The sequence below is a fragment of the Tiliqua scincoides genome, chromosome 2 (assembly GCF_035046505.1).
Source record: "Tiliqua scincoides isolate rTilSci1 chromosome 2, rTilSci1.hap2, whole genome shotgun sequence".
Taxonomy (NCBI): domain Eukaryota; kingdom Metazoa; phylum Chordata; class Lepidosauria; order Squamata; family Scincidae; genus Tiliqua; species Tiliqua scincoides.
The window spans coordinates 86,896,333-87,039,398 of NC_089822.1; the positions used below are offsets into that span (position 1 = coordinate 86,896,333).

At 45.7% G+C, this 143,066-nt stretch overlaps 1 protein-coding gene and 3 pseudogenes across 1 annotated transcript; all 4 read left to right on the forward strand.

Moving 5' to 3' along the window:
- The first annotated feature begins 26,205 nt into the window (after positions 1–26,205).
- LOC136638567 (zinc finger protein 235-like) lies at positions 26,206–121,655 on the forward strand. The gene is made up of 5 exons (XM_066612606.1): positions 26,206–26,383; positions 42,131–42,325; positions 42,367–42,660; positions 54,169–54,188; positions 120,948–121,655. The coding sequence occupies exons 1-5, from the start codon at positions 26,206–26,208 to the stop codon at positions 121,653–121,655; spliced, it is 1,395 nt and encodes a 464-aa protein (XP_066468703.1).
- Positions 49,459–49,578, forward strand: LOC136642673 (5S ribosomal RNA; annotated as a pseudogene).
- Positions 66,236–66,355, forward strand: LOC136642844 (5S ribosomal RNA; annotated as a pseudogene).
- LOC136643119 (5S ribosomal RNA) lies at positions 78,267–78,383 on the forward strand (annotated as a pseudogene).
- Positions 121,656–143,066: the final 21,411 nt, after the last annotated feature.

The window sequence follows — 143,066 nt, forward strand, 5'->3', positions numbered from 1 at the left end:
TGAAACAGGACTCTGTTTTTCAGCTTCTTGCAGGATGGCTCTGACCTGAAGCAGGTTGCATCAGTGGCAGACTGTGGGGCAGGGGGTGGTGAGGGCAGGTGATTCGGCCTGTCACCCTAAGTCTGCCAATGCCACTGCCTCCTTCCAGCCTGCTGCAGATGCAGTCTTTACTGCTCCACTTTCTTTCTGCCTGCTGAAGGTGATCTGCCTTCCTCACAGTGACATCGCTAGAGGCCGCAGCGCCCAGGGCACTGATGTTGTGACATCATGACGTTATGTCATCATGACATCAACAGCACTTTTGGGTTCTTCTCTCCTGATGCGGTGTGGTGGTGGTAGCCTTGCGATCTGGCTGCCTTTCTCTGCATCGCCTCCTCATGTTTCAGGGGCCTCACAGTCCAGCTGCTGCCCCCTTCTTCCACCTTTTGAGGCTCATCAAGATCCTTCGCTTGCTAGGCTTTAATAGAAACCACTTAGTGTTGCCCCCCTTCAAGTGGCACCTAGGGCATGTGCTCTACTTGCCATACCTTAGGTACGCTACTGTTTTCACATGCTGCTTTGTCCAAGCACACTTTTTTCAAAAAGTGCAGGGCTTTGGTTTGCTTTACAGCAGGGCTGCCCAAACCCCGGCCTGGAGGCCATTTGTGGTCCTCAGGGACCCCCAATCCGGCTCGCAGGGAGCCCCCAGTCTCCAAGGAGCCTCTGGCCCTCCAGAGACTTACTAAAGTCCATGCTGGCCCAACACAACATGAGGATGAGTGTTAGACCTCTTGCGTGAGCTACGGGTCGAGGGCTCCCTCCACTGCTTGCTTTTTCACATCTGTGAAGCAGCAGTGTCAGGGAAGGAAAGGCCAGCCTTGCTTTGTGCAAGGCCTTTTATAGCCCTTGAGCTATTGCGAGACCTTCATTCATTAATATGAGTTCCATCTCTAATGTATTCATTTACATAAATTTATGTAAATCTATTCAAATTTTAAATGTAAATTCATTCTTTTTCCCCACCCCCGATACACTGTCAGAGATATGATGTGACCCTCCTGCCAAAATGTTGGACACCCTTGCTTTACAGGGATCTCACAAACCAATGAGCACTTTCATTACATGCAGTCCTTTTTAAAACAAATCAGAAGTCCTGTACTCATGTGACTAATGAAATCATATGAGAAGTGCAGTAAGTGGCTTTTTTCCCTGTTTTTGTAACTGTGTAGAAACAGGGGGTCTCAGGAAGCAGGGGGAGCTGTTCCAGGTTGTGCTGCCACTGGCTTCATGCTTTTTTCTGAGGTGGATGAGCAGCAGAGTTTTTGCCCACATACTCCAATGAGAACAAGATGAAGTACTTCGGATTACAAATTGCCACAATTTATTCAGTTTTAGAAACCAATCTTATCCCCCCCCCCCCACTGGTGCAGCTGTGCTATAAACAAGCACACTGTATTCGGAGGAGGGGGAGGATTGGGAGACTTCAGAGGCAAAAGGAGATTTCCCCATTATACCTGTATAAGCCTCCCACTCCACAATGGGTCTCCTCGGACCTGCACTAGCAGTTTTGCTAGTGCAAATCTGAGGAAAGAAAGGGGGTGGGGAGACTGCAGGAAAGGGGGATAGGAGGGAGATAGAATCCGGTGTGCACTATTGCTGCTGGATAACCCCCTCCTGAGATCTCCCCATTCCCCTTTCTTCCTCCTCCACTTTCACCCAGACAGACAGACAGACAGATAGATAGATGTGACCCACAATTACTCCAAAGATGATAATCATTTGTGGGGGGTGAAATTCAAAACAGGTTTCTGGGTTCCTTCCCAAGGACAAACATCTGAGACTTTCCAAAGGAAGCCAAGTAAATTTCTGTAAGACAAATGAAATTCCTCTGGAGGTTCCTGCAGATCCCTAAAGCCCCACAAATGAACTGAAACCTCTGGATCTGGGGAATGGTTGAGAAACGAAAACCTACCATTAAGTATTTCTAAAAGAGCACTGCCGGAACTGCTGCAGGTGGGATTTTATATATATATATTTAGAAGTATCTAGTTCCACATGAAAAAGGGCAATAATCCGAAACAAAGCTCAACTCGTATGAAGCCTAAATACTTAATTAGATGGGATTGGGCTGTACTTTATCATATTAGCATTTCAGAAACAGGCTTTAAATGCCAGCCGAATCCCACAGTTCTAAGTAATATATACAGCTTTGTAGAAGAATTTGGCATCATGGGGACATGTGGGTCCTTTTCATAAAAGCACATTATTTCTTAACTGCTTGGGAATTTGACAATGCCGATGTTGCTGCCGCTACTGGCCAAGCTATCATTAAGAGATTTCCTGTCACATTAAATTAATTAGATATTTTCAACACAGGATTCCAATGAGCTAGTCTAAATCCAAGAAATAATAGATTTTAATTTTTCTTTTGCATTCAGCCCCCAAACACCTGTTCCAAGAGCAATTTTGAGCAAAAATAGATTTATTTAAACTGCATTGTCAGTTTGTAGACATATTGTCCAGCCCATTAAATCAGTTGGCATGATTCTTACCAGGGGACCAAGATGCTATTACACCTCATGCAGAGCCAGCCAGTCCATGGAGTGAATGATGCAGCTCATGTAAAGTGACAAGTGCTCCTCCAGGGGAGGAGCAGCATCACATCGTGGTGCCTGGGGCGGTGATGCCACGACATGCACAATGTCATGATGTCACTTCTGGGTTCTTGCCAAGCACAGCAAAGAGGTTGTGGCAGTGGCTTCTCAACCCAGCCACTGTGCCTCCTTCTCCTCCCCCAGAAGCGCTCATTGAGCCTCTAGGGAAGAGGGCCATGGCATCCAGATTGCAAAACTGTGAAGGGGCGAGTATGTCATGCGCAACCCAACCACTGCACCCCCTTCTCTTCATCCAGAGGCTCTCATTGAGCCACCAGGGAGAAGAAGAGTGTGGCAGCCAGATCTCAAAGCCAAGAGGGGGTGAGCATAGTGGCAACCACAGATGGTTCCTGCTTCTGCCTCTCCAACCGCTGCCATCTTGGATGGGCTTCATGCAGCACTCCCTTCCAGCCAGGTATCCGGGGTGGCTCAGCTCCCACTTGCTACTCCACTGCAGGGGAGCTGCAGACTGGGATGTCCCTCACTCTGAGTCTGCTGCCATCTCCCTCTAGCCCACCAACCCACTGTTCCTTACCCCACCTCACTCCTTCTTGATGTGGTCCTTTTAAGTTTAAAAGTGAAAACTGGGCAGTGTGATCTGAAAAGTGGGCAGCAGTGATTGGCTTCACTTGGCTTGTTTCTTCCTTGTGTGGACCCATGTGTTGAAGAAGGGCTAGAAACAAAGCATTGTCCAAACTGGCCTGTGATTTTCAGTTTTTCAAAAAGCAACTCCACAGGGGAGGCCAAATGAAACTGGGGTGGCTCTAGTGGGGGGGGGGGTTGCAGACTTAAACTTTTCCCTTATGCTGCAGCTCCAACCCAAACTGCCCTAAATTGTTATTAGCTGTAGCGACATCGCAGAAGATAACACTGAGGAGATAGGGTGTGGTGTCCACAGTGCCCCTTGCTCTAAGTAAATGCAGGGTTAAAGCCCAGGTGGTAGCTAGAGGTGTGCTGCACAGCTGCAGCCACTAGAGGCTAAAGTGAACCTAGAAGTATATAAACAGCACCTGGAAGAACTGGGGGGTGTGGGTTGTAGAAGGAGTGTAGGTTGGAGGTGACCGACCTTGGACTGTGACTCGGCTTATTGGCTCTGGACTCCGGTTTGGCAACTTTAACTGATTGAACTGACTTACTTGGAATCTGTGGACTGGGACTTGACTCTGACTTTTGCTTGCTGCACTTGTGAGTTTAACAAGGGAAACTAATCAGCCTTAAGCGGGCACAAGGCCCAGTGGGGAGGAACTGTGGCAAGACATTAGCCATAGAGGGGAAGACTTACAGGTATAAAATTGCCCCCCAAGTGTTCCCATTTGTAACTAACAGCAGGTATGGAGTGCTGTTGGATTGGAAAGGTTGGAGATAAGGATTAAACTCCCTTTCCCAGCACTGAGGCCAAACTTGAGCACCCTGCGGCAGTTGCTTTTTGAAAAAGACATCACATCTAGTTTACAGTGCAATCCTGAGCTGCACTTGGGCTGGCGCAAGTTCCTTGCACCAGCTCAGGAGGGTTGGAAACGTGTGAGTTGGCTTGTGAGTCGGGGCGGGCTGGTGGGCAGTTATGCCGGATCCCAACCCCCATTTCCGGGGAGTTCAGAGCAGCTTCAAGCCTCAGGAGGTGGCACACCTCAGGAGATGGTGCAAGTCTGAGGAAACCCATAGGTGCAAGGTGACTTACCTGGAGGTAAGGGGAAACTGAGCCGCTTTGGGCACCTATCCTGTGCTGGATACAGCACAAGCTTCTTGGCTTGCCTGTTCCGGCGGAGGATAGGATTACGGCCTTAGTGATGGGGGGAAGATGTCCCTTTAGCAGATGAACACCTAAGGGCCCAATCCTATCCAGCTTTCCAGTGCCAATGCAGTCCCAAGATAAGGGAACACTTGTTTCCTTACCTTGAGGAAGCCTCCGTGACTGCTCCCCTCCCACCGCAGGATGCAGCGCACGCCCCATTGGCACTGCATCAGCCCTGGAAAGTTGGATAAGATTGGGCCCTTTAAGTCACTTTGGGCACATTCCTAACCGTGCTCTGGGCTGGTGCAAGTCCCTTGCGCTGGTCTGGGAGGGTCGCAAACATCCCGTAAAGCATGTTTGCTCCTCCATGGTAATAAACCGCTCCGGTGCACAGAGGTGCACCAGCCCATGGAGGCCAAATCCAGTCTCCAGAAATGTTTCCCCTTGCCCCTGGCTGAGCCACAGTCAGCCCCAAACTTGCACTGAATACAATGCAGGTTCGCTGGCCTGCCTGTTCCAGCGCAAGTTAGGATTGCACTGCCTGTCTTCTTTGGCAATTTGTATTTGTCTAAAAACCCTCCGATGTGATGAAGTTCACCACTTGCTCTGCAGAGAGCTACTCAAGAGTTATTTCATCTCTTGCAAAGCTGGCTGAGATGTGTAAACCTGAAGAACAAAACGGTACTTTGACGCAAGGGTGAAATGTGTGGCAAAGAGGTTCAAAAAGGAGCAGAGGAAAACAAGATTGCAGATAATTTCCGCAGGTACCGCTCTGGTCTTTGAATAACAAATGACATTACTTTCTCTGACTAGCAGCATTTCAGAGGTGGATTAACATTATTCAGATTTCGTTTATTCTTAGGCAGACTATATGGTAATTTTGTCAGCAGGAAACTGGCAATTTCTTAGGAATAATCATTCAGACACACAAAAGAATGAAAAGGCACCACTGTGATGTTTCATCTTTTCAACTTAGCCAGCTTTCTCAGGCGCATAGAGTGCTATAAAATAATATGACTACTGCGTCTATCATAGTGTGCACCAGGTAGTAAACATTGTTTAATGTTAACTGCACAACTTGTCTTTCTGAAAAATTTTCTGGAAAAATAGCTGCTGCATGCGAAACTCAAAAAGCACTTCAGACTTGTCCAAATATGCACTAGTTTCTGAAATACATAAGTTGGGTTTTCCTGTCAAGTCTCAAACTAGATTTTCAAAAGCGCTTTTTGATACATCTAGGAATATATGGCTATCTCTAAAGAAATCATTGAGAAATAGTGTCTTTATTTGGTTGAAATACCACACCTCTGATCTGAATTATGCCATTCTGGGAATCTGTGCAGGAATACTTACATACTCTTCAGTACCAATACAGTCAGGACCAGCTCAAGATGACATCATCATCGCCAGTTACTTCCAGGTTTGGAGGTTCGAAATGCCTCCACAAAAAGCAGTAAGAAGGCCAGGGTGGGTGGAAGGCCTCTTCCCAGTACATGGTTTTGTGTGCTGGAGCACTTCCCAGGGCACTGAGCCTCCATCCGCTCCATGGAGCAGAACCTCCATCTGCTCAGGGTTTGAGCAGTATGGTCTCCCTGCCAGGGCAGCAGAAAGCCTACAATGCCCTGGCAAGGGCCATAAGGCAGTGTTTCTCAAATTTTGAGGGAGCTTTGCTCTCTTAGTAAGTCTTTGTGGGGGAGGGGCTAGGGCAGCGATGTGATTCCCAGGATCACGTTGCTAAGGAAGGGTGAAGGGGAGGTTCTTTCACTTACTTTATGTAGGTAGGGCTGCAGCAGGCTGCAGGAGGTGCGGAGAGCACTACGCAGCCCTTCGCATCACTCCCCAAGGCTTGGGACGCAAGCCTAAAAGTGGACGCAAATCACCTCCTGCAAAACAGAAATGCTTTGTATCCACTGTTACTGACAATTCCAAGCCTCAGGAATTGGCTTGGCAGGGCTCTCTGCACCTCCTGCAGCCTGCTGCAGCCCTTCTTTCATAAAGTAAGTGAAAGCACCCCCTCTTTGCCTCCCCATAGGAACTCGATCCTGGGGATCCCTTCCCTACGAAAGGGAACCCTTTACACAGGGGACCCTTTACACAAACTGGTGGGTCACGACCCACCAGTTTGAGAACCACTGTCCTAAGGTGTCACGATGCAGTTTGGGAACCATTGGCTTAAGGCATAGAAACAGGCTTAGGGATCAGCTATCGATTCTTCTGAGCAGTGCAGGCACCATGATGCCGGAACCTGGGACCCAGCCCTGCTATAGCCCCAAACAACACCCCCACTTGCCTTCTGATGGTGCATTGTGTGCTACCATTGTCACTGATGTTTCAGTGTTGGCCAGGCCAAGTGGGCCCAACCCCTGAGGGCACCCCTGCATACAAAGGCCTTCAGTGCTGGCACAGCTTCTGCTGCATTCCACAGGGGATTTTTGGCAGCTGGAGATCTCCTCAGGGTAAGGGGACATTAGCCCCTGAGTAAGCCCCAGCAACCGCAGTGGGGCAACTTGGACCTGCACCCACTGGTGTACCTGGAGGGGGGCAAACAGGGCAAAAGCCCTGGGCGTCGACCCTCTGGGAGTGCCTCCTCAAGCCTTACCCCCACCCGCCAGAGGAGGAGTGCCCAGGAGTACTGTGGAGAGGCAGTGAGAAGCTGCCTCTCCAGCAAGGCCTAAGCCCCGGACTGGGCCGCCCCCTCCCCTCTTCCTTTATAGGAGGAGATGAAAGGGGCATCCTAGAGAGGCAGCGCTTCGGGAGATGCAACTCCTGTTGCACTGATGCTCTAGGGCGCCCATCTCCTATCCTCCGGAGGAGGGGGGAGGGCGTCCTGGAGAAGTAGCACAATGGGAGTCACGACTCCTGTTACACTGACACTCTAGGGCACCCGTCTCCTATCCTCCTATAAAGGAGGAGGAGAGGGGGTAGCCCAATCCAGCGCTGAGTTGCTGACAGAGAGGCAGCTTCTTGCTGCCTCTCCACAGCACTCCTGGGAGCCCCTCCTGTGCCTCTGAGGGCATCTCTCAGAGGTGGAGGAGAAGCAATGCATGCCCCCTCCGATTTCAGAGGAGATGCGTGCCACTTCCAAGGCTCTGACGGAGCCTTCCACACCGCTTGTAAGCAGCGTGGAGGTCATTGCAGTGGTCTCGGCTGCTTCCAGCGCCCCCAAAACGCTCCAGTGGAGACCTCCGTGCCATTTATAAGCAGTGCGGAAGGCTCCGTCGGGGCCTCAGTTGCCTCCTCCATTCCCCTTTTTTTCAAAGGGAGGGAACAGAGGAGGTAGATGCATGGAAGTAATTGCGGTGACAATGACTTCACCTCCATTACTTCTGGGTCAGGGGTGAGGGGGCGGAAAAGAGGGTGTGGGGGGCAAAAAAGGGGTGTGGGGGCGGAAAATGGGGGTTGCCCTGGGTGCTGGGACAACAATCTCAATCTCTGGTGGAAGTCCGCAGTGCTCTATGCTGGTAGATCAGGCCTAGAAAGGGGGTTTGAATTGGCATGCACTGTGACAAATGAAAAGGTCAGGCAGAGTATATGGGGTTGGTACTCCATGAGTATAAGCTCTATGGTCAGGTGTAGGAATTTCAGGATTTTTTTTTAAATTGTTATTTTTTTGTACCCAGTGCCAAAAGGATCATGATCATGCATGTACTATCCAATAGGTATAGCTGTATATCTTGGCTGGTTCAATTGACCACTTGACTTCTGACCCAATCACTCAAATGCTTTATTGTGCATTTGGACTCGGGTCGGTCAGTATCATCCAAAACAGGCTCTTAAAGGCACTTTCCCATATACTATTGCATCCTCCCAGGACCAAAACATGGAACTCAAGACCAGGCCGTGCTGTTACGTGAAAATCTCCTTTTCCCTTCCAAGTTGTGATTTTGTATGTATTATGGACTAAAACTCATGCAGGTCAAACCTCAGAATACAGGACACCTTTCCCCCAGCACACTTTTCCAAGGCCCTGGTAAAAGTCACAAGTTTAGCAAAGCTCACGGTGATTACATCCCCTCCTCCAGTCAAGGAATGTCTCTTGATTCAATCACTGTTATGCAAAACAAGCATGCACCTCCGGAGGAAGAAGTCTATTGTTCTATTGTTGGAGCTTTATCACTCTTAAGCACCTTAGGCAAACTGCCTCCCCCCCCCCAGGTCAGCCATGGCTGATACCCAGTCATCATGTTCTTGCATGCTCCATGTGTCCTACTGTGTATACTGAACATGCGCACAGCTCTGGGATACATCTGGTCATTCTAGGTCAGCTTCCAGGTCAGCCAAGCTCCTTTTAAGAGAGAACTCCGCCACATGGCTCTCTCTCTGGCTGCCCCCTGCAAGGCAAAAAGTCCTCCACAGGACTCTCCCCTCCCCAACTGCTCCCCAGGACAGGTAATTATCCTGCGTTTCTGAAATTCTTTCCCTTCTTCTCCATTTATTCCTCCCTTCTTCCCCGTCTTTAGTTAGCAAACTGGGTTTAGCAGATTAAGGGACCCCTAAAATCCTTCCCTACAACCTATCCGTTTCTGATTCCTTCTTGGATGCACCAAATACATAGCACATGCAACCACCATAAAAGCTAGGTACATTTTTCAAGTACTAGAACCAAGAAATGTATTATGTTTACCTTTGTGTGTTTTGTAATAAAAATATAATCTTTGACTGAATATTGCCTTTCTCCCGGTCTCCTCTTTAAGCTACAAGGGAATTTCTTTGCATTACGCTGTTTTGTTATCCAGCCTGCGATCCTATAAAGTTTCCAAAAGGGTAATATAATAATTCCTCTTAAAACATAACAGCCCTTTTTGGTAACAGTGCATATAAAGGAGTGGGGCTAGGCAGGTGAGGGCTGACTTAGTTCAGAAAAAAAACACCACCCTGACTTCTGTGGTGCAAAGTCAATGAACAATTATTGGAAAGATCGCTGGAGGTAGAAGCCTGGCTCCTGCTCTGATAGTGGGAATGCTAGAGATAGGTTTAGAGAAGAGTGCTCTCTTTGGGGAGTGAAACTGTACAAGGAGGCAAAAAACAAGCCACTGTGCTGTGTGGCTCAGCTTTCTCTAACCGGGGTCCCATTGTTGCAAGGTTGACTCAAGAAGAGTCGGCACCAGGAGTGAAAGTTTGCAGGCTCCTTATTCAGTTGCATGAAATGGGTGCTCACGGGATTCTTGTCCAAAGCAAATGAGCACCCCCACCAATGGCGGATTTGCCCCTTTATACTTTTTCAGCCTCTTTGTCTAAAAATGTAGACATCTGATTCGTTACAATTTGCATCAGAGATGGGCAAGAGGTGGGCAAATACCTAATAGGTTACAATTTACATAAAAGGTGGGAAATAGGTGGAATTTACTCTTAAAACATATAAAATTTCAAAATTTCCAAAAGTCAGCAGAGAGCAGTATAACACAAAATACTCAAAGACAGGTGTGGAGACCGACATGACTTCATAAGTGATAAGATGTTTCTTGGCAGGACTTCAAGCCCATCTCGTTAGTGTGGCCTGATATCGTTGCCTGGTCTCCTGTTATCTTTTGCATTCCACACCTGTTGCTTAACATAAACACTGTGGGGCCCAGTTTGCAAAGCCAAGGTTTTCTGTCACACAGCAAAGCAGCTTTTTGGTTCCTTTTAGAGCAGCTTATGATTCTTGCTTTTGTGTCTATTGTAGCCTTTACCTGAAGTCACAGTCTGGGATCAAAGGTTACCGTGTATCACCATGGAGTGTGTAATGAAGCCCTCCTTCCTTACAATACCCTGTCAATTAGAATGATGGCCATTTTGCTTGTGAATTGGAAGACACCTTCACAAGTACTTTCACTGAAAGGTATGGTATGGTATGGTTTGGTAAAACCATACCATACCATACCATACCACACGTGTGTGTGTGTGTGTGTGTGTGTGTGTGTGTGTGAGAGAGAGAGAGAGAGAGAGAGAGAGAGAGAGAGAGAGTGAGTACCTAGACAGGGATCCTTTAAATGTTGTTGACATTTGTTGACATTCATGCCCTTCTGAGTGCTGCTGACGACAAAAGCATTTCCTCTACAGCGTATACTCCATTCAGTTCAAGGTTTTATTGTTATTATATCTATTAAATTATCAACATTTTCCTGCAGAAGTCCTTCCCCAAAGACATGTGTTCACGGCTTTGGAGGGGCTTAAAAAAAAACACCATATGTGCATGTTTTATGGCTGTAATAAGCTGAAAATCTTGCAATGTGCGAGAATGTTTCCATAGATGGCAAACATGAGAGGATCTAGAATACTGTAAATTACGAAATATAAAGAGTTCTGTTCTCCATCCTGAGGGCAGAGGTCGTTTTGTCATTTCACATCCACCAATTCCAAACAAACCAGCAAAAAAGAAAGTAGAGCCAGTTTCAGGCTTGGTGTTTCTGCCTGATATCATAACACAGGAGAAATGTACCGTGTTGTGATTCCATCATAATTCTGCAAGAGTGCAGATAAATTGCCTGATGCATACTGGGTGCAGAATTGTGTTTCCTCAATCTCTCACTTTAATTTCTTCCTTAAATCCAAGTTTCTAGCCCTTATGGGAGGGAAGATATTTTTGAAAGTGAGTGGACAAACCCTGCTGAAATCTCAGAAGCCAGCCAGGTTGGCCAGATAAGCTGAGGCTGGGAGTAGCTTCCAGTAGCTGAGGCTGAGAGGCATAGAACAGTGCAAATATCAGTCGTTGATCTTGCCTAGTTTAAGGCCCAAATGAGATATCACAGGGACATATGGCATCCTCCAGCTCTATGTCTCCATAGTAATATTTACTAGCAAAGAGAGGGCACAGGTCATGACATCACAGTGCTCAGAGTCTCTTTATCCATTATCATGAGATGTCAGTGAAGTAGAGCGGGGACAAGGAAATTTTGAATGCAATGTTACTGCATTGCCCTGTGCCTTTTAACAAAAGTGAGTGAAAGACACAAGTTGGAGACATCGATTAGGCACAGCTCTGCATTCTTCCTACTAAGTAGTTTGGGCTGAAGATAGTTTGTGCTATCACCACCCTAGACAGTAATTATGCGTTGTACAGTTGATAAATGATTGTATAATGCGTAATTACTGTCCAATGTAGTGATATGATCAATGATTTGTAGTGATATGACCAATGATCAATATGCATCAGTGATAAATTGATAACGTATCAATGATCAATTCCTATAAGAACTAGATAAACAAATACGAAAGAAAAGTGATTTTAGAAACCAAGGACACAGTCTTTCCCAAATTTAAGCACTTTCATATCTCATTCATTTACATTGCATTTATAATTACATTTATATCCCACCTTTCCTCCAAGAAGTTTAGCATGATACACATGACTCCCCCCTGCCCTTTTACAGCACAATTTTATGCATGTCTTCTCAGAAGTAAGTTCCAATGTGTTCATTGGAAAGTGTGTATAGAATTGCAGCCTTAAGGCCCAGTCCTGAACTGGGCCAGCTCCAGCACTGACCTTCAGCACTGGTGCTGGGTGTCACAAATGTGCTGTAAGGCATGTCTGTGACATCCTGTACTAAGTCAGTGCTGGCGCCAGCCCAGCACCAGTTGATGCTGAACCCAGCACTGGCCAGATGCCGCCCTGAGCTAGGTAGGAGCTCCAGGGATCGGATAACCCAGCACAGCACGACTTGAGTCAAGTCTAGAGTCTCCACCCCCCTGTGACTCAACTCAAAAACAAGTCATAATGGGGGCACTTTCCGAGTTGCCAAGTCATGCTCTCGCGACTTGATAGTACTCAACTTAAGCCACCCCCCACCCTTTAAAAAGCCCACTGTGGCTCTGTGGAGCTGCTGCTGGGGATGTGTGTGTGTGTGTGTGTGTGTGTGTGTGTGTGTGTGTGTGTGTGTGTGTGTGAAAGCTCACTTTAAACACTTCACTGATTTCCCCGCTCACCTGTAAACAGGGTGGGAGGGACTGCATGAGAGTGAGGACAGAAGCGGCAACAGGGAGGAGGCCAGCAGCTGTGAGGCTTGCCAGGACGACCCAATCCTTGGCAGCTCTACTCAGTAGTCCCACTGCAACCGGTCATTCAATGAGGCTTCCTCTGGCCAAGTAACAATGGAGCACCTCACAGCAGCCATGTGGTGAAAAGCATGATCACTATGAACTGCCTCCCCCCCCCAGCTTCTCTGCCTCTCCCCCTCCCTTGGCTTCTTCAGTCAATTGCAATGCAAGAATCCCCTTGGGGTCCTCCCCCTGCCCTACCTCAGCCAAAGAAAATATCAGAACGCCCATCCTTTGTCCAATGATCATCGGCTCCTTCCTTCCTATCAGAGATAGGCAGAAGAGTCGTCTCCTGCTCCCTCCCATTCCCTGGGCTTCTCCAGCTAATCATAAGGCAAGAAAGCCCTTGACTCCTCCTTCTGCCCTACCTCAGCCAAAGAAAATACCAGAGTGCCCATCCTTCATCCAATGATCATTGAAGGAAAAGAGAGCTGCCTCCCACCCTTCACCCCTTGTAAAAGGAAAGCATTAACACTTCTCTGCCTTGTGGCTGGAATCTCCCTGCTGCTTGCCTAGTCTGAATGCTGGCTCCACAAGCTTTTTCATGCTACGAAAACAGGTCCACGTGTCAGTGAAAAATCTGCATTTTCATGACTTGAGTCCGAGTCATCGGAATCAAGTTCCCAACCCTGAAGAGCTCTGGGAGGCAGTGAGGAATTTGGGGACAGTGGGAGGCACATGGGGTGGGGGGAAAGGTGGGACTGGGGAGGAACCGAGGCAGGAGGGGACGGAACCCAGCAGATCCTGAACTCCAAGTTGGGCCATCCCCTCCCCCCCGAGGAGACCTCCAGCGGCTGCCACAGTGCCACAGGATACAGCGGTAGCCACTTTGCCACTGCTGCACCCAGCAGTGCCTCCGCCTTTAGAATTGGGCTGTTATTCCCATAACAACACTGTGAGGTAGGTTAGGTTGAGAGGGTATGAGGCCAGTCCAAGGTCACCCAATGAGCTCCATGGCTGTGCAGGGATCTGAACCCAAGTCTCCCCAACCTTATTCTGACATGCTAACCATTACCCCAGGCTGACTCTCCAACTGTAAAATTAAAGATGCTGAAATCACTTTCCTTAAAATCATTGCGTTCTGAAAGTTCTTAATTTGGGCTGGATCGTGCCCAGTGGGAACACTGTTTTGTCTCCTGGTATTCTGAGTTAAAGCTTTTCAAAGAACTCAAAGGAGTGTGAATATTCTGTTGAGCAGAAAGGAAAGTGTTTTAAAATGAATGGTTATTCTGCATTTTATATCTATCAAGCCTATCCTGGGAATCTCTTCAATGGGTAATTTAATTTAATGAACTGCGGCTCTGCTCTCTCATACCATACACGTTTCAAGGCATTAGTGGTCACTTTTGCCATTAGAGCAGCGTTTTTCAAGTGTGCCGCGAGGCGGCCTCAGGTGTGACGCGGGGCCAGAGGAGGCAGGCAGCAGGCAGCAGCCACAGGCAGGGAGAAGCGACTGCTTTGACCCTCATGCAGCAGCAGCGAAAAAGGAGCAGCTTTGCATCTCCTGCTGCTGAACCAGAAGGCTGCAACCGGATCCTCATTTTCCTGGGAGTAAGCCCCATTGACTACAATGGGACTTACTTCTGAGTAGACATACCTGAGCTGAGCTGGGCTCTCAGGTTCCTCTCCAACCCCACTTTCCTGGGAGTGAGCCCATTGACTATAATGGGACTTCTGAGTAGACATGTCTAGGATTGGGCTATTGGTCACACTTTTTTCTGGAATACAGGAGAAGGCAATTGGGGGGGGTGGAGAATGTGAGGCAAGTGATTCTGGATCTTTGGAAGGTGTAGACCAGTGAAGGGAGGGACAGTAGGAGAGGTGCTAACTGCAATTATGAGATGGGGGAATGTGCCTGTGGGAGGGGGTGGGGTGGGGGAGAGGAGGAGAGAAAAGTGCCAATTGCCTGCTCCTGTATTTGAGAAAAAAGAGTGCAACCAAAAGCCCAATCCTAGGCATGTCCACTCAGAAGTAAATCCCACAGGCACATTCCCCCCCAATGTCCCCTTAGTCTTTGGCTGCAATCCTAACCACACTTTTCTGAGAGTAAGCCCCATTGAACAAAATAGGACTTACTTCTGAGTAGACCTGGTTAGGACTGTGCCCTTTGTCATGTAGTAATTTAATTGTATTAATTAAGAATTAATTGTAATGTAGTAATTTAATGTAAGTAAAAAACTGGGAGTGTACCTTGACAATTTTAGTGCCTTGACAGTGTGTGAGCTGGAAAAGGTTGAAAATGGCTGCATTAGAGAATCATATACTCAGTACTATAAATTAATTAATGCTTTGTTTTGGTCACTGTCTCTTATTCTGTCCTATATTATGACCACTGGATGCAATCCAGAAAATATTAAGTGCATTTAAGTCCCATTACAGTCTACACAACCTATACAGTAAAGAAAATTCATACAACTGATTGCAACTGAATTGTTGTGTGCCAGGATTTGTCTCTCCCCCCCCCCTGGCCTTTGGTTTTCAGTTGGCTTTGTCAAGTAGCTCATTCTTAATGTACAGTCATCACTGCAGGCTGGAACGTCACAACACAGTCCTGGAACGTGCTGGAATCCCTAGCATGTATGCACTGCTGAAACAGAGACGACTGCGTTGGCTTGGTCATGTCGTGAGAATGGACAATGGCCAGATCCCAAAGGATCTCCTCTATGGAAAACTCGTGCAAGGAAAGCGCCCTGCAGGTAGACCACAGCTACGATACAAGGACATCTGCAAGAGGGATCTGAAGGCCCTAGGAATGGACCTCAACAAGTGGGAAACCCTGGCCTCTGAGCGGCCTGCTTGGAGGCAGGCTGTGCAGAATGGCCTTTCCCAGTTTGAAGAGACACTTGGCCAACAGTCTGAGGCAAAGAGGCAAAGAAGGAAGGCCCATAGCCAGGGAGACAGACCAGGGACAGACTGCACTTGCTCCCAGTGTGGAAGGGATTGTCACTCCCGAATTGGCCTTTTCAGCCACACTAGACGCTGTTCCAGTTCCAGAACCACCATTCAGAGCGCGATACCATAGTCTTTCGAGACTGAATGTTGCCAACTACTGCAGGCTATAGTGCAGTGGTTCCCAAACTATGGATTGGGACCCATCGGTGGATCGCAACCTGATTTTTGGTCTAATTAATTGCCTCAAGCCCTGAGACTATTCAAAAATCAGATACTGTAACTGCTATTTACCTTGCAAGAATCCGAGCTCCTGTAGTTTGCAAGCATGTGTAAATATAGGGAAATAACTGCCCAATCTTGAACTGTGTGTCCCAGCTTACCGCTGCGTGCACTGTCACAAACGTGCAGTAAGGCACATTTGCAGGCCCTACCACCGGGCAAGCACCGGTGCTAGCCCAGTGCTGGCTGGCGCTGGGTTAGCACCAGGTGGTTGCCGGAGCTCCACCGCTTGGCAGTTGCACGGACTGCCGAAGCAGCAGAGAGGTAAGTGGGGGTGTGGGGGGAGGAAGGGAGTTGGCATTCTGGGGAGGTGGGAGGCGGGCGGAGGGCAGGGAGAGAGCAGGGAGGATGCGTTCCAGGGAAGGGGGAGGTGGGGAGAGGGTGGGGAGGAGGTGTTCTAGGGGAAGGGAGTGGGGAGGGAGGAAGGAGGAACCAGTAGAGCAAAGCTCCACCAGATCCAGAGCCTCTGTGTCGGGCAGTGAGCTTGAGGCTCTTGATTCTCTGCTGACCTTTGGGTCGGTGGAGAATCGAGTAGCCCCATTGTGGGGCTTACCCGGGGAAAGGGGACAAAAAGGGACAGCCATTTTTTGCACCGCTGCAGTCCCGTGCCCCAGGCAGCTCAGGATTGGGCAGTAAATGTTTGTGGGCCTTTCTTTCTGGTTATTATTACTTAGGTAGGTAGGTAGGTAAAAGGGAAGGGAAGGGAAGGAAGGAAGGAAGGAAGGAAGGAAGGAAGGAAGGAAGGAAGGAAGGAAGGAAGGAAGGAAATTTATTTCTAGATTATTTTTTAAAGTCTTGTAAAGCTAGGTGGATCCCAACAGAGTGTCATTTTAAAAAGTGTGTCCTGGTGCTAAAACGTTTGGGAACCACTGCTGTTGTGAATTCAAACCCCAGTCACTACTTTATGCATAGATTAACCCTTGCTGGAAGCAACAGCTGTAGTTATTTATTCATTTAAAAGGAGTCTCACTTGTGGCTTAGTTCTCATTTCCTCTCCTTTTTATTGTACAGTTATCCCAACAATAAATATTACTGTGTTTGCACCTATATCTCATCTCTGTTGTCTTTGAGTGAATGCCAGTCTCCCTTGGGATGCGTCACGAGTCACCTACAAAAGTCCCTACGTATACATTTGTAGCATAGCATGTTCATGTTAATGCACATGTCCCATAGTTCGTGTGGTAATACATGACTGAAAACAGGGGCACACGATCGTCTTATGATGAAATTTATTTGAAACAATACAAATCTTGATACAGCGCTCTGTACACATATTTTGTGGAATATCTGCAATCTTGTGAAAGTTATATATCCATTTATCACGTCCTCCTCTGCTTCAGAACTTCTTAGTAGTTTGTTTTCTTCTTGATGCAAAAAATTTTGATTGTATATTTAACTTTAAGTGCCACCATATCACATCGCAATAATTCATCTTCGGCTGGTGTTCTGCCTTAGGGAGACATTTTCATTGAGCTGTCAGCAACAGTGATCTTTCCTCTCTACCCCACACCCACCCTCTGAACAGCGACAACTAACTCAGAACTCATCGATGGATATAGTTAAATTAATTTGTTCCGTCCCATTTGCATTTGCGTGCAGCTGTCTTCAATGAAAGTAATTTACCTTCATATTGCCTAATGAACTAGTTCTGCCAAGTCCCATGAGTTCCTTATACGATCTTCTTAAATAACTTGGTATCCTCAGTCACTTTGACCATGGAATATAAATATAATGAGCCATACTAGAACTAGGTAAAAATAAGATAAATTGATCCATTAAATGAATTTTTAGCACCTTGTCTTCGGGCACATGGGATGTGTCAATGAAAGGATGTAGGACGCTGACCTAGGTAAATCACTGTTCCAATATGATTGATCTTTGGCCTCCAAAATTAACTCTGTGTATATTCTTCTTTTTCCATGATTGATTTTCAAGGTATTTTGGGCCAATAAATGTTCCCCGTAATGTTAACAGTGCTCATGTTCATTACTTTTGAGTTTTGCAGTTGTATTCCATATTTCGTTTTAATGTTTTTTTATCTGCATTACTCTTTATTTTTTATGATTACTGCAATTATATTTCGTTGCAATTTTTTTTTCATTTTACTGGTTCTGTTATCTCTCTGTATTGTATGCCACCTTGAGCACTCCGTTTATTCGAAGAGAAGGGTGGGATATAAATCATTTAAATAAAGAAATAACTAATTTATTCCACTCTCCCGGTGTATGAATAATCTTCACGCATTAAACCACATTGTGCGACAAATGTTTTATAAAAATGGAACTTGCCCAATAAATGGGAGAAGAGAATAAACTGGACAAGTGTGGTAATAATTTGGAGGTCGCAAAACCATTTGAGTCTGCCAGTGTGAATTAAAATGCTTTAAATTCAGCTGGCATATGGAAAATGTTGCATCAGCCAATCACATAAGCCTATGATGCTATATTTCTTTCTGTTCTGCTTCAGCTGTTTCTTACCATTTTATCTGGAATCTGCTTTCTAGATATTGTTCCAGAATTAAACAGGTTGTGATTGCTTTGGTTTAACACAGGGGTCTCTAAACGTTTTGGCCAGAGGGCTGCATCAAATATCTGGCACAGTGTCGACGGCCAGTAAAACATTAAATTTTAAATATAAAATTTAAATAAATACATCAGGATTTCTCCAAGCACCACCACAGAAATAAAGTACACACTCAAATGGACCCCCATTCCTCCACCTACCCGGTCCTCAGAACACACTCTGGACACGACCAGAGCACAGCTCTGGTTGTGTTCAGTTGAGTGGACCAGAGGCTCTCAGTGAACCAGAGGTTGGCTGTGGGCAGGATAGAAACTTGCCATGGGCCACATCTGACCCCTGGGCCAGGGTTTAAAGACCCCTGGTTTAAAAGACCATTTATAAAGCAGTGGATGGCTGCCATACAACCACTTAAAACAATGATGAAGAATGAATGATCAAGCGTGCCAGGGAATGATCAAGCGTGCCAGGGTTTCTGCTGCTCCCGCCGAAGCAGATAAAGCAGCAGTGAAGGAGGGCATAGGAAAGAGGAAAGTGGAGAAGGAGAGGAGAGGGGCGGGGAGGAAGCAGGGTTGGAGTCTGTGACAATGGCACACTCCAGATCCAATCCCCTCTTTTCCAAGCCTCCCCTCTTCTTCTCATCAGACATTCAGGTCCAAAGAGACCCATTGTGGATTCCTCATAATTCCTTTTTCACCTTTAAGCTGCTTTACATTATTTTGGGCCCAATCCTATCCAATGATCCAGTGCCTGTGCAGTCATGCCCATGGGGCATACACTGCATCCTGTGGTGGGGAGGCAGTCACAGAGGCCTCCTCAAGGTATGGGAATATTTGTTCCTTTACCTCGAGGCAGCATTGCGGCTGCACCAGTACTGGAAAATTGGATAGGGCTGGGCCCTTCATTTCCTAGCTGCTCTTTTGTTATGATTAAAATTGTTTTTATGTTGTTGTTTTTTATCTTGATGCATTTATGTTTTGCACTATACCACTTTGGGTTTTTAGAAAAGTAGTATAAAAATCATTTAAATAAATAAGAGCCCAATCTTGAGCACCAAAAATGGCTGCCGCCGCATGCTACGCACAGATGGCAGCCACGGGCAGCACCTCGGAAAAGGGGACTTTCGTCCCCTTCCCCCAGGTAAAGGGAGTAGCCCCACAATGGGGCTACTCGATTAACCACTGACAGAAAGGTCAGCGGTGAAGTAAGAGCGTTTGTGTCAGGCACAGAGCCTGACATCAAGGCTAAGGATCCAGTGAAGCGTCTCTCCACTGGTCCCACCTCCCTTCCTCCCCGCTTCCTCCCCCTGCATGCCTCCCCCTGCCCTCTCCCCGCCTCCCACCTCCCTATCATGCCTCCTCCCCACCCTCTCCCCACCCTCCGCCTGCCTCCCCCCTCCCAAGAACACCTCCTCCCCAAGCCCCCAACCCCTGCTTTCCTCTGTGCTGCTCAGCGGTCCATGCAACCGCCAAGTGGCAGAGGCTGGGCACCCGCCTGGCTATCACGGGCGTCACCCGGCATTAGAGCTCACAAATGTGCCGTAAGTAAGTAATTTGTGACAATGCGCGCCGGCAGTAAGCCGGTGCACTAAGCTCAGGATTGGACTTTAAATCCTCATGATTCACCACCACCCCATCAATACAGCATATACCTTTCTCTGGGGTGGGTGGTGGGTGGAGGGAGTTAGGATTAGGTATTTATTGCATTGATTTCCTGCTTTTCTCCTAGGAGTTATGGGCATCAGATATTGTTCTTCCTTTTATCCTCACAACAGCCCTATGAAATAAGTTAGGCTGGGAGACCGTGAATTGCCTAAGATCACCCAGGAAGCTCCATGGTTGAGAGGGGAATTAAAACCAGGTTGTCCAGGTCATAGTATGCCACTCTACACTGGCATAATATGCCAGGTCATAGTACACCATACTTACAGCCCAATCCTACCTAACCCCCTCCCCGATGCAGCCACATCATCAGAGTACACCCTGCATTCTGCAAGGGGAGGGGACAGTTCCAAAGGTCTCCTCTGGGTAAGGAAAACTTTCTTCCCTTGCCCAAATGGGACTATGTGGACCTGCACCAGCAATTTTGCTGGCCTTGACACCTCCCTCTCTGCTCTGATATCCGCCCTGTTCTTCCCCCCTTCACACTGTTTCACTCACCACCCGACCCCCACAGTGACTTAGCAGCACCAGGCTTTTCCCATACCCCCCAGTGTGCAGCCACAACCTCTCACCGCTTGTGCTGGCAGTCCAGCTGCGCTCTATGACATGTCGCCATTTCACACGAGTTCCGGAGGCAAAGTTATCTCATAGGATTGGGCCCTTAAAAACTTAACTTCTAGTTTAAAAGTTAAAACTTAACTTTGAAGGCTTTAAGACTTCTTGAGTCCCCAGCACACACTGGCCTCATTGGTAGCCAGCCCTGATTACAGAAGTAGATTGAGGGCAAAGAGGGCAATGAATTGCTATTGATGAAGATTCCCAATTATCCTATCGAGGTGTTGAGGGCAAGTGTCAAGCACCACCCTGTGGCTGACAGTAGGGAGGGAAATTGCATTCCATGTGCCACCTTATGGCTGCAAGCCTGCAGCTGGTTGGGTCAGAACAGATAAAAAGCTAAATTGACACTTCACATTGCCTTATGAACTAGTTCTGCCAAGTCCCGTGAGCTCCTTATACGATCTTCTTAAATAACTTGGTATCCTGAACTTTTTTAAAAGTTGGCAGTTCCTGAGCCTCAAGCTCACCACCTGACTTTGCTCCACTGGTCTTGCTTCCCTCCCTCCCCACTCCCTTCCCCTAGAACACCTCCTCCCCACCCTCTCCCTGCCTCCCCCTTCCCCGGAACGCATCCTCCCTGCCCTGTCCTTGCCCTCCGCCCACCTCCCACCTCTCCATAATGCCAACTGCCTGAACTGAACTTCATAAACAACAGTGAATTTTTTCTTATATTTTTGTCAATCGTGATGGCATTGGAATTTTGTCCCATTTTCTCCAACTCAAAAATGCTCAAATGTGCCGTCTTCAGTATCTGTGCATGTTCTCTTGTTTCATGTGGCTTCCATTACATCAAGTGATTGTTGCTTGTCATTTCCAAGGGAAGGGCAAATTATGTTGCATCAAATTATTGGGTAAGCCAGTGATATACATGCAGATGGGACTCAAGAATTTTCCAATGTGATGCCTGAATGTGACAAATGGGAGTTTGCCAGCTATCCATGCTTGCTGGTCACTTCTTGGGGCCTTTGTGCATTTGATGCTTTTCTGCAGAGGGCTCTGTGAATGTGGAAAGAGTCCCTCCATGTAATATGGAACCCTGAGATTTCATGCCATGTGGAAGGACTCTCCCCATATTCAGTACTGCCCTCTGCAGACAACCTCTGCACATGTACTGCACACTCAGGTACATGACCAGGAAGTCATTGGCATAGGTGTGTGCATAGCTGGTACTCTCTTATTTCCTCTGTCCACATTCTGTGAACCTGGGGAGAGTGACAGCTGAAAAGGGCTTCAGTCCCATTTTCCTTCAAGGTCTTAGTGCCACCTTCTGGTTCATGTTAATTAAACACAGTGGCTCATGTTTAGAGTACCATTATTCTCCTGCTCTCAGATTTTGCTACTTGCTATGTATGACCTCCCTCCCATATGGAACAATGGGGATGAGTGGGTAAGTGGGAATCCTCTACCACATCCATGCATCCTAGTTGAGACTATGCTACCATCTACCACTAAGTGAACATTGCTTATCTTCCCACTCAAGTACCTGGGTTGGATAATGAAGGCATTTGAATGCTGTCAGATTATGCAGCATGAATGTATTACAATGTATGATTGTTTTTAGCTCCTGAAGTGCAACATGATAAGTAAAAATGGACATCATCAAGCTGTGGCACAAAATTGATTTTTCAAGGCTTGCCATTTCCATACATAAAGCAGCACTCATGCCTTGCACTGAAGCATCTCACCTTGGTAACGCTGCAGCATGAGATTGATTTTTTCTGCAGCTTGAAAAGGACGACTCTTAATTGAGAATCATCAAACAAGGTTCTCTTTCTCTGATGAAGACCAAGGCACCACACAATGGTTGTTTCTCTCCTGTGGAACTCATGCACACTTTTTACTGAGTCAGAGACCCTTGGTTCATGTACCTTACACTGACTGGTAGTGGCTGTCCAGGATTCCAGAGAAAGGTCTTTGCCAGCTGCGTGTGGAGAAGCCAGGAACTGAAGCTGGGTCTGTCTGTATGCAAGCGAGGCCCTCTTTCAATGACATAACTAAGTGTATGCATGAGGCTACTCTGCAGGGAGATATCAATAAACTGGAGGAATTTTGAACATGGCATTCTGGGACGGCACAGGACACTCAGTCAATGGCTGGAGAGCTTTCAAGTGAAAGCCAATTTTCCTAGTAGAAATGGTGGTGAACTGAAGTAGGGGCAAAGTGTTTAAAACCTCCTATTGCATTGGGATGTGAATTGCTAATAATTCAATAAATACCAAGTATATTTTAAAGTGGTATCCACTAGCAGGGTAAAGCAACTATCCCTTTTCACCCCAACATGGAGACTTTCCCAGTGACTGTTACTGGCTTCTCTTCTGCATCTTTTTGTAGTGAGTACTTTGGGGGGCAGGGAGCTATTTATTGATTCATTTTATTATGTAAACTGCTTTGTGAACTACTTTTGTTAAAAAGGGGTATATAAGTATTCATAGTAGTAGTAGTGTCCCCAAGAGAGGAGGAAATGAGGGCTTTGTGATTACAGTATAGATTTATGACTAGGGCCAAAACCAGACATATGATTGAGGCTGCTGGATGCAAGGGATGCCTTTCTCTCTCACATACCACATGTCGCATTTTTGTACACATACAATAGTGGTAGCAATCCATTCGTCCACGTTTCTCAAGCTTTGAGGGAGCTTTACTTCCTCAGTAAGTCTTTGAGGGGGAGGGGCAGGATCATGTCGCTAAGGGGGGCGAGGGGGTGCTTTACTTTATGTAGGTAGGCTTGGAGTCTTCAGTAAAGGGGGCACAAAGCACCTCCCGCAAAGTGGAAGTGCTTTGCACCCGCTTTTACCGACGATTCCAAGCCTCAGAGAGCGATGCGGAGGGCTGTGCAGGGCTCCCTGCACCTCCTGCAGCCTGCTGCAGCCCTACCTACATCAAGTAAGTGGAAAGCACCCCCTCGCCCCCCCATAGGAACGTGAACCTGGGAATTGGTTCCCTGCCTCTCCCCTTCCCCGCCCCTTAAAGGGACAGGGAAACATTTACACGAACTGGTGGGTCGTGACCCACCAGTTTGAGAACCACTGCATTAGTGGAAACTGATTCTACACAGGAACCATCCTTGAGCAAACAAATCTGGAATGTGCATATTCCAGAGAAAGAATGGGGCCCTGAAACCCCATTGAAATCTATGGAACTGGAGGCTTCTGTTAAACATGCAAGTCCGCATTCATTTTAGTGGGACTGGACTTGATATGTGTAATATTGGTTATAGCCAAGAAATGCTGCAGAGAGGAAATAAAAAATACTGGATGTGGAACCAGAACTGTTTATTAAATGTAAATATCTGTGATTTGGGTATATTAGTAAGACCGACCATTGCAGAATGCAGGAGATGTAAAATTAGAACTATGTCAAATCTCCTGTGTAGACATGTTCATGCTAATCTTCAAGATTGCTTCCTAGGTGGATTTTTTTTTTTTTTTTTTTTTTTTTGCACACAGGAAAAAAGGGAAAGCAATAAAAATCTTAATTTTAAAAAAATGATTCACTCACTATTCTCTAAACTGCACACGCTTTCATTTGGGAATTGCGAACAGCTCTTGCCACATCACTTTAACCCTTGGAATGTGTCCTGTGTGTGTACTGGGATGTGAGGAGTGACATTAAAGATGGATGGTTCACAAGTTTTCTGGATTCTTTGAACTGCTAGAGTGAGCTACAGAAAAAAAAAAGTTCTATGTTCATTTGCTGCTATCCCTGTAAAATTACAATTGCACTTTTTATAGGTGTTACGGGAGGATTTTGAAAAAAGATTGTGAGAAAATGGAAACTTACCTGAGATCCCATAAAAACCTGCCTACGGGCATCACAGGCACCAGGGGAAATTATTAACATTTCCATTCATGGCACTTGCTGTTGGTTTAAACACGAGGGAGAGACAGATCTGCACAAAGAAACCCTCGCTTTCCTCAGACGCCAAGCACGGGCCTGTTCTTGGATGTGTACACTGTGCCCTCTTCCCCGAGACTAAAATAAATATCATTAGAACCTTGAAATTAATATGCAGTTGATGACACTATTAACATAATAAAAAGAGAACAAGAGAGCAAGGCTTGTTTTGTCAGTAAGTGGGGGGGGGAACCAAGCTGGGTAGAGACGTAATTCAAATTTAGCATTCATCATGGAGAACTAACCAGCAGCTACAGCCAGTGGCAATGCCACAATATGCCAGTGGGGGTGTTAATTAAATTCAAGAGAAAAGAGGAAATAACTCAGCATATGGGGTGACATAAACCCAGACATCTAGGTCTCTCTCTCTCTCTCTCTCTCTCCATTCCAAATGGGACCAGTGTTCTTTTGCAAAACAGTGTTCTTGTTTTTCATTGCTAAGAGCTCTCTGAGGGAAACCTTGCAATGTGGGTTTCTTTTTCTTTTTAGTGCATCTTTAAATGCTAAAAGGGGCACAATCCTATCGTTTCATAGGTCTCTAAAATCTCATCTATGTGCTTTCCAAACGAAATGCAAACAATAAATTTTATGACTCACCACAACTTTGCTGGGAGTTACAGTCAAGATCCTGCCCTATCTTTGTTTCTGGAGTCAACCAGCAGAAATAGCTTGCCTGTTTTCAAAGGGTAAAGCATTGTACACCTGTTTTTCTTTGAACTGATCTCAATAATGTACACAATTGCTGTCAAAGTCATTGAAAACATCAGCTGTTTCCCATCAGAAGGCTTGCTTGCTACTACGATTCCAGATCGACACAAAAGCTGCCTATGCTGGATCACACCAAAGCTCTACCAAGTCTAGTACAGGTGTGCACCACTTTGTGACCTACCAGCTTACACTGGGATCACATAGCCGATGACCACATGTGGTCATCAGGGGTGCACACCCCAACCCTCCAAAAGCGAGTGCAGCTCCGCTCCCTTCCCCTCTGGAGGGTTGTCTAAGCCTCCCAGAGGCAGCGCACATCCACGCACTGCCTCTGCAAGGCTCATACTGAGGGTAATCCTGTCTCTCATTTCCGGTTTCCTCCGTGAAACCAGAAGTCGTGCAAGAGATGTGATTTCCCTCAGTCTGAGCGCCAACGATCCTCTGGAGGGGAGGGGTGTGGAGACTGCATCAAGCCCCCGCTTGACGACAGGGATCACGATCGTGATGTACTATGAAAACACAAACAAGTGTTTCTGGGAGCAGAGGCATTACTAAGGTGGCGCCTGAGGACCACCTCCCCCAGGTGCTCCAGCAAAGGAGGACCCATGACTCAGGTTCCACCCTAGTTATGGAGGAGGCACTGGTGGCTTGGGGGAAGCTGCCACAGTGAGCTCTCCCTCTCCAGGGAGAACCCAGAAGTGACTGCCTTGCATCATAAGTGGCACAAGGCAGCAATTTCCAGGTTCTCCCCAGAGGAGGAGGCATTGGCAACTATGCAGCCCTCGCGATTTCTTTTTCAAAGAGAAGCTCCCACAGGAGAAGGAACAGGGGCGTAAAGCCGCGGCAGTGAATGCTCCGTCTTCCGGGGGAGCCGTGAAGTGATGTCAGGTGCCCCAGGCATCAGGGCAATACATTACACCTCTGCCTGGGAGGCAAACAAGCCTAGGAAGATAGAGACAGGCAGCCCAATCCTGAGCTGCCCGGAGCTGCGGGACCCAGTGGCTCCACAAAGAGCTCCCGCCAGATCCAGAGCCTCCCACGCTACCACAGGAGGCTCCTCGGGAGAAGGGGACGTTTGTCCCCTTCCCCCGAGTAAGGGAAGCAGTCCCACAATGGGACTATCCACTTTAGCGGTCGCCGCTAAAGTGAAGGCACTCGGGCAGCCCTACCCGAGTGCCCTGGATCCTGTGGAGCTCAGCTCTGCTGACCCGCCTCTCCCCCGCGCCCTGGAACTCCCCCTATGCCCCCGACCATGCCTCCCCCCTCCCCAGAACGCCTCCCCCACGATCCCAACCACACCCCCATTTCCCATTCCGCAGCCTGGACAGCCGAGAGAGCCACAGAGACAGCCGAGCTGCGGAACACGGGTGCCCGCTGTGCGCTGGCTCAGCGCTGGCCAGAGCTGAGCCAGCTCTGGTGGGAGCCTGGCGGTAAGCCCCGCAAACGTGCCTTTCAGCACATTTGCAACTGTGGTATGCGCCGTGGACCACAGGCTTGGGCTCTGAGCCCCTTGTTGTTTGTCCCCAGCATCTGGTATTCATCAGCAGCATGCTATTTCTGAACATGATCATGTCTCCATGTCTCCAAGGGATGTTGATACAAACATCTTCTATGAACTGTCTAATCTTTTTTGGGGCCATTTAAGCCAGAGACCACCACCATATCTTGAGGCAGCAAACCCCATAGGCTACGTGTCCATTTTTGTTTCTTTTGTTTTTTTGTTTCTGAAATGACTTACCATCCGGTTCATTGACTGTCGTCCCCTCTCAAGTTGTAATATTATATGAGAGAGACTATCATAGCTTGAAATTCCATCTTGGAATGGCCTGAATTGTAAGATTCCCATTATAAGAGATTGGTTAACAAACAGCAAATTCAAACAGAGAGACACACAGTTCAATCTGACCTCCCAACACAGATCCATATGGAAGAAACTGTGTTTCCACACTGATGCATTTAAGGGAAATACACACACAAACACACACACTCTTCACCAACACAAGCATGTCTCAAATGCTCAAGAACCACTGTCCAACAAAACAAGAAACATAAGCATAGATTGTTCTTATCTTGAAAAATGATGAGTGTGTCTGTTACACAGGCGTGCGCCAATGAACAACCTTCCGCTTAATGACGGACCATATAGACAATGGTGGTCAAAGCACAACAAAGAGGCTCTTAATGGATTGGGTGCCACTTGGCCAGTGTAGAAGGTACAGCAGGAGAAGAAAGGCAGGTAGGGGAGAAGGTGGAAGAGCACTTGGAAAAGAATCGCAGTGGAGCTGGAGGAGGAGATAAGAAGCACCTGCCATCCACTTGCATGCTCTCCATGGAGAGTGCATGAGAAGAGGATGAAGGAATTGCTGGGTGGTATGGTGTGATCAGGTAGGTGGTGGGCAGGAGGAGACAGCAGGCAGGCAAGCGTCTTTACTGCCTCCCCCAGGCTGCTGCTCAAAGCAAGTTCTTCAGTCAGAGTCATGGGTAGGCTGTCTCTGGGCTACCTCTCTTACATTTTTTCCTTGAGTCTAACGCTGGCCACTGTCAACACACACAGAGAGAGAGAGAGAGAGAGAGAGAGAGAGAGAGAGAGAGAGAGAGAGAGATTAATGTCTCATGTCATAGATTACCAAAGAAAACTGGGATACAAGTCTTAAAAATAAAAAAGAGTCCCTCCTCTGAATTACTCTTCTGTGCAGGATGGTAATTTTGTATGTCTGTAACCTTGGCTACTGCTATAAAAGTGAATTCACACTGTTAGCCCTCTGTGAACATCCTTAGAATATGATGTCTATCTTCACTTAGATGAACCATTAACCAGGAATGGGCAAGTCCAGCGTGCCTTGACTCGAGTCAAATCACCGAGTCACCACCTCCCACAACTCAACTCGAAAACGAGTCATAATGGGGCACTTTCCAAGTCGCTGAGTCACCCTTTCGTGATAGGACTTGATAGAACTTGAGTCAAGTCGCCCGCTGTGGATAAAACAGGGCTGCTGCCGAGGAGTGTGCATGTGTCAGAGTTCTCTTTACGCACTCCCCTGATATCCCTGCCCATTTGCAAACGGGGTAGAAGGGACTGCGAGACAGCCAGGACAGAAGCGGCAAGAGGGAGAAGGGTCATGCATAGCAGCTGGGAGGATTACCAGGATGACCCAATCCTTTGCAGCCCTACTCAAAAGTAGTTTCACCGTAGCTGGTTCCCCCTCCCCCCCAGCCATGGTAGAAAGCATGATTGCTATGAACTGTCTCCCCCCTTCTCTGCCTCCTCCCCTTCCCTGGGCTTCTCAAGGCAATCTAAGGCAAGAACCCCCTTGGCTCCTCTGCTTGCCCTCCCTCAGCCAAAGACAAAATGAGAACACCCATCCTTTGTCAGTTTCCTATCAGAGATAACAAAAAGACGGCTCCTGCTTCCCCCCCCCCCCCAACTTGGCTGGGAAAGGAAGCATTACCCCTTCCCTGCCTTGTGGCTTGAACTCTCTGCTGCTCGTTGGTCGGAATGCTGGCCCCAGGAGGTTATCATGCTGTGAAAACAGTAAGCAAGCACCCCCAGATACAGGCAAACTCGAGTCAGCATGTGTGGGGGATGAGTGCCAAGTCAGGGGGGCCCTGGTTTGAGTCTTTTTCAGAGTCTTCCACCTGCATGACTCACAAGTTGCCAAGTAACCCAAAATCATGCATTTTCGCTACTCGAGCCCAAGTAATCCGAGTCAAGTTCCCAACCCGGCCATTAACATACAGTCCATCAACTGAGAATTGGGTTCCTTATTCTTTAAGTTTGGGCAGCTTCAGACAAGACAGTGTAATTGACCTCAAGCCTCTGGGTCACTTTGTCACATGCCACCCTTGCGCTGAGCATTTCAGAGGCAAGAAGGATGTTTGGGGCAATCTGAAAACTGATATGGAAACTCTGAGCCCCCTTGTGATATAATTCCCATTTTATTCATCTTATTCTATTATTAGTGAGCTTTATTGTCAAAAGTAGGAAGTGTAAGAAAGCAAGACTAAATGAAAGATGGTGATAGACATTTTCTTTGTCTTTAAAAAACTGCTCTCAACTATCTCTTGATGGAAAAAAAAAAAAAGGAACTCAGGGATAACAAAGATTTCACACCAAGTCTGAGTACCAAGTGATTTCCTGGTTCCTCTTTGCATATATAAATATCAAACACCCTATAAACCTGCTGAAACGCAGTCTATCAGCTGTCACTACCAAGACACAGAATAAATTACCAGGTCAATGTCTTATTGAAGTCATAGTCTCAGGAATGCAAACAGAATTGGTGGTGCAGTGCACATGGTACAGTCATAACTGGAACTCAGAGTGGTGAGCCATGTGCTAAAGCAGGAGGCATATAAGAATGCCTGAAAGAGGAACTAGGAGCTAGCCAGAGTTTCCTTCCTCTGATCTCTGCAGGGAGTTCCACAACCGAATGGTGGTTTACCATCACGAGGATTGAACTCCCCTTCTTCATTGATCTAACTTCCCGGAAGGATGAGATTCAAAGCAGAGCCTCCCTAGCTGACCTCAGTTCATATGAAAGAATATATGAAAGACCTACTGATAATTCAGGTACCTTCAGTCTCCTTCAACTCTTACTTTGGGGGATGGGGCCATAGTGTACTGAGTGAGCACATGTAGGCAAAAAGACCCTGTTTCAGTCCCTGGCATCTCCAGGTAGAGCTAGGAAAATCCACTGCCTGCAGTCTTGGACAGCTGCTGCCACTCAGTGGAGATAATATCACCTAGATGACCCAGGGTGCAATCCTAACCTAATCCTAGGTGTGCTAGTGGGACGTGTGCTGCATCCTGCAGTTGGGGGGGGGGCACTCACTGAGGCCTCCTCAAAGTCAGGGAATGTTTGTTCCCTTACCTCGGAGCTGCATTGCCCTTATGTCAGTGCTGGAAAATGGATTAGGATTGTGGCCCCAATGGTCTAAGGCAGCTTCCTATGTTCATATATGTACTCAGGGCTGAGATCATTTAAGGCAGCGATGTTCAACCTTTTTAATCTCACTGCACACTTACAAGGCCCTAAAATTGTCAAGGCACACCATTGGTTTTTTGATAATTGACAGGGTACACCATGCTGCTGCTGGGGGGGGGGCTCACATCCCCCAACAGCCCTACTAATAAATGACCCTCCCCAAATTCTTGCAGCACACCTGTGGACCATGTGTAGCCCACTGGTAGAAAATAGTTAATTTGGGGCTTTTCAGGTCAAAACTGGCACTCTGAACTGGGTTCAGAAGCAGGAGTTCTTCCTATATTAGTTTAGAAAGGAATTTTTCCAAAAATTGTGGGAAATCTAAGTTTAATAAATCTTCTGACCATTCTGAACAACGCACTTTAAAAAAATTTCTTGGTGTGTTTACATACACAACATTTTCTTGGCTCAACAAGGGAAACATCCAAGGAAGAAACAATTTGTTTCTTGGGAAATCCATGCACAGGAAGCCAGGCATGTCAGTCACATAGCCTGGCCCTGTAGTAGGTCTCACAGGGGAGCGGCCCATGCCCAAACCTTCAACAGATCTGACAAGCCAATCTCGCCCTCTAATCATCCGACACACGAATGCAGCCCCAGCCCTGCAAAAGCATGCCAGCAAGCCAGCGTCTCAAAGACTCACGTTGCACTTGAGATGAAATGAGATGTTACACAGAGAGGAGAACAACGCAGTATTAGCAGCGGTAAAGTAAAGCAAAAACCGCTCGGTAGTTCGGTGATTAATCCCAGTTTGCAGTGCATGGAGCATAGCATACAATAAAGCGACAGGAGCAGATTGCACACAAAGCGCAGCCGCCTCGCTGCACAGAATAGACTCTGGTATCAGCCATCCAAAGAGCCATCTCCAAAGCCTCCCTCGAGACCCTGGGCTTCCAAATAAATTGGACACTGCATTATATCCTTTTCTTAGGGGAGCACAATAAATTAAGAAACAAACCAGCCAAGATTGGAGCCAACGCACAAAAGAAAATAAAAACAAGAGAGGTGGGGGGGGCAGCACATAACAGAAGGCAGCTCCCTTTGAAGCTAGGCCAGCAAATGCCTTTCCCTCTAGCTTCAGCCATTTTGCAGAACTTCATTAAAATGGCATTTCTGCAGACGACTGACGAAAGAGACAGAGAGAGAGAACGGTAATAGATTTTTCTCCCCCACAGCTAACAATCTCCTGTCCGTCCCATAGCTTTTCCCCTCCTCTGATATACAAACAGAAAAAGGGTTTTGCTCCCAAGAGGCAGCGTCTTAATTCTCCTTCTCTATTTCTTGATCTCTCACCGGTTAGAAGAGCTCCATGAAGCTTCTTGGCGGCTTTGCCAAATGTCTGGGGAATGGATTGGTCAATAAACAAACAGGATCGTAAACAAACCCAAGCCATTACGGAAGGCCCTCCGGCTCAGCGATGAGAAGGCAACAAGTCTCGTTGGCGAGGCGGGTAATGGGGCAGCACATCAAAACCGTTCCATGTGGCAATTTTCGTTTTATTTGCTTTGGCAACATTTCAGGGCAGCTAAAGGAAAAGAGGAGAGGCCAATCTCCATGGGCAGCTTGCCATCTATGAGCATGAAGCATCCCACACCCGTTCATCAACAGCACACTAAGAACTTTGAATGAGAGAGAGAGAGAGACTTGTTGCCCTCTCAGCAGGCACCATGAAAGCAATTTGGCCAGCTGTATGCAATGAGTTTGATCTTGGGCCTCTAACAAAAGTAAAAAGTTGAGAAACCCTTACTCACATTCATGCATGCATGCATTCAGACACAGACAAAATGAAAATAGGGACAATCACCAAGCAGGCAATCAATTTGATTTTGCCTGAAACAAAGACAAGGAAAGATAATGGGGATTTGGTGGGTCCTTGATGAGGCTGTGCCACAGACCAAGGTTACCAGTCCTGTTTCATGCAGCTTGAGAGCCTCACCTTGCTTGGATCATGGCAGCAAGGGGCTGACCACATGGATCTCCCTGGGCAATGAGGGGTCTCAAAGGCAGAGTGAAGGCTATCAGGCATCAAGCCCTATCAAGCTATCATACATGGGAAGCAGTAGCCTTGAAGGGCGCTAGACAAGGCAGCTAAGTTTCCTTTCATCCCAGAAGGGAGAGAGGAGGTAGGGTAATTTAGAAAGAGAGAAGTGGCCCAAGAAGGTTGGCTGACTAGCAGCAGTTTGGTGGCATTTGTGGAGAAGAGAAAAGAAAAGCCAGAAAAGAGAGCGGCTTGTGGGGTGTCCCAATGGCTCTTGAATGGAGGCTGGAATGAGAGTGACCAGTGGGTTTTTATTTATTTAGCATATGGCATATAATATATGGACTTATATATCAATTAGTCTAGAAAAAATGCCAATGTCCAGTTTGTCCAGCCATTCAAGGACAGAGTTACCTTCATAGAAAAAGTCAGACCATGGACCAGTATACGCCCTCAGTTTGCAGCCAGACACAATGTGGTATATGGTATACCACACAATGTGGTATACTGGCTGCCCATTCGTTTCCGGGCCCAATTCAAGGTGCTGGTATTGACCTTTAAAGCCCTATACTGCTCTGGACCAGGGTATCTTAGAGATCGCCTGCTCCCGTACAATCCGGCTCGTCCTCTCAGGTCATCAGAGAAGGCCTTTTTACAAGTGCCGCCGCCTAGGGAGGTACGTGGGGCGGCTGCAAGAAATAGGGCCTTCTCAGTAGTGGCACCAACGCTATGGAACTCCCTTCCCCTTGACTTAAGAATGGCTCCCTCTCTTGAGACCTTTCGGCAAGGCCTGAAGACCCTTCTGTTTAAACAGGCCTTCTGAGTTCTTGGCCTTTTAACATCTTTTTAACATCTTTTAATATTTTTTACAGGCCTGATTCTTTTATGACTTGCTGCTGCTCTATGCTCTTTTTACCTATTTTTTTTTACTCTGACTGCTGTTTTTAGTATGTGTTAATATGTTTTTATTTGTTTTTAAATTGTTTTTAATATGTTGTAAGCCGCCTTGAGTCCCTTCGGGGAGAAAGGCGGGGTAGAAATTAAGTTATTATTATTAAAGTTATTATTATTTGGTGGGAGAACCTGCAATCACACTGTGGGGTAGATACTAGCCCCCATACTAGACTCATATGGTCTAGACCAGTATACTAGACCAGTATGATACTGGTTAATAATCCACACACACAGCAAAGCAGGAAAGAGATGTGAACCAAAGCACAAATGGTGGGATGAAGAACAATGGATCAATGTTTTTGATCCATACAGTGGCATTGCTAGGGGGTGCGGGCCGCACCAGGTGACGCGCCGGGGGGTGATGCACCCTGCGGGGGTGATGTGCTAAAATCGCGGCATTGGGAGCTACCCTGTCATGCCATACGCCTTTGGATGCGAAATTCCCAGTGCCGTGCAATGCAGAAAACATAACTGAAATCGCTCCTTTTGTTCAAAAGTTACGGCCAAAAAACCGGAAAGAAAAATGCAAGGAGCACTATGGAAAGTGAAAGTGAGCAGTATTGCGCGTTTACTCGCGAGTAGGCGTACTTGCCATAGTCCATTGGAAAGGGCAGGCTGAGAGGAATCCAACGACACCAGAATGGTCCCGATGCAATGAATGCAACCCCCAAAAACACCCTAGAAAGAGGCTCCCCCTTCCAGCTGCAAGTCTATTGAGCCCGAAACGAAGCCACATGGCGAACTTGCCTTAGTCCGTCAGAAAGGGCAGGCTGAGAGCACTCCAACAATGTCAGAATGTTCCTGATCCAATGATTGCAGCCCCCAAAACACCCTAGAAGGAGGTCCCTTCCTCCCAGCTGCAAGTCTATTGAGCCCTATGGAAAGCAAACTCAGCCACATGGTCATGTTTACTCGCGAGTAGGCAGACGTGCCTTGGCTGGTGGTCAGGCCAGGCAAAGGGGAATGTGAAGACACCAGAATGGTCCCAATCCGATGGAGCTGGAGTGCAACAAATGTTCCAGAAGACAACCTCTCTCCCCACTAAAAAGAACAAAAGAGGCTTCAGGTGGTAAGGGGAAAGTTTTCTATTTTGCACTTGCAAAGCCAGGAGGGCCTTTCTCTTGATATGCCTGAAATAGAAGAACTTTAAACTGGGCACTGGGGAGGGCTGGAAATCTCACTGATTCTTTTTGGGGGGTTGTTATTGCAGGCAGACTACAGAGTAAGCTCCATTGACCACTATGGAACGTACTTCAGAGTAGACATGCATAGGATTGGGCTCACAGGCTGCAATTCTACCCACACTTTCCTGAGAGTAAGCCCCATTGACCACAATAGGACTTACTTCAGAGTAGATTCACTTGGTGGAACAGGGCTGGCTCCCCCTTATTTAATTATTTCTTTTATCTTAATTTAATTATTTATAATAATTTGCTTGATGATGTCACTTCTGGCCATGACATAACTTCCAATGCGTCCTGGATAGATTGTCATTCTAAAAAGTGGGTCCCAGTGCTAAAAGTTTGAGAACTACTAAGTGGGTCCCAAACTAAAAGTTTGAGAACTAAGTTTGAGAACTACTAACTATAAGGTGTTAGTAAGTTGACACTGGTCTGTGTGTGTGACTCTACAAGTTTTCAAAATCATGAAAATCAGAGTTTGGATAAATAATCCCATCATGTTATGTATCAATCAATGCATAATTTCATGCAGAATGCAATGAAACAAACCACACTGAAATATCTGTGTTCTAACAAAAGGTACAGCCAAAAAACCAGTGGGGACGGGGCGATGGTCATCACCTTGCCCACCACCTGGGGCGTTGCCCCGCCCACTACATGGGGTGACACGCAGGCCTCCTGCGCCGGGTGACGCAAATCCTAGTGACGCTACTGGATCCATACAATCTAATGGGATTCATAGGTGGGGTAATTCAATTAGAAGCCCCTCCATTGTTAGCCAGGGACCCCTGAAGGCTTCTGTGTTTGTCCTGCCACCCATCTGAGGGTGTAGTAGCTGGTCGGAAGGCTGTTGGACCATTTCCTAAACTGAGCTTCACCATGAATTTGGTGAGGACCTTTGCAGGTGTGAAGCCTGTCTTTGGTCTTTCAAAAGGTGTTTTTCTTCCCAACTCTGGAGTCCAAGGAATGTGGTCATAAACCATTAAATCTACTCCTCCAGCAAGATTTAGAGCTGGAAAGCTTCATTTCCATTTTGGAGGTGTGAAAACTGCATTAACATTTAAGCATTGAACAAGCTCCCTTCAAATGTAGAGCACTGAAGACCAGAGATCAATTAAGTAGCGGAGGAGGTTGTTATGTGGTTCCAATGCATGATGAGTAATACAGCCTTCATGGCCTGGGGATCTGTGTCTTCTTGCCAACAGACTCTTGCCAATTCTTCTAACAGTACTGGTCTGGTCCTTTGCTTTCCAGACAGGTACCCAGCACCATGTACACATGTTTAAGTGCATGTCTCCTGTATGCCTTGCATCCAATAGAACAAAATACCATGTTACACTGTCTTCCAACAAAAAATATAGTCCTAAGGAGTCCAGGGGGCTGGGGAAGCCACACAGCAGAAACATAATTTTTTTCTGATATCCTGTTTAATAGAGTGATTAAGGGGACTGTATTTCCCCAAGTCTTCTCAAATTTTATAACTTACTCTTGTTGCCCTAAATAATATATTTTTTAGACATAGCCTTGCAGGTGCAATTCCTGTTTGTTGGTGCTGTGAACTTTGGCTTCCTCAAATCTTGTAAGAAGAACACATAATTTGATTTTTACTTTGGTTTCCTTTTAATGAATGCCTGTAGACAAACCCCAGAGGACCACTGTGCTTTAACTTGGTGTTTTGCCACTTAAACTGACGAATATTGGATTGTTCAAGAATTCCAGATGGAAAGAGCTGGCTTCTGATTAAAAGCCTATGAACCACTGAGAAGTAAGAATACTAAGAAAAGCAACCTTTCCATTCTCTTGAAAATTCCTGCGGATCTCTAAATTTCACTTTTGGAGCCTCAGTGGGGGGGGGGGGAACTGAGGAGGCCTAGCAACTCCCTGAACCTGACTCTCCCTGGGCTCTAGCACAGGCAGCCATGCCCAGCTATTGAGAATGCAAATGATCTACCTTAATCCTGGCTTCTCCAGGATGAAGAGTTAGAGTTCATCGGTAGAGCTAAGGCACCAACTGGTACATTATACAGAAAAGTCCAGATAGGAAGGTTTGCATGAAACTTGGCTTCAAAAGTCAATGATAATTTTATTTAAGGAAAATACATCTTTGTTGGAGAGGATGGAAGTTGATCATGCAGCTAGTGAGTCTAGCTCAGGGGTGCTCATACTTTTTTTGGCTGGAGAGCTACTTTGAAACCCAGCAAGGCCTGGAGATCTACCAGAGTTTTTTTTACAATGTTCGCGCCATCATAACATATAACATTTATGTGTACAATGTATGTTGGTGTACCTTGAGCCCCACTGAGTATAACAGGACTTACTCCTGAGTAGACATGCCTAGGATTAGGCTGTGAGGCTGCAATCCTAGCCACACTTACCTGGGAGTAAGCCCCATTGAGTACAATGGGCCTTACTCCCGGCGTTTCCTCCCAGAGGCACCTGAAGGGGGGGGGTCGGTACTCCGCGATCTACTCATTTTGCCTCACGATCTACCGGTAGATCGCGATCCACCTATTGAGCACCCCTGGTCTAGCTGCATATCTTTTCTTCAGAGAGAGAGCTTAGGTACTGATGGGTGTCTGGCTCTATGACAATGTAGCACCTGTATTTGATGCCATTGCATTGGTTTGGCACAAATTGCTTGTGTTTCAATTCACAACTGTGAATTGTGAATTCAATTCACAATTTGAACTGTGAGAGCAATTCAAAGTGCTTATAATTGTGAAAGTCCTAAATGACTGGGGACCAAACATCTCAAGGACTATTCCCCCACCATGAATCAACCTATCTTGTTAAATCGTTCCTAGAGGCACTCTTGCAGATATCACCACCTTCTGTAATATAGGTTGTAGCTACCCATGAGTCTTCCCAGTTCCCTAGGGACTCCCTGCCTTGTCAGTTTCAGCAGGTCCCCTCACTACAACTGAAGACCTGCCTTTTTTAATCAGGCCTTTGCGTTACTATTATGAATTTTGATTGGGTCTGGCCCTCCTGTTTTTCTAGTTTTCTTTCTGTTTATTTTGCTGATTTTTAAATCAATTTTACTGAACGCATTGTTTTTATGGATCATATTGTAGAGCAGCCTGAATTTGAAAAAAATGGTGTGGGATAAACATATTTTAATGGAACAAATAATGACTATATTGGAGTAAGCCATTCATTGTAATCTTTCTCCAAGTCGCTCATTTCTCCAAATACCCACTCCTATGTAAAATACCAGTTAAATTTTTATTATATGGCTCTGTGTTGAAGCCACCTTGTCCGCTATACAGGTGTACACCGCTTAACGATGGGGATACGTTCTCCAATCCCTTTTTTTATGCGATTAGGTCATTAAGTGAACATCAGTTCAATCTATTGCCTTTGTTGTGTAAACAGACACTCCTGCCAGATACTAGCTGGCTGCACAGGCTACTGGAGATAGAAGGCCTCTTCTTTGCATTAAGAGCATCTCTGTTGTGTAAACAGACATTCTGCTGCAGGCTATGGGAGATGCAATTGCCTCATTAAGAGCATCTTTATTGTGCTTTGACCACTGTCATATATGCAGTCCATCGTAAAGCGAATGGTTGTTAAGCGGCGAGTGTCTATTCTTTCCCCCTTTTCACTACATTCTCTACCCCTTCTGTTTCTATCTTCTGTTGTTGTTGCTGTTGAAATTTCCATATGCATTGTAAAATTATGTTATCAGAACACTCAAGATGAAAAGACTATGAACCTCATGAGGTAGTACTCTTTCTAGCAAAAATTCATGCATGAGCATGGAGTTCCTTAATTTACAGTAACAGTCTGGCAATATTGAAAGGGTGTATACAAGGACCAACCAAAATTGGAAGATGGGGCCATTTTTCCACAGAAATCCACAGCTTGGAGCTAGGGAAACAGAGCTGGAGACATGTTCCTGAATGTTTTGCACAACTGAGTAAATTATAGACGTGGCATACAGCACCGATTGTCATACACCCGTTTTATTCTGGAGTGATTTCACTTCATTTTGCAGTTATTAAATAAGACATAAATGAGACAAGAATCGTGCTCAGAGGCTCTGAAAGGTTTCCTAAAGGCAAATGATTAAAATTCTTTCCAAAATGTTCTATATTCTGCAGTCAGCACATTCCTCAGGCATGAGCCTTGTTATTCCATTTAAAATGCTGCTTTCGATGCAAAGCTGCTTAGAAAGACAGTCTGATCATTACAGCAAGCAAATCACACAAGGAAATGTATGGAAATAGCTAAGTATGCAGAGACAGGGCAAAATATTGTATATTGTCCACATGCAACTGTTGCTGCTTATCCTTGAAAACACAATTCTTAGCACTGTGTTGCTCTGTTGCCTTTCAGTCACACAGCACCATTTCATTTTAAATAGAAATGACACCCTTTGAATCTATTCATGTATGAATGTACAGTGTTTTTTACTTTCAAAATGTACATACCAGGAAGTGGGCAGAATCTGTGGTAGTGGCACTGCCAACATCCTATCCCACTTCCTGGTCTTGATCCACCTTCCCAGATCCACTTGGACTTGCACCAGCAAAGTAGCTAGAGCAGATAGATCAGACCCATGCACGCTGCTGAGGCTTATCCTCAGGCTTTGGAACAAATGTTCCCTTACCTGCAGGAGGTCTCTGGGGCCTTTAACTCCCCCACAGGGTACAGTGTGCACCCCATTGGCACAGCTGCATCGGAGCAGGAGAGTTGGGTAAGACTGGGCTGTGAGTCATGACTTGCTTTGGATTCAACCCATAAAAATAATAACAGAATAAAACCTGAATAATCAGCCACTGTTTTAAAAGGTCGAAGAAGAAGAAGAAGAAGAAGAAGAAGAAGAAGAAGAAGAAGAAGAAGAAGAAGAAGAAGAAGAAGAAGAAGAAGAAGAAGAAGAAGAAGAAGAAGAAGAAGAAGAAGAAGAAGAAGAAGAAGAAGAAGAAGAAGAAGAAGAAGAAGAAGAAGAAGAAGAAGAAGAAGAAGAAGAAGAAGAAGAAGAAGAAGAAGAAGAAGAAGAAGAAGAAGAAGAAGAAGAAGAAGAAGAAGAAGAAGAAGAAGAAGAAGAAGAAGAAGAAGAAGAAGAAGAAGAAGAAGAAGAAGAAGAAGAAGAAGAAGAAGAAGAAGAAGAAGAAGAAGAAGAAGAAGAAGAAGAAGAAGAAGAAGAAGAAGAAGAAGAAGAAGAAGAAGAAGAAGAAGAAGAAGAAGTCGTTGACGACGACGGACGACGACGACGACATTCCAGTAGGCACCAGACAACCTTCCTGAAGAGCAAATTCCAGAGACATAATGTATTAGGTTTATAATTAAGTCACTCCATAATCCAGGCCACTATTTATTGTGCCCTCAGTTAGTTACAGTTTAAAAATCAATTCCAGTACTTCAGCTTAGCCAAAAGGACAAGGTAGATTCTGGAGGAATGGAAAGCAGGCTGTTTGTGGCTAAGTATAGAGAAAGAACTTCAACATTAAATCCTGCTCTCATTAAGACCATTCTGCACTCTGCACTGCATGATTGGAGTGCAACAACCAAGAAAGCCGTCGGTTTAGTTTGCATTCATTGTCAAACGTTCCATCTATATTTTTACAGTTATGGGACATGCTTCTTTTGGTTTGTCTCCTACCCATGTGCCACCTTCTTCTACTGGGTAACTATGGCCATAACTGCAAACCCCAGTTAATACTTGGAGAGGGGGAACTAGCAACCTAGACAAGGGCCAGACAAAAAACCAAGGTCTCTAGGGCAAAACTACGGTGGCAAAGAGGAATACAAAGATTTTGGAGACTAGCATGACCTTCTAAAAGGAGAGAAGTGGGGAAAAGAGAAAAGAAACACTTCCCACAAGAAACATATTTTACAATTGAATGTAAAAAAGCACTTGACCCTTATCTGGGAATAGGTTCATCGAATTCAGTGAGGTTTCCTTCTGAGTAGACATGCATAAGATTGGACTGTAAATTCGGCCTTGTCCCAGCATGCAAATCTATAACATACATAAAGGAAATTTTACACTTTCCTGTTAGCCGAGATGGCTTCTCTCTCTTAACAAACATACCAGCTGGCTTTCCCTCGCCTAGAACTGACTTCAGCAGCAGCCACCCCACCATTTTTTATTTTTTATTATTATTATTATTATTATTATTATTATTATTATTATTATTATTATTATTATTATTATACCACCCTTCCTCTGCGGAGCTCAGGATGGCGTACATACTTCTTCTCCTCCTTTTGTCCTCACAACAAGCCTGTGAGGTAGATAAAGGTGAGAGCTAGTGACTGACCCATGGTCACCCCAGAAACTTTGTGGCTGAACAGGGATTTGAACCTGAATCCAACTCCTGAACCACTACACCATGCTAGCTCGTTCTTCTACTGAGAGTGAAATGAGACAGTGAGGCTCACTCAGATCTGTCAGTGGAACCATCACTCAGCTCCCCCCCAAACATGCCCTCCAGTGGCCATTTCTCTTGGTCGTTATGGCAAATACAGGCCAGTTCAGATTATGCTTTACTGGTCTGATTGGCCTCACATGATTACTGGTCTGCACACCCCAAAGCATGCATACTTTCTTGTCCATTTTCTTGCTTCCCAGAGAGTTTTCTGGATTGGGGGTAAGGGAAGTTCAGATGAACTACAAACATCTGCTGTTAAACCTACCTTAAAAGTAGAAAAGTTAAGAAAATGATGACAAAATGTAAAAGGGACCAGAATTTGCCTGCACTGAGATTGTGCCTGGGGCTGCTCAGGCATCTTCTGAACTGGTCCTGTGTAATGTAATGTGTTCAAACAGTACCCAAATTTACTTGTTTTCCTCTTCCCTCCTCGCTCTCTTTTCTTTTTCTATTGTGCCATTATACGTCATTTTTTAAAATTGTAAACTTCCTTGGGCGCTTTGGCATAAAGGTGGTTTTAATTAGATTTCTCTGCTGTGCAGGAAGATTGGTCAAGAGCCTCAGAGTTCCAGCTGTTCCAGACAGGATCTGAAGCAGCGCCTGGTTTGATTGATGTCGGAATTGCAAATCCGTCTCCCCTTCTTTCTTCAACCCTGCTGTAGCTTCAGGTCCCAAAGCGGTTTAGGAATTCTTTGTAGTCTGTCTCATCCAGGCCCTCAACTACTGCTTATCTCACATAGGGGTGGAGTCATTGCACTCTGGTTTGCTGGATATGAAAAAGACCTTCAAGTCAATTAACCTTGGCCATTTCAGTTACAGCAGACTTTGTACAGTCTCAAATGTCATTTCCAACTCACAAAGTTTGGGTATCTCTAATTTTGCTTAGAGACACCATTTAAAATTTTGAGTGCAGTGTCATACCATAGCAAGCTGCCTTACAGTGAGTCAGAACAATCCTATCCAGGTTTAGGCTGTCCTGTGGAACATGTTGCACCAGCTGGATGCACCTTTGCTGTCACAAAGTGATTGGTGATAGCAGGGATGGGAACTCGAGTCAGGTAACTCGGGTTAGAGTAGCAAAAACACATGTTTTTTGCTGATTCGTGTACACTTGAGTCACCTACGTCAATGACTCTGGCACTGACTCGGGTTTGAGGCCACTGACTCGGCACTCCCTCCCCATGCATGCAGACTCAAGTTTGTCTGTGACTGGTTGTGCTTGCTTACTTATTTCATGGTGTGAAAGACCTGCTGGGGCCATTATTCAGATGGCAAGCAGCAGGAGTCAGGGAAAAGTTAGTGTTTTGCTTTTGCATCAAGCAGGAGGGGGGAGGCAGGAAAAAACACTCATTAGGCTATGTGCATCAAAGGTTAAACAACCAGCTACTTGGGAGGAGCACTGCTAACCAATCGGTGACTCCCAATGCTAAAAAGTTTGGGAACCACTGAATTAGAGACTTGCTTGTTTTGTTCTTTTACTATTTCTTATTCCTCCTCTCTAGTTGTAGCCTTTATTTCTCTGAGATTTCTTCACCTCTGAAGAAGCAAAACATAATATTGGTGAAGCCACTTGCAGTTAAAGATCGCTGGAGCTTTTCAGGGCTCTTGTTCTGGTCAGAAAAAAAATGCTATTGGGATTTCCCCAACGAGCTGCAGTTTCTTCCTTTGATCTCTTACTGCATTTCTTTTCTTTTTTCAACAGCATCGGTTTGGGATGAGATTGGAAGAAAGAAGGAGCAGGCTCAGTCTTCACAGCAAAGAGACCACACAAGGGAGAAACTCTATAAGTGCCAGGAGTGTGGAAAGGCCTTCAGTTGGACTGGTAATCTTAAGGTCCATGAGAGAACCCATACAGGGGAGAAACCCTATAAGTGCCAGGAGTGTGGAAAGAGCTTCAGTGTCAGCAGCAGCTTTAAACTCCACCACAGAACCATACAGGGGAGAAACTCTATAAGTGCCAGGACTGTGGAAAGAGCTTCAGAGTCAGCTACAGCCTTATACTCCATCTTAGAACCCACACAGGGGAGAAACTCTATAAGTGCCCGGAGTGTGGAAAGACATTCAGTTGGAATGGGCATCTTAGAATCCATCACAGAATCCACACAGGGGAGAAACCCTATAAGTGCCAGGACTGTGGAAAGAGCTTCAGTGCCAGCTGCAGCCTTATACTCCATCACAGAACCCACACTGGGGAGAAACCCTATAAGTGCCAGGAGTGTGGAAAGAGCTTCAGTGTCAGCAGCAACCTTATATGCCATCATAAAACCCACACAGGAGAAAAGGTATAGATACCAAGAGTCCGAAAAGATCTTCCGTCAGAGTGGTTGTCTTATGAGCCACCAGAGAAGCCACTCCGGAGAGAAATCTTATACATCTTGAAAGAGTTGAAAGTGTTTTTGTGTTGCCTTGTTTACATCAAATGACTGATGTTTGAAAAATTCCTGCTATTTCTGCAGTGTGTTTGAAATGTAGATGAAGTACTTTGCTTGTTCTTTTTCAAAAATAAAATTTGTCATAATTGCCCTGTTATTATTTCCTAGTGTCCATGGACTGGGTCTTGCTCTTACTTTCCCTGATTAAAAAGTCTCCTGCAGGCCGAAGTAAGATTCTAAAAAAGTGGGTCCCAGTGCTAAACATCTGAGAACCACTGGTATAACCTAAAACATAACCCCCTGTAAGTGCAGAGTTTATTTATTTATTACAGATACAGGTAAGGAAAATAGGTTAGACTTAGGGCTGGGACTACACAGGTTACACATGAGGGTATTGGCCATCAATTACAACATACATTAGTCCGTCCGTCCCCCCAAAATTTGATAATGTCTAAAAACAAAATTATTCATCAATACAAAAATTATCATATTTGTTAATCTACTGATTAATGATTTAACTAAACAATCAATATTTTTAATCTAAACTTGTCTATCCAATCATAAAAAGGCTTCAAATTTTTACTTATATGCTCTTCGAGGGGCTACATTATTATAGATCAGCTGCAACTCAAAATATGCTTAGCAACATTTACTTGGGACAAGCAATTTGGAATCCTAACAATAATGTTAAAAGGCATCCCTAAGCTCCCCAAAAGGCAACAAAGGGACAAAGAATTATGTATCAGAAAAAAAAGATTGTTCTGGTCAATAGGAGCCATTGGAGCATATGCATCAGAAAGAGAGGTAAATTGTTCCAGCAGGAACATGCTGGAATTGGCTATGTATATTTTCCATTATGGACACATTTGCCCATGTGTAAAAACGTGTTTGGTAATGCTCTTCTTTGTCACCCAGGAAATACGGCAGCGTATAATTGGCCAGGTGTGCCTATGTATTGGACAGAAACCATGAGTGAAGATTGACCTCAAGAGATTGTTTCTGGATTGACACCTCTCTGTATAGTTTTCATATCTGCATCCCACCATTCCTCCAAGGGCAGTGTATAGAGGCTCATTTCATTGTAGACTCACACCAAAGAGGCAGAGTGGATCCAGCTTAGACATAACGAGCCGCACAAGGCCTCCCAGTGACCATGCAGAACTCCATGGGAATGGTCACATTGTTGAAATGCTTTCCCCCCAAACAGTGAGCAGTTTTGGCTAAAGCCAAATTCCTGCTAGACTTGGGGTGTTTGAAAATCCCCACTGCTCAGAGCATGATCCATGTGTCAGGCACAGGCAAATCATCCACTAGGTTTAAGCTCCACTTCCTGAGCCCATCACATTTCTTTAAACAATGGGAAATACTTCCTACATAACGTATTATGACCAGGCACAATTTTTGTAATCAAGCTTAACAGAAGCAGCGTGATGAACATTAAAAAGTGAAACCTCATCAGCATGTCTGCATGAATGAAGCCTAATAAAGTGTCACTTTTTTTCTTTTAAAAAAATACATATTTAGCTCTATCATATCTTTGCCAGCAGCCCTATTGAGTGACTGTTAATCTGGTCAAAACCCCAGAGATGACTATGGATTATAAAGTCTGCAAATACCATCATAGGATTATTTGTAGTACAGACTTTGGTTTCTGGGACTTCCATCTTCAAAGCCTTCTGTGGATTATTTTCTTAATAACATATTTTTTTTTATCTTTTTCATAAGCAAAACCAATACTGTATTACCTCCCAGCCCTGGATTTACTTCAATTATTCTGTAATTGAAGGCTACCCTGAAAATAGAAGTTTCATCACCTCAGTTATATCCCTCTAATCATTTCTCTATGCGCAAGTTAAATTTTGCATACAAAGATTACCTGAACTGGTCTCCACTATACTAGAGGGAAGTATAATTGCGGCCTCTATTGGTGGGATGGAACATACCAAGATCCAGGTCTACAGAGCTTGCGTCCTGAGTACACTTCTGTACTGCAGCGAGTCATGGACTTTCCGCTCACAACAGGAGAGGAAACTGAACGCTTTCCACATGCGCTGCCTCTGACGCATTCTCGGCATCACCTGGCAGGACAAAGTTCCAAACAACACAGTCCTGGAATGAGCTGGAATCCCTAGCATGTACGCACTGCTGAAACAGAGACGCCTGCGTTGGCTCGGTCATGTCGTGGGAATGGACAATGGCCGGATCCCAAAGGATCTCCTCTATGGAGAACTCGTGCAAGGAAAGCGCCCTACAGGTAGACCACAGCTGCGATACAAGGTCATCTGCAAGAGGGATCTGAAGGCCTTAGGAGTGGACCTCAACAGGTGGGAAACCCTGGCCTCTGAGCGGCCCGCTTGGAGGCAGGCTGTGCAGCATGGCCTTTCCCAGTTTGAAGAGACACTTGGCCAACAGTCTGAGGCTAAGAGGCAAAGAAGGAAGGCCCATAGCCAGGGAGACAGACCAGGGACAGACTGCACTTGCTCCCGGTGTGGAAGGGATTGTCACTCCCGAATTGGCCTTTTCAGCCACACTAGGCGCTGTTCCAGAACCACCATTCAGAGCGCGATACCATAGTCTTTCAAGACTGAAGGTTGCCAACATGACACAGGGCCAGGCTACTCTGAAACCCTTTCCCCAAAAACTCTGTTAGCACAGCTGCATCAGTGCTGGAAAGTTGGATAGGATCAAGCCCCTATTTTCCAAGTTAAAAAACTCAAAACACTGTAGCCTTTCCTCATACTGGAAAACAGTATATGGTAATTATATTGAGGTGTTCACATTGGTTGCTCAATGAATGTGCTGGCGGGAGGGGACACACAGACTCTGTCCTTCCTCCTATAGAGCGCCCGCTGGTACATGTGGTCAGGCAATCATAAACCACCTTGGGATTGTGGTCTTATATGGTCTCACTTATGTGTGGTCTTATGTGTTGTTATAATAATAATAATAATAACAATAACAACAACAACAACAACAACAACAACAGGTATTTATATACCGCCTTTCTTGGTGTTTATTCAAGACTTTATTCAAGGCAGTTTACATAGGCAGGCTTTATTTAAATCCCTTATTAAATAGGGATTTTTACAATTGAAAGAAGGTTCTTTCTTTCAAGAACCACAACATTCAGGTGTTTCATTCTGATCTGGCTTCACATCCTGGCCTCGACCCTCCCACGCTCAGAGCAGATGGAATTGCTCGGCTTCAGCTTGTCAGCTGCTTCAAGGTCACATGGTGCCGGTGGCCTCTCACATGGTGCCGGTGGCCTCGAACTGGCGACCTTGTGGATGTTATCTTCAGGCAGACGGAGGCTCTACCCTCTAGACCAGACCTCCTGCCCAAGTCTTATGCCCTCATGGTCTTAGAACTATGGGCTGGCCAGAGCTTACGTTGATTGTGTTCTGTCTATGGTCTCTTCACATGTACTGTGATCCAATAAATGTGGAGATCTTGTTCTATGCACTCTTTATGATCTGTAGCCAAGCATCAAACATTCTGTCGGGTTATGTTCATTCTGTCAGGGTATGCACAATGCTCTCAGGATTCAGCCTATGGAGGTTTCACTAGAACTTGGGCCCATTGGCTAGAGTGCTCACTAATTAGCACACAAGAGAAAGAGAGTTATGTTTTGCCTTTACCAAACTCTCAGATAGATGATGCACTCTAGATAATTAATCATTACATTTCTCCATAGGCATAATTACATTCACACTCTCACTCTCTCCTCCCACCCTCGCCTCCGCATACACACAAAGAATTCTTATGCATGTGTTTAAGGAGCAATTAACATCCCTGAGTACTCTGTGATTAAAGGCAAGATAAACAGATTTACCCTAATTAAAATAAATAAATAAACAAAACAAACCCAAATGGGAAGCTGGACAGGAACTTGTTTTTGCTGCTCTGTTCAAAATGGCTTTCGCTTTCTTATCTGTACTTTGAACACTCCCAAGGGTTTGCGCTCTGGGGTGGGCACAAAAGCTGTGGAGTGTGCAAATGAGCACCAGTCCCAGTGGGTCTGACAGCAGTAAATAATTGAAAATGTGAGACATAAATCAGAACGTAACATTATAGATGACATACAGAAGGATGAAAGTAGGCCTCTAGACAGATGAAATATACTCTGTACTGTCATCACCCTGGAGTCTTCTGTCAGGACTCAGAAGAGTTCCCAAGGACTCCACCTCAGCAGCAAATAATGCAGATCTTGCATGAGTAGAATAGCCTCCTCTAATGTGCTGGCCCCTTTAAGATTCTGATTGGGTTTGTTGAGGCAGTTGTTATTTTGCCCCAGCTGACAGTAAGGTAGTGATTGCTGAAGAGAGGAATATGGTCAGCTGATTTGGTTGGGGCATAAAAGAGAAAGGAAAGGAGGAGGAAGAGACTTCACTAAGCTAAGAGGATGAGCTTTCTTTACTTGCAGGTGGAAATGTGCTTCTCTTGTATTATTTTAAACTGCCTGTCTGTGAATTTGGAATGTGGGGGATATTTTGTAACCCTTGTTAGTAGTTTTTTCATTGTATGAAGAAACTAAGCACTCCCTACCCCATCCAGCCCTTCTTTCTTTGTGAAGGGAGCTTAAGGTGAGAAATACAGGAGATGGGTCTAGGACTGTAACACTCCCCCCCCCCTTGCCTCTACCTGCTTCTCCCTTCAGTCTTAGACTTGACTCAGGAATACCCATGAATGAGTGATCAAAATCTTGTGCGTGAATCATTGAATGCATAGTTATCAAGATGACCAAGCATCTTTGTGCATAACAATATGCCATAGACCCTTGCCCTTATTTTCTGAATCAATATTTGACAATAGTTTGAAAGCGTTATCAAGTTTCCTCAACAGTCAGCTCTGTTTGACAACTGTACTTGACCATACTACACACAAGGTTTAGAGAGATATTATGAGTGCAGTTTTTCTTTAGCTCATAGCAACCAGATTGGGAACTTCCAAAGATCAGAGCTTTAAAAGGGCCCCCTCCCCCATCATGGTGTTCATTTAGAGAGGGGGTCTGATCCAGTGGCCATCATGGCTAATGCTTCAGGCATCTTGTGTAGTTTGGCCCTAAGGAAAAAGTTGTGGGTCTCAGGAGAAGCATAGCTCATGTGTAAGCATATCAAACATGGGTTGGCTCAATCCAAGCTACCCATTCAGAAGCGCTGTATGTCACTTGATCCCTTGTGAATGGGTTCCAGTTGACTCCTATTACCTATGATTCACATGGAGGCCTGCATACCACAATCCCAGTTCTGACTACCCCCTCCACACAGTGCAATTTTGACTTAAAAAGCAAAACACAAAAATAAAGATGGAAGCAAAAATGATTGTTTAAACTGTGTGATTAGATCCCAAGAATGACTATATTCTGCTTTCTTTGTGAGCTTCCCCAGCCTCTGGACCCAAATTCCCCCCTCCCCCATGCCTGATTTTCCTTCCTTTGATATCGTTAACTGTATTGGAATCACGGAAGATCTGGCAAGGAGGTAGGGTGTGTGTCAGCAGTGGCCCCTTTAAGGGTGAAGGCCTGGGCAGTCAGCAGGGAGTGTGCTGCACAGCTGCAGCCATTTGAAGGCAATAGGGCCCTCAGGCATAAAAGCACCTGATGAAGGGAGAGTTTGGTGCAGGTAGCAGAAGGATGAAAGCTTGATGAAGGAGAAACTGGATTAATGGACTGAGGAACTAATGGAACTGCTGATAGACTGATGTATGAATGGACTTTGGAGACTACTGGAGCAGAAACTGCTGGAGACACTAAGATTGGTATTTGGCTGCCACACCTAAGACCTGTGGAGGACCAAGGGGCTGCTGTAGTGGGGGGAGGCTGCTGGCAGGAGAGAGGACCTCTGCAGATTGAACAGGGAAGCTACCCTGGTGGTGGGATCCAACAGGACTGCAAGGTAGAGTCATTGTTAGGTAAAAAAGGGGAGCTAATTAGCTAAAAGTGGGCATTAATTCTCCAGGCAGAGCTTGGACTGGGAATCTAGCAGAACATTAACCTAAGAACATATTCCATAGAACCTCCCTTGTTACTTCAGAGGGATAGTAGAATGCAGTTTAAGCCTTCGAAGGCAACAAGAAAAATGAATCTCAGCAAAGGAGATAAACAGGGAGATTCCCAGGAGATCCTCTTCTGGGGGGGGGGGGGGAGAGAGAGATCCTACCAAAAATCTCTCTGTCCCCAAGGACTGCTCTTACCTCTGGGAAGTTACCATAATCACTCTTTTTTTTTTTTAAACCTCCCGAGAAATGGAGTTATCAGAGTGCAAAATCTCACTTAACCCACTGCAAACATGAGGACATAAGTGAAGATGAATGGTGGTAAGAGCAGTGGACTAAAGTCAGCTAACAAAATTTGCAGAGGGATTTTTCACAGGTGCTATATTTGGTTTTTAGCTGTAATCAGACAGGACTTGTGGAGGAAGAGCTTTGTTTGGAATTGGTTTATACATACAGGGAGCCCTCCTGTAACTGCGGATCCCAAATCTGTGAATTCAGTTATCTGCAGATAGGGTATGTGGGCCTTCCTGGGTGCACCCCCCTGTGTTTTCCCCCTTGAGGGGATCCTCTGAGCCTCAGAGCTGAAAAAATGCTACTTCCAGTTTCTCAATGAAACCAGAAGTGACTTTTTAATGCCTTGTAAGGGTATTACACTTCCTATTTCACAGACAGCAACTGTTACCTTGCGCATGCCCAATCTCATCTGATCTTGGAAGCTAAGCAAGGTCAGGCCTGCTTAGTACTTGGATGGGAGACCGCCAGGGAATACCGGGTGCTGTAGGCTTATACCATAGTCTTTCGAGACTGAAGGTTGCCAACCATTTATTTCACAGAGAAACCAGAAGCAGTGTTTTTTCAGATCCAGGGCTCAGTGTGAGCCTGGCAAAGACCACAGACGTCTGCGGCCTCTGCTGGGCTCAGAGTACCCTCCAGAGGCAAGGGCAGCAGAGCTCCCCTCAGGTCCTGATGGTGGAGGGCAGGTGTTCACTCTTTTACGTGGTTTCATAGAACCCCTGCAGATATGGGGGCACGCCTGTACCTTTCTCTATTTTATTGTGGCAACGGGCCAGCTTCTTTTCATAGTGTTCCTTTCTTCCAGTGCTCCCATCATCTCATCAGAGTTCAATAAATCCCAGGATGAAGATAATGCCTAGATCCTAAAAACTTTCCCACACTGATATAGCTGTGCCAGTGAAGCATGTACTACATCCTGCAGTCCGGTGGCAGTCACAGAGGCCTCCTCAAGGTAAGGAAATGCTTGTTCCCTTACCTCAAAGCTATACTCCCCTTACCTCGGTACTGGAAAGTTGGTTAGGTTTCCACCCTTAGGATTCTGGAGCAGACATAGAGGTTTCTTCATTTCCAGATGGATTGCCTATATTTAAAAGACTCCAGAAGCAGCATATATGCATTCATGCAAATACATACTCATCCTTTAAAAAGAAACAACAAACAGTACAAAATAGGTTACAAAATTATTCCAGTGGCTGGGAAAGAAGGTGTGTTGGGAATGTCGCTACATTGGCATCCTTCAGTCTCAGAAGACTATGGTATCGCGCTCTGAAAAGTGTTTCTGGAACAGCATCTAGTGTGGCTGAAAAGGCCAATTTGGGAGTGACAATCCCTTCCACACTGGGAGCAAATGTAGTCTGTCCCTGGTGTGTCTATCTGGCCACGGGCCTTCCTTCTTTGCCTCTTTGCCTTAGTCTGTTGGGCAAGTGTCTCTTCAAACTGGGAGAGGCCATGCTGCACAGCCTGCTTCCAAGCCGGCCGCTCAGAGGCCAGGGTGTCCTACCTGTTGAGGTCCATTCCTAAGGCCTTCTGGTCCCTCTTGCAGATATCCTTGTATCGCAGCTGTGGTCTACCTGTAGGGCCCTTTCCCTGCATGAGTTCTCCATAGAGGAGATCCTTTGGGATCCAGCCATTGTCCATTCTCACGACATGACCAAGTCAACGAAGGTGTCACTAGCACTATTCAATATCTACCTACCACAACTAACTTTCCCCAATTCAAACTGAGCTACTGAAAACCTAAAGAACCATTGTTGCTATGGTCATTCAAAGGTCATTTTCCCCCTAACTGCCTCCTCTACTTGTGAAATGTTATATCTGTTTGTGCCCCCAGTCAGCTGCTGATGTAATCAGCAACATTATAGTGCAACTCCTTACTTTTCCCCATAGAGCAAATGGTGGCCATTTATCTACTTGAGGAAAGTAAATGAGCTTTCTCAAGGATGGGCTTTAAACCAGGGGTGTCAAACATAAGGCCCATGGCACGGATATGGGATGGATATTTTCTCTTCTGTCATTTGAAGCTAATGAGTTCCTCTGTGAGAATAAAGTGCTAATTTCTGGCTAGCATCTGCTTAATGACATCATTTCTATGATGATGTCACTTCCTGTTCTCAGCAGGCCTCATTAAAGCTGTTCAGCCCACTGTTTGAAACAAGTTTGACACCCCTACTCTAAACCATCCCCTGTCCTCAATTACTTTTCAAGAGAAGACCTTGCTTGTCTAGACCTTGTCTACCTTGCTTTTTGCAGTCTATTTACTTTGTCCGTTATACTTTAATGGAAGCAATTAAGAATCAGAAGTGCTCCTATTTGAATAATCTTACCATAAGATCTGTTTCCTGGTCATGCTGCAATGTGACAAAAAGATGGATGGAATATGCAGTGTGCATTTGTCACTGTTGAGTGACAAATGTCAATTAGAGTATATAGGAAGTCAGTGCATTGTTACCTTAGTTCCATGGCTTTTTGCATTCAGATACTGCATGAGAAATCAAGTGATGTGCTTTTTGAAAAGTTTTTCTTAACATTAGCAGATTAATAAATAAGTAGTTTTCACTACAGCAAACTGAAAGCAAATTCATTTTAAAAGGGAACCTGCTGCTTTATCTGGATGTGCCAATAAAAAAAATAGAAAGGTAATGTTTCCTTCCTTGATCATTGTCATATACAAAATTATTCTTTCCCTATAAATTATGTCAGTGTGATCTAAATGTTGCAAGTCATCCTGTTCTCCTTCACATTTAGTGACAAAAAACATAAAGATTGGCTGAAAGAAATCCCACTGAGAGTTCTTCTATTTATGGCTATTATAAGCATGGCATGGTTGAGAATTTCTGCTACCAAATGCTCGGCATGGATTCTTTGTCTTTTTCAAAGATGGTCGACATGACAGGATTCTTGCCCCTCTCGTGATTGCCTTTTGTCCCAAGAATGGAACTTCCATTTTCTAGTCTCTATTTTCTTTGTTTCAATTGGTTCCACTTTCAATCAACCCCCCCCCCCATATATGATAAAACTGCCATTTACAGTGTTTAAAAAAAAATGCATTAAGCATGCACTTTTCATAACGTACAGTTTAATCTCTGGGCATCTTCTGTTGATTGCTTTGACTAGACCTCCAAACTAAGCAAATTTTTAGTTGATGAATGTATTGTCTAAGGCCCCAAACCTAGCTAAATCCCCACATTGCAATGCAGTGGCGCCAGCATGGCTTCCATTGTATATCACCACTGAGGATTTTGGGCTGCTGAAGGTCTCCTTGCAAGGGTATTTTGGTCCTCTTGTCCCAGAAGCCACTATTGGTCAACACAGAACTGCAACAGAGGTATCCTCACAGTTCTACTGTCATACGGATGTGATTTATCTGTCCTCAGTCAGCATCTGAGGTTTGCTCCGAGGGATGTGTCCTCTGTGCAGTAAAACCTAAGGGTATGATATTTCTAAGATCAGCAAACAGTTAACATTTGGACATACCTAATGAGGGTTGGTGGGATGTCTGTTGTGTAGATTCTGGAGGGAGATTTGTGAAAACTGAGCTATTGCACCAGTCAACAATTGGATGGACAGGTGTTTGAGGTTGGTTTGGCTGTGCGGGTATCGAGGATTGTTTTTTTTTGCTTTTTGCCATTAAAATGAGGGTGACATTTTTGCTCAGTTTGATGTGGATTGCTCTGCTCACACTTTAGCATAAATGCAAATGCAGGCTGTGATCCATCATGTTTTATTTCAGCAAAGTCATGGAAATGAATGAAAAGGAAATTGCTGTAAATTAAATGTCCCTGTCTCTTCAGGCATGAGGTGGAGGCTCTGATTTATATTGGCTAAGGTTGAGAACAGCAGCAGTAACCAAAACAAAACAGTTAGCTGGAGCAGATATTCAGGAGAAACTGACAATAGGGGAAGCTGTTTTTGAAAAATACTGTCACCACCAATTCGAGGTCTTTCCTACAGTGATGTTACTGTCTGTTAATGGAATGAGGCATGTGAACATTCCAGAATGCTTTAGAACCAAGTGTGATCCTAAATGTATTTCTTTAGAAGCAAGTCCTACAGTGTTCATTGGGTCTTGCTTGTTTGCAAGTATGCTTAAGATTGCTTCCTTAGTCCAAATTCCTGCAAACAGTAGAGGAAGTTCTGTTCCTGGGCTGTGTCACTCCAATCTGGGGGGGCTCATATGATAGAGGAATGTTTTCTAATATACAAAGTTCCACACACACAGAAAATTAGATGTCAGAGAACAAAACATGTAAGTTTGCCTTCTACCTGAGATACTAGTTTTCTAGGTTTTTTCAGCCTAATCCTGTTCTCCCATGGCACCAGTGGAACACATGTTCCATCATGATACGCTGTCACAAAAGTGCCATAAAGTTCTTTACAACAGCATGACAGCCAGATGGGCTGGCAAGAAGGCTGGAGACTTCCCCTGTGTACTGATGCTCCCAGGGAGCCACACTGGGACTTACAGTGGTGGATCACAAGAACAGCTGCAGTAAGACCCTGTAGGATTGGGCTGCCTACCTCCTAGTTGCTGCACCACACTAGCATTTAGTCATTATGCTAGAATGAAAGGTGGCCTCATAAATTTAAGGAGGGTTCATTTCTGTAGGAGTCTCTACAGGACAGTGGGTGAAAGTTGTGGTTTTCAACTCAGAATTGGACAGATACACTTATAATATATTATCTCTGGTGCCCTGGTAGTAACTGACAGGAATAGACAGCACAGGCACACGCACCCCCATGTAGTAACTGACCAGGATAGCTAGGATTCACACACACACACACACACACACACACACACACACACACACACACACCATGTAGTAACTGACAGGGATAGATAACATTCTCTCTCTCTCACACTCACACTCACACTCACGCTCACCTCTATGTCCAAACTGAAAGAATTCTGATACATCTTCAGCTTGCTTTGAATGTACAGTCATAATGATTCTTATATGCTTTGCCCTCTTAGCAGCTAAACTGCAGCCTTTCTCCTTCTCGTCACACATCTCCCTGTTCCCAGCATCCTTGGGCCAAGGCGGTTTTAAAAAAAATAATAATAATCTGACAAAAGCAGAAGGGTTTTGTTCACCATTTGCGGCACTGCTATGCCCACCCAGCGAGATGGATTCTACTGCCTACTTCGTGTCCTGTAATCATCCACTTAATTGCAAACCAGATGCTGCTTGAAGAATCACTTCATACTGGTGAAGAATGTTATCACATTGCATGAGACGAGGCTGAGCAGAACCTTTTGAAGAGGCACAATGCTGTGTAATACTAGCAGAAAGTACACTGGATATGGTGACATCTGAAACCTGCCTAGGCAGAGGTGGTGTTTGGACAGGCCAGGTAGGGCACTGGCCTTGGACTTAACGCTCATCAGAGGGCCCACCGAATCTCCCAAAGTTTTTTGGTGTTACCCCTGGGCTGGGAGGTGACACTGGACCATCGCCGTTCTATCCGTGTAGGAAACCAAGGAAGAATGGTTGTACCCTATCCTTCTTCCTAACATATGTGCTCCCCCCACCTTATTCTTCCAAGAGAGCTCAGGCCACAGTACATGACTTCCCTCTCTCACACACCCATTTCCTCCCTGTTTGAGAGATTGGGTTATATATTCTGATTTTATCTGTGCGTACGTTTCCTACGCACGGATTTCTCAGAAACATCCAGCAGGACAATGTGAGAATAAATAGGAAGCTGGAACTATATGGACTTTTGGTCTGATCCAGCAAAACCACTATTATGTTTCTGTGTGTGTGCATGTGCATTTATGTACCAATGCAGAGCAATATATACTTCCACAGCCTGAGGCCTGGCCTAGGTAAACAGTTCACCATGTGGTAAAACTGTTCGTGGTTTATGCCTCTCCAGAATGCCATTTGGGTTTGCCCAATGCTCCTCCACTTTAAAGATATTTGCCCTATTTTTTTGCAACAGAGGCCAGGCCTCAGGTTGTGGAAACACTGAGATGTTTGCTCTCTGGGGTGATGATTTGGCACCTATCAGATGCCTGACAGAGGTTGTCCGGCTTATATATTTGTTTTCCCTTTGCTTTGTAAGCCTAATATGACAGAAGCAGCCAGGCCTGTTGTAGCTTAAAGTTCTGCTTTTTTTGCAATAGAAAAACAAACCTTAACCCAGAGCCCCTGAGGTGATTGGAAGATGGTAAGAAAATCTGTTTCAGTTTTCACTGGAGAAAGAATGCCATCTGGTGGAGTCAGGCCATACCAGCTGCTCTGAGCCAGAGCAGGCCAGGGAAGGGGGGGCGCATTTAGGCATCCACTGTGTTTTTCCTTTTTCTTATGGTGAAGCCAGCTTGTCTTCCTGGTAGATAGCTGCTGGATCAATCAGGCCCAGCTGACCTTGCCCGCCTTAAAAACTAAAAACAGAGCTGTGGAATAAATGGTGGCACTTCAGTAGATTTTGAACCTTGACAGCCGAGAAGCTTTATTTAATCTGATCAGCTCACACGAGAGATTTCAAATTGCCTTCAGCAAAGACATGCTGCCATTCGCTCACTGGCGTTTGGGTTTTTTGAAGGCTAATGTTATTTGAGGAGGGGGGAAAGAGGCTAACTAGGTTTTTATGTGTTTAAATGAAATGAAACGAGATCTCTGGTGACCAAATGAAGAAGAAAGAGGGATATGATTGCCTTATCCTTGAATTAGCTTTGCTCAGTTCTGTTGCGCTAGTTATTCATCCCTTCGAAAAAGAAAACATTACCGTGATTTAAAGGCTATGGCATTTCCTCCTGTTATGATTTGAAGTCATGGGATGCTGTGACAAATCACTTCTGTGTCTTAAGCTCTAAGGTCACAATCCAGTGAGCCTTAACCCTGATATGCGTTAGAAATCATGTGGATGGCACCCACACAATGAGGGAGAGTGGGAGCATACTGGCAATCTCCACACCCCCATCAACATGCTCCCTGCATGTTCCACCTTTATCTGTACTGTCATGTGCTGTACCTGAAGATTCTCCCCATGATTGAGAATGCTGAACATCCAGCATTCCAGATCAGTGGAAGAAAGTATCTCTGGGTACAGCAAATAATCATTGCAGACTGCACCAGCTGCAGAGGATGAGCTTATCAGAGCATTCATGCACTTATGAGAGGACTCAGAATTGGGCCATGCCCCAGTGTTCAGCAGACCCTACTGTGGAGCCTGGTACACACAAACACAGTACACAGAGGTGTGGAGCTTCACGAGCACATCAGTGCTTCCCTCCCGCCCACATTATGTGGATGTTCTCCTTATGGTTTATAACATCAGAACAGAGCTTTTGAAATTGCACATTCACATCTTGGAAACGGTACCCTCTTTAAAAATCCAACACATGGCGCATCTCAGTGCTATAGATTTGAACTACCGAAGTGGTTACTTTCCAGGATCCTATGCGGCACCCTTGGTTGTACTGAATACTTTAAGGTGAAATAAATAAATGAAGATTTTAGTTGGTGGCATCAGACCAGTACAGCTGCTGAACCCAAAAAAAAGTAATCCAGAAGCTGATGAGTTATGCAGGCAAAACAGGAGGGTAGTTAATATGCCTCATGGCTCAATTCTATCCAACCTTCCAGCACTGATGCTGCGTGTCAACAGAGTGTGTGTTGCCTCCTGCGATGGAGGGGAAATCACAGAGGCCTCCTCAAGGTAAGGAAACATTTGTAGGTAAGGAGCTGCATTTGTGTCAGTATTGGTAATGGAAAGTTGGATAGGATTGGGTCCTTAGTTGTCTATCCTGCCCAATACTGTATAAGCAGTTGGGATGGTGGATAGCAAGGAAAATACCTGGGAACCAAATAGAGTGAGTCAGCCCTGCATATCCCTAGATGCAGACTTCTTGTAGGTTCTAGATCAGGGGTGCCCAAACCCCGGCCCTGGGGCCACTTGCGGCCTCTCAATGCAGCCCTCAGGGAGCCCCCCGTCTCCAATGAGCCTCTGGCCCTCCGGAGATTTGTTGGAGCCCATGCTGACCCGACACAACTGCTCTCAGTGTGAGGGTGACTGTTTGACCTCTTGTGTGCTTGTGGGATGAGGGCTTCCTCCACTGCTTGTTGTTTCCCATCTGTGATGCAGTAGCGGCAGCAAAGGAAAGGCCAGCCTTGCTTTGTGCAAGGCCTTTTATAGGCCTTGAGTTATTGCAAGACCTTCATTCATTCATATAAGTTCATCTTTAATATATTCATTGATGTAAATTTATTCAAATTTTAAATGTAAATTAATTCTTCCCCCCCCCCCCCGGCCGCCGACACAATGTCAGAAAGATGATTTGGCCCTCCTGCCAAAAACTTTGGACGCCCCTGTTCTAGATCATCTACTTGGGCCAGGATACAAGTCAAACTAGGCCAGAATCCCATGCAGACTTGGAAACAAGAGAGAGAAAGAAGGCCCTTCCCACAATTTGATTTGTAAGTTTTCAAAGGAACTTGAAGACTTGGCATAACAAAATGCATGCAAGAGAATGTAATTTGTTGCTGCTTCTGGAAGTCTCCTCCAATATGGTTGATAAGATAACATTAGGCCATAAGCCCCATCAAGCACAGCGCAACTTACATCTGATCATGCATGCAAAATAGGCTGTCATTTGGAATGATAGGAACATTAACGATCCTACCTGAAATTGGGCTTCATGGGGCAGCCTATATATTTATAATGTTTTGCGCTTCTCTCCCAAAGTGCACAGCCCTAGCCTTTGTTGAGACTTTGCCACTGCATAGCTGCTCCCAGTCTTAGGGAATCCAAACTGTGCAAAAGGTTTCTCCCTGTCCACATACTGACAGTTCCTCATATCCTGTCAATCATGATTTGAGCTAATTTCAGGAGCAACAACTCTCCTGCCCGACCTCCTCTTTGGCGGTGATGAAATCCAAACGTCAGTGTCAGTGACTTCTTCAAGAGCAGCATTAAGTTATAAAAGCTTGTTGTACCTTGGATGATGGGCTGAGGCAGCTTCCGTTCTGTTTTAGGGTTCCAAAAATCTTCTGTGGTGGTGTGCTTTGTCCATGGGGTGGTCATCCAGTGACCAGGAGGCAGAGAGCAAATGAGGGAGGGGGGGGAAGCTTCCGGCCTTCTTTCAGCTTCAGAGAATGAGGTAGTGAGGGAGTTACTAAGTCACCAAATTCCTCCTCCAGCCTTCCTTGGGGAGGCCCCTGGGTATTTCAGCAGATCCCTCTTCCTGCAGAGGACCAACCACATGCAGCCATTGGCTTCTGGCAACAGCCTTCTCCTCATTGACTGGTTGCAGGGCTTTTAAACTGCAGCCTATCATGCATGCTCCCATGGCTCTTCCTCCCATTCAGATCCAGCATCCCCATCACTATACCAGAATCAGTGCAAGCCACTTGGGTTGTCCCTGAGTGACTTGCATTGCCTCCTGCAGCAGTGTCATCCACGGGCCCAGCATTACTGAGCTTGTGTCAGGGCTAGCATTGCTAGGAATCTTCTCTGAGCTAGAAGTGCCTCCAAACAAAGCAACTTGTGTTTGGTAAAATTATGCAAACACGGGGAAAGAGGCAAAAAAATCTTTCAAAACAATGTGATCAAACACAGATCAGAGAACAAGAGTGTCAAGCTGCCTGGTCCCTCAAATCACTTCAACTAAAACGAACTTCAGCTTCCACAGACCTGGAAGATTATCCAGGGAAAGTGAAATAAACAGAATGATTGCTACCTAATTGTGTCATTTATGTTTAGAGTAGTTTTACTTCATTGTTGGGATTTCTAAAGACTCCTGATCTCATATGTGTTTAGCCTCCACTATCATTTTAATCATCTCTTTTCAGAATTTGATTGCTGCTCTTTAGAACTTTTGCTTAGTCTGGTATTATAATTATAAAGCACTGGAGAACACAAACAGGGTTTAATATCTCAGGCATACCTGAGAAATGGGAAGATGAGTTCAGAGCTATGACTTTAACTATGTAATGCATTGTTTCTCAAACTATGGGTCAGGACCCACTAGGTGGGTCATCAGCCAATTTCAGGTGGGTCTGCATTCATTTCAATATTATATTTTTAATATATTAGACTTGATGCTACCATGGGACGTGACTGCATTTGGGGAAATGCTACAGACCTGTACTTTTAACAAGCTACTATGTATATTCTTTTAACAATGGTAGTAAATGGGACTTACTCCTGGGTAAGTGTGGTTAGGATTGCGAAAAATGTTCCTGCTTGATGATGTCACTTTTGGTCATGACATCACTTCCAGTGGGTCCTGACAGATTCTCATTCTAAAAAGTGGGTCCTGTTGCTAAATGTGTGAGAACCACTGATGTCATGCATTCAGACTGTAGTCTTCAGCCTTTTACTTCAGAGAATTCCCATTGATTTCAGCAGAATGACTCATAGGTAATGACTTGGGCATTACCTATGATGGGGAATAACTCTTTGTAACATACTGCAACGCTTTGTTGTTGTGATGCCAACAGATACCTTCTACACAGGACTGTATCCAGGATGGGCCCAAGATATGTCCCACCTGCAAAACCGGTTTACTAATTCTAAGAATAATTTGAAAAATAGGCTTTTTGATTGGTGAGATGATGACATTTAAAGAATGGAAGCTTAAAAAGGAAAAAAAAAAGTGACTGATGTTGCACCCAAAGTAGCAGCACTTCTGAAATTAATGGCCCAACCCTATCTCAGTCAGCGTGCAGTGTGCATGGTTGCTGATGCAACACCCACTGCATTCCAAGAGCCAGGCCAGCTGAGGACCAAGAGAGGTAACACAAACTTTTACTTACCTCCTCTGCTGCTCCATGGTTCCTTATGGATCTACTCACAGCTCTTTTGCTGGAGTGGATCTGTCAAGCTGAAGGGGGAGTGTCTCCCATGCCACCCAGATCAACCCCCATCCCACCCTGAAATGATCTGCCCCTGAAATGCCACCAAATTTATCTCTCCACTGGCCGGGGTCAGTTGATACCAATCTGCGGGCCCCTGTCAGTAGCATGAATGGTGGAGAGGCAGCCCGGCTGGCAGCCCTTGCGGTTCACCAGCACAACACACAAATAAGATTGGGCTGTCAAAGTAGCTGAAGTGCAAAGTATGAGTTTTCAGTGCTAACAATTCTAAACTGCCATGTGCAAAGTAACTCTCGGAGTCTGAACGCAGCCCAGCATGGCAGGCGATCAGTTTCCTTTGGAGGCCTTTTACATCTCTCTTCCGTTACTAGGAGCTAAATACAACTTGTTTTCAAAACTGCTTTCTACAGAGACTGATACAGAGTATCTATCAAGGAAGCAAGCAAGGAAGGAAGTAGACTGCTAAGTGTAAGCTGAACATGTGCCTTGCTGGTGCTTCAGAACTGTCTTGTTAAAAACTGGGTCCCAGTAGCAGTTGCTTTCCTGTCCTCAGTGTTTGATCCTCAAATTCCCCACCATTTATTACTGGTGCCTCCTTTGCAGGACTAGGGAACTGCTCTTTGGACAGATGTAGTAGAGTGGGAGCAGCAGGGACAAAGGATGCCAAATGGAATCCATCTGATATGGAAAGCAGTACCACAGGCTTATAGGATTTCTTTTCCTGGAGGGCCTTCTCATACAGCGCTGTATTTGGCTGCAGAGATAACAGAATTACGGGAGAGAAATGATGGGAGTAGCAAGCATATATTTACAGTGCTTTGATTATAAAGAGGCTGAATTTCCCTGTACTGTGGGATGATATCAAATGATGGCTCATTCATTATACTCCCAACATGTTTTGAAGACTGAATAAAGGATGTAACCGTGAAAACCGTGAGATGGATTTTCAGGTACAAATCACAGTGGGAACATTTTATTGGCCAGGCCGTTTTAACCTGATCTACAGTCTTTGGAAAACGAAGAGGCAGTTTGGTGTCAATGTGACTGATACATGAAGAAAAATGTTTTGGCTTAGGCTTCAGGTAGCAAAATCAAAGGTGGCCATGTTGGTACACTGGAAGACAAAAGCTACAATTTAAAATAGGGTAATGCTATTAGGAGCAAAAGTAACCAAATATCCAACAATGAGCTCCAAGTTCTGCAGAACTCTTCATCAGGAAGATTTTAATAAAAGGATGGGGAGGTATGTTGCAGTTTGTAAAGACTGCAGACTGTTGGGATTCCTGCAATACACCATCTTTTCTTCCCCCTCCCCATTCTTTTGTTTACAATGCAGCAGTACCCTACTTTGGGCTGTGGATTTTGTAGGTGGTCCTATCACTTGTTGCACAGTTCACAGTATGTACTGCATTTACAGGTAATGGCCTGATCCTATTGATGGGGTCCGCTGCCAGAATTAGTGTTCCAGTGGTGGAAGATGCTTTCCAGCTGTCATAAAAGACAATCCAGGAGCATGCATAGCCATGCACTTCCAAACTGTTGCTGCCAGAGGCTGTGTATGCTGGCAATGGTGAGTCAGCAGTGGGTTGGAATGGGGTGGGGAGAGGTGGAACATGGAGAGGGCAGGATGCATGTTGGGAGGCAGGAGGGAGTGGCACCCAGGGTGGGTGACTTATGTTGGTTGCTATCTCCTTCCTCACCTCCTTCCTTTCCTTGGACTTGCACCAACTAAAGAGCTGGCGCAGCTCCAAGGAGACCTACTGGTGATCAAGAGGCTTATGGGAGGTAAGGGAAAATATTTTCCATTGCCTCCCTCAAATTTCCAGAACTCCCCCCCCCACACACACACACACAACAGCATGCAGTATAGCCTGTTTTAGGCACAGCTGCATCTGATGATGCAGGAAAGAATAGGGTTGGGCTGTAATTGTGTGGGTTTTTTTCTGTAATACATTCAGTAAATATAATGTTTTTGAGAGAGAGGGAGAGATCCCAAATTCCCTTGCAATATTGAATCAACATTGAACCTGTAGCATAGGTATGCATCAGGAACATACAGCTAGGGCTGCCACCACTTATTTAGAGATAGAATCCTGTGTCTTTAGAAGCTGTAGCAGAAATTCCCAGGCAATCCTTCTTTTTACCCTACAAATCCAGTGACGGGGAAAGCTGCACCTCTTGAAAGTCTGCCTGCCATGCAGTTGTCCAAGATACATTGATCCTGGCTATTGAAGAAGATGAGAACTCAATCTACAGCTTTTGAACATTCAGTCCTTGACAAATATTATTTTGCAAGTACCATTGTGACTGGAAAGTACAAGCCCTGTTCTCCAAAGGCAACATGTCATTGTGTAACTAGTCTGCAATGGAAGACTTTGAAAATCTCTAAAGAGTGATTGATTGTGCTATAGGAGCAATAATTATTACAACCACTATAACTAATCATTGTCATTGATTAGTAAAAAGGGAAAAAAGTAAAAAGGGAAAAGATCTCACAGCAAGTGAGATCTTAGCATCAACCCCGCTTCTCCTCCCCCATATCAATTTTTTTTCTTAAATAAACAAAGTGGCCCCATCCTTGCGATGGAGCGTGCCTGAGGCATCCACGCTAAACCTATTATCCTTCTGCATTAGCTTACTGAGTACTGAATAGCTGGCAGAGACAGATAAATAGTGAGCAGCGATTATTCTATTGGGTTCTTACAGAGGATGGAGGAGTGTGAAATACTTGAAAATGGGGGCTGTGTGCAAAATAAGCCAAATTAAGATTCCCAGAACTATTTCAGCTTCTGCACTTCCTGTGGTTTTGCGTTCAGATTTGCAGCTTGAGCATTATCTCAGCAAAGAAGTTAATGTCCTTGTCGTGGTGTGTGTGGGTGTTTAGAGTACATACTCTCTGCCTCTTGTGGGGGGCCTGTGTGTGTGGTGCTGTCAAGTTGTGTATTGCATGAGGCCCGCATTCTTGACTAGAGGATGAGTGCCAGCCAAGGTTCTAAATCTAACTAGACGTTTCATTGCTTCACAGGCTGAATCCTCAAACACTGGCAGCCCCGATCAGAGCAAAAGCATTAAAGCCTGGAGAGGCAGCAGAGGAGTCTAGTCATGTACTGTAGAAAATTGCTTATGTGGGTTGTTAGAGTTCACACAGCAAAAAAAAAAAAAAAAAAAAAGATGTCGCCCAACACAGAGGAGCCATAGAGCTAATATTGTGATGTATATAACTCATGGAAAAGCAGAACACACCGTGTGTGTGTGTGTGTGTGTGTGTGTGTGTGTGTGTGTGTGTGTAAGAGCTTCTGGTGGAAGAAGGTACGATTTAAAGTCTAATAAATGTTCAGCAGAGGAATGGTCCTTGATCTGTGCAGCTCTCACAATTAGCATGAAATTGCTCCAGTTCTGTTTCTGTTCCTTGCTGGTTGTTCTCCAGGACTGTTTCACTGTTTTCAACCACCTGTGCAACACAATTATTACATAAAATTCTCAGATAAATTTAAATTTAAAAAACAGTGACTTAATATTATGATGCTTTAGAAAAATATGCTCACAGCTCAATCCCATCAGATTGGGGCTGCTGGTAGAACAGGTGTTGCATTGTTGGACACAGCTGGAAGTGCCTAGATCTGGTGCGTGATGCACAATGTCACTCTTGCCAATGCCACTGGTGAGCCCATGGAAGCCACCAGTCACTTGCATCTGTGCATGTTAGCCAGTAGTGAGGACACTGTTCATTTACTTGTTGGGAGGGTGGAGGTTGAATTTAGGCAGCCCCCCCACTCCTTCTCCCTCCGCTGCATACGTTGGGTTCCTCAGAATTTGGGCAGTCTGGGTAGTCTGCTGCCAGGTCATTGGCTAGCCACCCACCTTCCCTTTCTCATCAGCCACTCCACAACTGGGCCACTGTGTCTCCTTGGAGTCTATCCTTCTGATTCCTGCTGCTTGAAATGGCAGAGGGTTGGGAAAGATGGCTACCCCCACTCTACTCCACTCTGACTTCTTTCCCTGCCCTCTGCCTTTTCAAAACATGGGGAGCAGGAGCAGGGGAGAAGCAGGAATAGTAGTTATAGCCATGGCACCAGGTGAGCCACAACCAGGTGAGGGGAAATGGTGGAAGATCTGTGGAGGTAAGGGAAAATCATTGGAGCGGAGGAGATTGCCAAGGCAGAGGGGATGCATCACAAGTGGGGACACGGGAGGAAGGCAGGGGAAATTAACCTGGGGCATACTTTACATGGCACATTAGTGCAGTGTGTGGAGAAGCACATGGCCTGATTACGTCAGGTCCATGGTGAACCAGGCCTGAGCACAACAGCTCAGAATAACCCTGACCCAGGGAATCAGGTGACACCAGAAAGTCTGTATCATGCAAATATAATTAAATTTACAGATCTGCTTCTCTCAGTCTGCGCACCTGGTAAGTGAGGGAGACCAGCACTTTCCACTTCTGTGCCATCAACCTACCAGATGTTTTGCTGCCTACCTGGTTTCTTGTAGCCTGATGGCCACCTGCATGCTTGCTTGGCTTACCTGCTTGGCTTCTCTTTGCTTGCTTCTCTCCTCTCTCCAAGGAGTAGAAAATATTTCTTTACCCGCGGTAATAAATCTGTGGAACTTCTTGCCACAGGATGTGGTGATGGCATCTGGCCTAGATGCCTTTAAAAGGGAATTGGACAGGTTTCTGAAAGAAAAGCCCATTGCAAGTTACAAGCCATGATGGGTATTTGCAACTTCCTGGTTTTAGAAGTAGGCTACCTCAGAATGCCTCATGCAGGGGAGTGGCACCAGGATGCAGGTATCCTGTTGACTTTTGTGCTCCCTGAGCCATCCAGTGGGCCACTGTGAGATACAGTGGGGCTCTTATTATGTTCTTACCAAGGATCAACCAAAATTGGAAGATGGGGCCATTTTTCCACAGAAATCCACAGCTTGGAGCTGGGGAAACAGAGCTGGAGGCATGTTCCTGAATGCTTTGCACGAATGAGTAATTATAAACACAGCATACAGCCACTGTGCGATACAGGAAGCTGGACTAGATGGACCTTTGGCCTGATCCAGCAGGGCTCCTTTATGTTCTTTTGTTCTTATGTTCTCGGTTTCACCTGAGCACAACAGTAATCGGTTTCACCTGAGCACAACAGTAATCGGTTTCACCTGAGCACAACAGCACAACAGTAATCGGTTTCACCGATTACACAGGCCTACACAACTGAGGGTCAAAAAAGTTTTTTCCAAACTTTACGGTGGTTTGATATGGATTGGGGTGCCAATTCCAAAATGGCGTTTTGCCCTATTGCATCTAGTTTTGGAGACATGGCATAGCCTCTTTAGTGAATGGTTCAAGCAGCTTCCTCATGAGGAAGCCATGGTGTAAGCTTCCTCATGAGGAAGCTGCTTGAACCACTCACTAATGAGGCTATGCCATGTCTCCAAAACTAGACATGGTAGGGCAAAACAGATGCCATTTTTTGAATCAGCATCCCAAATATACCCAGGAACTGGTGTAATGTTTGATGAAGCAAAATGTGTGTTGTCCTGTGTTACCAAAGTCCACAGGGGCGTTTGGTTTTGCATGGTGGATTGTTATTTACCGTTTGCAGCATGTGTTTATTTAGCAATATCACTAAATGCCTGAAGCTCCGTGACAGGTGCAGGAACAAAAGAGTTTATTCCTCTCATTCACCCCTAGGTAGGTCAGCACAAGGGAACTCTAAGAAATTCTTGTGACGCTGCTTCCAAAACAAAATGCCTCATTTGTATTCTTTGCATCAGAAGGAAGTGTGAATAGCATCACAATAAATTTATAAAGGACAGTATTAGAGGCATCAGTAATAGAGTTCACAAAATATAGCCAAGGAAAAATATGAGGACGAAAATGCAAAGCCATCCCTCCTGCTAGAGATAAACTGTAGACTGTCCAAAGCTCAGTTAATTATAGGATAGGCTCGATTATATTGTTTGTTGAATTTTGCTGCCTGCAGGGATAGAAAGGGGCTGCCCCTTTATTAGCTGCAAAACCAACACTCTGAAGGTCATTAGGAAGGAATTTGTGGATCAAGCATTGAGCCTCAGACCTCAGAGACCTGGATTCAAATTCTCACTTCCTTGTGGACTCACTGGGTGGCCTTGGTTCAATCACAGACTCCATTTTAAAGCCGAAATCTGTACAACATGTTAATAACCAGCCTCATAGGACTGCTTGCAAGGATGAATGAAATAAAGATTGAGCCATTACGCATACAAAAAGGAAAAGAGCTATTCCAGAACAGTGGTTAAAAGCACAATCCCATGCATGTCTACACAGAAGTAAGTCTCACTGAATTCAGTGGGGTATAATGCAGCAACTGTTACCCTGCACATGCCCAATCTTGTCTGATCTTGGAAGCTAAGCAGGGTCAGGCCTGGTTAGTACTTGGATGGGAGACCGCCTGGGAATACTGGGTGCTGTAGGCTTATACCATAGTCTTTCGAGACTGAAGGTTGCCAACCATTTAAATGGGTATAGGATCACAGCCCTAGCTTGCTAAAGACTTCTGGCATCAGTCTATCAATTGGACACAATGAAGTAGCCTTCAGACAGTCACACCTAATTCTCTTTCATTGACAAATGCTTTATTGCAGTTTAATTACAGCTATTTTTAAAAAAATATGTAAATAGTTCTGCATACAATTAAACCAAATTACAGCTCTCCTCCATTTCATATACTGAAAAATTAAATGCGTAAACCTTGTCACCAGTAAGTAGTAGTAGTGGAAAGATGGAACAAGAGAGAAGTGCATAGAAACCCTTATAACAAAAATAAATCAAATTTGCTCCAAAGCAATCAAAAGAATCAGATTGTCCACATACTCGCCTTCTGGGGCCATAGCAAGAGGCAAACTGTCCCAGCAGGGTTATCGATGATCTGGTGTATGCAGGTCTTTCTCCAGCTTGTAGAGATTTGAGGATTCAGGGGGCAGAGCTGTCCTTCCCAGCAACTGTAGTTTTCATCAAGGTGATAAAAATTTGTCAACTGACTGGGGGGAAAAAACTAGCCTCATTGGTTAACATTTTTAAGTGCAGCTTCGAAAGGGATATGAAACTTTTCAGATTATGGGGACAAATATTATCAACTGCTGGCATCTGCAAAATGCACAGCTACAATACCTGATTGAAAAGTTGGCAACCCTGGAACAATAACTTCAGCAGGTGTGACTTCATCTGCACAAGATAGCCACTTCTCGGACAGCAACTTTGCTACTCATGTAGAAAGGCCACCCCTCCCCCCGAAGATACAATTTCCACTCTACCAAAAAAGGCCTTGCTTCTCTGTATCATTCCAATTTTAGTATGTGTGCTGCCATTACAGTGTTTCTCAACCAGTAGTATGGGTTCCACCAGTAGTACTAGAGGTGGTATCTGGTGGTACTTGCAGGACCCCTGGACATCTGCCACCCAGCAGTGAGATCAGGAATGTGAAACACCAGTAGGAGGCTTGGCTCAGTGGGCAGAGCCCAAAAAGTCCTCCTGTCCATCCTGAGCCTCTTACTGGTGTTTGTTGGTTGCATCTGGACTCCCAGCCCAGAAGTAACAGGCAATTATGTCATCACCAGTTACTTCCAGGGGTACTTCCAGTGAACAGCTGGCCCATGTGAAGTGGTGTATGGTGGAGGACAAACCTTGAGAAACACTGCCTTATCTTCTCTCTCTCTCTCTCTCAGTGTCAGCAAGAGCCCTATGATTTAGCCTGTCCTTGTTGCTAGGCAACGAGCATAGACGATAGACTTGAAGACTTACAAAAATAAGACCCAGTGAGTTCAATAGGACTGCTAAGTATGGTGAGGATTGCAGCCCTTGAAACACATAAGAATAAACAGGGCCTTCTAAATCACTGATGTGATCAGTGAGGTGTAACAGAATACCCCTATTCTTACTGAGGCACTAGACATAGGTCTTTTCACCCAGGGTTAATGTCAGGAGAGCATGAAGTCCCAGTAGGATTATAAAGCCTTTTTTCCTCCTTCACCCCCACCTTCACAAAAAGCTACATGGTGTGTAGCACTTTCTGAAGGATAGGATTCTCTGTCATCTAAGGGCTGGTGCACATGTTCCAGCTGTCAAGTAGCATCTTCAGCTTATGCTAAAAACACTATCTGGACCCAAATGACCTGGCCCAAGCCTTGTGACATCCTGCCATCAAAGGTAAAATAAGCCTGGATGAATAAAAGATCCCCCTCCCCCAAGGTTATCCTTGGGGTAAAACTGATCAGGACATTGAAAGATTCTTGGAAACTGGAGGAGTGGGTGACTCCTGACCAATCTGAACTCACTCACCCCATAGGCAAAAATGCACTGAGCGGGTGTTGAGTTCCAAATTTGTACCATCGCTTCGCTCTATGCATGTTACGTGAGACTCATGCTTTGTCACACCTGTACCCTGCCCTGCTGCTTCAGTGACCATGCCAAACAGCAGGTGCTAGGAGAGGTATTCTGCCTCTCTCCTATCTTGTCCTTTCCAAGGCTGATCTATATATCTGTCCTTTCTATTTCCAATGCCCCACCTTGCTTTCTCTTGTTGTTTCTCTTTCAAAGTAGGAATGTTTCTATTTTTCCATCTATTTACTTGAGTAGAAGGAAGTTGGATTCCCCAGTCTCTTTTCTTGCTTGCTCTACATCAGTGGTTCTCACACATTTAGCACTGGGACCCACTTTTTAGAATGAGAGTCTTGTCATGGCTCACCGGAAGTGATGTCAGGAATGGAAGTGACATCATCAAGCAGGAACATTTTTCACAATCCTAGGCTGCAATCCTACCCACACTTACCCAGGAGTAAGTTCCATTTACTATCATTGTTAAAAGAATATACATAGTAGCTTGTTAAAAGTACAGGTCTGTAACATTTCCCCAAATGCAGTCACATACCATGAAGCAATAAGTCTGATATATTAAAAATAAAATAGTGAAATGAATGGGGACCCACCTGAAATTGGCTTGCAACCCACCTAGTGGGTCCCGACCCACAGTTTGAGAAACACTGCTTCTGGTATGCTTGATTGTCATCAACCCATTTTTTAGAATGCTTATAACGTCCCCCTTAAAGACAATGTTTCCAAAATAAAGCATTTTCTGCAGTGGCTTTTTTACAAAATGTGGGTGGCAGCCATTGAGCCTCTCAAGTAAGAGAGCCAGTCAGATTCTCTCTCTCCACTTAGACCATAACCTTTTCCCCGGGAGATAGGTTCAGCCACATCTTCCAGGACTTGCATCTTTTTCAGTCTCTCATAATTTGGCTGCAAACCGAGTCTCCCGTGAGGAGCGCAAATCTGTTTTGGCCCAATTCCTTCTTTACTTCCTGAGTAAACTGGCTCATCTTCATTAATCGGTGTTTTGTCCCTATTAGGGCCCGCCTCCTCCCTTTCCAAAGTCACTTACTGCTTTATGACCAATGTTGGGTGCTGAGTATAAGATTGGGCTGTTCCAGTTTTAAAACATTTGTACTCTGTATACCCACTTCATTTTCGAAATACTTTATTGAGAGGAGAAAAAAAGAACTGAGGGAATATATGTAAAATGCTGGGGGGGGGGGGGAGAATAACATCAGTTCTCCTAAAAAGCCCCCATTTTTCTTTCAAAATAGGCACACTGTGTTCCATTATTGCTATGTAATTACACCAAGCATCCTGTAACCTTAGCAAATCTACCTGACCATGCTGGTTTTTAATGGAATCCAGTCTATGTAAACACAAATTGGAAAGTGTCCAGAGCATCAAATCCACATTGCTACGCTACTTACTTTGACATGCTCTGAGCCCCCTCCCCCCCCCCTTGGCAGAAATAACAGTGTTCTGGTAATAGCTCTCATTTGCTTACCTAGCTTTGGAGATATGATGTGTTCACACAGAGGTCAATCTCATTCTTTTAATGGAGTCCTTTGTCAATATCATTATAATTCCCTCTGGCTTTCATCTGAGTAAATAACGGTCTGGATGAAGACAATCCACATCTTTATAACTTTGGGAAGGTGCCAAAGTTAATCACTCAGGCATCCGCCAAGGTCATCAATCCTTCTCATACACAAAACCAAGCAACTTTTGCTTAAAGTCGAGTTCATAATCCAACTGGAGACACACAAGCAATTCAGGACTTGATGCTTCAGAACACTTGCATATTCTGTAACTGAAACCTTTACACTGAGTGGAAGTATATTTTTCACCACCAGATGCTGTGGACAACACTGAAGGAAGGGTGCTACTTTCAGGCCCTGATTGTGCACTCCTCAGAGAACATCTGGCTGTCAGCTATCAGAAACAAATTCATGGCTTATGGACCCTTCGTCTTGTCCAGTCCAGCAGATCTCTTCTTAAATTCTAATGAAATTCTTTAAATGATGGATGTGTTTTTAAATTTGAAATTAACAGTATTGGATCTAACACCAAACAGGTATCTTTCCTGAATGAATCAGAATCAGTATATGAATCATAACATATACAAATGACAATTGAAGGGCACATAATCTGAAAATACATAGCAAATTTTGCATGTATTCCAAAAAATATTAAAACTCCAGAAAATGGTTGTAATCTTGATAGCATTGTCTGGCTCTTACAGTATTGGCTTGAATCTATATTAATCCAAACCCTAAGAAACCCCCCCCCCCTCTCTCTCTCAGGAGATGATGGGAATTTCCTAGCGGTTTCTTTTACTTTTTTTTCAGTCTCGCTTATGCAGAGTCTGACTTGAGCATTATAACAGGATAACTTAATAACCATCATATAAAGTGCAACAGGGATTTAATAGCCAACAAGACCTTTTTCCAGAAAATGTCATGTGCATGTTCAACCTGACATTACATGCTTTATATTTCCATGGATTTAAATGCAAGAGTGGCAGCCTAATCCTATCTGCTGGCCAATACTGACGGAATGCCCATTCCACCTATGGAAGCACCAGGATCCAGGTGGAAGTGCCTGGATCCTGGAGCACGTCGTGAGATGTTGTCATGCTCACCAAAACCACTGGCGAGTGCAACAAGGGTGCCAGCACAATATGCTCTCGGTAGGAGCAAATGGGTTAACTCCCCCCTTTCCATGCACCATAATCCCAATCCCTTGCATGGCTACATTTTGGAAAGAAAGAAGGAACGAACAATGAGATTTTCAGTTGTAAGCCCACCTGTTACTGACAGATTCATAGTTACCATGTTTTATTTATTTATATATATACATATATACATATATATGTATGTATATGTATATGTATGTATGTATATATATATATATATATATAAGCCATTTTTCCATTTTCTATTCTTGTTTCCTATGTAAACCACTTTGTGAACTGTTTAGTTGAAAAGCAGCATATGCCATTCTTAATAATAATAATAATTTTAGAAGGAAGAGATGGTCTGCTAGATAGTTGACATTTCTGGGGGAAAAAATATATCAGACCCAGCACATTAATAAAAAAAAAACATTTTAAAAAGGAAGAAGCCAACCCTCTTGCCCTTCTCTCATCTCCATGTCCTGCTCATCTGCCCGCTTGTTGGCTTCCTGACCTCCATCTCAGAGTAAAGGGCTGATTAAGCGACACTTTTTGATGGGTTTTTTAGCCACGTGGAAGAGAAAATCAGCAAGCTAGTATTGATCCTTGTGAGACTCTGACCTAGATGCTGGCTGAGCAGAATATAATTGCACCATCAACTAATATTGGGCTGATTTATGCTCCATAAAAGTCTATTCATTTCAGTGATCTTTTAAAGATCTGTCTTAAAAGGTACTTAAAAAGCCATCTGAAATATTTTCCTACCAACATCCTGGAGAATGCATTTGTCAGTAATTTTCCCATTTCATTCTATTCAAACAATTACAGGTGAAAAGTACCCAAAGTGGAATAAATGACCTTACGTGGGGGAACTCAAACACTTTCCAAGTCCAGCAATATCAGACATCCCATCTGTCTTTATTAGCCTGTATTTTGGAAACAAGCAGGCAGTCTTTTTCACTTACAGGCCTCGACCCACTGTACACCTGGACTTCCTAGTCATTGAAACCTCTGAAGCAGTTTTATACTGCAGTGGATAACTGATTTGCTCTGCTGAATGCTGCCTGTCCTGCCTGATGCTGGATCTCCAGTGAAGATTTGTTCCAGCCCTGCTCTATCCAAGGATGCAACCCAGGACACTTACCTGGGAGTAAGACCCATTGACTATTATGGGACTTACCTCTGAGTACACATGCATAGGGTTGGGCTCTGAGTCTTTCTAGGAGAGATGCTATGAACTGAATCTCAGTTTCTGTGTGCAGTTTCTGCATGCAAAGCTTATCGTGTATCGCAAAGCTGTGGTCACCTGTCCATTGAAGAGTCACTTCCCTAAGCTATCCAAAGAGTTAATTGCAGGCAGGGCCAGTGCAATGGTTCCTAGTGAAAATGGACCCCCATTTTGTTGTATGCAGAGCAGAGTCATTTTTCTTCTTCAGTAGGTTTCATTACATGGGTCTGATATTTTTTATTAAACTCCATAGGATTGAATGCAGTTGGGGAAACTGTCAGCCAGGCTACAGTGGCAACAAAGTCTTGGATGAGTGCTCACTATTCAAAGCCTTTCCAAATACAACCTCATTTTAACTACTCCATACAGATGAATGTGTACTTTGATCCATTCACTTGCATGAAGTAAGGAGGAAGGAGCTGCAATCAAATAAAAAGGAGGGAGAGGGACACTGTTGCCACCGTATCTCAGACACTGCTGTTCTAAGGGGCTGGGGCAGTGGTATGAATGGGAAGCTGTGTTTCTCCCAGAGAAGTTTCCTGGAACCCATGAGGTTATTTGAACAGTGACAATGGGGGAAAAACTAGTTGCATCTCCATGAATCTGAACTCCCTCCATACCTTTGGATCATTTTCTTTTTAAAGTACATTATGTGGCCAAGCAAATGAACAATACACTGGTAGGTTGCTGCTACCAGGGGTGTGAGTTTAGGTGACATTCCATACCCTTCTCCCAGGCTAGGGATCACCAATTAATCTGGACTGGGTTGTCTGCAGGAAGAGAGCAAATGAGGAAATGTCTAGCCCCCACTTGTAGCCCTGTCCTGGAACTGGAGGAGTAGGGCATCTCAGGAATGAACCTTGCTCTCGCTGCCCAGCTTCTTTCCTGACCTGGCAGGAGGCTTTTATCACCAACCATAACTAGTTGGTTATCCCTATGGGGGGAGAACAGACTTCCCAAGCTTTGATAGGCCACAACACCCTCCCCCCAGTATCATATGGCCAAGTTCGTGGAAGAATGATTAGGAGAAGACAAAACTCAGCAGGGATTCAGTGAGTGTGAATAAGACTTTTGTTTCCCTTCGAAATACCAGGCAGGTCAGCACTTTCACTTTCATCCTAAGCTTGCCTTTGGAATGTGCAGCTGGATCAGGTGTCAGGAAGTCTTGGGCCAGTCCTGCTTCTAGAGGTAGGGGAGAGGAAGTTAACCCTTCCCCAAAATTTCCCTAACTGCAATTTGCCCCAGAAGCCTCCCTCACATATTTGTATTCAAAAGGACAATAACACTGTTCACAATGCATGTATTTAGTTATTTAACTTTGGGCACAATCCTAACCAGGTCTACTCAGGAGTAAGTCCTATTTTGTTCAATGGGGCTTACTCTCAGGAAAGTGTGGTTAGGATTGCAGCCTTTGTCTGTAAACCGCTTTGTGAACTTTTTGTTGAAAAGCAGTGTATAAATACGGATCATGATGATGTATTTTGACCATCAGCCACAGAATTTACTGGGTGAACTTAGGCCAGTTGCTACCTCTCAGTCTAAGACATGCCAGAGAGCTGATTTAAAGATCAAAGGGGGACTGCAGAGAGTCCTAAGCTTCTTGAAGAAAGGGTGGAATGAAAATAGATATAACAATATATTCATATTATTTATCAGAGATGCCTGCACTAAAAACGCACGTGGCTAACAGCAGAATCAGGCTATCCAGCTCAACTGCAAGTAAAGAGGACTCTCTCTCTCTCTCTCTCTCTCTCTCTCTCTCTCTCTCTCTCTCTCACACACACACACACACACGCACACGCACACGCACACGCACACTATTACTATCAGATGATTACATGGTGCAACACTAAGGAAGCATTTGAAATGGGCAGCTAGCTGACAATACTTGGACATTCAGTTGATTGGCATCCCAACCCTATACTCATAGGCAGCTACTTTACACACCTCCTTCTCCTTAGTTACAATGATCAGAAACCCTTTATCAAAATCAAACCAAGACTTATGGGTACCTGCTATGTCAATCTAAGGCCTACACTCAGTCTTCTAGCACTGGGACCGAAAGAATATTACACAGTAATGAAGACTCTGGGCTGATAACAGAGTAGACTCAGCAAAGGGGCAAACTGGTTTGTTAGGTACAGGTCGCTGATTACACCTCACAGTGCCTGGGAAAAGGTATTCATTTGGGCCTGCCCCTTAGAGGAGGAATTCTGCCTGCAATGTGATAGATGAAAAGGAGATTGCTGCAGATCTAAATGTATTCTTTGCCCCAGTCTTCCCTTCAGTGACATTAAAGAGACAACCACAGCCAAACTGTTGTTTGGAGGGGATAGATCTGAAAGCTGACACAAGTTGAAATGACCACTAAACAAGGTTTGAAGAAATGGATGAATGACGCTTGGTGGAAGGATATTTATCCAGAGTTCTGATGAAACTAGGGCATAACATTACAGAATCCTGGAACTGTATACCTGGCAGAGACTCTGTAGTTTCTCTCTTTCTAAGTCCTCCCCTAAGGAAACATATCTAATACAGTATGCCTACAACAAGACTGAAGAATTGGATGACCCATCAAACCAGAAAGAGTTCTCCAGTCATGAATGGAAGCTCCTTGGGGATTGTTAAATGGTTGGCTCATGCTGCTCATCAGGGAGGAATCATCAAGCACTTGGAAGACTACAGTACATAGCTGATGGTCTGCGTTTGACCATTTGGTCAGTGATATTGTGCAGGCCTGTCATAAAGTATCAGTCACAGACTCAAGGGCTTTGACAGCTGCATAACAGCCAGACAGTCAATACATGCAGCTTCCAATTCAACGCATGTAACTTTCTCCAGCATGGAGATGCAGCAATAGGGAAAGCTGAACCTGTTACATTTCTACCTATCAGGCACTTAGCCTCTGCCAAAGAAAAAGTCAGGAGTGTTAGGACGGGGGGGGGGGGGGGGGAGATGTGATTCACAGTTTCACATCTCCATTTCTCTTTGAAACATTACCCAAGAATAACAGCATTGTTATCAATGTACTGTCAATGTAGTACTTGGCAGAAGCGAAGATGTCATTGATCCTGACAATATTATCCTAGATCTTGAACTTGGAAAGCAACAATACTTAGGAAATAATGTAGGCAAAACTTGGTTATTGGAGGAGCTTTACTGATGTGACACCAGAAAGATACGATTGAAAAGCCGAAGCGCCACTGACTGTTCAAAGGCCTCCTGTTGGATATGTCGCATACACAGAAAGGTGGTGCATTTTTCTGTTGTGGTTTCTATTTTTTGCCTTATCATAACTGTAGCATTTTTATCAGCACACATCAGCTATCCTTTTTTTATTATTTTGATTCACTGAAGGATATGTACATTTAGAAGGCATGCTGAAGGTCTAGGGGCCCAATCCTATCCAACTTTCCAGCAATGGGGCATACTCTGCATCCTGTGATGGGAGCACAGTCATGGAGGCTGCCTCAAGGAAAGGGAACATTTGTCTCCTTATCTTAGAACTGCATTGCACCTGCATCAGTGCTGGAAAGTTGGTTAGGATTGGGCACTGGTCTCTATAATTGTTTGTATTCAGGAAAACTCACACCTAAAGTAGATGTTTGGTACACACCCACATCTGGGGAAATGGGCCACTGCCAAAAAGCTGCCAAGTGAAGAGAAAGGTGTTTTTCGGGTGAGAAGGAGTAGGCAGGAGATGGGGTAGTGAGCTTTCCTCACCTGCTGTTTTCCCCTTGCACAACTCGTCACTCAACTGCTTCTCATTGCAACTCAGAGATGATCATGCATTTAGAACCTGTCTGAGGGAAAAGCAGCTCAGGAGAGAGAGTCATGGGAGGGAAGGTGCATGGAAGGAAAAATGAAGCACCCCCCTTCCCACCCATTGCTCCTCTGCCTCCAATTGCATACCACTTTGCAGTGATTCAGAGGAGACCCAGGTTCCTAGTTCTGGTTTGTTGCTGAACATCTAGGGTGCAGTAATGGGCTTGCCACAAACAGTACCTGTGTTTGTGCCTGGCAAATAGTCTAGGGCTGTGGTTCTCACACATTTAGCACCAGGACCCACTTTTTAGAATGAGAGTGATGTCATGACCAGAAGTGACATCAACAAGGAAGAAAATTTTTAACAATCCTAGGCTGCAGTCCTACCCACACTTACCCAGGAGTAAGTCCCATTTACTATTATTGTTAGAAGCATACACATAGTAGCCTGTTAAAAGTGCCGAGCTGTAACATTTCCCCAAATGCAGTCGCATACCATGGTAGCATCAAGTCTAGTATATTAAAAATAAAATATTGAAATGAATGGGAACCCACCTAATGGGTCCTGACCCACAAACACTAGTCTAGGGCAGAGGATTGAAAGAACTGCCATCACTCCACTGTTCCCCAAATGCTGTCTTTATCTGAAAAGGACATAAATATCTATGGAAAGAGTTCTTTAGGAAAAGTTAGATCCCTATGCAGAACTGATTGGAACACAAGAATCATTTTGCTGGGTCAACTAAAGCAATCAAGGCTGCAATCCTAACCACACTTTCCTGAGAGTAAGCCCCATTGAACAAAATAGGACTTACTTCTGAGTAGACCTGGTTGGGTTTGTGCCCTTAGTTCAGAACTCTGTCTCCAATCCAGATCAATTCCCCTTGGGGGCTCACACTTTCAGGCATAATGGCATTAGCTGTTCTTTGTTGGTGGGTTGCGGCAGCTGCAAATATATACACCCACTGACAAGGAAGTTTCCATATTTTGCCATCATCAATATAGCCAGGCTTTCTCCTCCTCTTTGTTCTTTGATCTCTGAGCAGCCACAGGAATCTGGACTCCTGCTTATGAATGTTTCCTGGAAAATGGTTCTGAGTTGTGCAGTCCAAAAAAAACATGTTTCACCCTTATTTTTCCAGGGCTGTTCCTCAAGAACCACCTTGGTCTGAATTCTTAAAGATACAGGCACTCCTATGTGAAAACCTCCTATGGCCTCCTTACCTCCTATGGCCATTTCAGGACAAGACTTAAACCAGCGAGGGGGCAAGAGTGGACAATGATGGAAAACATCTTCGGGGAGGGGAGAGATTGAACTGGACTCCAGACAGCCTCAGCTGAATTGTTTGCTTGAACAGGCTGCCCTTAGATTACTGTTCCTTGCACCACTCTCCCTCCAGCTGGTGATCACGCCCTTTTGGCAGGCACACCAATTGCCAACATCAAAAAGACACGTTAGGAAATTAGCCGGCACATTTAAAAACTATTCTTTAAGGGAACTGTTCCATTTGTAGCTCATTAATCCCATTATAGGCCCTCTGATGAATGCTTCCTATTCACCTCGGAGACCACAGCTCATTGCCCTATTGATGTTTCCTGTGTTTAATACATGTACGCAGCCGAGCGTGAGGAGCCTCTCGCTTGGGCGATGAGGTGAACCTTCCTAGATTCCTCATTGTCTCCATATCTATGCGACAGCATTTCTTCCTCTCAATGCTTTGCAGGTGCAGATTAGGCCGAGCAAGGAGTACGTAATTGGGTGTGCAATACGTGTTAACATTTTGCTGGCAGTTCAGTCGGTGGAAGGAACCAGGCGTTAAAAGATAAAGTAAACATGGCTCTGCCCCTGAAAACAGCAGCCTTGGGTTGAGTTAACATACAGCCACCATATCGTCTAGTTCAATTTACATTGTTTTTGGTGACATCTCTTGACTAGCAGCAGCCGATGCTGTGGAGTGCATTGGGGAAATACACATTGTAATTATGGCCAAACCAAAATCCCTCTGGCCCCCTGCACTTGTTGCCCCATTTGCACATGGTGAAATGAGGGGGTCATTTTGGGGATTCTCAAGGGGGGCAGATGAATAGTGGCACTCCTCTGCATCCGCCAGTTCGTGACTGCCTTTTTTCCCTCTTAAAATTTTCCCCCAATGATATGTCATCATCATGTACTGTTGTTCTGAGGAGGACGTGTGGGAGAAAAATGGCTGCTGCCTACCAATGGTTGTCAAAGGACAACCCCCACTGTGAAACCACTGCCAGCAGTGGTTAAAAAAAGATAAACCAGGGCAGTTGCACCCCCTTCCCCCCAGTTTTCTTCAGAGAACATTTGACTCAGCTTAATTGCAGTGCCAGCAACTGTTACCCTGCACATGCCTGATCTCATCTGATTTCAGAAGCTAAGCAGGGTCAGGCCTGGTTAGTACTTGGATGGGAGACCGCCTGGGAATACTGGGTGCTGTAGGCTTATACCATACTCTTTCGAGACTGAAGGTTGCCAACCAACCAATCAAGACAAGAGCTAAATTAATGAGAAGCGATGGAGGGAGAGAAAGAAACTTGAGATGGGACTGCTATTGTCAGTGAATTCAAAGCCTTCCACTGAAGCAAGGCAGAAACACGGGCTCCTTTCTATCTTACCTTCTTTCCATAATGGAATTGACAAGAGCATGTTGAATAGTCCCAAGCGGTCTTCCATTCCAAACACTGACCAAATCCAGACCTGCTTAGCTTTAGCAAGGTTACTACAGTGTTCCTTTTGGACCACATGCAAGGTTGCCAGTTTTAACTCTGGCAAATTATGGACTATCCCATCATTCAGTGCTTGAGGAACTAAGGGCCCAATCCTATGCCAGATAGCACTGGTGGAACAGGCACGCATGCTGTCGCAAATGTGCCATAAGGCGCATTGCAGCAGCATGCAGGCCTGTGGTGTGAGTGGCAAGGCATGTGAGACCTGCGCCATCTAGAGCACATAGGTTCTTTGCTGGGTGGCAAGGGGTGAGGGAGCGAGGGGGAGGTGTTATGGGGTGGAGGGAGAACAGAGAGGGACCAGTCCAGGACAGTGGGGATGGTGGACACTGCCACTGTCACATTCTATCCCCCCTCCAGGGCCTGAAGGCCCAACACGGGGTGGCCTAGTTTTGCACCAGCGATATTGCTGGCGTGGATCCAAGTAGCCCCATAGAAGCTGCTGGGGCTTTACCAGGGGCAAGGGAACAAATGTCTCCTTCCTCCAAGGAGACTTCCGGCAGCCTCTATTCCTGCGCTGGATGCAGTGGAGACTGCACCAGCCCTGCTGGATCGCAACATTAGGATTGGGCTGTAATTGTCTTCCAGTGAAAAGATGAATAGAGTAACACAGTTCAATAAACAAGCAGTTTGCATACAGATCACTATGCATACAAGTCATTAGAGGCCCTTATCACCACACACACAGAAATTTTAGTTTTCAAAAGCAAGTCTGACAACAAAATAATGCAATATCTTACTTTTCTACCAAACAGAAGCCCCTTATTCTTTAGACTAGGACAGATGTCGCATACAGTGGCATGGGGGCTGTCAAGACATGACTGCTGCCTATCATCTGAAGTAATGACCAATATCACCAATAAGGGAGGGACTGGCAATATGGTCACTGCCCACATCCGCACTGGTCCCTCACTCCTACCACATTGTATGTCCTCTTTTGTGTTCCTTTTCCAAGACCCACAAGAGTTTAATACATAGCCTAAGATGCTTCTACATGTCCACAGAGGGGTTGCTGATGTTTCTTTCCAGGTCCATCTGCATATTGAACCACTTAGCTCAGGGACATCAGCTCTATAGACTTCTCAGCCCTACCTGAAGATGTCAGGTATTAAGCTTGGGACATTCTACGGTACGTGCAAAGCATGTCCCTCATAACTAAGGGCCCAATCCTATCCAACTTTCCAGCACTGGTGTAGCCACACTGCAGCCGCGAGGTAAGGGAACAAATGTTCCCCTATCTTGAGGAGGCCTCTGTGACTGCCTTCCCACCACAGGATACAGCGCACACCCCATGTGCATAGCTGCACCGGTGTCACAGCCTGCTACTGTGCCACAATGAACGCTTGCTCCAGGGTCCTGCAATCTTTAGGAACAACTTTTCCTGAGAATGGAAAACCTGAAAAGCCTGAGCCATTGTTGAACATCACATAAGAATCTCTGAATTCTGCTCAGTGCTTCCAGCATTGACTGAGAGAGAACAGTGATGTACTGAATACTGTACAGTTGGACCCTGGTATCAGCGGATCCAGCACCCCCAGATTTGACTTACCATAGATGCCAGTGGATACCGGGGTCCAAGTTTAAATGCCTTGAAAACAAACAAAAGGCGCAAAAATTGTGGCTCCTACCAGATTCTGGTATCCATGCTGGGACCTGTGGATACGGAGGTCCCACCTGAACTTACAAATATTATGCACTTGACAGAGATCACTTGCCATGGGGTGGCTGCTTTTGGTGGCTTCCCCACACAGATAGTAATGTGTGTTCTGGCCTTCATAAGAGTCAACAGGACAATGTGGTCTCTAAGAAAGCAGCGGTCTCTTACCACTTCCTTGTCATCGTTTATAATGATCCCGGAAACAGTGTAACTGAATGGTATCTCATAGTGTCGTGAATGTTTCATGCCTCATGTTTGCATTAATTATTATTAGAATGTAATGATTCTTTACCTCTGGATACAACCCTCTTTCATGGAGTACCAAAAAAAAAAAAAATCAAATCACAGACTCACCAGTTCACTGAGAGGAAAAATTGAGGTCATAAACCACAAAGAACATTCATTTGGCTGAGCTTCCATGCCTTGCAAAAGGTGGTCATCCCCAGACACCATACAAATTGCTGTCTTTACATTGTATCGTATTAAAAAAAATGCCCCACCGGCTTTATTTGGGATGTGTGCTAGAGAAAGGCATTTGAGTCATGACCGCATAGTATCAATGCCACGTCTGTTTCGATGGAGATAATCTGCACCCGGGATGATGGATGATCTGTTGGAGCCGGGTGGTGTTATTTTAAAACATTATTAAAGTCATTTCTCACTTTCCCCCCATTGTTTTATTTTTTAAAGAAAGGTGCCCTGTGTCAATGATCTCAATGAAACAAAAGATCTTCTCTGTTACTGTCAGACCCTCGGCTTTGGCCTCTTTCTCCTGACAGGCTTGTTCTCATTTACACAGCAGTATGTGGGTACTTAAGTCTATGTTTGTTTCATCCCATGAGTGTGTCGATATATAACATAATGGAGGAGATCATTTGCATGGCTAGAGAGATGGGGTTGCGGGGTGTGTGTGTGTGTGTCTTGTTTTTCTTTTCTGCAATTTCAGAATGTAGGTGTCTATTGTACAGAACATGACCTGATTGTGCTAGGCCTGTTATTAGAACCATTTTCTAAATAAGCCTTATTTATAAGCCATCACTTTCAATGGTGATGCAGTTGCGGAAGTGGGTGTAATGCACATCTCTAACACTACTTGAGAGCTTTATGGAGCTATTACCCATTAGCATTGCTGAGCAAATAATTCAGAAAGGCCTCATTTATCCAAGAATTGTAGCCTCTTTCTCAGTGGTGGGTCATCCTGTTCATTTGCTCATGCACTTCCGGTCGGATCTGCTGAATAATTCCTCTCTCTCATCTGGGCTCAGGCTCTTTTCAGTGGCTTTCAAGGTCATAAGGTATGTTTCTGTTTTCTGCTTCGAAAGTCTCCAGCATAAATAAATATCTGCAGCACTAATAGTTTAAAACAAACAAATTCACTCTCCACATTATCTTCCAGTATTCTGCTATGCACATACCGTAGATACTCGCCTATAAGGTGAAAAATTTCTTCCCAGAAAAGCAGCCTGAATCATTGCCCCGCCTTATCTCTGGGGCAGGCAAGCATCGAGGGTGGGGAGGAGGCGAGTGAGCCAGCCCATCACTATTGTGGGAGGGAGGAAGAGAGCGAGGGAGCAAGTGATCTTCTGCGGAGAGGAGGCTGTGCAGGCTAGGGCTGCTGCTGAGCGTTTGCAGCTGCCTGCGGGTGTGGTGCGGGTGTGCTCCAAGCACAGGGCAGGGCAATTGCCACCGCAGCCATCAGCAGCCCCCCTCACTCAGCACCAGCGCCCATGGAGGCATCTCTGGAGTGGCACCCAAGACAGAGCAGGAGACAATGAGCTGTGTGTGGGAGGGGGCATCTGAGAAGGGAGAAGCACTCATTTGAAACAGCTGAGTCCATCTCCTCTTTCCTTCTTGTTCCCCCTTCCCCCCTTCTACTGTATTTAAACTTCAAGCACTCCACTGGAAAGCCCAACTTGCTAACCCCCTTCCCATCTCCCCACAGATGAAGTTGGACAGGGTGGGGAAGGGGGGAGAGTGATCTTTTTAAAGAGAGGGGGGCAGCCTGCAGAAGGCTGTACCTTTGTTTCTCAAGCCATTGAAAGGGTTAAGTCCATCTCCTCTTTCCTTCTTGCTTTTGCCCCCTCCCCCTTATTGAATCCAAACTTTAAACTCTCTGTTGCGAAGCTGAGGCTTGCTAGCCCCTCTCCCCATAATCATTCACCACTGATGAAGTTGTACTGGGGGGGAGAGGAAGAGTTAACTTTTATAAAAGGAAAAGTTTGTGTGAGTGTGTGAGAGAGAGAGCACCTAAAACATTAAGGCTACAATCCTAGCCTCACTTTCATGGGAGTAAGCCCCGCTGACTATTAAAGGACTTGCTTCTGAGTAGGCATGCTTAGGATTGGGCTCCCAGTCTATTCCCTCCTCTTGCTTTCCTCTCCCCTTACTGTATACAGTCACACTTCAGTCTCTCCTTTGCAAAACTTTTTGCAAACCTCCTTGCTAACCTCATTTCCCCCTATCCTCACCAATGAAGTTGGACTGGAGGGGAAAAGTCCCTGCATTTGTGTATGTGGGGGGGGGAGCATCTGTGTGTGTGTGTGTGTGTGTGTGTGTGTGTGAGAGAGAGAGAGAGAGAGAGAGAGAGAGAGAGAGAGAGAAGCAATCTCCCTGTGTGTGTGTCCTTTTCACTGGAAGAGTCCTGGAGACCTTGCAAAGATGCAAAACACAAGAAAAGCAGAGAGTAGAATTTAAAGTAGAATTATTCTGCAGCAACAGGTATTTTAGCCAGAGATCTTAGCTGCATGCTGGCAGGAGCTAGGAAGCACTTGCAACAGCTGCTTATGTAGTAAGCTTTTAGGAGAGCATGCTTGCTTCTGCAGTATCCCCAGGCAATCAGGCATTCCTCCTCCTCCGCCCCTGCTAGTATTCAAAAGGACAGGAAAGGGGAGCAGGAGCCTGGAGCACATCCCATGCGTGTCATCAATGGGGCTTATTCCCAGGAAAGTGCGCATAGAATGGCAGCCTTTGAGCCCAAGCCAGTGCATGCCTACTCAGAAGTAAATTCCATTGTCAATGGGGCTTACTCCCATGAAAGTGCGCATAGAATGGCAGCCTTTGAGCCCAAGCCAGTGCATGCCTACTCAGAAGAAAGTTCCATTATTGTCACTGGGGCTTACTCCCAGGAAAAGATGGCAGTGAAGCTAAGCCAGCAGTGGGGGTGAGAGGAAAAAGGCAGAATCACTCCACTTCTTTAAGAGTGAAACTCCCCTGACAGCCTTCATCCTGCTGTAAATCAAGAGGAGGAAACATCCCTCAGACCAGGTGAGGGTGGGCTTGTTGCAGCTGCAGGATGCGCCTTCCCTGAAAGTGGAAACACTCCCATCAAATGTCTCACAAACTACAGTTCAGAGCACCATTACTTAGGAATAACACCCAGGGAAAGCAATGGGTTTGCTTCTGAGTAAATAGGGTTTCAGCTATGTGCAGCTGCACTTGGTCACAGCCATTTGCTGTTGCTTGTCTCTGCTGTAAATTGAATTGCACACTCCCAGTTGTGTTCTAAGTTGTATGTTATATGTAGAGCTTCTGGCTTAAGAGCAGAAGACTCTGCCTTTGCACTGTTTTGCACCAGATATGTCCTGAGAAATTCTGAGTGATAGATCACTTTTTTATGTTTTAGTTTTTTTCCTGTGCTGGTCTTCAATCACTGGTTCAAACATGAATTGATCACCAAAAATTAGCTATTGGTGGGGCTTTTACAGTCAACTAGCTACCTCCCTTCCTGCCTTGCTGGCCCTGCATGGCATTCTGGAGCACTGCCATTATTCCATTTTCTTTCAAGTACCCCTAAAGGTCCTGTTGAGTGCCTCTGGGGATACATGAACCCCAGGTTGGGAACCACTGTTCTATTAGTATGTTGTTTACAGTGCACTTAATACTCTGACAGTGTTTACAAAAAGGTTGTAGAGACCAGAATTTAAAAAGCTACTGAATACAAATGTATTTTATGATCTTTTACTTTATTTTTTAATAAATTAGATGTACAGTTCTTAGATAACAATTACTGGACATTTTTCAAGATCTGGCCTCGGGTAAAATCAGACAAAATTATAGTCAGACACCTCCCTAAGTTAAACCCCCCAACTTATCCGAGGGTCATAGCAAATTCCATGATTTTGGGCTCAAAACCTGCCCTTGTCTTATCTGTGAGATCGACTTATAGGCGGGTATCTGTGGTAATTTTCCAGCAGGACTATGACATGCTAGCTGCAGCATAGAATTGAGGCTCTGGTGCTTTGGAAGTACAACAGTAAGAAGAAAGATGAGACCATTCCTCCCAATTAGATTTCATTACTCAACTGCCCTATCCAGGAGGGCAAGAACACTGTCTTCTCTTCCATCCATTTTCTTCCACATGTCAGCATTCTAGAGAAGGGCAGAACCAAAAAGTTTGTGCCACAGGTATACATTTTCTTTCTAGATTCCACAGGACTTCTGAAATGCAATCTAGAATCCAGCACAGGGGTCCAGGAGCCAAAGGAGTTGAGCTGGAAATTTCCTGGGATTTCAGGAAGTGTTTGCATATATTGTGTGAAGACTAGCATTCCCATTTTGGGTAAGCCTACATAGTTTATATATTGTAATTTGTAGAAATTATGATCAGTTATGAAATTATGTAGAAATTATTGTAGTTTGTAGAAGGGAGGGAGGCTTTGGGGGAGGACGGTCCCAGGGACAGGCAGGTAGGGAGCAGGAGATGGGGCTGGAATGCAGCAGATATGTCGGATCCTAGTCCCTGATCCTGAGCAGTACAGAGCGGCTGCAAGCCACTCCACTCTCCTCAAACGTATGCCACCTCCAGAGTTGGCGCAAGTCTGAGGAGACCCATTGGAGCTGCAGTGACATACCCAGGGATAAGGGGAAGATAACGTAGCTTACAAAAAACAATTAAAAAATACAAAAAGCATAAGAACACAGGATACAAATAATCGATTAAAACCAGTAACAATTAAAAACATCTTAAAACAGTAAGGAGAACATTAATACAACAAAACATGAGAGCAGTGCAGCAGCCATCTTATAAAACCCCAAGCCTGTAAAAAGCCAGACGTCATTAAAAATGCTGCAAAGGTCTATAACATCAGTCTACAGCAGCATCAGTCTATAACACATTTATAGATTGCTTACAGTTATTCTAGACCAGTGATTTTCAACCTTTCTCATCTCACGGCACACTGAGAAGACACCAAAATTGTCAAGGCACACCATCTGTTTTTTCACAATTGACAAGCCACACACACTACTAGCCAGGGGCTTAACACACACACACCCCCTGTGGCCCTACTAGTATAGGTCCCTTCCCCAAACTCCTGTGGCACACCTGCAGACCATTCATGGCACACCAATGTGCAACGGCACACAGTTCTAGACCATCTTTCTTCCATCATGAAACTCAGGGTGGCACTGATGGGGTTCCGAGTGGTCACCCATTCAGGGAACAGCTTTGCTGCGACAAAATGGCTGCGTCCTGGGCTCCCCGTCTATGAACAGGCCATTGCTTTTCCTGTGGATGCCCAACAATTAATGGGTCCTGCTGCATTAGGGGGAGGGTTTGAAACACAGGCTTTGCATGGCACAGACTACAGTGGGCTAGTAACTTTTATAGTGATAAAAAGAAACTCAAGCTTTCTTTCGAAATAGACAGGCTCCTTCACAACACTGGCTGTGGAATTACATATCTGTCTCAGGTTTTACCTTGCCGTGTATCAAAGTCTGCCGTTACTGGGCCCTCTGTCAAATCTAGCACAACTCACCGAGGAACCAAGGTCATGATCTATGTCACTGGATGGCGGCTAATATTTGGTTTTCTGCATCCTACGCAATAGTATTTCTGAAACGTATGGCTGGCTCGTGGATGTGCCTATCTTTCTGCTTCACCGAAGAGACTGTACAGTACCTGCTCCTGGGAGCTTCAGTTGGAGGATTTCTTAATGCTTTCTCTGTCATCTAAGGGCTGGTGCACATGTTCCAGCTGTCAAGTAGCAAACCACTTTGAATTCTTCCACATGGCCGCTTTCTTCATGTGGCTAGCCACTTGTCTGCAACAGATGGGACATTTTTCCCATGCCACCGCAGACATCTCTCTCTATTTCTCTCTCCCTTTTTGTGCATGTCCGGGGTTTTTGTTCTTGTCTTTTGCCATTTGTGACAGTACAGGGAAATTAAGGTGCTCCGTGCCTGCATGCAAAACACTCTGTGCGCAAGAAGCAGCCACATGGAACAATAATTCAGTGTGACTTGCACGTGGTGCTTATACTGCATGCTCCAAGTCATCTCTGTCGAGCGACGGCAAATGGCAGATTTGTGAAACAGTGTGTTGATGTTTGCTGCACTGCACTGATGTTGAGGCCTGCACTGCACTGATGCTCTGCACTATTCAGAGCACTGATGTTTGCTGCACTGCACTGATGTTGAGGCCTGCACTGTATCCAGCGCGAGATTGGGGCCAGCTTTCGCTCAGCTGGAGGTAAGGGGAAAATCTAATGGGTCTCCTCGGACCTGTGCCACCTCAGGTGGTGACACAAGTCCGAGCAGCTTGGAGCCACTCTGCACTGCTCGAGGAACAGGGTTGGGATCCGGCATAAGTGCCGGGTCAAAGCCCTGCCTCCTGTCCACTGCCCACCCTCCCCTGCCCCAGAACACCTCCCTTCCACCTCCTCTCTGCCCCCTTCCCGCCCTCCCCAGACCCCTGCGTTGGCTGAGCTCAGCCAGCGCAGCCTTCCCTCTCCGTATCGGCACGGAGGCTGGATGCAGCCTCTGTGGGCCGACGCGTGTTCCTGCTCCGGCCCAGCTGACACACAAGGAGGAGCAAAAGTGCATAAAGTTTACGTGCTTTATGGCACATAAACATGCTTTAGGCCTCCTGGGCCTAATGTAGTTAGTATTGCGCCCTTAACAACAGACGAACACATTTAAAATTTAGATCAAGGCAATAGCTTGTTTCTTCTCGTAATATTTCACAAAGTATATATTTTCTTATTTTCTTTTTAATCCTTTGCCATTATAAGCATATTCCATACTTTCAAACACTTTTAATAGGTTTTATCCTGGAAAATTCCCTGTGTCATCCCAAATCAGCTGTTACATGTGGCGAGCTGTAGGTAGTTGTTTGTTTTGTTTTTTTTAATTGACGTTTAATTTTAAAGTATACATTCCACTTATATTTACATAATCATACATCAACAATCTTTTTCCCCCTTTTTCCCTTTCCCCCATGAACAATGACCATTAACATTAAGAATTTATATCTGCAGCCATAAGCACACCTTTTGGATTTTATCCATTATAACAGTATTGGCCCCCCCTTCCCTTACCCATCTTATATATCTCAACCATTTCTTTTTTATCTCGGTTTTCTTATCTTCCCATGTCTTATCCTGTTTCAATATTGATACTATGTCTGATTGATACTATGTCTGATCCCCTGAGGGCTGGGGATAAGAATAGGCCCTCAGTTTGGCTGTACTTGTCGTAAGAGGCGACTAAACAGCCACCGGGTAGATGGGACTCGTCAGCCTGGGAAGGCAGCTCATCTGAGAGAAGGAAAACTCTGATCTCAAAGCTCCACTGCCTTGTGGCTACATCCAGTTGTGGAAAAGGTTTCAGGAGACAACCTCGAGGCAAAATCCAGAGCTGGAGTCCCTGAGGCAGTTCATGGCTGAACACAGTCACATTCTGGCAACTCCTGCGACGCCGCTGGAACCAACTGTAGTGGCTTCTGGCTTTCCATTGGACCATTTCAGCGACGTGGAGAGGGGGGATTTGCTGCATGGGAAACAGCCTATCCTCCATATCTACCTTACCCAGGCTTCGCGCACTGGAGAGGACACTCTGTTCCAGAACACTATTCAGAGCGCGATACCATAGTCTTCCGAGACTGAAGGATGCCAACAACTATGTCTGATTGTATCCATTCATATAAATACCAATTCCATTTTCCCACAGTCCATTTTGATGCATCTTTCCATCCATATGCTGTAACTGCATGGATAACTAGAATCATAGCTTTGAATAAATCCTGATTATGTTTTTTTACTTTATTATTTCCCAAAATAATAAATAACATAAATAACATTTTCCCAGAGAGCTCCAGCTTAAGGTTACATAATTCCTCCACCTTTTCAAATATCAATTGCCAAAAATCAATTACCTTAGAACATTCCCACCAAAGATGGGCATAATAACCCTTTACCCTCCTACAGTGCCAACAATTTGAGTTCGTTCCCTTAATCATATAAGCCAGTTGGGCAGGTGTCCTATACCATTTCAATATTAATTTCATCTCCAATTCTCTAAATTTTTCCATTCTAATCTCCAATATTCCTTTCGTTATTCTGTCTATCTCCTGTACTGACATTCCCACCTCTCTTTCCCATTTAATTTGTATTAACCTAATCATATAGTCTCTATCTTTATTCATTAAATTATATAACTGTTTTGCCATACCCTTTTTATTATCGTCTTTAAGACTATATATTTTTTCAAATTGAGTATCCTCTTCATTTAAAACTTGGGAGTATCTTTGTTTTAAAATATTATGTAAAGCCAAGATCCTTAACCAATATTTTCCTCCCACTTTCTCCAATAATTCTTGTATAGGAGTCAATATCCCCTGAGGGTTGTATAAATCCTTCACTCTAAAATAACCCTTTTCCTTTAACTTCTCCCAAAAAGTTTTTTCAACGTTTTTAAATTCCTCACTTAAAAATTCAAGTGGGGTCCATTTACAAAATTTTGGCATCCAATTGGGTACAGGTAGTGTCGTCGCTAGGGTTTGCATCACCCTTATGATTGACCTCCTGCCATGCAGTGGGTGGGGCAATGTCCTGGGCAGTGGGCATGGTGCTGTCCCATTGCCCCACCCTGCTGTTTTTTTTGCTGTAACTTTTGATAGAATAGAGATATTTCAAAGCTGTTTGTTTCATTGCATTCTGCTTGAAATTTCACTCAATTGATACATAACATGATGGTATTATTCAAAAATAAAAGATGATTTTAAAAATGGTGGCCAGCAGTGGTGTCACCCCCATCCCCAGGTGTGTCACCCGGTGCAGCCCGCACCCAGTAACGCCACTGGCTGCAGGTGTAAATTCCTTCAATTTGTCCCACTTTCTTTTCTCATGGCTCTTCTATTGCCATTTGTATGGATAGACTGCAAAGGTGTGAACAGCAGCACAGAAACAAATGAAAGACAAGGGAGACAATGAACGGCTCCTTCAGGTAGCCAATGCTGTCTTTGGGAGTCCAACAAGGTCAGGCTGACAAAGAGCAAACTAAGGTGGGAGGCAGGCAGGCATTGGAAGGACAGGCAAGTGATCTATTGGTCAGACCAGGGCCCACTGGTTGGGCCTACTGGGGCAAGTATCAGCACCCATAGCCGCAAATGGGCCCAATAGTGGACCTCCCATCCTACCCTTGTACCTGCTGGTCAATGGGGATGTTGCTATCAGATGGAAACAGGACACTGATTCTTTTTCCTTGTCCCTACTGGTTAATGGGGGTGATGTGCTCCCAGGTGGCAGACCAACTGCTGACAAGTTTGGGTGCAGGCAAGTGAGAAGGAAGGGACAATTGGGGAGGGGGCTCATGCGGAGGGAATCCCTGGTGCCAACACTTGATCAAATTGAATCGAAAAAGTAGCATGGGAAGAAACGAGAGGCAATTGACTTTTCCTAATCACTTGTGGTTCAGAGGCTCCTGAGCAGAGATTTCTGCCTTGGCCTGTAGGCAGGGCTGGCCTTAGGAGCTGCAGGGCTCCCCCTCTAATTTTGTGGGGGGCCCTCTCTATTAATTTTTTTAGCTCTTAACTTGAATGAAGCCAGACCAAGGAAAAAAAATATGCTGCTACTGTGCAAGTGGATAGGACTCCTGTACCTTTAGTGGTTGTAGAGAATAGGCACCTGGGAGGTCAGCCGGAGGAAGCACACGCCCAGCCCACAGCACTCCCCAACTCTTGCCTATCGCTGCCCTGTTTGCAGCAACCCACTCTGGGGTGAGATGGGGGAGAGGATGGCACCGGGAGCTGCGAGGGCAGGGAAAGAGCGTGCATTCTGCTGCCTGCACAGCACCAATTTCGGGCAAACTGGAAGCAGCGGTGGGCAGGAGCTGCTTCCAAAGTGACCCAATTTCAGGCCAGTTGGAAGAAGCAGTGGGCGGAAGGGTGGTGCAGGGCCCTCACCATGTGTAAGGCCTAATTGGGTGAAATTTCCCCAATTGCCTAAAAGTCAGCCCTGCCTGCAGGGCATGTCATTCTGAGATTGTCTCACTGAGTTGCTATCCTAGTAAAGCAGCCTCCAGACCCTCTGGAGTCCAATAGAAATCAATCCAAAACAAACCACAACCGGGGGGGGGGGACATATGCCTTAAGCCGGGCCTCCCCGTCTCTCCTTTCCTGCACTTTTTGTCTCAGAACACACCTGGCATACAACCTCCCGAAGAAACTGTTACTGACAAGAATGCAATTTCTAACATACTAAGCTGCGTGTAACCTGCTGACTTTATGGTTTGTGAAATAAATGATCAAATATTCATGGAGACATAACACAGCAAGAAGGCAAGGCAAAGAGGGAATCCCAACTGGGCACCAATCAAATTGTTCTACATACCAATAAAGTAGTGCAGCCACTGGGGGAAAAAAATGTTAGATAAAGCAGCAGCCTCAAGTTATACCTACTAACTTAAATTAGCTCCAACTTCCTTCTTCACATCAAATTACAATGCTTGCCTCCATTCATTCTCCAGCGAAAGAGCCAATATCATTAAGCAATCCACTTTTGTCAGACGAGAGAGTGGACAGTTATCTGCTCACCTAAGTCTGCATAGTAGCTTATTGCTAGAGAATCTGTTCACTTGAAGTATTAAGTTTGGGAAGGGCATAATAAAATTGTGCCAATTACCACTCTAAGGTTGCCTAAATTCAGGCACAGAATAAAGTGCCAGGCACAGGGAAATGAACGTTAGAACTGCAATACTTACAGCGTAATCCTATGCATACCTGTTCGGAAGTAAGTCCCACAGTTTTCAGGAAGGTGTGTACAGGATTGCTGCTCAAATCAGTTAATTGGTTAGATCAGTTGTCTTCAACCTTTTTGGTGCCATGACCCCCATAAGCAGTTTGGGGAGCCAATGTGCATAGCCACCCTTATCTCCACACTGCATCCCTGATCAAAATTAACTTCCCAAAGCTGCATTTTGCCCAAGGAAGCACATTGCCATTGGCTCTAACAGCACTTTCCCTCCCAGGACAAACTGCAGTGGCAGAAGGAGATTTTAAATGGAACAAATGCAAAGATAAAGGATTTAATCTCTCTCCCTTGCCCCACGTGTCCTGATTCCCTGCCACCAGGGTTGTCTAGGTCAGGCACTGACTAAGGGCCCAACCCCACCAGGGAACCCACAAGACCTCAATGCTCAGCTTCCAATGCACTATCATAGGGGGAACCCAATGCAAGGATTTCCCACAAGGCCCTCAGCAACTTGATGCTGGAACTACCACCATCACGGGGTAGCTATTTACAAAAAATAAAAAGCAAAGGCTAAATTACACGTTTACCACAATGTACGGTTTAGCCCTAAGAAGCTCCCCTTCATCTGTTCTGCACTGGTCAGATGTGCAGTGCAATCCTATCTTGCGCTGGAACAGGCAGGCCAGAAGGCCTGCACTGTATCCAGTGCACGATTGGGGCGGAAAGTAGCTCAGCCGGAGGTAAGGGGAAACTCTTCCCCTTACCCCTGGGTAAGCCACCACAGGAGGCATAAGTCTGAGGAGAGCAAAGTGACTTGAAGCTGCTCTGCACTGCTTGGGAATGGGGGCTAGGATCCGGCATATCTGCCAGGTCCCAGCCCTGTCTCCCACTCCCTGCCCAGCCGCCCACCCTGAGACCACCCTCCCCCTGCCCCGCCCCTGCCCCATCACAAGAGACTTGTGCTGACCCAAGGGCAACCTAGGATTGCGCCCTTAGTTTAATGCCCAATCAGTGCCAGAATCAGGAGCCATAGCAAGGCAGCAAGTCAGGTCAGAATCAAAGAGTCACAAGGTTCCTACCTGAAAGCTTGCTATCTATTTGTATGACATACATTCTCTCGACACACTGCCCCCATCCACATTTTAAAATCTAATAACTTTGTGCTCATATATGTGTCCTGCACACAAGATCTTGAAGGAACTTGTTTCTAATATTATGATAGTTGTACGTAATCGCTGGGTAGAAGGCTAGAGAGAGAGAGAGAGAGAGAGAGAGAGAGAGAGAGAGGCATAAAATCCAATCCTATTTCTTGTCTCAAAAACTCAGAACTGTATTACATTACAATAAATATACATCACACCCTTGAATCATGTAGCAATTACCATTAGAGCATCCCATCAAATTGCAGAGTGAAGGCTAAAACTTCCAGCCCCTCTTGCTTTCTATGGCTATATTATTTCTCAAGACATACAGCTTATCTGATCAGAACCGGCTCCGCCACAACCATCCTTCTTCCTTATTTTGACTGCAAACCCGTCATTTTATCGCACCCCTCCTTTCATTCACTCGAGATCCCCAGAGATATTTGACTATAAGATTGCCACACTTAAACTTGATGTTCCTAGGAAAGCACATCAGCCTCACATTTTTGAAAGGCCAAATTGTTTCCTATTGTCCCTTAGGAGCCAATATCAGCTCGTCCTATCATTATTTAAATGTGCCCGGCACTTTCTGGCATTGTGCCTGAGCAGAGCTGTCAAGATTGTAAATTCAGGTTATAACCTCAGGAGCACATACAATCTGAGCTTATCCCCAGTTGCTGAGCATCAAAAGAAATATTGAGAACACAACTGGCTTCATGAATCTCTGAAATGGGCAGTTGTATGGGGAGGCCCTAAAGTGATGCGGGGAATGGGAAAAAGAAGGGACTAGAACAACTATTTTGAAAAGTTCAGCAAACCACAGAATCTCTTTTGCCATTCATTATCAGGAGCCAATATGTCTGTGGTTTTGCAGTATGTGAGAAGGAGGTAATAAAGGGCGCAATCCTAACCCCTTATGTCAGTGCTTTCTAACACTGGCATAGTGGTGCCAATGGGACATGTGCTGCATCCTGCAGTTGGATTCCTCAAAGTCAGGGAATGTTTGTTCCCTTACCTCAGAGCTGCATTGCCCTTATGTCAGTGCTGGAAAGCATTGACATAAGGGGTTAGGATTGCGCCCAAAGTCACTTTCAAGGTCACTTTTACATGCAATATTTTGCACCATTCATATAGTTGCCCAGTTGTAAAGGTGTGAATGCATAATCCTCTCTCTCTCTCTCTCTCTCTCTCTCTCTCTCTCTCTCTCTCTCTCGCTCTCCCTCTCTTCTTTTTTTCCTCTTGGTTCTCCTCCATGTTTTGAACTTTGGCTGTGCTACTTGGAACTATTCCTGAATATGATGTGATGAGTATTCACATCAGGTTTTCTAACACAGGGGGTGGGCAAAAGGTTTTACACCTGAACAGGATACTGTTCTTCGGCTTTCCTTTCTGCTTCTGCAAAAACATCTTGTGAAAATGCACCTGGATGCATAGCAACGTTGTGCTCCAAAGTTCTCCTTCCCTGTTTTTTGTCTAATTGGCCTGTTAGTAGTGCCAGGTCATATTAGTGTACCATGAGATGCAAATTCATTTAAACAATTTAGGGCGCAATCTGAACACCTTCGGCCAGTGCAAATCCCTTGCGCCAGCCAAAGAGTGTGGTGAAAGTGCCATAAAGCACTTTTGCGCCACTCTTGGGGGAGATAGGTCGGCATACAGATGCCGACGCCAGCCCTGGGACCCAGTAGGTTCGCACTGGCTGAGCTCGGTTGGTGAAGGGGTCTGGGGGAGGCATGGGGAGGGGGCAGGGAGAGGCATTTCCAGGTTGGGGAAGGGAGGGTTGTGAACGATCCCGGGAGCAGGCGGGGAACAGGAGGCGGGGCCAAGATCCGGCACTTATGCTGCATCCTAGCCCTGGGCAGCCAAGCTCTGGGCTGCTTGGATTTGCGCCACTGATTTAGGTGGTGCTGATTTGAGTAGCACCATGGATCTGCGGCAGCTCTCCCCGGGGTAAGGGAGAAAGTTTCCCCTTGCCTCGGGCCAAGCCTCAGACAGCCCCAAACTTGTTCTGGTTACAGCACAGGCCCACCAGCCTGCCTGTTCCAGTGCAAGTTAGGATTGCACTGTCCATTATGTTGTGAGCACAACTAGGCAGCCCAATCCTATGTAACTCCCCATGAGCCAATGCAGCCGTGCTAACAGTGTGCGCTGCATCCTGCAGAGTTGTTTTGAGTCGCGAAGGCCTCCTTGAGATAAGGGAACATTTGGTCCTGTGCCCTGAAGTCATCTCAGCCCCACTGGGTCTACCTGAACCTGTGGCAACTATGCTGGAGCCCAAGTGGACTCAGGTCAGGGGAACAAGGCCAGGAAGGAAGATAGGATATCAGCAGTTTCACTGCCACTAGTACCACCACTTCCGGGCCTCAATCCGCTCCCTTCCCTGTCTCAGTCTCTTCCCCCTTTCTCCCCCCTTCCCCTTCTGCCCAAAATGCAAATTAAGCCAAAGAAATCTCTATAAGACGTATGAAATGTCTTTGGGAGAGAGGTTAGTGAAAATCTGTGCATTTAATTTGGAAAAAAAATGTTCCATTTGTCAGAAGCTGAGGAAGCATTAGCATACCCAAATCTCATATCAAGCACAACATACAAGCCCGTAAAACAAACACTCTTGGCAACCAATATGCTATAAACAAGGATTCCATTCAGCAGATTATTGAAATGTAAATCCTTTCATGGCTCTGTAAAAAGTACGTGGCCGACGATCAAATCACTGAACTATGAAGCAGGCATCTCTCTGGTCACTGTGTTTGGTAAAGATAAACAGACACTGAGAAGTCCATCATTTAATGCAATAAGGAATCTGATTGAACCAGAATCTCAGAAGAGAAAGAAGCAATACTCCTGGGGGGCAGCTTCCCAACAGGTATTTTTCCCCCTTGCAAGGGATTGAATTCCATAGCTGTTCATGAACAAGAAGAGCTCAGTCACTTCTCCTTTGTGATGTCTTGACACCTCTGCACTATTCAAATAAGGGCTGCTGTGAAGGCTATCCTAGAATATTCTGAGTTCCATTTGCATTATTTGAGCATTGTTTTCATAATGGAAGGTGTTATATATGCAAGTTATGCAGGATTGAAATCCTGCATAACTGATTGGCCCAGACTTATGGCTGGCCAATCGGGTGATGGATCGAAATCCTACCATCCGATTGGCCCTCTAGTTAATGTTTCAATTGCACCAATCATAGGGAGTCTGGGCGGAGTTAAAGGGTATAAAAGCCAGAGGTGTTTGCCTTGTATCAGATTCATTGCCAGGTCCTGTTCTGAAGATGGAATAAACATATAGAGCTGTTTCCATCTCTATGCCTTCCTTTATTCACATGGACCCACTGTATAACCGAAGGTGGTGCACAAATATATGTCAATCAGTTATTGAATCAATGGTATTTGTTCTGGAAAGTTACATGAGACACACAGGACACTTAAGGATAAAGTTTACTGGATTGAATAATATAAAATTTTACCCATCACCTTTCACGATTCATAAAAACCATTCTGACTATGAATCAAAATGCAGTCACTACGATATGTCTTTTGGCCAGAGTGACACTTTGCTCAAAAATGGTATAAACCCTAAGAAAGAAACTACCTTCTAGACTCGGGATGAATAAAAACCCAGAAAAATGATAAGGCAGTGATGAAAAGGAAATATAAACCTTATGCTAGATCGTTCACTCCATCTTGCTGCTTGCCTAAGAATTGCACCTAGCTTCCCCACACGAGGCCTGGTTTAGCATGATCAGAATTGCTCTTTGTATAGCATGGAGCTTTATAGTGTAGCAAGTGAAAAGGCAGTTTTCTTGTTCCAAGGGGTAGCACACTACAATTCAACACGGAGAGATGCAGCAGGGAGAACGGAGGAACATGGAGGCAAGGGTGACAACAGAGGAAGACAGTGCTTTCAGTTTAGTCACACATAGTTGGCCATGGTTTAGGTCAAGCTTAAACCTTCATAGAAGTGGTAGATGTGAAGGAAAGAAGGAAGACTGTTCTGGAAAAGCAGGTGGGCAGAATATCCTGGTTTATTATTTGGCCCCTTTGCTGACCCAACACCTCTCCCTGGAAACCAGTTGTGACTGAAGGCAGCCTTTCTTGATGGGTGGAAGTGAGGCAGAATGTGCCAAGTTCTTTGCAAAGAGGAGGGGAAGTGAACCACCAACCATGTGGTATCTTCTGCTGGAGTCACACTAAGTTCTAGCCAGTCGTTTTCTATGTAGGTATTTGCCTGTCTTCGCCCCTCTCCAGCACTGCCAAAGCCAAGCCCCCTTCCTGAATCCACAAAAACAGACTTCAGAATTTACCACACCATTTCTGAAACTCCATGGCAACTTTAGTGGCCATTGTGATGCAGAACTCTGCACCTTGCACAACTTAGTGCGAATTGGATCATTTTCCAAAAAATGATCCAATCTGATCCTCAAAGAAAAGGAGCCAGTTTGGACAATACTCTGACTTGCCAATCCTCACTGCGAGGGGGAAAGTGTGAGTGTGCATGCCTTCAAGGTGAGGCATGCACTTCACCAACATGTGCTGTTCTTCTGCAGGGGCCTTCTGAATCAAGGCAGGGGCCTTCTGAACCACCCCTAAACACACAAACTGTTGTATTTAATTTAGATGTTTAGAGGTGACATGTAAATCTGACATGCACACACAGCTCTGAGATGGTTATCACAGTGGTCTTCAACCTTTTTTTCTGCCACAACCCCAACAAAGACTGGGGACCCACCATCAATCCCATCACCCTCCTGTGACCCTTTTCGTCCATTCCCTGCCCCCATCACCGCCCACTCCCCACACCCATAATGCCCTCCCAGCACTGTTTACGATAACCAAATATTCTTATTAGAGAGAGCAGAAAGATTTACCATAAAGCCTGCCACTAGTGAAAGCTATTTTAGCACAATTGCTAAGAGCCTGGGCAGGACTGGGACACAATTCTTCTAGTACCCTGAAGAGGTACACCAGTTGCCTCCCCTTTGAGCTCGTGGTGCTCTAGTTCAGTGTTCTTCAACCATTTTCATTCCCGTAGGTTGCCATGACCCTACAACTGAAACTTTGCTGCCCCATTGGGGTCCTGACCCCAAAGTTGCAGAACACTAGTGTGTCAGATATGGGAAGATACGTGCACTCACAGACAGACAGACAGACTGACAGACAGACAGGCATTTAAACTCTCCTTGCGTATTATCTATTTTAATGTATAATGGCAAAAGTTGTAATACAGACAAACAGAAAGATACCACCATTTAATTTTGCAGAGATTTTCAGAGAACAAATTCCCAGTGCAAGTTTCTTGAGAATTCATTTTTCAGGCTTGGAAGCATATCTCAGAGAGAGAGAGAGAGAGAGAGAGAGAGAGAGAGTAAAAAATCTGGCCAAGGAGGACTCCCTGAAGGTTTGTCAAGAGGAATCTCATTACTAGTCACACAACATGAGAATTTGGAAATAACCTTGAATGTAAGATGAATCAGAAGACAGAGGGAGAAAAACACAGGTTACTCTCTGGAGGAAAGAAAAAATACTTCTCTGGATTCACAAATGGAATAAATCAGTTTCCTCTTTTATCTGTGACTTGCTCTCTCTTCCTGTGCAGTAACCAGGAAGAAAAGATCTGCACTAGCGTAGCCCATTTATCTGTGTTTTAGCAATCCATTCACAGGTTCATGTTCACAACACAGCCAGCACTGAATCATTACTGTAAAAATGGACTGGCCTCTCAGAAGCGTTTGGTTATAACTGTAAGTCACTCTAGATCTCTCAAGCTTTCTGTTAGTTTCATTTTCCAGTCTAAAGCCCCACAGCCTGAGTGAGACAGCCACCTCAGATGGCAGATTTTGGATACTACTAAAGGATGGCAAATTGTTTATTGCCATCATCTGCGATACAACCCAAGTTTAGCATGTGCCTAAACCTCCTGTCTCAAAATTGGCAGGACTTAAAATTGGCAGGACTTTTGCCTAAGATGGCATACAAATGTAACACTGTGGCACAGGCAATTTTCCTATTTTGTACACAGACAGTTCTGAGGCAACCTCTTAAAAGAGAGAGATAGAGAACCTAAATGTGTACATTATTTTTTTGTTACTCTTCCACAGCATGAATGGTGAAGATCTTTGGAAAGCACATATTGGTTAGCTCTTGTGATGTCACAAACCCACCTACCAACTTCTTCAGCCCCCACTGCAGTTTTGCAATTCTTCTTAAAATGTTTGCAGTTTTAAAAAATTAAGATCTGAATCCTATTGGGGTCTTGCGCTGCCAGAACCAGTGTTCCGGCAGTGCAAGACCCTTTAAGGCGGCACGAAAGCTGGGTTGCCATGATGTGCTTCCAGGCTGCTGCCGCAAATGGGTGGCAACACAGCACATATTGCAGTGGTTTCAGAAGTCTCTGTTGGCACTGGTAAGTTAGTGGTGGAGGTGTGTCATGGGCAGGAAGGAGAGGGAGAGGGTGGGCCTTGGTGCCACTAGCATACCCCAGGATCCTAACCCCTTTCACAGACTGGCACACCCATTTTCTGTCCTCAACCATACGCCAGTAAAATGGCTGGTATACATTCAAGGGGACCCATAGGAGATTAGGCAGACTACTGGGGGAGGGGAATTAAAAAAAATAAAATATTGTTTCTCGCTTGCTGTTGGCTGTCTGATCACACCCCCACCATTGGATGCATTGCATGTTCCGTCAGCACAGTGCTATTGGTGACAATTACCGGGAGTTAAATTGGGCAGTTTGGTAAAGAATAAACAGAAGAACATACAGTTGTATCAGCAACGTCTTGAGACACTAGGATGGGTCAAGGTGAGCAAGACTGATGAATGAATCAATGTTCAGTTTACTGTTATGTCTGTCATCTCTATGTCAAGCTACACTTGACATGTCTCCCTTACTCTCTGTAATGTGTAGTTTTAATTGACCCTTGTCAAAGCATTGTGACATCTTCTCTTTTCCATCGCTACCACCATCATAAGCAGCCAATAATATTTAAGCCAGGCCAGAAAAACGCACAATGTCACAACATCATGACTTGGGTATGTAATATTTCAAATTACAAGAGAGTGATTTGTCAGGCAGGATGATATTTGGGGGGGGAGCTGCTTATTGAGTATAACATGTAGATTTGCCTAAGATAGGCCCTTGGTCAGTGGCATACAAAGAGGGTGGCTGGGGGGCAGTCCCAGGTGCCAGGCTGCAGGGGCGTATCTGAGAGTGCTTACTTCGAGATGTTTAAACTTATTTTTCAAGAAGAAAACTTATTTTTCAATAGTTTATTGTATTGTATCTATACGAAATTACAAAGTTATATAAAAATACACAAATATAAATATATAAACTTACAAAGTTAGTACAGGGGTGTGTCTGTGTGTGTGTAGTTCAATAAAAGAAAATGTTCACTATCTGTGCTTCTTGTCTGGCCATTATTGTTATTCATTTCATGTCATGAGTATTACTGAAAATAATTTTGTCATATTGAGGTACAAAAAATTATGGGCGCTGGGCACTAAATGACCTTGGTACACCACTGCCCTTGGTAGTGAAACGATCATCCTTCACTATGAATTTGCACTGCATGAATTTATACAGAATGAACACGGGTTCATTCATCAGTCTTGCTCAGCCCATTCCATCCTAGTGTTCCAAGGAGCTGCTCATTTAAAACAAACAACTGTACCTTTTTCTGATTATTCTTTGCCACACTGCCCAGAGACAGGCTGTCTTTTGATCCCAGCAGGACACCTGAAGCTGTTGGATTGCAGCTAAATAATGAAAGGCTTCAAAATCAACAGTTTCTTCCATGATAATCAGGTTGCTCTAACATGAGCCTTCTGCTTCATCTACATATACAACAAAATTCTTCAATATACACAACAAGACTTGGACTCCCCCCCCCCCAAAAAAACACGAAGATTCTGTGAGATGAGAATCTCATTTGAAAAATTGCCAGAGGCCCAAAGCTAGGCTTGCCTTTTGTTTGCTGGTTTTGACAAAGAAGTGCAAAAATCTGGATCTTATTTTATTGTTTTCGTCTCTCACACATCTGTTAACATAGTCATGCAGAAAATAGGGCTAAAGCTGGTCTTTGGCAGCCCTGAGACAATTTCATTTCTTTTTAAGGGTAGCAACAGAGAGGAAATAGAACTTAATATAAAATCCCATTAATTGTCAGATGCTACAGCCATGGAAATTGAGTTAGGATTTTTTTTTTTCCCCTTTAAAAAAGAAAAGGTCCTCTAATTTATTTTATATATTGTCAGTCTGGGGGAGATTCCTTGCCAAGACACAATACTTCTAATCCGGAGGGCTCTTTCATCATTATCATTCTTATTGTTAAATTAGGCAGGATATAAATTGATAAAGAAATAAATTATATATACAGTCCTGTTCATGTACATGGGAATTACAGGATAACACAAGCAAAGTACAGAGAGAGAAAGAAATCTTTGCCTCAAGACTCTTACACGCTGCATTTCAATAGTGAAGAAGAGAAGGGAATATCAACAGAGAGGGAAAGGATATGAGAAGCGAGGACAGGGGGCAGAGGTAGACCAGGTCAGGCAATGACCAAAGGCCTACAAGCATCAGAAAGCCCAGATGGCCAGGCTGCTGGCAACCCTGCTCTCTCTCTCTCTCTCTCTCTCTCACACACACACACACACACACCACCCTAAGCATATCCCACAATATTGGGTCCAGGTTTCCCTAGCCCAGAATTAAATTAATGGCCCAATCCTATTGATTGCTCCATTGGCAAGCAGAGCCCTTTGCAACCGTGGAAAGCACTTCCACGGTTGCAAAATGGCTGCTGATGGATCGTGCTACGCTCAGTCAGCGGACATTTTAAGAGCACTGTCGCAGAGGCAGCAGTGCTACAAGACCATCAGCAGAGTTGCCTACACCCACCAGAGTAGGTAAAGCATTGGCAGGGGCAAGAAGGGGCAAAACAGGGTGAAGGGGCATGATGGGGGCAGGAGGCTGCAGGAGGGGTGGATCTGGCACTGAAGGTATGTACTGGATTTTGTTCCCTCCAGCAGCAGCCTTCCTACCTCTTTTCTTTCCTTGGACATGCACCAGCAAAATTGCTGGCACAGGTCCAAGGAAACCTATTGCAGTCGGGAGGCTTATGCAGGGGCAAGGGGATTTAAATCCCCTTTCCCTTCTGAAGCTTCCGGATCCCATCTCCCTCCCACTGGATACAACATGTCTGTTTTTGGTGTGGCTGCACCAGTGGGGGTGATTGAGCTCTAAGTTGGAGGAATTTATAACTATAGAGAGGCCAAAATGCAGTGAGTGGCTGTTTGGGGGTTGTTGACTGGATAGCAGCGTGAACCTCAAAGTGCCTCTAACTGACTACCAGTAAGGATGAGACAGGGTTTTCCAAAGAAATATAAATTTTAAGAGCTTAAGCAAGACAAGAAAAAGGCAATGTTTGTCTGTTGGACCAGTTGTAGAAAGGTTTAGATGGTTGCGGATGAAATGATACTTGTGAATAGCTTCATTTGGAAGGGTGCAGTTTAAAGTGACAAAGGAGAGGAGAGAGACTGAGAGTCAGGCTGCCATATGACCCAACAGATGAGAAGGAGAGGATGGGTGGGTGGGTTAAAACAGACACTGGGGAAGATAGTATTTTAGAAGGAATGGGAAGTTGTTTCAGGGGCTAGGGGTAAAGAGGCAGGGATGGGTTTTTGGTGACTTGTAGGAAACTCGAGTCACGTGTACCAATGATTCAAGGCTGACTCATGACTTGTGGCAGTGACTCAGAAAAGAGTCAAGACTTGAATCAGGACCCACTTTTTTGTGTGCATGCGTGCATGCTTATTTTTCACCCACTTCCACAGCTCAACTGGTTTCTCAAAATGACTTGGACTCAAGTCAAAATGACTCAGTAAGTGGCTCAGGGCAAGTTGTGATGGGCACATGCTATGACTTTTGGACAAGTTGAGTCCCGGGGTCGCTGACTTGATACTCAACTAGAGACTTGGGCAAAGTGATTCTGGCACATCCTTTGAAAGAGAAGCTAAATTACCTGTCCTTAGCTTGCTAGGTAGACTGTGGTAAAATAACCTTTTGCAAAGTGAAACTGGGCTTCAGATTCTGGGGGGGAAGAAAAATACAGCCAAAAGGTGCTCCTTAATGGATTGGGAAATTAGCTCTTCTGGAGATGAGGGTGGCTACCAAGGCAAGAGACTCTTCTGGGGGGGGGGGGAATAGAAAGAGGAAGTCACTATTGGAGGGAAAGACTACCAAAACAGATCGCATGAATGCCTTCAGCAGGGAAGAAAACACCCAAATCCTGCTCTCAGAGAATGGGTTGTTATAGCGCTTTGGATAAAGAATAGTATAGTAGTAGTATGGATGAATAGTAGTATCAGGAACATATCCTGTGCATGCAACTAGGAGTTTTCTGGGCTGATTGAGTTAAGATGGCTTATTACACTTTAATAAGGAAGTTCCTTAGGGTCAAGAGGTGGAGCTGCAAGGTGTGGGCTGCACCCATGTTTAGGTCATTGGTGGGAAGGGCTTCCTGCAGAAAGAGGTTGAAAATACTAGACAGGTGACCACTGGGCACTTATTCTGGAAGACCTTTGTTTGCATGTAAGACTGTGCCAAGGTGGAGACCCCACATTTGAAGATCTTTGAAGATGCTGGCATGCAGATGCCCCGCAGTGCCACAGCTTTCCATACCTTCATCCTTAATGCACCAACATTGTACTTCTATGTGTATATATGCCTGGCTATATGTCACAATGTTTGCTTATATTTGTATCTTGTTCCCCTTGTCAGTGCCAGCACCAGCTTGCTAGGGGCTCTGGAGCAAAGGTGTTCACTGAGTGCCCCCATGGCACCCCAGCTGCCCCTGGATTTTGGGGTTGGCCCTGTTGCCAATTACCTCACTTGGCAAATGTGCAGACTCTCTCCTAACTTCATCTTGTTTCCTTAGCCGACATTCTCAAGAGTCAGTCAGGGCTTTGCCATAGAGAAGGTGAGGCACAGCTTCCTGAATGCTAACAAAGGGCCATTGACTGAAATAAGAGGAGTTTGCTCTGCCTCCTTCTCCTTTTTGCCCTCTTGGGGCAGAGATAAGGAGAGCAATCCTGTTTTGAGCACTCATGGAAGCAAACAAAGCAGGCTTGCCAGGCTGCTTGAAGTGGCAGCACTGGCAGAAGAGGAGGCAGCTTCAGTGAGCCTTGTGGCTGGATCAGCCTTCCAAAGGATGATGAGGACTTGATTTTAAATGAAACAGCATTGTGTACTTTAGACTAAACAGCTGCTCCTCTGCAATCCCAAATCAAGGGAGTCGGGCAGAAGGGGATAGATATAAATGTAGACTGTACTTCTGGTTGCCTGACTCAGCACTTGTCCCCACGCATGCTGACTCGAGTCTGCTTGTGTCTGGCTATGCTTGCTTACTGTTGCCATGGTGTGAAAAACCTTGTGGGGCCAGCATTCAGGCTGGGTGATCAGCAGGGAGTTCCAGCTACAAGGCAGGGGCGGGTTAATGTTTTCCTCTTGCAGTGACGGGGGCGGGGGAGAGAGGACCAGGTTTCTGATAGGAAGGAAGGAACTGATGATCATTGGAGACAGGAGGAGGAGCCCAAAGGGGTTCTTGCCTTATGATTGGCTGAAGCCCAGGGAGGCTGTTTGTAGCAATCATGCTTGCCAACCACATGGCATGGCTGCTGTAAGCTCCGTTGTTACTTGGGAGGAGGGAGCCTCATTGAATGACCAGCTAGAGTGGAACTATTTCTGAATAGAGCTGTAAAGGATCAGGTCATCCTGGTAAGCCTCACAGCTATTGTGTGTGACCCTTCTCCCACTTGACACTTCTGTCCATGCTCTCTTGCAGTCCCTCCCACCCCCTTCCACCCTCTTTATGTTAAGGTTATAAGAGATGGAAACTTGGCTTTCCCCAGGTGTGAGCAGGGTGCACAAAACAGCATACACAGCAGAATCCTTTAAATGCAGCAGTTGTATTATAGAGCAGGGGTGCCCAAACCCCGGCCCTGGGGCCACATGTGGCCCTTGAGGCTTCTCAATGCAGCCCTCAGGGAGCCCCCAGTCTTCAGTGAGCCTCTGGCCCTCCGGAGATTTGTTGGAGCCCGCACTGGCCCGACACAACTGCTCTCAGCGTGAGGGCGAGTGTTTGACCTCTCGCGTGAGCTGTGGGATGAGGGCTCCCTCCACTACTTGCTGTTTCATGTCTGTGATGCAGCAGAGGCAGCAAAGGAAAGGCCAGCCTTGCTTTGTGCAAGGCCTTTTATAGGCCTTGAGCTATTGCAAGACCTTCATTCATTCATATAAGTTCATCTTTAATATATTCATTTGTGTAAACTTATGCAAATTTATTCAAATTTTAATGTAAATTAATTCTTATTTTTCCCTGGCCCCCCAACACAGTGTCAGAGAGATGATGTGGCCCTCCTGCCAAAAACTTTGGACACCGCTGTTATAGAGCAAGGGTTTTCACAAGTAGAGTAGTCAGTAAACAGTCCAAGTCATATACAATAAGCAGTCAGTCCAGTACTAACAAATCCAAATCAGCTTTCCACGATACACAGTCAAAGTTCAGTCCACAGTCAGTAACAACGTATACATACATAAATCCAGCCTCCAAAGTCTCGGGCAGCAGTTGTCTCCTACTACTGCACTGGAGGTTCATCAGACTAGCCCTTAAGTAGTCCTATTGGCCAATCTGGGTAGGCTTGTTTATGTTGATGAACCCAGGGTGTGGCTGTCGCAGGTGCTTGCTGATTCTGCTGACTCCAGCAGCCTGTACCTGTCCCTGAACCAATTTGTTAGCTGTGTCTCTGGCTTTCACAGAGCACTGAGCTAACACTTTACAGATGGGATGGGGCAGCAGGGGCGGATCCAGTGTTTGTGCTTGTGTGGGGCCATGATCACTACCAACTCCAGAGCCCAGGTGGGTAGACCTGGGCTCCTGATTTAACTTATGGCTTCCATGACCAAGGTTTGCTGGCTGGGTAGACCTGGGTTCCTGCATAGATTCTACTGGCTGGGTAGACCTGGGCTCCTGCCTGGACTTTGAGCCATTGGCTGGAATGGGAGCCCAGGTCTTCCTAGCTTGCTGGACTTGGAGCCCAGATCCACCGAGCGTAGAAGAGAGCAACCAAAATGATTACTGGGCTGGAGCACTTCCCTTACGAGGAAAGGCTACAGCATTGGGGGCTTTTCAGTCTAGAAAAGAGGCCCCTGAGGGGGGGCATGACTGAGACATACAAAATTATGCAGGGAATGGATAGAGTGGATAACATAACACCAGAAGCAGGGGACATTCACTAAAATTGAGTGTTGGGAGAGTTAGGAGAGACAAAAGAAAATATTTCTTTACCCAGAGAGTAATTAGACTGTGGAACTCTTTGCCACAGGAAGTAGTGATGGCAGCTCACCTAGATGCCTTTAAGAGGGGATTGGACAAATTTCTGGAGGAAAAGTCTATCATGGGTTACAAGTCATGATAGGTATGTGCAAGCTCCTGATTTGGGCCACTGTGAGATACAGGAAGCTGGATGAGATGGGCCTTTGGCCTGATCCAGCGCGACTCTTCTTATGTTCTTATGGGCTCTGCACCACAGAGCAGGCAGGCAGCAAGCAGTGAGTCAGGGCTGAAGGACTTTGTAATTCCACAGTCAGGGAATTAGAGGACAGGTCCTCTTGTGGATTGAGAACTGGTTGGAGGCCAGGAAGCAGAGAGTGGGTGTCAATGGGCAATTTTCACAATGGAGAGAGGTGAAAAGCGGTGTGCCCCAAGGATCTCTCCTGGGACCGGTGCTTTTCAACCTCTTCATAAATGACCTGGAGACAGGGTTGAGCAGTGAAGTGGCTAAGTTTGCAGACGACACCAAACTTTTCCGAGTGGTAAAGACCGGAAGTGATTGTGAGGAGCTCCAGAAGGATCTCTCCAGACTGGCAGAATGGGCAGCAAAATGGCAGATGCGCTTCAATGTCAGTAAGTGTAAAGTCATGCACATTGGGGCAAAAAATCAAAACTTTAGATATAGGCTGATGGGTTCTGAGCTGTCTGTGACAGATCAGGAGAGAGATCTTGGGGTGGTGGTGGACAGGTCGATGAAAGTGTCGACCCAATGTGCGGCGGCAGTGAAGAAGGCCAATTCTATGCTTGGGATCATTAGGAAGGGTATTGAGAACAAAACGGCTAGTATTATAATGCCGTTGTACAAATCTATGGTAAGGCCACACCTGGAGTATTGTGTCCAGTTCTGGTCGCCGCATCTCAAAAAAGACATAGTGGAAATGGAAAAGGTGCAAAAGAGAGCGACTAAGATGATTACAGGGCTGGGGCACCTTCCTTATGAGGAAAGGCTACGGCGTTTGGGTCTCTTCAGCCTAGAAAAGAGACGCTTGAGGGGGGACATGATTGAGACATACAAAATTATGCAGGGGATGGACAGAGTGGATAGGGAGATGCTCTTTACACTCTCACATAATACCAGAACCAGGGGACATCCACTAAAATTGAGTGTTGGGCGGGTTAGGACAGATAAAATAAAATATTTCTTTACTCAGCGCGTGGTTGGTCTGTGGAACTCCTTGCCACAGGATGTGGTGCTGGCGTCTAGCCTAGACGCCTTTAAAAGGGAATTGGACGAGTTTCTGGGGGAAAAATCCATTATGGGGTACAAGCCATGATGTGTATGCGCAACCTCCTGATTTTAGGAATGGGTTAAGTCAGAATGCCAGATGTAGGGGAGGGCACCAGGATGAGGTCTCTTGTTATCTGGTGTGCTCCCTGGGGCATTTGGTGGGCCACTGTGAGATACAGGAAGCTGGACTAGATGGGCCTATGGCCTGATCCAGTGGGGCTGTTCTTATGTTCCCAGCAGTAATGGAGCAGGGCTGTGCTGGGGCATCACTCCCAGGAGGAAAGCCCAGTCAGGCACCCAGGGGGGTAAGTGGAGGCAACAATAGCAGTTGCTGCTGTCCCAGCACTCAGTATATGGTGGCCAGAAACACAGAATGGGGGGACATAATCCCAGTACACCCCTTTCCCAGACGTAGAAATGTCTAACAAGATTTCTTAGGGGAAAGACAGGGTTGGATGGGTCCAGGACAGAGCAAAGAAGGACAATCTGTGCAGGAGAGATGGAGAAAAGGGGAGGGAAAACCAATGGCTGATACAGATTTGTTAATAATGTGAAAAGGATCTGCTTGGCCTGGGAACTCCATTTCCCAAGAGGCCCTGCTGTGACTCTGGAAGGGGGAGGAGGCCTTGCCAGAGGCTGGGAGAAGAAGGGAGTAGCAGGCCTGAGCCCAGGGAGAGAGGGAGGCCTGGAGCAGGTGTGTGGAGGGGGCCAGCCAGGGAGGGAGTGGCAGGCTCTGGATGGGAGGGAAGAAGGGAGATGGAGCTGGGCTGGAGGCTGCACTGGGAAGCCCAGGAAGGAAGGGCTGCTGGACTCTCCTGCTCCTGTGGAGGGAGCCTGGTGGGACTGGCAGCCACAGGCCTGGCTGAGGGCCTCATGCAGCCCCCGGTTCTTCTGCCCCCCAGGCCTTCCCTTCCCTATCAAACTATCAGTTCTCCTGAGGCAGAGATCAGGGTGGTTGCTGGAGCCTCCAGTGTCACTGCAGAGGCAAATCTCCTCTCCTGACCCTCCTTGCAGCCAAGGCAGCCTCTGCATTCAAAGACAGTCAACTTCCAGCCATCAGGGCTGGAGCCATGATGTTCCTCCATGAATCTGCGCAATCTCCTCTGCGGCCATCTCCTCAAACAGTGGAAAGGGATTCAAGCATGTCCATGAAACAAGTATAGGAGGTTAAAAACCTCATTCAGTTCTCCTTTCTCTCCTTGACAGATAGAAGAGAAACTCAAACCAAACCTTCTGGAATAACAGAAATGGCTGCCACTCATCTGGGCCAGGTAAGGGAAATTTGCAGGGGACAGCTTGGGCTTCTTCTCCTGTTACATTCCCAGCCACAGTCTTCTCATCTCAGCCTGGACTAGGTCTCTTTCCTATTAATCCCCTGACATTCCACATTCCTCATATCCCAAAATCTTCCTATCCTTCTCCTGGGTTCCTATGGAAAGCCCAGCTAATCCTTCTCCATCCCTTCTTCCCCTGCATTTTCCCCATCTCTGCTCTGCCCTTCTCCTTCAGAGGATTTCCTCTCTCCTTCCCTCTCCTTTTCACCTCCTTCTAGCAGCTTTCCTTAGGGCTCCATTGTGTGTGCATGTTGGTGGTCAGAGTCCCCCTATGTAGTTTATTTTATTTATTTATTTATTTACTGCATTTGTATCCCACCTTTCTCCCCAAAGGGACCGTCAGCTAGGCAGGCGGAGATCAGGGGTCTCAATGCGTGGATGAGACGGTGGTGTAGGGAGGAGGGGTTTAGATTCGTTAGGCACTGGGGAACGTTTTGGGACAAGCGGGGCCTGTACAAGAGGGACGGGCTCCATTTGAACCAGAATGGAACCAGACTGCTGGCGCATAACATTAAAAAGGTGGCAGAGCAGCTTTTAAACTGATCCCTGGGGGAAGGCCGACAGGAGCCGAGGGGCATCCGGTTCGGGACTCCTCATCCCTATGGGATGAGGATGGGGAGGTTAGAGAACAACAAGACAAAGGCAGGGTAGGAGAAGAAATTGGGAAGGGTAGGGTGATGGGATGTGATAGACGGTTTGGCACAATGAGAGGATGCGGGGACAAAGGAGTGAATAAGCAGCCCATCCTGGGGCATTCCGTGTATAAATGCTTTTATGCGAATGCCCGAAGTCTACGAGCAAAGGTGGGAGAACTGGAATGTCTGGTGACAAGGGAAAATATTGACATAGTGGGCATAACGGAAACCTGGTGGAATGCGGAGAATCAGTGGGATACCGCAATCCCGGGCTATAAACTCTACAGGAGGGACAGGCAGGGGCGTGTTGGAGGTGGGGTGGCCCTTTATGTTAAGGAAGGGATAGAATCCAGCAAAGTAGAGATTGAAGGTGGGTCCGACTCCACCGTAGAATCTCTGTGGGTTAAATTACCAGGCTTGTGCAGCGATGTAATACTGGGGGCGTGCTATCGTCCTCCAGACCAGAAATCTGATGGGGACCTTGAAATGAGGAAACAGATCAGGGAGGTGACAAGGAAGGACAGGGTTGTAATCATGGGGGACTTCAATTATCCTCATATTGACTGGGTCAATTTGTGTTCTGGTCACGATAAGGAAACCGGATTTCTTGACGTGCTGAATGACTGTGGCTTAGATCAGCTAGTCACGGAGCCCACCAGAGGACAGGTGACTCTGGATTTAATTTTGTGCGGTACGCAGGACCTGGTTAGAGATGTAAACGTTACTGAGCCATTGGGGAACAGTGATCATGCTGCGATCCGTTTTGACGTGCACGTTGGGGGAAGAATACCAGGCAAATCTCTAACAAAAACCCTTGACTTCCGACGGGCGGACTTCCCTCAAATGAGGAGGCTGGTTAGAAGGAGGTTGAAAGGGAGGGTAAAAAGAGTCCAGTCTCTCCAGAATGCATGGAGGCTGCTTAAAACAACAGTAATAGAGGCCCAGCAGAGGTGTATACCGCAAAGAAAGAAGGGTTCCACTAAATCCAGGAGGGTGCCCGCATGGCTAACCAGCCAAGTTAGAGAGGCTGTGAAGGGCAAGGAAGCTTCCTTCCGTAAATGGAAGTCTTGCCCTAATGAAGAGAATAAAAAGGAACATAAACTGTGGCAAAAGAAATGTAAGAAGGTGATAGGGGAGGCCAAGCGAGACTATGAGGAACGCATGGCCAGCAACATTAAGGGGAATAATAAAAGCTTCTTCAAATATGTTAGAAGCAGGAAACCCGCCAGAGAAGCGGTTGGCCCTCTGGATGGTGAGGGAGGGAAAGGGGAGATAAAAGGAGACTTAGAGATGGCAGAGAAATTAAATGAGTTCTTTGCATCTGTCTTCACGGCAGAAGACCTCGGGCAGATACCGCTACCCGAACGGCCCCTCCTAACCGAGGAGTTAAGTCAGATAGAGGTTAAAAGAGAAGATGTTTCAGACCTCATTGATAAATTAAAGATCAATAAGTCACCGGGCCCTGATGGCATACACCCAAGGGTTATTAAGGAATTGAAGAATGAAGTTGCAGATCTCTTGACTAAGGTATGCAACTTGTCCCTCAAAACGGCCACAGTGCCAGAAGATTGGAGGATAGCAAATGTCACGCCTATTTTTAAAAAGGGAAAGAGGGGGGACCCGGGAAACTATAGGCCGGTCAGCCTAACATCCATACCGGGTAAGATGGTGGAATGCCTCATCAAAGATAGGATCTCAAAACACATAGACGAACAGGCCTTGCTGAGGGAGAGTCAGCATGGCTTCTGTAAGGGTAAGTCTTGCCTCACGAACCTTATAGAATTCTTTGAAAAGGTCAACAGGCATGTGGATGCGGGAGAACCCGTGGACATTATATATCTGGACTTTCAGAAGGCGTTTGACACGGTCCCTCACCAAAGGCTACTGAAAAAACTCCACAGTCAGGGAATTAGAGGACAGGTCCTCTCGTGGATTGAGAACTGGTTGGAGGCCAGGAAGCAGAGAGTGGGTGTCAATGGGCAATTTTCACAATGGAGAGAGGTGAAAAGCGGTGTGCCCCAAGGATCTGTCCTGGGACCGGTGCTTTTCAACCTCTTCATAAATGACCTGGAGACAGAGTTGAGCAGTGAAGTGGCTAAGTTTGCAGACGACACCAAACTTTTCCGAGTGGTAAAGACCAGAAGTGATTGTGAGGAGCTCCAGAAGGATCTCTCCAGACTGGCAGAATGGGCAGCAAAATGGCAGATGCGCTTCAATGTCAGTAAGTGTAAAGTCATGCACATTGGGGCAAAAAATCAAAACTTTAGATATAGGCTGATGGGTTCTGAGCTGTCTGTGACAGATCAGGAGAGAGATCTTGGGGTGGTGGTGGACAGGTCGATGAAAGTGTCGACCCAATGTGCGGTGGCAGTGAAGAAGGCTAATTCTATGCTTGGGATCATTAGGAAGGGTATTGAGAACAAAACGGTTAGTATTATAATGCCGTTGTACAAATCGATGGTAAGGCCACACCTGGAGTATTGTGTCCAGTTCTGGTCGCCGCATCTCAAAAAAGACATAGTGGAAATGGAAAAGGTGCAAAAGAGAGCGACTAAGATGATTACGGGGCTGGGGCACCTTCCTTATGAGGAAAGGCTACGGCGTTTGGGCCTCTTCAGCCTAGAAAAGAGACGCTTGAGGGGGGACATGATTGAGACATACAAAATTATGCAGGGGATGGACAGAGTGGATAGGGAGATGCTCTTTACACTCTCACATAATACCAGAACCAGGGGACATCCACTAAAATTGAGTGTTGGGCGGGTTAGGACAGACAAAAGAAAATATTTCTTTACTCAGCGCGTGGTCGGTCTGTGGAACTCCTTGCCACAGGATGTGGTGCTGGCGTCTAGCCTAGACGCCTTTAAAAGGGGATTGGACGAGTTTCTGGAGGAAAAATCCATTATGGGGTACAAGCCATGATGTGTATGCGCAACCTCCTGATTTTAGGAATGGGTTAAGTCAGAATGCCAGATGTAGGGGAGAGCACCAGGATGAGGTCTCTTGTTATCTGGTGTGCTCCCTGGGGCATTTGGTGGGCCGCTGTGAGATACAGGAAGCTGGACTAGATGGGCCTATGGCCTGATCCAGTGGGGCTGTTCTTATGTTCTTATGTTCTTATGACCCAGTTTAAGGGTGACATTGCCCACCTCTTACTCACATGCAGGAAATACACAGATTTTCCTCACTTCTCCCCTTGGACTGCAGTCATCTTAGGCTTACTAATAGGACATTTCTCTTTTTTCTTTCAGAGCCCAATTTCATTTGCAGAGATAGTGCTGTATTTCAGTAGTGAAGAGTGGGCTCTGCTGAGTCCATGCCAAAAGCACCTATATGAGTCTATCATGATGGACAGTTATGAAAACGTGATCTTTGTAGGTAAGAAGACACTTCTGTCAAGTGCTGATTCCCCAGGTAGGAACTCTGCTCCAATGGATATTGCTGAGGTGAGTTGTGGCCAGGCTGCACGACCTGAACATGGCTGCTGCTATGCCTGATGGACCCACATCCTCCCCTTCTGGCCAGCCCAGATCTGGGTCTCTTGATGAGGAGGTGGCTCCAACCTGGAGATATGGTGCCATAAATTAGATGGAGGTCCCTTGGCTGCCCTTTGGAGAAGGTGGAGGTATTTTGGAAGGCACTTCCCTCTGTTTTTCGGTTCCTCTTATGTGTGCAGGATGCACTGGAGAGAGAAACAGCATAAGTATTCCTGCATAAATAGTGAAGTGGCATTGAGAGTTCAGATGGGAGAGCATCAGGGGACAGGTGTCTCTGGGTACTTTGGAACTTCGTCACATAGAACCAGGGCTTTTTTTGTAATGGAACGCACTGGAACGGCATTCTGGCACCTTTTTCCCCCCTCCTCCTGGCCCCCACCTTTTTCTCCCTCCCTGCAGCACTGCTGGCTAGGGAGGGATTCAAACCGGCACCTTTTTTTCCCCCTCCTCCTGGCCCCCACCTTTTTCCCCCTCCCTGTGCTGCCCAGCACTGCTGGCTAGGGAGGGATTCAAACCTCCAACCCTCCTCCTGGCCCCCACCTTTTTTCCCTCCCTGCGCCACCCAGTACTGCTGGCTAAGGAGGGATTTGAACCTCCAACCTTGTGCTCCACAGCCCAGCACTCTCTTCATTGGGCTGTAGGAAAGCCTAGAGTTACAATGTTCAGAACTAATATATAAGGTCCTGAGCCCAGCTGGTGGCCATCAGCGCCTCAAGTATTAGTTCCAAACACTTTGAGCCTAAGATTTCCAATGGCTCAATTACTAAAGTGCTGGTCTGTGGAGCCAGAGGTTGGGGGTTCAAATCCCCGTAAGGAATAATTTTTTTTCTTCTTTTTTTTTTAGGTGGGGAGGTAAATAAATAAAAGATTACACTTGTTAATCTTAAACTTGTTCTTGTAAGTGGGTTCCTGCACCTTTTATTTTTTTTTTTACAAAAAAGCACTGCCCCTGCCTCACCGCACTCACAGCTCTTGCCTGAGCCCAGCCCGCCTTTCCTCTCCCCGTGCTCTGCTTCCCGCACAGCTACCAAGCCGGTGAGGGCGTGGGGACGTGTGCTAAGAAGGAGGAGGAGGAGGACAACGACGATGACGAGGGACAGCCAGCCAGTCAGCCAGCCAGGGAGATGGGTTGCAGCACCCAGGTACTGACTTGGCAGAGGAGGGGGGGAAGGAAGCTGGCTGGTGCAGCCCCTGCACCTGAGACAGCCTAGGCATGTCTACTGAGAAGTAAGTCCCCTTGTGTTCAGTGGGGCTTACTCCCAGGAAAATGTGGATGGGATTGCAGCCCAAGCCTATGCAGGTCTACTGAGAAGCAAGTAATTCATTCATTTTTATAGTTATTAATATAAGGCTTGGCTGATCTAAATTAAATAAGCAAAAATTATTACTAATAATTTAGTAGCTTTGTAATGTCATCAACAGGAGATTTAGGTTTTTAACTATAAATGGGGAAGCTTAAGTGTCCTTGCTGCATTATAATAACACTTAGGAAATATGTATTCCTCTGTGCAGTTGGTCAGATCACTGTTGTCTATTAATTTTTGGTTTTTTAGACTATATTTAATAATCACTATTATTATAATGGGGACATAGTACACAGGGGAAAGGGGGGAACCACAAAAGATGGGTTAATGAATTGATTAAGTTATGAAGTTATGAATCAAAAATCATGTGGTCACACACCCTCTATTGGTTCAAGATGAGTTGTAAAATAGATTATATTCCAGTATTATATAATTTATCTATTTTACAATTCATCTTTTGTGTTTATTCTTCTGCTCCCCCCTTGTGTGCTTATATTGCGCATTCATTGTTATCTGATCACATATTTCTCTTTTTTTTTTTTTGCACCAATCATGTTTCAATGTCTTGAGCCAATAGAGGGTATGTGACCACATGATTTTTGATCCATAACTTGTTTATTAATCAATTAATTAACCCATCTTTTGTGCCCCCTCTCCCCTGTGAGCTAATTGATTTGGGTTTAAACAAATCTGTAGAGTGATGTAATGTAATCATTTTTTATATTTTGCCTTCATCAATTGTTTTAACCAATATTTATTAAATGTTTTAAAAGTTTTAATTAATTTTTTTGGTTGTTACATATTTGCAAATACATGCAACAAGCCGTGATATAATCCTTGGTGTGCGCTCCCGAGGTGGTCCGTCTCTTTTTGTTGTTCTCTCTTGAAGATCTCCCCTCATTTTCTAGTTCTTAAGTAGTTAGGGAATGGGGATTTAAAGAGAGAAAAATGAGATGAATAAATAAATAAATAAATAAAAGATTTATTTTATTTTAAATAAATTTATAAATAAATAAATAAATAAAAGATTAACAAGTCGTGAGTTCCTGCACTTTTTTTTTTTTTTTTTTTTTTACAAAAAAAGCACTGCATAGAACGTACATGGATGGAAAATGTCTTTTCTTGAGGGAGAGGTTGGAGTACAGAGCAGAGAAGGAGGAAAATATCTTCACTGCAGTGAAGGAGGAAATATCTCCTGAATATCTCCACTGCAGAAGGAAGAAAATATCTTCGCTGCAGGTCTGGACAGTTATCCTTTGTAAAGCACCTCACTGTGCTCCCTTCTCCCAGGAAAGCAGTTCCATCTCTCTTGTCCTGCTTGAATCACTGCAGCCCCTTCTGCCTTGTACTATCTCACTTTCAAACAGGAGGGGTGCTGGACTTGACAGTCTAGCCTTGAAACTCCTGCAACTGCAGAAACAGACTGGAAACCTCAGCATCAAGCCACAAAACTCTCTTTTGCTTTCCTTCTCTTGTGTGCACCAAAAGTGACAACATGCTTAGTGTAGAGCAGTGATTTTCAACCTTTTTCATCTCACTGCACTCTGACAAGGTACTAAAATTGTTAAGGCACACCATCAGTATTTTTGACAAGGCACACCATGCTGTTGGTGGGGGCTCACATCCCCTAGTGGCCCTACTAATAAACGACCCTTCCCCCAAATTCCCGCAGCACACCTGCATACCGTTCATGGCACACCAGTGTGCCACGGCACAGTGGTTGAAAATGGCTGGTGTAGAGGATCCACCTTATCCACAGATTTCACTATCCGTGAATGCCACAGATGTGGGAATCCCCTTTGAAAAACATTTTTAAAAGTGGAAATGAGTAAGAAAATAGCCTTCTCCACCATCATGCTGCAAAATTGCACCATTTCCAGGGCCACAGAGCAGTCTTCTGAGATCCTGTAAACCACTTTGGGGCGATGCAGAGCATTCTTGGGCAAGCGAAGTCCCAGAAGTGACTTACAGGAGCTCAGAAGACTGCTTTGCAGCCCTGGAAATGGCACAGTTTTGCAGCACGATGGTAGGGGTGGCTATTTTCTTACTCATTTTTATTTTTTAAAATGGTTTTCAAAGGGACTCCAATATCCGCAGAACCAAACCCCTGCAGATACCGAGGGACTACTGTACCTCTGTCTCTTCTTCCTTTGTGTAGAGAAACATTCTCTTTTATTTACTCTTTTAGGGTTCTTTTCATTGTGTTATTTTCATTCTATTTTAACAACTGTTTTAGGGGAGCCCATGTTCAGCCCCAGGCCTCCTTTTGGGCAGATTCCTTAATCAACACAGCAGATGCTCAAACACAGGGCTGCTCAGTTACATAAAGGGCTTCCTTTGAGCAGCCACAGTGCCAGCTAGGAGGGTTTGTCCATTGGGAGAGACTCACAAGAAGAGACTCTCTATGTGATTGCATAGCCCACGGTCTCAGTCCTTACTTGTAGTGCTTGGTTCAGGCTACCAAGACCATAATCCATTCACAATCTTTTGCTGCAGCTAGAACCTCGGGAGTCTTTTGCACTTCTTTCCTTTCTCTCCTGCATCTCTTAAACTTTTTCCCTTCCCACCCCTCCATTTCCTTAGCCTCAGTTTCCCCCAGGTAAACCTTTGTATTTTCCTCCATCTTTCTGTCTCTTTTCTGTCACCATGCGTGGAAGAAATAGTAATGAGCTAGATCTGAAACTAACAAATGGCAGTGGCGTCACTAGCGTTCGTGTCACCCGGTGCAGGATGCCAGCGCATCACCCCCATGCAGTGGGCGGGGCAATACCCCAGGTGGTGGGCGTGGTGATGTACTATCACTCCACCCCCACTGGTTTTTTACCTTTTGATAGAACAATGCAGTGGGCAGGGCAATACCCCAGGTGGTGGGCGTGATGATGTACTATTGCTCCACCCCCACTGGTTTTTTACTTTTTGATAGAACAAAGATAAAACACATTCTGCATGAAATTACGCATTGACTGATATATAACATGATGGTATTATTCTTCCACATTATGATTTTAGTAATTCTGGTCACTAGTGGTGTCATCCCCCCAAGGGTGTCAACTTACTAACACCTTATTGCAGCAGTTCTCAAACTTTTAGCACTGGGACCCACTTTTTAGAATGACAATCTGTCCAAGACCCACCAGAAGTGATGTCATGGTGGAAGTAACATATTCAGGTAAATTAAAATAAATAAGAATAAATAATTAAAGTAAAACAAATAATTAAACGAGCAGAAGCCAGCACTGTTCCACCAAGTGAATTTCCTCTGTAGCCTGCCTGCAATAACACCCCCCCTCCAAAAGCAGTAAGGTTTTCAGCCCTACCCAGTGCCCAGTTCAATTTAAGAACTTCTGTTTAAACCAGATCACTGTCAGGATCCACCTGGCTTTGCAAGTCTCAAAAATGTTCACCTTATCAGCTGCAGCCGCTGTTTTGATCCTTTTTAGTGGGGGGGGGGGGCTGCCTTCTGGAGCACTTGTTTAGCTCCAGGTGCATAGGATCAGGACCATTCTGGTAGCTTTGCATTCTCCTTCACCTGATCTTCCACACCAATCAAGGCATGTTTGCTTACTCGCGGGTAAACTCAACCATGAGGCTTTGTTTCGCTTTCCATAGGGCTCAATACATTCATCTGCTTGGAGGGAGGGACTTCCGTCTTAGGTGTTTTGGGGGGCTGCATTCTTTGGATCAGGACCATTTTGGTGTTGTTGGATTCCTCTCAGCCTGCCCTTTCCAACGGTCTAAGGCACGTTCGCCTACTCATGAGTAAACGCGTGATACGGTTCACTTTCATTTTGCTAGAAAGGAGATATTTCATTCTGGTTTTTTGCATTGCATTCTGCTGGAAATTCCACATCCAACAGTATATAACATGATGGTATTACTCCTAACCACTGTGATTTTAGCATTTCACACACACACCCGTGCGCATCACCTGGTGCGGTCCGCTCCCCCCACACCCCTCTTGCAATGCCACTGCAAATGGAAACTTAATTGAGATAGTGCTCAGGGTGTTTTGCTCTGGAGGAGGCCTCATCTGGGAAGAAAAGTTCATCCTTTTGCAGATGGGGTTGCCCTCCCTCTGGAGGAACCAGTGCACAGTTCGGAAATGCTTTTGTGTTGTGTGCTCTTGGAAGCCAGTAGCCATCCATAGTCTGGATTCATTTTTGGATAGTGCATCAGCTGCACCCTTTCTGGAGAACATTTGACGCAGTAGAAGATAGTTTCCTATTATCCCTAAATCTGACATTTCATTCTCAACTAGAGGTTTCCTTTTCTTTTCCTTTTCTTCATTCTTTTACTATTTCTTATTCTTCCTCTCTAGTTGTGGCTTCACTGCTAAAGAAGCAAAACAGAATATTGATGAAACTGCTTGCAGTAAAAGGTTGCTGTGGCTTTTCTGCACCCTGTTACTGGTCAGACAAAATGACTTCCTCTCATCTCATTGTGGGGTGGAGCTTTGGCCGGGTCAGAGCAGCTTTACAGGGCCATTCTTTGGGAAGACAGGGCAGCCTATATCATGCTAGTGAAACTGAAAGGTACAGGGCTGACTGCTGTGGCTGCTGGCTTCAAATGGGGCTGAGTGACTACCATGCATGGTAACTCCTCAGGCAGCAGCTACTGCAGGAAAGGTGAATCCGCTACGGAGTCTTCCCTTGCCCATCTCTGGCCTGTCCCACACCCAGAGGAGGTCCCACAGGGGCTCCAGGGCATCAGAGGAGAGGACAGGCTACCACAGAATCTAGATGGGCACTTCAAAGTGTCATTCCTGCCCACCTTGTGGCAGTGGGGCCAAGCCCAGTGGCAGCAGCTCTGGAGCCCCATGGCCCCAAACTGGAGCCTGTGATGACTAACCCTGACCCCAGGGGAAAAATTCAAACAGACCCCTGCATCACCACACAATCCAGGGCCAATACCAGTAACCTGACCAACCCATGCTGCCCTGATGGGAGCCCTTGTGCCTGGAGAAAGAAAGCAAAGCTATTTCTGTTCCTGTATAAGTGTTGGAGGAAATTAAAAGTAGTTTCCTCTTTGGGGGAAGCAGAGTAGCTTAAGCAGCAAACCCCCCCCCCCTTTTGGGTATCACCCTAGGGAACCTCCCTCACCCGGCTGACTGTATTCAATGAAAAAAGACAAAGAGGCAATGGCTTGTTAAAGTTGCAAAAAAGAAGTTGTTTATAAGAACATAAGAACAGCCCCACTGGATCGAGCCATAGGCCCATCTAGTCCAGCTTCCTGTATCTCACAGCGGCCCACCAAATGCCCCAGGGAGCACATCAGATAACAAGAGACCTGCATCCTGGTGCCCTCCCTTGCATCTGGCATTCTGACGTGGCCCATTTCTAAAATCAGGAGGTTGCACATACACATCATGGCTTATAATCCGTAATGGATTTTTCTTCCAGAAAATTGTCCAATCCCCTTTTAAAGGCATCCAGGCCAGATGCCATCACCACATCCTGCAGCAAGGAGTTCCACAGACTGACCACACGCTGAGTAAAGAAATATTTTCTTTTGTCTGTCTGTCCACTCAATTTGAATGGATGTCCCCTGGTTCTGGTGTTATGTGAGAGTGTAAAGAGCCTCTCTCTATCCACTTTATCCTTCCCATGCATAATTTTGTATGTTTCAATCATGTCCCCCCTCAGGTGTCTCTTTTCTAGGCTGAAGAGGTCCAAACACCGTAGCCTTTCCTCATAAGGAAGGTGCCCCAGCCCAGTAATCAACTTGGTTTCCCTCTTTTGCACCTTTTCCATTTCCACTATGTCCTTTTCTGAGATGTGACCAGAACTGGACACAATACTCCAGGTGTGGCTTTACCATCGATTTGTACAATGGCATTATAATATTAGCCGTTTTGTTCTCAATACCTTTTCTAATGATCCCAAGCATAGAATTGGCCTTCTTTACTTTGCCGCACATTGGGTCGACACTTTCATCGACCTGTCCACCACCACCCCAAGATCTCTCTCCTGATCTGTCACAGACAGCTCAGAACCCATCAGCCTATATGTGAAATTTTGATTTTTTGCCCCAATGTGCATGACTTTACACTTACTTACATTGAAACGCATCTGCCATTTTTCTGCCCATTCTACCAGTTTGGAGAGATCCTTCTGGAGCTCCTCACAATCACTTCTGGTCTTCACCACTCAGAAAAGTTTGGTGTTGTCTGCAAACTTAGCCACCTCACTGCTCACCCCTGTCTCCAGGTCATTTATGAAGAGGTTGAAAAGCACCGGTCCCAGGACAGATCCTTGCGGCACACCGCTTTTCACCTCTCTCCATTGTGAAAATTTGTGAAATTGTTTACTTACAGTTCCATTGAGTGTATATTTACAGCATCTGATCAGGATCAGAGGTTCACCTATTACTTAGATAGCAAGACCCTAGAGCTGCCTCGCCCTGCATGCCATGTGCTCAAGATGGCGTGGGCATCAGAGCCCTGCTGTGTGCCATCTTAACACGTCAGTGGTCAGAGGACAAGAGAGGAAGTGCTCAGAGGAGAAGGGAAGGATAAAGGATTAGGGCCACAAAGATCACAGAGAGAACAGGTAAAAAAAAGAGTAGAGTCACTGGGCCATAGCTTGACCCCTTCTAGAAAGCATCCTGTCCCCTCTGGACAGCAGACGGAGTTGCATCAACTCCAACAATAAGGCAGGCTCTGTGACGTAACAGAGACCTGGCCATCTGGATGAATGTAAAGCTACTGATGAGACAGAACCACCTTGGAGCATCTGTGGCCTGGTCTAGAGGGGAAAAGAAGGCCTCAGGAGGGCCTAGCTACGTTTTACAGATCCCCATTAGACACCCTGTGCTCCCCTAACTCAGGAGCACTGGTGGTCATGAACATCACACTTCCCCAACTAGATGCAGTTTCTTCCTTTCATCTCTTTCTGCATTTCTTATTTCAACAGAGTCAGCTTGGGACCAGAATGGAAGAAAAAGAGAACAGACTAGGTCTTCACAGCAAAGAGCCCATACACAGGAGAAGCCATTTACATGCCAAGAGTTTGGAAATATCTTCAGTCAGAGTCATAATTTTAAGATCCATCACAGAACCCATAGAAGGGAAAAACCCTATAACTGTCAAGAGTGCAGAAAGACCTTCAGTCACAGTGGTGTACTTAAGCGCCACCAGAGAACCCACACTGGGGAGAAACCTTATAAGTGCCAAGAGTTTGGAATGACCTTCAATCAGAGTGGTAATCTTAAGCACCACCAGAGAATCCACACCAGGGAGAAACCCTATAAGTGCCAAGAGTGCAGAAAGACCTTCAGTAACAGTGGTGTACTTAAGATCCACCAGAGAACCCACACTGGGGAGAAACCCTATAAGTGCCAAGAGTGTGGAATGACCTTCAGTCACTGTGGTGGACTTAAGCGCCACCAGAGAACCCACACAGGGGAGAAACCCTATAAGTGCCAAGAGTGTGGAATGACCTTCAATCAGAGTAGTAATCTTAAGCACCACCAGAGAATCCACACCGGGGAGAAACCCTATAAGTGCCAAGAGTGCAGAAAGACCTTCAGTCACAGTGGTAATCTTAAGATCCACCAGAGAACCCACACTGGGGAGAAACCCTATAAGTGCCAAGAGTGCAGAAAGACCTTCAGTCTCAGTGGTAATCTTAAGATCCACCAGAGAACCCACACTGGGGAGAAACCCTATAAGTGCCAAGAGTGCGGAATGACCTTCAATCACAGTGGTGGATTTAAGCGCCCCCAGAGAACCCGCACAGGGGAGAACCCCTATAAGTGCCAGGAGTGTGGAATGATCTTCATTGAGAGTGGTCATCTTAAGTGCCACCAGAGAACCCAAACAGGAGAAGCCTTATAAGTCCCAGGAGTGTGGAAGAGCCTTCAGTCAGAGTGGAAGAGTTATTAACCATCAAAGAAACCATTCAGGAGAGAAACCTTATACTGTTTAGGAGTGTCAGAATTGGTTTTCTGCTTAGTCAGGCAACTAAAGTTGAGCCACTTGTTTGCATCAAATAACTGATGTTTAAAAAATGCCTTTGTTGTTCTTGTTTTTCAAAAATAAATTTTGTCAAGATTGCCCTGTTATTATTTCCTAGGGTCTCTAGTCTGGGCTTTACTCGGTCATTGTCGAATTTGGGACATAGAACCTGTCAGGGCCCCCAGCCTCCACCTTTGGTTAGACAGTGGGCATCTGATTGCCTGCGGATCCGGTTCTGGCCCTCAGGAAGTGGGACATAGAACCTGTCAGGGCCCCCAGCCTCCACCTTTGTATGCCACTAGGCACTGTGAGGCTGGGGAAGTGTGCTAGTGGCATACAAAGGTGGAGGCTGGGGGCCCTGACCCTGGGTTCCAGGCTGCAGGGGGGATACCAGAGAGGCTGTCACAAGATTGTAGCAGCCAGGGCTGGCTTTTAGGTGTCCCTGCAGGGATTACAACTTCCAGAGTGCTTCGCTCCACTGGAGCCATCTTGCCTGAAACCCATTCTCCCTCACTAGGCGCCCTGGGAATTTTAGTCCTGGCTTGGGATAAGATAGTCCAGTGGAGCACATGGTGTCCAATATTGGCGCTTTCTTGCAGGAAGTCCTGCTTCAGGTATGAGGGGAGGGATACCAAAGAGGGGGTCCCTCTGGGTGCAGGCCGGGGGGAGAGTGTGGTCCAGCAGAGGAGCTATTCATTGAGATCAGGCCCTCTTCAGGGATCTCTCCAACTTAGCAGCTTCCCCCCCCCCCCGCACGCTCTCTCAGAGGCATATGTGTGTAGCCCATGGAAGTCCGAAAGATTAGGGGGCCTTACCTCCCTCAACTTCAGTGATACCAGGTGGGGCAAGAGAGAGAAATGTGTGGCTGGCTGTAAGAAGTTGGCAACTTCTTTAGAATTACAAGTGTGTGCCACTTGATAATGGGGATACGTTTTCTTATCCCCATTGTTATGCGATTAGGTCATTAAGTGAACATCCTTTGTTGGGTAAACAAACTAGCTGGCAGCAAAGGACTACTGGAGATATTGCCTCTTTTTTGCATTAACAGCCTCTTTGTTTTGTAAACAGACTGATGCAGGCTATGGGAGTCCTGATCGCCTCATTAAGAAACTCTTTGTTCTTTGAGCTAAGTTGTGCTTTGACCACTGTTGCATTTGCGGTCCGTCGTTAAGCGGAAGGTTGTTAAGCGTCTGTACTTTGATTTCTGTAAGTTTGAGAAAGAGGAAAGGTTCTTAAAAAGTAAATGGCAAGAAGAAGGGCACTAACTTTGGCATTTATTTAATATGCTAGTTCACTTCGTAGGCTTTTCTTCTGGTAAGGAAGAATTTCACAATCTGACATCACCTCCCCCACCCCAGAATCTGAAATAGTGCAGGCTAAAAACACATTTCCAACCTTGGTTAGAATTAGATCAAAGTAAACCCAGAGTATATGGCATGGAAGCAAACGTTGTTTAAGTTAAGAGAAAATATATCCAGCCAGGAGATTTGTTTCAGTTGGGTTTTTAATTTGCGTTTAATTAAGACTGAGGTGTGATCAGTCTGCCTCTGGCTGCTGGAGAAGAAAGAGCTGTCGTTTTTGTAGATCCCTGATCTTAGGTCTGCAAGGCTTAAGTTTTCTGGGACTCGGAGCACAATCCTATGTTTGTCTACTCAGAAGTAAGTTCAATTCCATTCAATAGGGCTTACTCCCAGGAAAGTGTGGATAGGATCGGGCTCTTAGTGGCACAGGGTTTTAGTGCCTGCCTCAGTTTTCTGTTACTTGCAGTTTTGATCTACAAGGGCTAACTTTCCACTATATTTGGTGTTCAGTTTGGTGATTGTCTGGCCCTGAATGAGGCATCTACCACCCCAAGGGCATCAGGCTCAATGGGGTCCACGAGGGGTCACGGCTGTCCAGCAAAAGGGGCAGCCTTCCCTTTGCAGGTCCAGAGCAATAAGGCTATGGAGGAAGGGGGTTGCCTCACCCTTATCCTTCTCCCTGTTCATGGCTCCCTCTAGGCTTGCAGGCCAGCTAGTTGCCTCACCCGCCAACCTCCTCACCACAACTGTCCTTCATCCCTGGCCTGCTCCTGCCTTATAAAGGGTTTACCAGCCCCCCCACCCATCCACCCCTTCCTCCCACCCTCATGTGATAAGATCTGTTGCAGGATACTACCCCCCTTCTCCTCCTTACTTCCTTGATGCCTATTCCTCCTTGTACTCTGCCCACACCACCTCTGTCTTCTAAAGCCTCAACCCCAGCTGTGGCTGTTTCACTGTACTCAGCATATCCGGGTGGTGGGCCCTGTTGCGGGGCTCTTCATACTCATCAGAGGGGCCACCAACCAGAGGGGAATCGCTGCTCCCGGGACGCCGCCAACCAGACAGGTGCCAGCTGGAGAAAGTCAGGTTAAAGAATGACCAGCCCAGGAACCCAAGCCTGACTGGTGAACCCAATATCCCTACTGGCATTGACATTCAAAAACATTGTGTTCCTCTGCCTGAGGTGAATCTTGCCAAGATGCAGCAAAAGGTCATGTGGTGAATGGTGCTCATTCAGATATTCCCAAAACATTGGAGGCAACAGACCCCACTGCATACCAGAATCCCAGCCCAGCTGACATTAGTGAATTCTGCAAGCCCAAGTCAATTGCTGAAATCACTGCAGGGGACCTTTTGCTAGGTTGAGGAGAGGTCCCCGCGATGCCCTGTTCCTGGTGTTCCTTCTCTGCTCCTTGATAGCCCTCTTTCTCCAATCACTCTTTGGTAAGCAATAGTGGAGTTTCCAAAACCACACACTATTCACTTGTGGCAAAATGGCAATCCCATCAGGAAAATCTGCCTGCATGACTGGAATTCCCAGCGCACAAGGAGGAATTGAACTTGCTGCATGAACAAGCCTTCCTGAGGGCCAGAACCAGATCCGCAGGCAATCAGATGCCCACTGTCTAACCAATCCACTTGAAGAACTGGAGAGGGCCTCATTATTTGGAGCCACAGCTCTCTCTGCCCTTATGCCATTCAAGTGAAGGTTCTAAAGCAGCCATTAATGAAAAGTTCTCACTTTTCTGTGGGGACAGTCATGTATTACCAATATAATCCGTACATGTATGGTGGAGGTCCAGATGTTCAATTAGGTCAGGGGACCTGGCACAGCAGGGTCCAGGAGAGGGTGGTTTCTTGGAGCCATTCAGTTGGTCACTGTTGCTCTGATACAGCAGGGTTGCTCTGATACAGCAGGGGTGTTCTGCCAAAATCCCACTGTACCTTACTGGCAGTCAGGATTTCAAGGAGTGTAACCACCGCCAAGATTCCTGCTAAGGTCCTTGTCTTTTTGTTATGCATGAGCTGTACTTTGCTGCTTCCCAGAATCATTGATCAAAGTGATCAAAAGAGACCCTTGTATTGTTTCACACAAAGCAAGTTTTCCATTGAGCCATATAAGAGCTGGAGAAAGTGGAGACTTGGATTATGCTGCCCTTCAATACGCAATTTAAAACTAGTTTGTAATCACTCTGGAAAATTATAATGCCCGCATAATTGCATTACAAACAGTGCACTTGTCTCCTGTGGCACAATTCTTCATTTCAAACAGACAATGTGAAGCTATTTTAGGGCTGAAATGCAAACCATCATTGTTATCAGAATTGCCAAGGCCAAACCAGGCCTGTGCTGTAATAGACCCCCTTCGTGGGAAGCATCTCACTCCCCATGGAAAAGGGGGCTGTTTTGCTGATCTTGAAGGGGGCATGCAAAAAGAGATGGAAATGTTTGCTTCCTTTAAAGCCGCAACTGCCAGGGGGAATCCATAACCCCTCCCTCTCCCATGGCATGCACTCTACCAAGAGAGGGGAACAGGCCATTTTTTTCTAGAGGTGAGTACAGAAGGTCTTTTGGAGGAAATTTCATAACATTACACATTTAATTGCAAAATATGAGCCCAATAAATATTTGGTTCAACTCTAGCAAAATGTATGCTCCCATATTATTCAGTGTGTTGCCTATGGCACCTTCTAAAAAAGTGATTGAACTGAATAAATGAGTACGTAAGACACCGAAAATGTGCAGGCCCATCATGAGCACCAGCATCACTTGAATTGGGTCACACATTGCCCTGCTTCCCCCCAGAAAATTGCACAGAAGGCAGCAATTCCACTCCTTACCCCCTCATCTCACACCTTCCTAGCATGGTCCCTTTAAACAAAACAGGAAGTACAGGGCATGGCATGCTGCACTTCCTGTTTAGTTTAAAGAGCTCATGGAAGAAAGGAGTGAGGTAAGGAGGCAGGGATCACTGTCTTCCATTCCACTTCCTACTTGCTTTTAGTGGGCAGATAGTGGATTGGATCAGCTCTGTACACAGTGGGCTAGAAGAAGGTGGCTGCAAACTCAGAGCAAAGGATATCCCAAGTCCGTTTGCCACTCCCCACAAATCCTGCTCAATGCTAGCTGCATCATCTGCTTCATGCATGGTCTGGCTGTGAGAATATGATTGTTTACTTCTCAGACACACATCGTCCTTAGTGCATGACTGAAAGGTGGAAAGAGTAACGGAACAGAAGAGCAGTCAATGGGGCAGCATCAACTTCTGGTAGGACACAATGTAATGTTTTGGAGGACTGTGCAGCAAGAGAAGACAAAAGAAGAATCCACTGTGCCACACAGTTGTCTTCTGATTGAAACGCCTGCAGAATAATGTGGAATGTCAAACCTCATGCCTTCAGTGCAATTCTCCTTGCCAGAAGGTCATAGGAACCTTCAAGTCTACTGTGACAGAACATACTGGCAGAAGTTGTACGATGCAAAGTATTTCATGACCACAAAGGTTAGGGGGGATGCTCCTTCAACCTTTTCACTTGAAATGTGAAAGATATGTAACCTTCATTCAGCAGGAAGGAGGTGGCTGGAGGGTGGATCCCAGGGGTAGTAGTGTGTGGTGGAATGCTATCCCCTTTGTCACTGCCTGACGCACCCCTTGCCTCTCCTTGAACTTATGCCAGCAAAATAGCTGGTGTGGATCAGAGAAAATCCATAAGTGATTAGGCAGCCTTTGGGGAGGCAAGTAAAAAAGGTCTATTTCCTATTGTCTCCTTACATTTCTGTTAATATCATGGATTCAGTGGCGTCACTAGGATTTGCATCACCTGGTACGGGAGGCCAGCGCGTCACCCCAATGATGGACCTCCTCCCATACAGTGGGCGGGGCAACAACCCAGATGGTGGGCATAGTGATGCACCATTTCCCCGCCTCACTAGTTTTCTGGCTATAACTTTTAATAGTATACAGATATTTCAGTGCAGTTTGTTCCATTGCGATGTGCATGAAATTCCACATTGAATGATATATAACATGATGTTATTGTTCGAAAATAGCAAGATTTTAAAATTTTTGACCAGTAGTGGTGTCACCCCCCCATGCATGTCACCAGGTGCAGCCCACACACCCCTAGCAACACCACTGCATGAATTCTTCTCTTATCCAGTTCCTTGAGTCACATCAAGTGTTAAATAGATGCCATCATTCATTTATTTCTCTATAAGCAGCAGATAGGTTGACTGATCTTTTACTTAAAAAAGAAAAAATTCATCACTGGCCCTCTAATATGTAGGAGTGATTAAATTCCCAAAGCAAATGGTCCCAAAGCTCAAATCCCATTTTTGTTCCAGCTATTGTTTCTCTGTCCATGTATATGCAATCACAAAGTGAGTTAAAATGCAACAAAGCCCTTTCTACTCCATCGCTGAGGACAGAGATGATCATCGGTCAAGAGTGACGACTCAGACAGAGCTTTAAAAGAAGTAAAGGAATATCTTCCCTCCAGGTTGTTCCAATCTCGACAGTTCAGGCTCATGAGACCCACAAAGATCAGCGGAATAACCTGCGGTAAATACAGGACCTGGTTTGTGTCCCATTAAACACAATGAATAAAACATGACAGCCAACAGTGCCAATGTGGAAACCCTGAAATTTGTGTTCCAAGCAACCCCTCAGCACCCAGCTAGCTGGCCCTCATTGCTAGTCAACCATTTCTCTGATGAATCACTGCAGATAGCTGTCAGTATCCTTGTCAGTATGATAAATGAGGCCACTCACTACAACTTTCTCAAGCAATGTATTCAGCCCGTCTTGCATCAAAGCATGTAGCGCCGCTCTCCTGAGGCGTCTCTCCTCCAGCTCTGCAACAACCTCTTCACTTTACTTTTGCTCACTGGGAATTTCTCTTTCTCCCCTGTGTAAGAATTTTCAGGATGTGCATCCAACATTTCAGAAGCCTGTTCAAAGATGTTCTGTACATTCCTCCAAAAGCAATGGCACAGTCCTCCAGGAGTCCACTGTACCACTTCAGGACACAGGTAGGGCAATCGCATATTTGTATTCTTTGGGTCAAAAAAGCCCTAACAACTAGAACAGGGGTACCCAAACCCTGACCCTGGGGCCGCTTGCGGCCCTTGAGACCTCTCAATGCAGCCCTCAGGGAGCCTCCAGTCTCCAATGAGCCTCTGGCCCTCTGGAGATTTATTGGAGCCCACACTGACCTCAGTGTGAGGCCTCAGTGCAACTGCTCTCAGTGTGAGGGCGACTGTTTGACCTCTCACGTGAGCTGTGGGATGGGGGCTCCCTCCACTGCTTGTTGTTTCATGTCTGTGATGCAGTAGCAGCAGCAAAGGAAAGGCCAGCCTTGCTTTGTGCAAGGCCTTTTATAGGTCTTGAGCTATTGCAAGACCTTCATTCATTCATATAAGTTCATCTTTAATATATTCATTTATGTAAACTTATGTAAATTTATTCAAATTTTAAATTTAAATTAATTCTTCCCCCCCCCCAGCCCCTGACACAGTGTCAGAGAGACGATATGGCCCTCCTGCCAAAAACTTTGGGCACCCCTGATCTAGAACATTGGCAAGTTTACTTATTTGGCTATTGGCATTGTCACTTTTCACAACCAGTCCCAAAGTGGCTTGAGACATTATTCCAAAGCATAAACACCATACGAAACCAATAAAAAGGAAATAACACAGGACGCAGGAAGAACATTGATTGAGAAGAACTCCCAGTTCCAGCCAATTCTAGATTTGTTGCTGGTGAAATAAACATGTTTTAACCTGCTGGAAATCTAATAGAGAAGCAATGACATGAACCTCCTGGGGGAGGGTATTCTAATCTAGAGAAGGGATGGGAAACATTTTGGCAGGAGGGACACATCATCTCTCTGACACTGTGTCAGGGGCCAGGAAAAAAGAGAGTTAATTTACATTTCAAATTTGAATAAATTTACAGAAATGAATACAATAGAGATGGAACTTATATGAATGAATGAATTTTACTGAGTTTATTTATAATACACATGAGAACTATTAGACAGGCATGTAGAACCACCTGAGAACTACGAGCTGTTTGTCACACATGTCTTGCACAGTGAAAACATACAGACCAAGCCAGAAACACATGGAGACAAGTTGTTCAGAGGCAATGGGGGGGGGGGTTAAATAATGCCCAGGGAAAAGCAGAAAACACATGGAGACCTTGCTCTAATTCGGCCCACAGCTTGTGTCTGGCAGTTGCAACCGGCAGTTGCGGGCCAGCGCAGGCTCCAACAGTCTTCGATGGGCCAGAGGCACATTGGAAACTGGGGTCTCCCTGTGGACTGGATTGGAGGTCCCCAAGGGCCACAAATGGCCCATGGGTCGGGGTTTGCCCACCCTTGATCTAGAACCTGGGTGCAACCACTGAAAAGGCCCTGCCCTGTATACATGCCAACAAAGACTTGTAACATATCAGCATCAAGAGTAGTCATCAAGGGAAGAAGAAGCTTGTCTGAACCATCCTTTAAAATACAAAGGATAAAGGGTCAGAATATGTCCTTTTCACACTAGAGGACGGACTAGGCTAAAACCTTTGTCCTTGACAGGTCACTTTCAATAGGCTGCAAGTTTTTCATACAGGGGAAACTTCAAACATGTGAATTCCAAACCTGTGTTCTGAAATGGAACAGTGCCTCGAGAACTGTACCCATGTGCCTTTTCTGAATGTACTGTATATATCTTCACCTATAGTTGCAGGTCAACATTAGAGGTTTGTTACTTACCTCTAGTTTCCTGGTATCGAATTTCATGCCTCAACTAATAATGACCATCAGCCCAAGCCTATGCGTGTCTACTCAGAAGTAAATCACATTGCTTTCAATGGGAATTACTCCCTGGTAAATGTGTATAGCAGTGGTTCTCAAACTTTTAGCACCAGGACCCACTTTTTAGAATGAGAATCTGTCAGGACCCAGCAGAAGTGATGTCATGACCAGAAGTGACATCAAGCAGGAAAATTTTTAACAATCCTAGGCTGCAGTCCTATCTGCACTTACCCAGGAGTAAGATTCATTTACTCTCATTGTTAAAAGCATATACATAGTAGCCTGTTAAAAGTACATATCTATAACATTTCCTCAAATGCAGTCACATACCATGGTAGCATCAAGTCTAATCGATTAAAAATAAAATACACATTGAAATGAATGGAGACCCACCTGAAATTGGCTCGCAACCCACCTAGTGGGTCCTGACCCAAAGTTTGAGAAACAATGGTGTATTGGATTCCAGCCTATGTCTCTGCTGAAAAGCCCCTGAAAAATAAAAGCACAATTTTATTTAAAGGTTTTTCCAGGCTTTAACTTCTCGCCTTATCTTCTGTACTTGAAAGAACAGGTTGCACAGATATCCTCTTACCTTGAAGGCTGTAGCATCAGTTCATGTCTTGCATGTGTGAATGAGCATGACAGATCAGATACCATGGACTACACTTCCACATCATCTCCCTCAGAATACTTTTTCAATCAAGTCCAGAAAAGTCAATCAAGGGGCAAGAATTCAACTGATTTACACCATGTGTGAACATAAGGTGACATTGAGTTCCACCACAGCATTACCAGTTGTGCCCGAGAAATACCTTTTGACTTTCTTTTCATGGGCTTCTGATGTTACCTTTTATCCACTCATATCCACACATGTCTTAAGGCATTTCTCTTAAAATCCTTGACAAAGTAGATCAGGCAGGTTTATGTCAGCTTTATATCAATGTATCTCTGGAGACATGCAGAAGCTCATTTGCAGAGACAATATGAAATTGACACATATCTAACTGCTATGAAGTGACACTGTAAAACTAAAAAAAAAAAACTAACAGCCCAATCCCATTAGGTGCCACTGCCAGCAGAACACGTTTTGCTGGCGACAATTGCTGCAAAATGGCATAAAGCATTTTCTGGCAATGTGCCAAAGGCCATAGCCTTCTTGCCTGCATAAATGGACCTAAATGGGGCAGGAGCAGGAGATGGTAAGAAAGGTGGGGAGGGGGAGGGCAGAATGGGGCAGAATGGGGGTAGGCAGACTGTGAGAGTGGATCTGGCAGCAATGGTGTACACCAGATCCTATCTCTTACAGCAGCAGCCTCCCCACCCACTTTCTCTCCTCAGACTTGCACTAGTGAAATCACTAGTGCAAGTCTGAAGAGACCCATTGAGGAGTGGGAAGCTGATGCTGGGGTAGGGGGATTTAAATCCCCTTTCCCTGCTGAAACCTCCTGATCCCCACCCCCAATAAAGCACACCTTTTTTTGGCATGGCTGCACTGGGGGAAAAAGGATAGGATTGGGCTGCAAGTCTGCAATCCTATTCTTGCTAACCTGGGTGTAAGTCCTATGGAAACAAATGAAACTTACATTTGAGTAGGCATGAATAGGGATGGGTTATAAGTGGCCCTTTCGCAGAAGAGAAAGGCCATCTAAGCTTTTGCAAAATCATTAGATAAACTGCAGAAGTATATACTGAAATTGAGCTGAAAGTATTCCAGTTCTCAAGAACTGCCTTAAAACTTGGTCAGCTATGGTATTTTTCAGCACTCTTTGTGAAATACACATTTGTTTACATTGCATATATTTGCCCTCATTCTCCATTGCCCTCACTGACATGTCAGTTAGCAAAATATAATCGGATGAAGACTTTTACACTCTGAGTGCTTTGGCTGGCATAAGTCTGAGGAAAGGGGGCATGCCAGGAGGTAAGGGATAGCATTGCGCGTGCCAGGACACTCCCCTTCCTATCCCCTACATGCTCCATTCTGCTCACCCCATTCCACCCATACCACCAGCTTACTTGCGCTCCCCTGTGGAACCAGGTCCAGGAGTGGTCTACCCCACATCTGCAATTTCAGATGGTGGATCCGAAATGGCCACCGGTGGCCCACTCTTTGCAACACCACAGGGCCTTTGCAATGTTGTAACTAGTGCTATGATGTCACAGGATTGGGCCTATTAGGATTGGGACATAAGTACTCCCAAAAGACTGTTCCTATTATGAGTGCACAGATCTCACCATGTCATAACTACAGGATATGGCGTTTGACTTGCTGCATCCCTTCTTCTTGTTCTTCATTATTTCTGGGTTTTCTTTGGAGCTATGCTGTTTTATTTCTTTATTACAAGTTGTTACCTCTAGGTATTTGATGCTGCTTCTGTGTCTGCATTTTGCATTTTACGGTGACATTTTTAGATGTCTATTTTTCTGTCTGTTCTTGTAAGCAGCTCTGAATTATTTTCAAGACAAGCAGGACAAAAGTTTTTATCAGTATGTCATAGAATGAAATCAATATGTTCTGAAGTTCATTTTAGGTTATGGATGTTGCAGAGGCTCAGGTTTGAGAGTCCACAATTCAGACGTCACCTTTTCACAGGATCCTTGGGGAAACTAGCTGCCACTTCTTCAGAAATACCCAAATAGGCCCAAAAGGAAAATGCTGGGCATCCTGAACACACAAGATGGAAGGATACTTTCCAGTGAAAGTTGTGCAATGAGTCACAACAAAGAAGAGGCACAAAAAGAAAGTGACATTAAAGGTTTAAAAAAAAAACAAAAACACAAGCCATTCCATTGTCCTGTTAAAGCTGACACCACAGCCGATAGCTGCTGGGACATAGATGAATTAGTTCATTAATTGCTACATTGCCCTCAGTAACTGGTGCAAAAGATAGTATGTCCACTCCTCAGCTAATATATACTGGCTGAGCTCAGTTGGGCTCCGAAAAGCAATACAAATTAATAACTGTTGGAACACTGGTGACAAACTGAGAACTTATTTCCTTCAACTTCCTGCTCATCTTTTTTTATACCATACCCTTCAAGATATTAAAGGGGAAAAACAGGGATACTTGCAGTGTCCTGTTCACATGCCTGCTCCTTAAATACTCTCTCCCATCTTTCAGATTCACTCTGTTATATATTATTAGAACTTCTTTCCATCCTAACTCCAGTCTAGAAAGAAGGCACTAGACATGATAGAGACATATAAAATTATGCATGGGATAAGTACACTGGATAGAGGGAAGTTCTTTCCCTCTCGCACAACACCAGAACAGGGAACAACCACTAAAATTGACTGGTGGGAGAGTTAGAACAGACAACGGAAAATATTTCTTTAACTAGCACATTATTATTCTGTGGAACTCCTTGCCACAGGATGTTGTGCTGGCATCTGGCCTAGATGCCTTTAAAAGGGGATTGGACTGATTTATGGAGGCAAAGTCCATCACTTTTCAGGTTCAGGTTACAAGCCATGATGACTATAATATATGCGACCTCTGGGTTTTAGAGGTAGCCTATCTCTGAATGTCAGATGCACAGGATTGGCAACCGGACACAGGTATCTTGTTGTCCTGTATGCTCCCAGATCCATTTGATGGACCACTGTGAGATACAGCAATCTGGTCTAGATGGGCTGTGGGCCTGATCCTGCAAGGCTCCTCTTGTGTTAATAAACACACACATACACATATGTGCACATGAAAGCTTTGACTTGCATATGTCTAATATTGCAATGGTTCTACTTTAAAAAAAAAAGGGGGGGTGATATCCCATTCATAGTTTCAAACATCATGTCTCAATTTGGCCCTTGATGTGTTCTTTAAAAAAGAGTATGCAAAAGAAAACTATTTTCCAATTACAATATCCCTCCTTCCCCCCCCCCCCCCGTCTCCCACTGTTATGCATGCATTGATGAAATCATCATCAGCTTAAGTGACATGCAGAAGATCATAGTCCAAAACAACAATTGCTAAACCAGCAGAGAGAAAAAGAACATCTCTGTGAGAGAAAGCTTTTCATGAGCTTGAGTAAACCATGTAATCTTTACAAGGTCAGTTAACAGTTCTCCACGTACCTATTAAGCCAGTCTTTCCAACAAAACAAGCACATGCCTGATCAGCCCTGGGGCCATCTCTTGATTTCCCAACAGTCTGTCCACAGCAGTGTTCTAATCGTCCACCAGTCTAATTGCTCTTTCCTGAAAATTTTTAAACTTTTGCAGAACTTCGTTTGAAACCTTTGCCTGTGTGCTAGAGTGAGCCAATATAAGGCAAACATAGGCCGCTGCCTTATACTGGTACACACACACACACACACACACACACACACACACACACACACACTTGCGCATCTAGCTCTGCAACAGATTTTCAGGACCTCACATTTATTTTTCTCTATCCTTGGAGATGCTGGGAATTGAACCTGGTGCTTTCTGCAGGCAAAGCAGATGCAATGTCATCGGCAGCTCAGCCCAATCTCATGATCTGCCACCAAAAGTCTTGGTGCAGCTTTGCAAAAGGTGCATAGCTGTTATGCACTGCAGGTTCGTGTCGCAAATGGCCGGAGGCTCACCCACATTGGTGCAGGTAAGGTAGTGGTGGTGGCGGATGGTCATGAGTGGTTTGGGAGAGGATGAGAGTGAGGACTGGGGTGGGCAGGGTTTGAGGGTGGGAGGGGATGGGTCTCTGTGGCAGTCTTGCAGGCCAGGATCCTATCCCCCTTTTCCTAGCCTGATGTGCCCCAAGGTTCCTTGGACGTAAGCCAGTTTAGTTTTTATTTACTTCTCTTGGGCTGTCTGGTCACACACAAGCCCCACCATAATATGCAGAGCACACTCCGTTGATACACTGCATCACATATGCCAGTGGGGACTAAGTTTGGGGTACAAACAACCGCCCCTACCCCAGTGATCATAGAAAAAGGGACTGTTCTCAAAAAAAAAAAGTTCTGGTCTTTCTTTGGGGAGGGTAGGAACAGGAAAAGAGAAAGAAGATAGGCTTGTCCTGCACATTTATTCCCACTCAGCGGCTCTCAGTACAGATTTCCTTTGTTTTCCTACTGCACCACTAGGACGGTCTGCTTGTATCAAAATGTATCATACTGACACCTCACAGAGCATCGCACATCAGTGCAAATTTTTTTTTTTGTAACTGCAAAGGGGAGTAATGAGTGGGAAAAAAAAGATTACAATATATCCTTAAGGTATCACGGGAGTCATCTCTGATTAGATCACTGACAGCAGATGAGATATTTCTGACTGCCACGGATGCATTGCCACCTTCTATCTGAAAAATTAAGCTGTGCTCCATCTACTTTGCAAATCATTGCCAGCAGTAATGAGCTTGGAATCACAACTTAAATGGATGAGTTTATTGATGATCTATGAAGCAGAATAGCTCCACCATCAGCATTAGCTCTAATTTTTCGTTTATTTAGGTTACATTTTATTCGGAGTTTTCACAGTCAAGAGGTTCTTGAACATGTGCCTGGATGGGCAAATTTAATTTAGATCCAGACATAAACTGAGCCTGGGATACCAATACAATGAACATAGGCTTCTGTATTCTACTACGGCACGACAGAGTATCTCTGCAGTATTTTCTACAAGTCCAGACACCAGTTCTCCAAGGCACCTGGAAATTTCAGGGATTGAAGCCTTCTGCATGCAAAGCTATCACCCCCAATTGATCAATTGATGCTGTCCTCTAAACTCTAAACTGATATTCCAGTCCTGGGCCCCAGCAAAGGAAGGCCTGATTGAAATTCATCATTCTCATGAAATAAGAGAGGCTCCTTTCTGTCAGCAAACGTGACAGTGCACCAGGTCTCACAACAAGCTCAGGACAAGATTTGGCATGGTGAGATGGGGTGATCAACCTGTGCTATCACCCCTGCATATACAAAGCAAGTATGTCAGGAAGAAGACTTCTAACCAAACATGCTTCCTGATGTCATGCTAGATTTCAATATACAGAGGAGCTTTTCAAATTTAGCAAATCCTGAAGTGGTATGGCTCTGTAAGAGATGTGTTACATGTGTTCTGGGCAGCAGGACGAAGAGAACTGGATGTTCCATCTCTTCTTTCCAAGTGAGGTTTGCAGCCTCAAGGCCCAATCCTATCCAACTTTCCAGTGCCAGTGCAGCTGTGCCGATAGGTGTGTGCTGCATCTTTTGGTGGGGAGACAGTCACAGAGGCCTCCTCAAGGCAAGGGAGCATTTGTTCCCTTACATTGGGGCTACATTGCAGTTTCAGCAGTGCTAGAAAGTTGGATAGGATTGGGCCCTTAGTCTTCCAAGTTGTTTTGGGGGTCATGGGAAGTGAAGCAGTCTAGTTGTCTGTAAGGCCACAGGAGAGGGAGAAAGTGTGCATATACAGCAAGGAGAGAGAGAGAGAGAGACTTTCTGGTTCCTGTTTGGATCCACTATGTGGGACCATGTCATACTAAGGATGTGATATTCTATCTGTGCATCTCTGTGGAGCTATCCCTATTTGCCGGGCATTGGTCAACACCAAATGGCCACATACAATCTGAAGTAGGGCATGCCAATTAAATGTCTTTTGGATGACCACCTGTGCACCTTCCAAGCTGGTAATTGAAGAACTAAGGAGTCACACCAGAAGTGGTGAGTTCAGAGAGCATGGTTGCCTTTTCAGAAACAGAAATAACCTTCATTATCTCAAAGACAGAACAGGCATTTTGTAAAAAAATGAATCACAATCCAGAGTTGGAACCAGTCAGTCAAATCATTAAAAATACGTATTTTTTAACTGATCAGTTTCAGTTCAGACACTAATGGCCCAATCCAATCCAGGCCGGGTGATGTCAGTGTGCCTTTTCTGATGGCACAGACTGCTGTAAAGCATTCAGTACTGGTCATAAAAGGTGCTCTGGCAATGAGCGAAGCCATGCGCTACTGGAGTGCCTGTGGAAAGGCCGGACTGCAGAGCAGCGAAAACACACTGTCAATGGAGGTAAGGTGGCGGAACAGGCAGGATGGGGAAGGGCAGGTGGTGACAGGGTCAGGGGTTGGATGGTTCAGGTCTGAGAAGGGAGCAAGTTTGGCAGTATCGGCAGCTTCTAATTCCTAACCCTGGACCCTGTGGCATAGGTCCATGCAGATTTGCACCAGCTGTTTAGCTAGCACAGGTTCAAGTAGACCCTCCTGTGCCACATAGGCTTACCTCCAGGTAAGGGAGCTATTGATCCTTTACCCAGGGGAGACCAGGCAGATGCACTGATAGCCATTTTTGAACTGTTGCATTGGCAGGGGGGAAAGAATAGGATTGGGCTCTAAGTTGAATCCTATGCACACTTTCCTGTGAGTAAGCCCTTTTGAACACAATGGGAATTACTGCTGAATAGGCATGCATAGGATTGTGGTCTCACTCTACAAATTGGTTTGATAACCAGTTCAGACCCTATGAAGCATATCTCTAGATCAGTGGTTTTCAACCTTTTTCAGCTCATGGCACACTGACAAGGCATTAAAATTGTCAAGGCACACCACCAGGTTTTTGACAATTGACAAGGTACACCATGCTGCCAGTGGGGGCTCACATCTCCTATTGGCCCTACTAATAAATGACCTTCCCCCAAATTCCTGTGGCACACTTGTGGACCACTAGCGGCACACCAATGTGCCATGGCAATGACTGCTCTCGATATACAGGTTGAGTCTCCTTATTCACAAGTGTTCCATTCCAAAACTCACCTGAATGGCAAAAATTGCACTAAAGCAAATCAATTTAAAAAACAAAGTCCCTTTGCTCTGTGATTTAAAAACAGCCTTGCTGACCATTGTGGTGTTAAGACAGTCATTAGGCAGACAATCCATCAATCAGTCTCTCTCCAGGCAGGCCAGCGACCCCTCCCTTCACCTAGAGCAAAGTGATCTTTCTTTCATTCACATGCTCAGGGGGAAGGGAGGGGTTACTTTGCCTTGGAGAACATTGATGGATTGTCAGCCAGCTGCCCTGTCTCGAATTAGCAAGGCTATTGTTAAACAACTGATTTCCTTTTAAAGGGCCCTTCTCATCAAGTTGAGATAGAAAAATCTGTGGAATCTGTGAATAATTAGGTTATACCTGCAATCCCTTGCATGACTCTCTCTACAATAGCAAGAAAAACAGTTTTTTAAATGGTGATTTTAAAGAGATGCATTTTTCCCCTTCTCCAGCGATCAGCGCATTTCTTCTCCTTTGCAGCGGCCATTCGCGTTGAGTCAAATTTGTGTATAAAAAATCTTTGTATAACAAGGTTGGACCTGTACATTGGTATTTCTAAACCAGTTTGTCTGATTTACATCCATTTCATGCAAAATAATATCAGACACTTTTGCAAATTGCATAACCCTCTAAAATGAATGCAGTGATAATGATGTAACCTGAGAAAAGAAATGGTGCAATCTTTTTATTGGTCTTTTATGTATAATATAAAATTCATTCATTAGGTTTGAAGGAGTTTGCCCTATACGAGAAGCTACACCTTCAGAGAATTTGTAAGTAGCAAACTCATAAAGCATGAAATATACATTCCCAATTAAAGAAGGGGTGGGAAACAAAAGGAACTCAGCGATTCCAGGACCCAATGAAGACATTCTTGTTGTTCCACGGGTTCATGCTCCCTGTGAACATGCTGCCTCCAAGGCTCTTTTCTCATAGTTTTGGTTCAGTTCTGGTTCACTGAGGAAATCTCTCTGAACCAGCTTTGGGTTCAGGTTTAGTTTGATTCTGTGGAAGCCATGTCCTTCAATACCACATCCTTGCTATAGGAAGCCCCAACTGCAACCAAACGAGTTTTTCACACAGGCGCTCCTAATTTTTTCTTGTTCGGTTACAGTGTTATGCAACCGAACCTTGGCATCTGTATATATTTAAATTACGCAGGCCAGACAGCAATGGCCCATCTTTCCCCTCTTCTTTTCTTGCAATTATATAAATCACAGGAAATGTCACAACACCAACTGAATTTCAGTTTTGAATCTATGAGAGCTTGTCACCTGGACCCAGCCCGGGTGGCCAGGAGTTCCCTGGGTAAAGGGGTCTCCTCAGGAGTCAAGGCCTACTCTGGAGTAAGGCCCAAGTGTGCGCAGGACTGGGGCCTGTACAGGACACCTACACAGGAGTAGGGACAGGGAACAGCTGGGAGCAGGAAGACACGTGGGCCGGAAGGGTGGGGTTAGGCAGACCTGAGGTAAGCCTCATAAGGGAGCTGGAAGGGGAAGAGAGAGGTCACTCCTCTCCGGAAGGCCAGAGGGAAGCCAGTGGGAGAAGGTGACCCAGGCCAAAGGGAAAGGAGAAAGGCCTCCATAGGAAGGGGGCTGTGGGCAACTCTGGAGAGAGGAGGCCTGGGCAGAGCCCTCCCGGGCCTGCCCAGACCCAGAGAGCATACCCTGGAGAGAGGTGGTTGTTGAGAGGGATGCTTGATGCCAACTACAACCCAGGGGGACTATCTAAGAAGGGAGCCAACAGCAAGGTACCGTGGACCTTCCCAAGGCCAGCCAGCCTGACCCCGGACTGCCGGGGCAGTGCCCTCCAGAGCCCGGGCGCAGGGCTGAGGGACTCGGGCTAGGAGGCCAGGACTACAAGCTCCAAAGAACTGGAAGGACCGGGGCTAGAGCCACTCCAACAACGATGACACCAGTCAGCCTAGACCAGGGGTTGGCAACCTTAAACACTCAAAGAGCCATTTGGACCCATTTTCCAGAGGAAAAAAACCTCGGGAGCCACAAAACCCTTTTGACACCTAAAATGAAGATAACACTGCATATATAGTTTTTTTTTACCTTTATGCTCTTATAGGTCCCATTTTTATAAAGTAGCCCCCTCTTGTAGCTTTTAGTTAGTTTTGTCATACATTCTTGTCCTGTGTTTTCAGACACCTGGTCCTCTATGGTGTTTTGCCTGATTCCAAGGCCATTCTCTGCCTGGAGAATTATGACCACTTTAAGCAAATTAGCTTCCCTTTCCCCCAACAAATGACCCTGGTTCTGCCCTGCAGTCCTGCTGGACCCCACCTCCAGGGTAGCTCCCCTGTTCAACCTGCAGAGGTCCTCTCTCCTGCCAGCAGCCTCCCACCACTACAGCAGATGCTGGATCGTCAGCAGGTCTTGGGCACAGCAGCCACACTTCAAACTCCAGTGTCTCTAGCAGTCCCTTAGTCACAAAGTCAGTCAGAGTATCCAGGGCAGAGTCCAAAGTCAATAAGCCAAGTCACAATCCAAGGTCAGATTCCAAAGTCAGTCAAATCAGTCAGAGTATCCAAGCCAAAGTCAATAAGCCAGGTCAGATTCCAAAGTCAACCTGCACTCCTTCTACAACCCACAAACCCTTCCTGCCTCAGGTGCTCTTATATCCCTGAGGGCCCTATTGCCTTCAAGTGGCTGCAGCTGTGCAGCACACTCTGCTGGATGCCCAGGCCTTACCCTCAAAGGGGCCACTGCTGACACTACATCTACCTACTCACCAGATCTTCCTAGATTCCAACACAAGTGGGTGGGGGAGCAGATCTCTATACAGACCAGTGCAAAAACAGGGAGAAGGTTGGGGGGGGGAAGGGAAGATCTCTATATAGATCACAGCAAGACCATTGCAAAACCCCTTGCACACAGAACCAACACATGAAAGTTAGGGGGGGGGCAGATCTCCATACATACCAGTGCAAAAACAGGGGGAAAGGTAAGTCAGCCCCAGTAGAGTCAACGGGGCTTCATCCCAGGGATGCATGGACAGGAGTGCAGCCTGTGAGTGGCTCATCTCCCTGTCTACTCAGAAGTCAGCCCCAGTAGAGTCAACGGGGCTCACTCCCAGGGGAGTATATATACACTGCATATATAGTTTGCGCTCCCCTCTTGTAGGTCACAGTTATATAATACACTTCCCTCTTCTAGGTCCCACTAAAAATCAGGTCCAGACCCACAGTTGGAGAACAACTGTTTTAGATTGTGCACAGGTGAACTGCTTGTGAAGGATACTGTCATTCTTTACTGTCATTTACTTCTGTACTTCTGTAAATGCCTTTCCACACAATACTACCTCTGAACAAGACCACTTAGTACTACTTAACACTGTTCACAAAGGTACTCCTGAACAAACAAGCTTAGCGTTCAAAACTGCATAAAATAAAAGGCATACTAACAGTGATTACTTCCCAACCATGAAATATGCTTTGGTGCACATACACAGTATGTTACACATACAGTATACAAACATATACAGAATACCATCTGGTGCAGGGGTCTCCAAACCCCTTTCAAGTTTCCAAGTGAAGGAAATGGAGCAGTGAGAGTGTGAGTGAGTGACCAGGGGATGCTGAGTGGGGAGCTTGAAGGCTGTAATCCTGTGCACACTTTCCTGGGAGCAAGCACAATGGGACTTACTTCTGAGGAGACGTGCACAGGATTGTGCCCTGAGCTTGAGAGGAGGACAGAGTAGCTGCACTCAATTGCTTGCTTTTGCCTTGGCTCCGTGGGGTCAGGTTCGTTTATGCACCCTCCCCTACACGGGCTGGCGCTGCGGCTCCGGCGGCAGGGAACGTGCGGCGGCTGCTGCTGCAGTGCAGGTTCTTTGGGCAGGAGCTGCTCCGCCAGCCGTTCATGCCCTCTCCTATGGGGCGCAGCCGCAGGAGGTGAGGGAGCTGCGCCTGTGCGCTCGGGCTGGTGAGCAGCGGCAGCTTCACGGGAGGGGTGTGCCCCTCCCTCCACGGCTTGGCCCCGCAGGGAGCTGCAGGAGAAGGCTGAAAGAGCCGCTTGCGGCTCCAGAATGGCAGGTTGCCGACCCCAGGCCTAGACTGAGGGAGGATGGGAAGTAACGAGCCCCCATGAATGTAAAGTGGTTGACTCAATTAAACCACTTGTGTAAAGCTGCCATACCTGCTTCCTGTTCATTAATTCACCGCCGACCACTGCGCCTCAACCAGGTAAGCCCCTCATGCTCAGTACAGACCCCAGGGTAGGGGCCTCCTCCCGCCATGGACATTACAGGGCTGTTAAAAAGATGTTTGTCAATTGACAATATTTTTTTTTCTATTTTAAAGGAATGTTTAGAATAATCTGTGGCAGTGCTTTTAACAGCAATTCATTGTTGACTTTCCACTTGAAACTGACAGTGTTCAGGTCACTCTTGCAGATAAGACCACAAAAGGTACTAGCCCGCAAACATTTTTATTAGCCTACACATGTGTATGTTCATCATTTGTGACACATTGATGACCTGGGGGGGGGGGGAAGAGAGCTCTCTTCCAGTTTACATAAACTCCCAGACTGCTTGGAGGAGATTCTTTCTCCATAGAGAAATCTTTCTCCTTTGGAGTGTGAGGCCATCTGCCTGCCTGCTCGACCCTTGCCCAGCTTGGTTGATAAGAGCTGCCCGGGGTGGGCTGGCTGAGTGGACAGGGAGGGTGGTCAACTCTTCCTTGATGGAGGGGACGTTACCACTCGCTTTGAAACGGGCGGTGGTTCGCCCCCTCCTGAAGAAGCCCTCCCTGGATTCCACTGTGTTGGATAACTACCGGCCAGTCTCCAACATCCCGTTTCTGGGCAAGGTAATTGAGCGGGTGGTGGCATCCCAACTCCAGAGGGTCTTGGATGAAGCGGATTATCTGGATCCTTTTCAATCTGGCTTCAGGCCGGGCTTTGGGACGGAAACCGCCTTGGTCGCCTTGGTGGATGACCTACGCCGGGGACTGGACAGGGGGAGTGCGTCCCTGTTGGTCCTGCTGGACCTCTCAGCGGCTTTCGATACCATCGACCATGGTATCCTTCTGGGCCGATTGGCCGAGTTGGGAGCTGGAGGCACTGTTTTGCGGTGGTTCCGCTCCTACTTGGAGGGTCGGTCCCAGATGGTGGTGCTGGGGGATGCCTGTTCGACACCCTGGCCCTTGAGATGCGGGGTGCCACAGGGCTCAATTCTGTCCCCCATGCTATTTAACATCTACATGAAACCGCTGGGAGAGGTCATCCGGGGGTTTGGAGTGGGGTGCCATCAATATGCTGATGACACCCAACTCTATCTCTCCTTTCCTCCAGACTCCAGGGTGGCGGTTGAGGACCTAGAGCGCTGTCTGGAGGCAGTGAGGATCTGGATGGGGGCTAACAAGCTGAAATTAAATCCGGATAAGACAGAGGCTCTCCTGGTTAGGAAATCCTCGATGCAGGTGCTGGACTATCGGCTTGCCCTGAAT

Coding starts and splice junctions, on each gene's coding strand:
- LOC136638567 (XM_066612606.1), top strand. CDS start 26,206: ATGCCTCCCCCCTCCCCAGAACGCCTCCCCCACGATCCCAACCACACC. Junction 42,326..42,366: donor GGAGTGTGGAAAGAGCTTCA/GTGTCAGCAGCA, acceptor AGAACCATACAG/GGGAGAAACTCTATAAGTGC. Junction 42,661..54,168: donor GGAGTGTGGAAAGAGCTTCA/GTGTCAGCAGCA, acceptor CAAAAGCAGAAG/GGTTTTGTTCACCATTTGCG.